This window comes from Vicugna pacos, chromosome 11 (assembly GCF_048564905.1).
Source record: "Vicugna pacos chromosome 11, VicPac4, whole genome shotgun sequence".
In the NCBI taxonomy this organism is placed as follows: Eukaryota; Metazoa; Chordata; class Mammalia; order Artiodactyla; family Camelidae; genus Vicugna; species Vicugna pacos.
Window position 1 is genome coordinate 37,539,864 of NC_132997.1, and position 143,834 is coordinate 37,683,697.

Consider the following 143,834-nt stretch of genomic DNA (forward strand, 5'->3'; position numbering starts at 1 on the left):
GAGGATCCCCCCCCCCCTTTTTTTTAATAATCTGCTTGTGGCTCTCTCTCTTTCTATGGGGCCATGAGCACACAATACGAAAGGGCTGGGTGAGGCGAGGCAGGGATAGTCAGGGAAGAATGCTATCCTCCTCACTGCCTAGCAGCACCTCGACTTCCTACACCCCAGGGGCTCCCGCCTACATGACCTGGTGATGCTCAAACCCATGGCTGTTGCCATGAACTCACACCAACTGGTGCTCTTTCAGTCCTGCAGATATTACCCCCTGCTCCTGCTCTCTGACCAGGAACTCCAATTACTTAGGCTAACCTACTTCCTTCTTGTCTCATGTGCTTTTCATTCACTTAGACCTGCACCCCTCCCTTTTCTTCTGTACCAGCTGCTCCCTTAGTTTGAAGTCCTTCCCATGGCAACTGCACTGGGGTTTGGATCCCAAGATTAGCTTGAAGAGGAGCAATTTATCTAAGGGGACCAAGAAAGAACACTAGACAGTAACTCAAAGTCATATGAAGAAATAAAGAACTCTAGCAAAGGTAATACATAGGTAAATATGAAAGCGGGTATTACTGTAATTTTGGTAACACCTTTCTTGTTTAGTATGTGACTTAAAAGAAATTAAAACAGGCACATAATGAAAAAAAAAACAGGCACACAATGTATAAAGATGTAATTTGTGACAGTAACAATATAAAAGAGGTGGATGGAGCTGTATAGGAGCAAAGTTTTTGTATGCTATTGAGGCTAACTTTTCATCAGCTCTAATTATATTGTTATAAGCTTAGGATATTAATATTAATCCTAGTTACAGCCACTAAGAAAATACTTATGAGAATATACAGTAAAGGAAATGAGAAGAGATTCAAGGAGGTACACTGTAAACAAAAAAATCGATTAAACAAAAGAAGGCAGTAATTGAGGAAATGAGGAACAAAAAAGGTATGAGACATACAAGAAAAAATGGCAAGAGTAAGTTCTTTCTTATCAGTAATTGCTCTAAATATGAATTGTTTAAACTCTCCAATCAAAAGGCAGAGATTGGCAGAATGGATTTTAAAGACATGATCACTATAAACTATCCCTAAGAAACCAATTTTAGATTCAAGACATGAATAGGTTGAAAGCGGAAGGATGGAAAAAGAGATCCTGCACAAATAGTAACCAAGGGAGCGAGGGTGGCTACATTAATATCAGAAAAAAATAGTCCTTAAGCCAAAAATTATTACAAGAGATAGAAAAGGTCAGCACATATTGACAAAATGGTCAATTTATCAAGAAGATATAATAATTATAAACATGGCATACCCATTAACAGAGCCCCAAAATAAACAGAGCAAGCGCAGACAGAATTGAAGGGAGAAATAGATAATTCTACAATAATAGTTAGAGATTTGAACACCTTCTTTTAACAATGGATGGAACATCAATAAGGAAATAGAACTTAAAATCTTACTAGACCTAACAGACATATATAGAACTGTCTACCTGACATCAGCAGAATACATACTCTACTCACAAGCAAATGGAACGTTTTCCAGAACAGACCATATAATAGTCCACAATGAAACTCTCAAATTTTTTTTAAAGTTTGAAACACCAAACTATATTCTCTAACCACAATGGAATAAATAAATAAATAAAATAAATAAAAGCAGTAGCAGAAGGAAAACTGGAAAATTCACAGATATGTAGAAACTAAACAACATACTAATAAACAACCAATAGGTTAAAAAAAATCACAGGGAAGTTGGAAAATACTTTGAGATGAACAAGAAAAATAACATATCGAATCTTACGATATGTGGCAAAAACAGTGTTCAGAGGGACATTTATAGCTGTAAACACCTACATTAAAAAAAAAAAAAGAAAAATCTCAAACCAACAGCCTAACTGTACAGCTTAAGGAACTAGAAAATAAGAACAAATACAATTCAGCCATAAAAAAGAATAAAATAATGTCATTCGCAGCAACATGGATAGACCTGGAGATCACCATACTAAGTGAAGTAAGTCAAAAAGAAAAAGAAGAATACCATATGATACTACTCAAGTGAGGAATCTAAAAAAAGGGCACAAATGAACTTATTTACAAAACAGAGACAGACTCATAGACATAGAAAACAGTCCGATGGTTATTGCGGGGGGAAGGGGGTGGGGAAGGATAAATTGGGAGTTTGGGATCTGTAGATATTAACTCCTATGTATAAAATAGATAAACAACAAGGTCCTACTGTACAGCACAGGGAGCTGTATTCAAAGCCTTGTAATGGCCTAGAATGAAAAAGAATATGAAAAGGAATATATATATATTTCTAAGTATAATGTGGATTTGTCTATTTTTCATTACAGTCCTATCAGTTTTACTTCATGTATTTTTAACTTCTTATTAAGGGTCATAAAAGGCTATGACTGCTATATCTTCTTGATAGATTGACCCCCTTTATCTTTATGAAATGACTTTTTTCAACCCTGATATTGTTTTTGCTCTGAAATCTTCCTTGTCTGATGTTGACACGCACTGTAGCATTTTTTCACTAGTGTTGGCTATGTATGGCATGTTTTCTTTTTTTCCACCCTGATATTTAATGTATTTCTGTCTTTATATTTAAAGTGCATTTCTTTTGGGCAGAATGTAGTTTTAGTTTTTTTTTTTAAATCCAGTCTGACAATCTCTGTCTTTTAATTGATGTTTAAACCATGTATATTTAATATGATTTTTGATATGGTTAAGTTCAAGTCTATCATTCTATTTGTTTTCTAAATACCCTGTCTGTTCTTTGTTCCCTTTTAATTCATTTCATGCCCTCTTTGGATTGAATGCTTTCTAATATTCAGTTTTATCTTCTCTGTTGGCCTATTAGCTCTTTGTTTTATTCTTTTAGTAGTTGCTCTAGGGTTTATAATATATATAACTTATCACAGTCTATCTTCAAGTGGTATTAAATTTTTTCACATCAAGTGGTAGTTTTCAACTGGGGGCAATTTTGTCCTCCAGAGGACAGTCAGGAAGATCTAGAGACTAGAGACCAATAATGGATAAAGGACAGGGATGTTGCTAAAAATCCTACAATGCACAGAACCACTCACAATGAAAAATTATCTAGTCCAAAATGTTAACAATGGTTGAGAAATCCTGACATAAATTATAAGAACCTTATAATAGTATACTTTCCTCCTAGCTTTTATGCTATTTTCATACACTTTACTTTTATATATATATTAAATATATTGTTTAAACAGTTGTCTTTTAAATCAACTTAAATGATAATTTAAAAAAGTTTATATTCTCTCATACAGTTACCATTTTTGTTATTCTTTGTTCTTTGTATAGATCCAGATTTACATCTGGTATTATTTTACTTCTGTATGAAGGATTTCCTTTAACATTTCTTTTTTTTTTTTTACCGTAACATTTCTTATATTGTAGGTCTGCTCATGATAAATTCTTTCAGCTTTCATGTGTCAGAAAAAGTCTTTCACTTTTGTTTTTGAAAGTTTTTTGGGGGAGATGTAGAAATCTAGATTGGTTTTTCTCTATCAGTGCTCTAAAGATGTTGCTCCACCGTGCTCCTGGTTGCATTGTTCTCAAAAAGAAATCTGTAGTCATCTTTATTTCTCTGTGTATAACATGCCCTTCTCCTCTGGCTCCTTTTAAGATTTTCTCTTTATTGCTGATTTTGAGCAATTTGATTATGATAAGACTTGGTGTAGCTTTCTTCATGTTTCTTGTGCTTTGGGTTTGTTAAATTTCATGGACCTCTGGGCTCATAGTTAACGTTTGGAAAATTTTCAGCCATTATTTCTCAAATATTTTTCTGCTCATTCTTTTCAGGGAATCTAATCACACATATATTAGGCTGCTCAAAGTTGTCCTACAACTCATTGGTGCTCTTTTCATTTTAAAATTAATTTTCTCTGTTTCATTTTGGATAATTTTATTACAATGTTTACAAATTCATTAATCTTCTGTGCAATGTCTATTTCTCCATTGATCCCATCCATTTTCCATTTCATACATTGTAGTTTTCATCTCAGGAATTTAACTTGGGTCTTTTTTTTTTGTTAAATATAACATTCTTTTCCTCATTATGGATCATGTTTTCCTGCCTCTTTGAATGCCTGATAATCTTTGATTGGATGTCAGACATTCTAAGTTTACCTTGTTAAGTGCTGAATGTTTTCTATTATTATAAATCTTCCTGAGCTTTGTTCTGGGATGCAGTTAATTTACTTGGAGACAATTTGATTCTCTACTTGGAGACAGTTTGATTCTCTTAAGTTTTGATTTATGGTTTGTTTGGTGGGTCTGGAGCAGTGCCTAGTCTCAGGTTAATTATTTTGCACTATTGAGGCAAGTTTTTCCTGAGCACTTCTATTGTGAATTACGAGGTTTTCCAGTCGCCTGGTAGGAACAGGCACTTTTCCAACTACCGTGTGAGCATTGGGCATTGTTCCCCTAATAGTCTTGGATGGCTCCTTTCCCAGACCTGGGTAATTTCCTTACACAAATGTGCTGGTCAGTAATCTGCTAAATACTCAAGAGGGACTCCCTGTAAGTCTCTGTAATTCTCTCTCCTCTCTGGTAGAACTCTAGCTGTCTTGGTTGGCCCAGACTCTCAGCTCCCATGTTCTCAAATCAGAGAATCTTCTGGTTCTGTTGGGTTCTCTGTGTACTGTGGGCTAGAAACTCTCTCCAGGAGGTAAGCCAAAGCAATTGTTGGGCTCATCTCAAATTTTTTTCTATTTCTCGGGATCCCTGTATTTCATTATCTGGTGTCCAATGTGTTGAAGTCCATTGTTTCATATGCTATGATTGGATTTCTGGTTGTTCCATGTGGGAGGGTAAACATGGTCCTCATTATGTCCTCTCAAAATCTGGTTTTGTTTTATTCTAATTTCTCATTATTTCTGACTTCTTAGCATCAAGCACAGAACCTGGAATAGAGCAAGTGATCAATAAAGTTTATTGGATAGGCAGGTGGGTGGATGGATGGTATATAGGTTAGTGAATAACTGGAGGACTAAAGGCAGAATATAGTCCAACTGAGTTGCCAGGATCAGCACAGGGTAACGAAGCTGAGACCCAAGGACTGGAGAGAGATGAAAGGACACTGGATAGTCACTAGAATGTTTTCTATTATTATAAATCTTCCTGAGCTTTGTTCTGGGATGCAGTTAATTTACTTGGAGACAATTTGATTCTCTACTTGGAGACTAGAGTGCAGTGCAATGATGGAGAAAAAGCTGACCCAGAGCAAGTCAGAGAGCTGGCACTGGCATGAGAAACAGCCAAAGTAGCTCGGTGATATTCAACAAAGAAGCAAGTCATGGCAGCCAGGCCATGAGAGTGTAGGGGATGTGACATTCTGAAGTGGTAGGGCTGTTTCTGAAATTTCAAGATTTGTTCCACAGGCATCTCTATGCTTCCTCCCAGGGTGACAATTAGGTTAGCATCAGCAAGAGGGATCAACACCCAGCTACTAATTCTTCTCTCTGGGCCTTGGTCCTAATAAACAGATCAGATACAGGGCCAGCTTAGTGTCCATGAGAATCCAAACTAATACACACAGTCTATTGTTTGGTTTGTTTTGTTTCATGTACTATAGGGAATAAAACACGGGACCTTGTTTAACCTGGTGGAGTTGTATCTGTAGTGTCAAATTTTAAAAGCCAATTGTCCTTTGAAAAAGAAGGATAAGAAGAGAGAGAAATTGTAAAAGAGGAGAGAGACTTAGGGAGAAACATCTGATACAGTATTTCACATAGAAATTTGATTTTCAAAAGGTTAATTTATTCTCAGATTTGATGATCTCTGACTTTTATTTGTTCTCTCTCTCTCTCTCTCTCTCTCTCTCACACACACACACACACACACACACACAGTCAAGACCTAAAGCTCATGAGTTCATTCCACTGAAAATGTCCTTTTGCCCAATCATCACTATGATTGCTACTGGACTTCATGAAGGAAATAGTGTTGTCCCTGCTCTAGCTCCACTATTTCCACCCTAAACTCTCTTGGACAAGAATAGTCACCCACTTCTCTTCCACCCACCCCACCACCACCATCTACTCCTAACATGCAGGCAGACAGGAAAGTTCTGAAAACTGAAATCTGGTATCCTTCTCTTACTAAAAACCATTCAGTAGTTTTCCTGTTACAACTAGAATAAAATTCAAACAGAGATGAGCCTGTAGCTCACAAGACCCCACACGACCCAGCCCTGCCCATGTCTTGGAGTCACATGAGCCCTGCTCCCCTTCATGTTCTCCACTCGCTGCCCCTTCTTGAATATATGGAAATCAGCGACCTTTCCTCTCTCCTTGCACCTCACTCTAGATCTTCCCACATCTGGTTTCCACTGGGTCATCAGGCCTCATCTCACAGATCATCTCCTCAGAGCGGCCCTCCCTGTCTGCACTATCCAAGTCCCCTCCTGTCTGTCCAGCCACTGTCTCTCTGTCACGTGGACTTCTGGTATGGCATGTACCACTGCCTGATGTTACTGCATTTATTTATTTGGTTACTCATTTGTTATTTGTCTTTCTTTTTCTACCTAAGTATCAGCTCCAGGAGAGCTAAGATTGTTTGTTATTTGCTGTTGTATCCTCACTGCCAAGAACAGTGCAGGCATATAGCAGGCACAGTAAATATTCACTGAATGAGTGATGGCTAAGGAAACCAAGGCTCCAGGATACTCATTTGCCAGGATGCACACTGAGTGACTGAACCAGGACACCGGGCCAGGCATGTTGCTGTAACGCTCCAAAGCTCGTGGCCTCTTGTGCCCTCAATGGCTGTCATGAGCAAGAGTCCCAGAAACTGCTCCTCTGGTTTCATGCATGGATAGGGGGCATGCCCATGGCTTAAGAAAGAGGGCTAGATCTGATGCTTCTGCTGAGGACTTCCGGGATCAGTCACTTAGGGGAGGAGGGGGACTGTGCCCCAGGACATTGGATGCTGCAGCTGAGTTTGTGGAAGCCAGGCAGTCAGCTGCAAGTAGCAGAGCTGGCAGTGTGTGCAGTGGGTTGGGTACCATCACTGATGCGATGTGCTGTTGTCTCTGCAGGGAGGATGCTGCTCCCATAGAACCGGGCTGTGCACAGTGGAGGGACCTGGGTGTTCTTTCAGGAGGCTCTAACCACAGAGGAACTCCTGGGGCTCTTGGAGCATGCTGTCCACCATCTAAATGGAATCAGTCAAGAAGAAAGCTTTGGGGATGTCTAAAGAAATCTCTCGAAACTGATAAGTACATGGGGAGTAAGTATGGTCCAGAGGCTGTGGTCTGGTTTGCCACATAACTGGGATTCCCTGAGGAAGAGGTCTGGTGTTTTGAAAGCTAAGGGTAACAGGGGTAGGGACAACTGGGACACTGAGTAAAATGTGCCACGTTCTAAAAGGGACTATGATTTATGAGGACAGCACCATGGTCCTCAGCCTGTCCTTCACTGAGTCTGGGGATGATAATCAGGGCTGGGAAGAGAGAAGGACAAGAAGAGATTTTCAGGCTCAAAGGAAATAAAGGCTGGGTGCAAATGCACAGCAGGAAGGAGGGGCTCATTCTAGGCGAAGCCTGGCCCGTGAGGTCTAGTGACCAATGTAGGTGGAGGCTCGGTAGCACAGGTGGACACAAGGCCACTCCATTCTTCTACCAGGCCTGGAAAGGCCTGCTTGCAGCCAGCTGCCTGGCTTCCACAAACTTGGCTGCAGCATCCAATGTCCTGGGCATACAGCCCCCCTCCTCCCCTAAGTGACTGATCCCGGAAGTCCTCAGCAGAGGACCTTCCGGATCTTCCTTCTGGAGGTCCTGCTCCATGGAGGTCCTGTCCTGGCTGTTCTCTGTGCCCCTTCTTTCCCCCATCTCTCAGAAGATTTTGCTGCACCCCAGGAAATCCTGATGGGTGGTTTGTTTGAATGGAAACACAGCTTCCCTGAGAGCTTCATTTAACTAGAAGGGTTAATGGGTTCCTGGGGGGCAGAAGATGCATGAGCCCCCAAACCTTCATTTATCTCCATCCTAGCACCCCACCCCATGTCTCCACAGAAGCATTCCCACGCAGACCCAGAAACCCCAATGCAGCCATTTTTCTCTCCCTCCTGCTCTGCGAGGCTGATGTGCTGAAGAACTGCTCACACCGTGCACTTGGGCTGCCCCGTTTCACTTCTGAGAATGCATGGATCGGACAGTCCACACCTTGTAGTTTTCAGGTTTTATGATGTCAAAGATGACTCATTAGGTTGACGCTAGCTTTACTGATTAATCTTACTTATGCACGTGTCTTGTTTTTCCCTGAAGGCTTGCTGCGAGCATTTATTTCTGCTACACTAGGAACAAAATCGCAGGCGGGTCTCAGGAGCATGGCATAATGCAGACACCACCTCTTTGGCCCTCCACATTAATTTCCTTCAAATGACGCCAAGGGGCCAATATGTTGCACACACACCTTCGCTCTGATGAAATTTTTGCTTTCATGTCTAATCCTTCCTGTAAAAAGCTCTAGGTTGGGTTTGCTTAGACCTTTTGGGCAGGGAATTGATCTCTTCCAACTCATTCCAAATTGCTTCCACTTTGGAATCTTGCTGAGCCCGGCATTTTCTCTCCGGGACCAAAGGCCTCGATTGTCATCAGTCAGAAAACAGCACACACCATGCATGCTACAACTCCCAACCCTCATGCCCAATAAGGATTAAAAAAGTGTTTTTTTAATTAAAGCTGTGATTCCCAAACCACTCGTTGTTTTGAGAGCATTTTGCATTCTTTTCTTGAACATTGTTTTGTTAAGCTGGGATTTTTCCTGGGACCTTTGCTGATTTCTGTACCTTTGTTCCTCCATCCCTACCTCTATTGCTTCTGTATCGACTCAGGCTAGAACAGCCAGCTACAAATACAATACTACATTCCTCCAGTGGGAAACATGAAACAGTGTAACTTTATGGAAGATGTTACCACTGGACCCCACAATAGTTATTCTGATGGGCAAAACAGGCCAAGCTGACAGAGGGAGGTAACAAGAAGTGGAGATAAATGAAGGAAAGGAAATGTTGGCTAAGCCTGGGCGGAGGAGGAGGGAGAGGTACATGAGGACGAGGATGAAGGAGGAAAGGAGGCTTCCTAAGGGGTGAGGAATCAGAAGTGCCTCCCCTGGTCTGAAGGTCCCAGAGGCCACCCCTCACCACGTGTCAGGTCTCATGGAGCTAGGGAGACAGTCCTGTCCCTCCTGGGGATTCCAGTTCTGGGGATCTGAAGGGGGCCTGGGAATCTGTGTTTAATAAGCACATCCACGAGGCGGATGCAGGTGGACCTCAGACTCTGCTCTGAGAAGCACTGTTCCAAGCTAAGAAGAGGGTGCCAGACCCAGGGAGGTAGAAGGAAACTCTCCAACAGACCCTTCCAGGACCTCATGTGCCAGCCTCCCATGCATTTCATAAACCCCAAACCGAATCGCATCTGAGGCATTGTGTTAGGCAGGGAGGATATGGAAGTACATGTCTGTCCTCAGGCTGTGTAAGAATGGGACACGTACACAAGCCTTAAAACACAGTGTGAGGCATCTTCATGCTGATAGAGCATCATACTATAGCTTAAAAATATTTGTGGAGCACGGGAGAAACCACTAATCAACTGAAAAAACAAGTGTCATGTTAATATTTACTTGATGTTTCTTAAAATCTGGTCTTTAAAATAACTAAAGTGTCGGTGGCAGATGGGGATGTTGTATGGAGCCTCACTGTAGGTGAACTGCAATGCAGTACATCTGCTTGTTCACCTTTCTTGGAAAAAAGCCATGGCTATAGCTCATGGTTTGGCTGGATGATCAGGGACTTGGAAGAAGCATGTTTGGGAAACAGGAATTTGGGGAAAAAGGATGCAGATACTCCTCTCCAAATGGGCAAAAAATGAAGATATTTGCATCCCATGTGAACGCTCACCAAAGGGTGACCTCAGCAGAGGAGGATTGTAATAATCAAGCAGACAGGATGGCTTGTTCTGTGTGTACCAGTCATCCTCTTTCCCAGACACTCCTGTGATCACCCAATGGGCCCATAAACAAAATAGCCATGGTGGCAGAGACGCGTGGGGTCAGTAACACAAACTTCCACTCACCAAGGCTGACCTGGCTATAACCAGCACTGAGGGCCCGAGGGCCCAGTTGGCTAGCAGCAGAGACCAACACTGAGTCCCCAGCGTGGCACCATTTCCCAGGGTGATCAGCCAGCTACCTAGCGGCAGGTTAGTTACACTGGACTACCGCCATCGTGGAATAGGCAGCATTGACTTTACTGGAAAACACTTTATCTGGATATGAATCTGCTTTCCCAGCATGCAATGCTTCTGCCAAAACTGTCTGTGAACTCACGGAATGCCTTATTTACTGTCGCATATTCCACACAGCAGTGCTTCTAATTAAGGAACTCACTGCATGGCATCAGAAGCGTGGCAAAGAACCCAAGCTCATCGAATTCACTGACCCCACCATTCTGAAGCAGCTGGCTTGGCGGAATGGTGGAATGGCCTTTTGAAGACTCGGTTACAGTGCCAGGTAGGTGGCAATACTTTGCAGGGCTGGGGCAAGGTTCTCCGGAAGCCTGTATATGCTGGACAATCAGTGTCCAGTATATGATGCTGTTTCTTCCACAGCCAGGATTCACAGGTTCAGAAATTAAGAGGCAGAAATGGAAGTGGCACCACTATTACCCCTGGTGACCCACTAGCAAATTTTTGGCTTCCTGTTCCCTTGACTTTGTGCACTGTTGGCCTAGAGGTGTTAGTTCTACAGAGAGAAGTGTTTCCACCTGGAGACCCCATGATTCTACTGAACTGGAGGTTAAGACTGCCATCTGGCCGCTTTGGGCTCCTCATGCTGCTGCGTCAACAACCAAAGAAGAGAGTTATTGTATTGGCTGGGATGATTAATCTTAACTACCAAGGGGAAATTGGACTACTCCACAGTGGAGGTGAGGGGCTATGTCTGGAGTACAGGTGATCTCTTAGGATATCTTAGTATGAGAACTGTAACTGTCATGAGTATTTCCTCCTTATTTTCCTATGGATATGTTTGTGTTTGTAATATTATACATATTATAATTCATATATAATATGTATGTATATAAATATATATATGTTTAATGTGGTAGCACGTGCAGCTGGAGGTGATTCCAACAGCTTACTTGGTTGGTTGACTGAAACCTGGACTCAATGCTGGCCTACATTCAGTAAGATTCAGATGCTAGAGGTGTCCTGGCATGATACAAAGAATGGAATTCAAAGGCTAGGGAGGTAAGAATATTGGACTAGATTTATCATGTGCAACCTGCACATCTACCCTCTTACCCCGGCTCACTGACTTTCCAGGAGAAGGCCAGAAGACACTCTCTTAACTAAGGCATTGAGAATACATTAGTGAGCAGAGCTCCTGCACCCCTGCAACAGCTCTGTGGTTGTCTGTAGGTCAGATATGATGGTAGGGGATGCTTTCATTGAGATGGACTCTCTAGTTTCACGCAGGGATGAAGTCCTAAAGTAGCAGAGGCTACGACTTTGTCAAAGACACGTCTCCTGTGGTGGGATGCAGGGATGGGCAGGCAATCGGAATGCCTTGACCAACATTTGACAAAACATCGCAGTGGCTCAACTGACAATATTATGCTGGCCAGATCCGATAAGCAGGAATTATCAAGTTCTCTAAATACCTTCGTAAGGTAAGAGAGGGTGAGAGAGAAAACCATTCCTGGTACCAATTCTGTATCAGCTAGGGATCAAACAGGAGTGAGAAATCATATATTAATTTGAATATAGACAGTTTAATATAAAATTATTAACTAATGTAGGGGAATGGAATAATAAGGGATTGGGTAGTAAAAATTAAAGAACTCTAAAGAACACAGGAATAGCAGACTTAAGGAATAGCCATTCTTCTAGGGCAGAGATAATGCACACAAGGAAATGGTCCCCTAGGGATGGGAAATCATGTGATGTAGCAGGGGACTTCCTTCTGGTGACCTGGCTCTCCTTCAGTCAATGGGTTGAAGAGCCATAAATTGGCTCAGGTCCAGAAACTGGGCAGAAGATTATGTTATATGTTTGTGTCCCACCCAGCTCACATGCTGAAGCCCTAACCCTCAATGTGGTGGTACTTGGAGAAGGGGCCTTTGGGAGCTAATTATAGTTAGGTGAGGTCATGAGGGTGGGGCCCTCATGATGGGATTAGTGCCCTTATAAGAAGAGACACAGACAGCTTGTTCCCTCTTTCCCCACATGCACCCTAAGAAGAGATCATGGGAGCACACAGTGAGATGGCAGCCAAGAGGAGAGGTTTCAGAGTGAAACTTACCATGCTTGACCTTGATCTTTGACTTCCCAACCTCCAGGATGGTGAGAAATAAATTTCTATTCCATTAAGCCACCTAGTCAATGGTTTTGTTATTGCAGCCTGAACCGACAAGAGACAAATTTTGAGTTTTAGTTGGCTTAGCACTCATCTGGCCAGGTTATACTGTGACTTGACCCCGGTCATTAGTCTGGTGATTAGTAGAGGAGGTAACAGGGAGATCCTGAGGAGGTGTGTGTTGTCTTGTAAAGCACAGACCTACCCTGTCTTTAAGCAAGGTGGGGGAAGGTCCTGGACTCTAATAAGGAGGCGAATACTTCTGAAGACTCAGAGCGTGCAGAGGGACATGGTCTCAGACTTCTCAAATGCATCAACCCAGATGTCTCCATCCCTAAGGGTCCCACTCCTTCTCATCCCTAGCTCTGACCATGGCATAGGAGACTTGCTGGGGAGGAGAATTCAACCTTGCTTGGAGTTCTACTACTTTTATAGTTAACTCCTGGGCTTGATTTCAGCTCTTGCTGCAAGAGATGAGAATCTACGTCGCTAAGAAGGCTAACTTTCACACTATGCCTTTAATCGATTATTTATCACCTTCAGCCTTTCTTTGCCTTTCTTTCACTGGGCATCAATAGTAAAGGCCAGTCAATTTCATTGTTTTTATGGTCAATACCTCTCTTGAACTTCTCAGAAGCCTGAGACATTGCACCTGTAATACTGTTTTACTGCTGTCCCTTTTTGGTGCATGACTGGTGTAAGTTTTGAGAATTGCCCTGCTTCAGCATGCTAAGGGCTGTCTACCCGACCCTTACCCCAGTTATGGGGTCCTCATTTGTCGGCCAGTGGGTGATACAGCCCTAAAACCCCACCGCAGCGTCTGCTTCCTTGAACCACTCCTGACTCCAGCTGTTCCAGGTCATGATCCCTGAGGAAGAGACTCTTGGGTCGAAGAAGTTTATCAAGAAGAGCACAGTATGGAAGCAGGAGAAGCAAGACTGGGCAGAGAAAGAAAGTTGAACTGGAAGGCAAGAAACTAACCTTTTCCACGTGCTGGAGCTAGGTTGTTTTCAACTGTGCATGGTGGCTGCTCTTTGGATCGCTACACCCATCAGTCATTAGAGGGCAGGTAACTTTGAACAAGGTGGCTCCTGTTAGCTAAGGACAGTTTTCGTGGAAGGATGCACAGACCCACCCTGTGGTTATTTTCCCCATCCCCAAAGGCGCAGTTGGAAGGTACATACTTGATAGTTGATCGAATTCCCACAGCAGTCCTTTGGCCTGTGGGGGTAAGAGCTGTCTCAGTAGGGGAGGCCACGTAGGAGTTTCTAGAACTGCTCTTCCTCATCCCCAGACAAGACACTAAATCAGAACCAATATTGCATCCTAGGGGAAATGAAAAAATGCAGCATCCTCCTGTTTCAATCTGGAGGGCTATCCCGGTTCCAAACTTCCCCACGGGCTGGGTCAAGGCCTGTGTCAAAAATTACACTGTGGTCCAATTTTCCCCTCTGCCCAGTCTTGCTTCCCTCAGTCCCCTTAAATCTCTGCACACAAGTCTCTGCTTTAGTGCCTGTTTGCTCTGGGACGCAACCTAAGACACGGCCCATGACATGACTGAGAAAAGCAGTTTGTAAAACCGCATTCATTGTCAAATTCGTCTACACAAAGCGGCAAAGAGGTAACAGTTAAGAACACAAGCTTCCGGAGTCCAACTGCCTCAGCTCCCATCCAGGCTCCGGTACTTAACAGCAGCGTGACCCCAGGAAAGTCGTACTGTTTCTCTGGGCCTCAGTAAATTGACAGTAAAATGGTGATAAGAATTGTACTTATAAGAATATAAGTACTTCCAGGTATATATGAAACCTTAAGTACTCCGAAGTGTTGCAAGGATTAAATAAGTTGCAACTTGTAACACATTCTGCACCGCACTCAGCCACTACAAGCCCTCCATTAAAATTAGTTATTATGTCGAGGGATTCACCACCATCTTGCATAGATCCATGAAGGATGTAAACCAAAGTTGACAATGATTGTCAGTGTTAGGATTTCTGGGGTTTTATTACTATCTTATAGTAGTGAATTTTCTATAACAAGGCTGTGCTGTCTTTACACACACACACACACACACGAAAAAACATTTTAAAGAGAACTTACCACTGATATTTGTACCTTGTCAATATGGTGGCACCAGGCTGACTCTCCCCCTCTTCTTGGACCATCCATCTTCCCCGGCCTCTGGGTTCTGTCTGGGCCCCTGGGCTGCACTTTCCCCTCTGTTAGGACTTGGCTTCAGCTCCTCCCAGGTGCTGCTCCTCAGATCACCCTCCAAATACCCAACCCTGTTGTCCTCAGGAAAAGAGTGCCTGTCCGTATTAATGTCACATTGCTGCACAACAGATTACACACAAACCTAGCAGTTTAAAGCAGCACTGTTTAACAGCTCCCAGCTCTGTAGGTCAAAAGCCCAGCATAGCCAGACTGGAAGACAGCATGACTGTTGGGAGTATCACAGGCTGAAATCAAGGGTCAGCAGGACTGAGTTCTCAACGATTTTCATGCTCAACATGTTGGCATGAACAGGAGTCCTCAAATGCATCTGATCCAATGCACTCATTTCTGTAACGAATACTTCTTAACACTCCCTACACAATGGCACGCAGTTTTTTAAAATCAGTATAATGCCATGGCTGAATAAAATAAAAGGGAAGTAGTTCATAACAAAATAATATTCATTTCAACATGTAAACGCTTGGGCAGGCCTCCACTCTGGGACAAAATGAACTGTAAGATCCTTGCATCTGTGTGTGGACTCACCTTGAAAGTGATAAGCTATGGCTGAGGCTGATGCAAGTCTCACATCATACAGGTGGATGCTGGGAGGAGGGTTGGCATGGGGCATGGGACTTTTGAAAGGTCCCAACAAAGTCCCAGCTTATCTCGCTCACACGGTAGTTGCATGTCTGGAAGATTCCTTAGTCAAACCGTGCCAAAAGGACTCAGCGTTTACATGGAGCTCAGGTCTAGGCTCAAACAGTCATAAACAGTTACCTACGTGAATATCTGGGAGAGCATCTGAAAGTCAAGTAGGATGTACGATGCTTCTTCCTTTTGTATCCGACACATTGAGAAAGTCAGAATTCCAGACCCCTGCCCGCTAACACCCGACAGTGCAGCCTCCTCATTGCGTCCCCTGCTCCCTTCCCTGAGGACCAGGACATCAAAGTACACCAAGGATACACAGGAATGGACACCCTGTGTACTACTCTCCCCCTGTTCCCTTTTCTTGGGAAGGGTCAGAAAACTGGAACAGTTCCTGTGCAATTAGTTAATAAGATATACTAAAATGGGGATTCCACCCACTTGCAAATTGCACCCGGGGTGGAGGAGCTCCCTGTGGCCTCGTTTCTGCTGGCTCTTCTCTTTTGCTGAAACATATCATGCGCCGTGTGACATTTTCATTATTTACTGCTCTGAGGCTCAGAGAGTAAAATGGCCAGGCTGGTCTCCACTCACTCATTCATTAGTTTTAATTAAACCCTCTAATTTTATTTATGCTGCCACAAACTGATTAACAGTTTGCCAGCTAAGAGCAGGAAGTCTTAAAAAACATCTTGAGGAATCTGTGAGTCCCTAAACACAGCCCTCACAGAAATGAGGGCGGTTGTGGGTAGGGGCTCATGCCAGGCTGCAGGGGGCATATTTTTAAAGCTCCATCACTTGGAACCACCTTAGAACAGCCGATGGCTCTGAAATCTGTGGTCCCCAATGGGTCGATGAATTGAGAGGCAGCACCTGGACCTCTTTATCTGAAGTGCTTGACAGTCCTCGTGGCTCTGGAGAGGGGAGTACGAAGTGGAGCTGAGGAACAGTCTTTACTGTTGGGTCACATCTCTACATGGCCTCCTTCTCAAAACAGTGGGGAACCACCATATATCCGGGAGAAACTGTTTCCATTTTCAAGCATGAAAACTAGTATCCTAACAATGCATTACTATTTTCAATATTTTACACAAGAGATCACTAGAATTCTTCATTCCTTTTAAAGAACAAGTTACATTTTTATGTGGGATGGCTCCAGGCTGAAGTAGACGGGCACTGCTAATAGGAGAGATACAGTGGTATTACTGAGCATTACCAAGTACATGTACACTACCCAACCCCCCTTTCCTATTGTCCAACTTCAGGCTTCACAATGAGGAAGACATGTCCTTACCCAGGCCCCAGAGATCCTTCCCACAGTTACTGCCACTCCCAGAGGGCTTTCTTGCTCTGGCCCCCGGAAAATCCACCCTCTCCCAGAGCAGCAATCCCTGAGCTCAGAGGCTGCTGTTTGGTACACCCATCCTGGGCTGCTCCTTGTTCAGGGGAAGCTCAGTTTCCTTCCTCTGTTCTGAACCTGTGTGTGTGTGTGTGGACACTTTCGGTTCTTCAAATGCTCCAAGCTCAAAATCTCAGCTCCTTACCACTTTGGTCTGAAGACAAATATTAAATGACTGACTCACTAACACAATCAAGACATTCACGTACGCCCACTATGCACACACAGCACCGCGCACAAGTGTGTGTGTGTGTGTGTGTGTGAAGCGGAGAAGGGAACCGGGGTAAATGGCCCTCTCTCTATCTCTGACAGGCTAACAGTCGTGCCAGATGACCAAGAGAGGCCACAACATCCACCGTGAGCGGCTGCTGAAATGTGAGGCGCTCAAGCCAGCTCCCTTCCCCAAGGTTACTTTCTCTTTAGAGTTCCCTGTTAATTGCAAGCACTTGATTTCGTACAGCACACTTGTACACGTACCTCTCTCTTTTTCTGGAAACATGCTTTGTAATTCTTATAACCGCCTTTCTAGAGGTATGAGTGAAGCGCTGGCCACAAGCCACAGGTCAGGAGCCGAGACAACATTCGCACCCGTAACCCAAGCAGAAAAAGAGGCGCTTCATCCTCTGCGTCAAACCACGTGTCCAAGCCCGCGGTTCAAAATAAACCGCAGCCGGCGCATGCGTCGTAGGCCCCAGCCGCGCAAGCCCGCCGGGTCATTTTTGGGGGCGGTGCTTACGGCGGGCAGACGGCGCACGCGCCGTGGCCGGTCCCAGACCGGGTTCCACGGCTGCTGACGGCGGCGTCTGCGTCTACGTTTCCGTACGGGTGGCCGCGCGGCCCTGGGTGAGTGTTCTGGCGGCCGGGTTGAACGTCGGGCGGGAGGTGTCTGGGGCCCGCCCGGGCTCCGCAGGCGGCCGCGGCCCCGCCTCGACTCCTGGCAGCCGGGACGGAGCCGTCCGCCCGGGCGGCCGGGAGCCGGCCCGCTGGCCCGGCGCGCGCCTTGCGTGCCAGCGCACCTGCGGCCGGAAGTGACGATGCGGCGCGCTCACCTGGGGGGCCCGGGGAGCCCATCCTCTGGCTTCGCCGTGGGCCGGCGATCCAGTGACTGAGCGTCAACTTTTCGGCTTTCTGTCCGGCCCCGCGCGCAGGGTCAGCTCGGCCCTGCTTCATCTCTATTAAACCACTGGAGTTGTCATTTGAAAGACAGAATCGGGGTAAATACAACTCAGGCACTTCAGACATTGATATAATCAGGTGGGAGCATGTGGAGGAGGTTGGAGCAGTTCGCATAAAAATGCTGCAACAGAAGGATTTCCCACGTAGCATCCGTCTTCACCGCTGTCATCCTGTTCCAAGCTGCTGTCACTTTTCACCAGTGTGTCCTCCCAGCATGTCCATGTTGCACCGTTTTCTCCAATCCGTTGTCCATACAGTAGCCCAAATGGTCTTTTACAAATATAAGTTGGATCATGCCATTGTCATCCTGTTAAAAACTCTTCAGTCACTCCGTTACACTTGGAGAAAAATCCAAGTTCATGCTTTCCCAGGCCCTGTGTGATCTGGCCTGTGCCTACCCCTCTGTCTTCACTTACACCCATCTCCTACCCAACAATACATGTATACAACCAGACCTCCAAACCAGAATCCCGCTCATCCCACAGAAGCCCCTGTGCTTCAAGGACAATGAAGATATTGTTTTCTCAGATGATGAAGCCTTGCAGAGTGTTAGAAGATATTCTGTAGAATTTACACAATAAGTGGAGTCATTATCAGCTCCTTTAACTCTTATTATTCATGTGAAATAAAGTAAAAATTCCTCATTTATGCCCCAGCCTTCTTCCATTTTCCCAAACTCATCAGCTTTTACCAGCCTTAGAAATTAAACATGCTGTTTCTTTGTAAAATGTTCACTTTTGGCCTGTTAACTCCAGTTCATCCTTCAGATACTGGCTCAGATACCACTTTATCAGAGAGGCCTCCCTGACCTCACATCTCCTACCTCCACAATGTCAATTAAGTTCCTCTGTTACTTTGTCATAAAGAGTCCTGCACTTCCTCTTACAGCAGTGACCACAGTTACATTTGTGTGTGTATAGTTTGTATATAAATATACATATTAACATATCCTAAAATATGTGCCTAAGCTCTATGGGGACAGAGACTAGTTAATGTAGTACATTGTTTGGTGTAACTGATTCTTAGTAAATATTTATTGAATGGATAATTTATTTCACTTCTGAACCTCCTGATTTTCAACTCCTTTCCCCAGGAGACTTGCCCGTTGGTCCACAGTCATTTCCCAAGTGACTTTTTGGCTTCCTCCCTCCCTCCCTTCTTTCCTTCCTTTCCTTAATCCCTCCTTCCCTCCCCCTTCCAGTCCCTTCTGTCTTTTTTTTTTTTTTTAAGCTACCCAGCTTGGACCCCAATGTCAGTTACTTGAACTCTTCTCCTCCTCAGCATCTTCACCCCACACCTCCATGCCCCACACCGTTTTGTCCTTCTGCTGCTTCTGCTCTGAAGACCCCCATCGGTGTCATTTCCCCAGGACTGCGCGTTACTGAAGGAGGAGATTGTACAGCCTTGGGGATTGTTGGCAATCCATGGTTTTGGGGGGCCAGCCTCAAGTAGGCCCTCCACACCTCTCACCAGTGCTCCCCATCACCTTTTCTCTCCTACAGGTTATTTTTTCCAGATTATTATTCTTCTCCAGCCCTCATCCCATCTTTTTCCCCTGACTCAAGAAATACCTGAACTTCCTACCTTACGGGATAGTTTCTCTATGGTCCACCCCAGCTTCTCTTCTCTGAACTTACAAATTTAGGTACATCAGAAGCCATCCTTCTGCTGGAGTCAGAGAAAGATGTTCTGTGCCTTCTGTTTACGTCTGTACCTGATCTTTCCCTGCTGCTCTCTCTTGTACAACTTTCTGAGTAGGTTACCTGCCCGTTCCCCGTCAGCTATTGTATCCTGTAGTTTTCTTGACCTAATTTGCCTCCCCAAGCCTATGGTGACATTATTATCCCAGCTATTTCCCTTTCATAGCCAAGCTCCTTCAGGGGATAGGCTACCCATTTGTGGCCTCTGTGTCCTCACCTACTCTCTTCTTAATTCACTACAGTCCAGCTTTTATCCCCATTGCTCAACTAAAACTTCTTACTAATTTTTCTTGGGGGAGGTGATTAAGTTTATTTATTTATTTATGTTTAGAGGCAGTACTGGGGTTTGAACCCAGGACCTTGTGCATGCTAAGCATGAGCCTTACCACTTGAGCTATGTCTTCCCCCACCAACTAAAACTTCTTTTACTGAAATGATGAGTGACCTCATTTCCATCTACTTTCTAGTTTCTGTGTGAAGTTGCCATATTATTTTTTCACTTCTAACCATTCCCTGTAACTCGTTTTCTATCGTTAGAGGTTTTCTCTGAACATGATTATTTTAACCTTGTCATTATACTACAATATTATTACTTAATTTTTGATTGATTTAATATCTTTTTTTTTTTTGGGTAACCAAGAAAGACATTCTTGTATACAGACAAATAAGAACAATGAAACAGAATTGTTAAATTCCAGCTAGTATGAAGGCTCTGAGCCAGAATCCTGCTCTCTCTGTTGCAGATGAAGACTAGCTAATGCTACAGCACCAGGTTGATACTTTCTCCTGAAAATAATCAGAAGGGCCCCAAATGGAGGAACTTTCTTACTCTGCTGCGCACTTTTAACCTGCTCAATGTGAGCCTCTTCTTATCCTCTGAAAGGATCTCTGGTATCCATGATAGCCCTGGGATCCCTGAGGCTGTTTACTCTGCCGAGGCACCCACATCTTGTCCAGATTGTCTCTAGAGCCCAGATTTGCATTTCTGACTGCACGCAGGACACGTTCCTGGCAGCTCTCCACCAGCCCCTCTCCCGCTTTCCCATCTGCTTCCTTCTGATACATATTTTTGTGACTGAAATCACCGGTGACTCAGTTGTCCAGACCAGACTTGTTATGTTAGACTCCTCTCTGAACCTTAATTCCTTTCCGCATGTGTTGAACACCTGTGTTTCAGGTCCTGGGTCACATGTTCAAAGCTTTAGTTCATCTATGTTCTTTGAACCCCTTTCCCAACATGCTGTCCCTTTTCTCTGTGTTCACCTGGCTTCCTGTCTGTGTCTCTCCTGCCAACCTACCCTGCTGGGTTATTACTGACCTACTTCTTCATCGGGACAGGATGACACTGTGTTCTGACATCTTTGTATCCCAGCACTTGGCCCCTGGGATCATTTTATTTAATGAGGAATGAGTGGGGCTTGTTAGAGGAACTTGGGGTCACTTCATAGAGATAAAGTTTTAGTGCTGAGAGAAACTAGTTTATTCATAGTTAAGTAGAAAGAAAGGCTGTCACTGGTTTTTTCTTTTCTTGTAATATATTTAAATGTATTAGATGGAGTTATACAGGCAAGATAGCAAACACATTTTCGTTCAAGGAGTTTCTGATTACTGGGAGGAAGATGTGAAAGTTCCTTTCCATTCTTCCCTGTTCCTTCTGCTTCCCTCTCCCAGTTGTTGCAGATTTCATATGTGTCTCTAGATCATTCTGAATGCATTCCAGATACACAGCTTTGGGTACACATTTTTTTTCAATATATATGCCTTCATACTTTTACATTTTTCTTGGCTTTTATATCAGTACCACTGAAAATACTTAATGCCTTTTTAAAACTGTTTAAAAAACATGCTACAATAAATATCCTTGTGTCTAGGTGAATATTTCTCTGGAATAAATATGCAGTGATGTGCATTTTAAATCTTGATAGATACTGCTAAGTTGCCTTCTGAAAGAATTTTACTAATTTATACTCCTACCAGCATTGTATGAAGGTGGATCTTTCTTGCCTACACTGGATATTGTCAGTCTTTATGTTTTTTTCCAGCTTGATGGCGAGAGATTATATCATGCGTTGAAATGGAGTTATTTTTGAGAATGCTTTAATGAATCTTCCTCAGAATCTGATTTGAGTGGTGCTATTTATTATCTCCAATTCAGAGTTTCTATTTGTTGGAGTAAATATTCCCCCTGAAAGTTTCTAGTCTTAGATTGTACAGAATCTCTTTCCTTCTATCACTAAATCTATATGTTACCATTGATCGTGCCGCTAAATGTAGGTCATTTGTGCTGTAATGCAGTGAAGAGGCTAGGTTAGAAAGCAGCGTGAAATGACTTCAGTTGATTTGGATGGAGACGATTCTGCGGGCATCACTTTTGGCTTCTGGCTGCCAGCTTTCTTAGCTGGCTCCCGCAGTGTCCTTTGTTGATGATACTGCATCATCAACATTTCTTCTTCTGATTTTTTTTTTCTGTTGTTGTTCTTAATTTTTCTTATTTATTGTCAAGAACTCAAGAAGATACAGCTTTTGCCATTTTAAGAAAAATAATACTTGGAAGCTTGAGTGTATGTAATTGGAGAATAATTTCTTGATCTTTTGAGAAATCGGTCTGCTTTGAAGTATTTAAAAAACTATATAAATATCCATTCTGTATACCCAAAGGGCATCTTGAAAAGTTTTTTTTCCTTTTAGGTGGTGTGTAGAGGATGTCGAATGAGAGAATCCCCCACTCAAGTCAAACTCAGGATCAAGCCGGTGTGCAGAGTCAGTATGTCTGTGAGAGTGAAGGCGTGACAGTCAAGCGGGAAAATGATGGCGATGCGGAGCTGGGGGACAGCCTCCCTTCTTGTTCCTCTGCCAGTGGGCCATCCACTTCTGCCGAGGGGCGTCTGTCTGAAGTTCCGAGGCGAGGGCCCGGCCTGCTGCACATCGACAGACATCAGATCCAGGCGGTGGAGCCCAGTGCCCAGGCCCTGGAACTGCAGGGGTTGGGGGTGGACGTCTACGACCAGGACGTGCTGGAGCAAGGTGTGCTTCAGCAGGTGGGCAGCGCCATCCATGAGGCCGGCCGCGCGGCCCAGCTTGCGGACGCTGAGAGGGAGTATTGGTCAGTCCTGGACGACCTCACGTGAGTGTGCACCACCTTCTCTCTGACTGCAGAGTTTGTATTTACGTATGACGGGGAAATTCAGACCGTAGTTGTAACAGTGCAGACATTTAGGAGATTTATAGAACCTCTTAGTCAGAGGATGGAGTCAATAAAGGGGATCCTTGACCTTGTGTTTGAACCCCAGCCCTGGCCCTCAGGAGCGTTGTACACAGTAGTTAGCATCTCAGTTCAGTTCCTGGCAGCCTGTGTATGTCCTGGAGAGGAGTGCTCTTCACAGGGCCCCAGATCTCACAAGCTTGAGCCCAAAATGGCTCTCAGGAGAAGTGTTCCTAAAGTTCTGATGTGTCCTACTCAAGGTACCAGGAACACACCTGCCCCCTCACATTTCCCACTGTCCTATAGTGTCTTTCCAGTTTCCTGTCCCTAAACTGAATGCCAGTCTTCTGGTACCCCTTCAGGTTTGCGTTTCTAGAAATGATGAGAAACAACTCCCTGCGTTTCCTTTCTTCTGTCCTACTTTTGACTCCATAAGAAAGGGTGAAGTCCCATGGAGACTGCATTTGCGTTTTAAGGGAGAAACAAATTGGGGCCATGTTGAGCATAACACATTGGTGGGGAACGGGGATTCTGGACCTGGGCTAGAAGAAGGGGCAGAGGATTGAGCTCGCTCTCCATTGCCAGGCTGCTCTCCCTTGGCCAGTGTTCTGGCAGTGTCAGGCAAGCAGAAAAGAGAAGGGGAGGACTGGATTGAGGGATGATGTGGTCTCAGGTGGGAGTGGCTGGGGGAGGGGAGAGGAGGGAGGAGCATGGAGCTGTTGGCTACCAGTGGGGGACGCTGTGGTGCAGGTGGCTGTTAGCACTTAAAGGACGTGTTTTCTGCTAACAGTTTTCTTGCGTGTTCTTTGGGCCTCTTGAGTAGCAAGTGTTCTCAGATAGTTGTAGTCTGACCTTCAGGTGTGAGGACCTCGGTTCCTTGTAATGGACACTCCTTTTACATTTGACCTTGGAAACGTGTCCACTGCTTGCCAAGCAGATAGAGCAGAGTGCTGCAGAGTCACAGGGCAGGCGAACACTAGGCAGGTGGTGACCCGTGGTGCTAAGACCACCAGAAACTTGCTTTGATCACATCTTTTTTTTCCTGAAATCCACAAAGGATACAAACAGAAAATTACGCAAGGGTCAAGATTGAATTTGTGTTTTCCAAATTGAGAGTTACAGTTCTGTGGTATCAGTTTTAGGAGCAACGTATTATAAGTTGACTTTTTTTCTTCATACTACGAAGTGTAATACTACAGCAAGTAAGTCTTCTAGTCATGCAAAAGGAAAAGGTGGTCACAGATGCCTGACTTATGTAAGAAAATGTTTAAGTGTTTTCAATACTTTTCCAAACTTTGGAAGACTTCCATAATGGGCTTTAAAAACCCATGTATGGGTTGTTGACAATGGGGCAGGCTGTGCATATTTGGGGTAAGGAATCTAAGGGAAATCTCTGTGCCTTCCTCTGAATTTTGCTGTGAACCTAAAACTGCTCTCAAAAATAAAATCCTAAAAAAAAGTGTATGCATTTTTTCATCTCAAAGGACAAGTTATTGCATGTTGTTTTTGCAGTCTCTTGAATAAAGTACACACTTAAAATGCTTGTAGAATGAATGAATCAGCCTGCAAGTGGAAATGGGCTGATTAAAATTAGCCAGATAAAGTAAAATACTTAACAGTCAACTTAGACTTCTAACAACTCTTCAAGTTCTATTGGTGGCCAAAAACAATATGTATTCTTTGGTCTTTTACTTTCTTTGGTCTTTTAGTTGATAAGAGGTAAAAGGGACATGTTTTTAGCATTTCTTTCTTCATTTTATACTGTAAAAAATATTACGGGTGGGTGGGAATAGCTCAGTGGTAGAGCATGTGCTTAGCAGACACAAGGTCCTGGGTTCAATCCCCAGGACCTCCATTTAAAAAAAAAGTTACAAGTGGAAAGTAGACATTTTGTCTTATTTTTCAGGTCATGTACAACATCCCTAAGGCAAATCGATAAAATTATTGAACAACTTAGCCCTCAAGCTGCCACCAACAAAGACATCAGCAGGAAACTGGATTCCGTGAAACGACAGAAGCATAACAAGGTGCCTCCAAGTAACACATGAACTCTTGCATTTTTGAAAAAGTCATTATTCAGGCTCATTGAATGTTTAGGAAATGCGTATTCTGAAAAGTCCTTGAAAGACGCGAAGCAAATTTATAATAGAAAATTTTGAGTTCCTTTTGTAGGTTTAATTTTTCAGCTGTTTCCCTTTAACATCCTCTGTTTTAAGAGGGTTTTTAAAAGTACACATGCACCTGTACACATACATGTGTAATTGAGAAGGACTTCCCTTTTTTGGCTTTGCTTGCCTCCTCGCCTGTGTGCTTTCATAGTCTTGCGTCACCACTTTCTTGCACCCAGGGTGGGTCCCTGCTGGGCGTGCCGGCCTCTCACTCAGTCTCCTCGTGGTGCAGGAACTTTCTCTTTTTTCTGCTTGGCACCTGCTCGCACTGACTGTCTGCGCCGTGCTTCCTGCCGACACAGCCCTTGCCCCTCACGCACCCCTGCTCACTGTCCCCCGAGGCCGGCCTGCCCCAGCCCCACGGACCTGGTCGGCACTTCGGGTTGTAGGACTTAAGGGTAGGCACTGCCTGTTCCTTAGGACACCGTGTTTATGAGGTTTGAAACGTCTTTTAGAATTTATGTACACTTCCCGCGAATGCATCGCAGTGGAGAGAAATGACTAGTTTGGGCCATTTTACTGCCGCCATCCCAAAGGACTGACAGCTCGCCCTGTGCTGGCAGCTGCTTCACTGCAGTGAGGACGGGCCTCACAGCCCTTCCTCGGGCTCTGCTGGCGGGGGGCGGGGGTGGTCAGCCCCAGTCCCTCCTTTTCTTTCCACTCACCCTTTCATCGTCGTCACCACGCCATCTCTCTCATGTAACCCCACAGCAAGAGAGCTCCCAGCGGCTGGAGGCAGCTGGGGTGTCCCCAAAGCAGAGGCGGGGCCATCTGGCCTCTGTGGGAGCGAGTGAAGAGTGGGCTTCTGGTGGGCCGGGGTGTTGGGGAGCGGAGAGTCGCTCTGGGTACTAGTGTACGGCATTTACGTGTTCCTTGCTTCCTTCAGCAGCCCTTTGATGTTTAGAGATAGACTATTTAAAGAGGGAGGCTGTTTCAGTGAGATTTTGCTGAGAGAAAAACTGCAGGAGAAAACAAATTGCAAGTCATACAATATGGCGTTTATATTCAGGACGTCCCTTCGCCCCACACTCAGATCTGGTGTTTGTTTAAACGGCCTTGACCTTGGGAAGAAGAACCAGCTACCACGGGCCTGATTAACTGGGCAGGCCCTAGGGATGGCCGAGCTCTGGTGATGCAGAGGGAGACAGGACAGAGGGGCCTGGGGAGGACAGGGTAGAAGGGTGTATCAGAATATATTTTCCTGTTAAAATTCTGTGTTGTGTAGAATACTGTAAAGGACAGTCATGAATATGGTAAGTTATCAGAGGGGACCGACTTTTTCAACTTTTCGAGCATTTGTGTTTATGTTTCTTATCCCTGCAGCCTGTTGACCTCATAGCCCATTGGCTGCTAAGGTCAAACAGAGCAATGTAGTGATTCACGCAGTGTGTCACGGGGAAGCCAAGGGGAGCGGTTCCACCTCCCAGGTCAGCGGGGAGTCACTGCACCTGAACTGAAGTGCTCAGGCGTGTGGAGAGCTGAGCCGCCCAGTCAGGACAGGGGTGGGGGCGGGGGGTGCCCACCCACAGGACAGGCCTTGAGGCTTGCTTCCTGTTAGAATAAAAGTGGACATCACTCAAATTACGTTCTTTGTAGCAATGGTAACATGTGGAAGTTCCATTTTATTTTCATTTTGCTCTTGATGAAAGTTTAAAACATTTTGTAATGCTGTCTTTTGTATTCCACAATAAATCACCTCGTTGCTGTTTGCTGTATTCAGTATTTACCATTTCAGGAACAACAACTAAAGAAGATCATAGCAAAACAGAAACGTCTCCAGGCCATCCTTGGAGGAGCAGAGGTCAGAGTTGAAATAGAGCATGCCAGTCTGGAGGAGGAGGAGGCAGGTGAGGGGACTGGGAACAGTGTCTCTGTTCCTGCACTGAGGCTCGATGCCTCTAACCACTGGAGGGTCTCTCTTCAGTCCCGGCCTGGATGTGGGAAAAATACGTTTTTTTACTTAGTGTCAAAACAGAAATGGGAAAATTTTATTCTCTACAGTTGTAGAACCAAACCTCTTTTAAGTCTTAAGGGGTTTTAGGGAATGAAAGTGAATTTTTAACTCAGTCCAATAGAGGCTGCTGGTGCACATTTAGTATGATGTTTAAAAAACTAGGAATCTTAATATTCTTGTATAATTAATTTCATAAAGATAACTAGCATTTTGATTAAATTATATTTTGTAGACCCAGCATCATTTGTCACCATCCATTCATAGAGTTGCTTTCACATACCTTTTTGGGACATATTTCGTAGGCTTTCCAAGCGTCAGTTCTGTTAAGAAAAGGTGTCTTAATCCAGGTTATATTCCAGGGCCATGATTTTGTTTATATCACTGTCTCCTGGATGGCTGTCTTTTGGAAAACCTTTTGGGAAAATCATGAAAGTGAAATCTTTGTAGTCAGTGTGTATGTGTGTTTAGAAATTGTGTGTAGCTGCTCAGTTATTTACTACCTGAAATATAGATTAAGACTTCTTAGCATTTAAGCCCTTCAAGCAAATACTTTCTGCTAGCTCCAGAAGTCTATTCAGTAAGACAAAAGAATTGTGAAGAATTAATTGAGGTGATGGAAAATGTGCTATAAATTAAAGTTCAGTCTTAGAATTCACTGGGCATATGACCAATATTTTCTGCTGCTGAAATACCACATTTCTCATTGGTAAAAAACTTTGTTCCTGTCTGGCTACCTAAAACTAGCTGCTGTCTTTCAGTTCCTGTTGCTTATTTGGTAAAACTTGGCCCAGGATTAATTGTTACTTCCCCAAATCCAGAAGTTCCATGTGGCGTGTCTGTAGGAGCTGGTCCTTCCTTGCCTTCCAGGATCCATGTCTCTCTCCTGGTTTCCCCTTCAGCCCTCTGACCATTTCTGTTTAGTTAATTTTGACCAGCTTTTCTGGGCTTATCGTAAATGTTGATTATTCTCAGGATTTCTTGCTGAGCCCTCTTCTGCTTCTACTGCCCTTCCCCAGATAATCTCATCCATTCCCTGTGACTTTTGTGGCCACTTGGGTTCTAGTATCTTACAAATCCGGAGACCTTTGCCTCGCCCTTTTCCTGATTCCTGGTTCCCATTATGTCTCTCCATTGGGGCGCCAGCCAACACCTCAGACTCCTGTACAAAAATAAATTCCAAATGGATTGTAGATCTCAACATAAAACAAAGCTGTTAGAATATAACATAGGAAAACACTTTCATGATCTGGGGGCAAAGATTTAGCAAAGCACAGAAATGCCCACTGTAAAGGAAGAATTTCGATGAACAAACTATGTTACAACTAAAATTTCTGTTCATCAAAAGATAGCGCTAAGAGAGTGAAAAGGCAGCTGCAGAGTGGGAGAAGATGTTCGCAGAATCTGTATCAAAGGACTTGAATCCAGAATGTATGAAGAACTCCTTGAAGTTTTTTTTTTTAAAGGCAGACTGCATATGAGAAAAACGGGCAAAAGACTTGAACATTTTCCTCTAAAGAGGCTGTCCAAAAGATTAATAAATCTATGAAAAGTCTCCCTAATTCATTAGTCATTAGGGAAATGCAGATTACAGCTACAAAGTGGTGCTACGACATACCTACTAAATATGCTAAAATGGAACAGAAAGAATGTGGACCAGTTGAAACTCTCAAACGCTGTTGATGGAAGTTAAAACTGATAGGACCACTTTTGGAAATCTGTTGGGTAGCGTCTACTAAAGCTTAATGTATCTGAAGAATTATATACATAATGTTGCCAAAGGATGTGTACCAGGATACTCATAGCCGTGTTATTCCTATTAGTCAAAACCTGGAAACTACCCAAATGTCCATTAACAATGGGATGGAAAAATTGTAGTAGAGTTATGTAACAGAATGCTGACAGCAATGAGGATTAACAGACTGCAGCCGTGTTCAACAGGTGTGAATCTCACAAGCCTAGTGTTGAACAAAAGCCAGGCACAAGTACAAACATTTCCGTTTCCATTAAGTTCAAAGCCAGGTGCAACTTGTCCATAGTGTTAATAGATCAGTCGCTATTTTGTGGAGTAGAAGCCGGGAGGTGCCATGAAGGGCATATCTGGGGGTCCTAGTAATTTATGCTGCTTGATCTGGATGCTGGTGTACAGGTGTGTTTTTCTTTTTCTTCTGAAAATTCATTGAGTTGGACACTTAGGATTTGTACACTTTCTGATATATGTCTTTCGTTACTGCACATTTAATGAAAAACTGCACTGTGGTATTACTGGTCTGTAAGAAATGTAGATTTAAAAATAAGGCTTCCTTCCTGTGAATCCTTACTTCTTTGGGTATTTTTGGCTTTGGGTAAAGTGATTTTGCCAGAGATTAATTTCAACTAATGAAAGAGGAATGATTTCTGGGTGGCTTTACATTGTTAGGGCATCACTTCCAATTTCAGTTCATCCCTTCGGTTATTAACCTCACGCATCTAGCACGGTGCGGTCCAGTAGACCTTCTAGGAGTAATGGAAATGCTGTCTGTCTGTGTTGTCCATTGTAGTAGCATTTAGCCACATATGGCTACTGAGCACTTGGAATATGGCCAGTGCAACTGAGAAAATGAGTTTTCAACTTGTATTTAAATAGCCACACGGTGACTATCCTGTTGGACAGTGCAAAGCAAACATTTATATTTTACCCCTTTATGGGCATGCTGATTCTTTTTGATGTCTGTTTTCAGACACTCCCGTCTCTTGAATTTAAGTCCATCTGAATGCTGGTGTATAAGCAGTAATGTGGAAACTTGGGAGAATGCTTCCTCAAGGGCTGCTCTTTAATTGATAAGGAAACAACAAAATTTCTCTCTGTATGTTGCATATGGCTAAGTCTATCTTTGGATGCACAGAGAGTATATTTATAGTGCATTGCTTTGGGAAAAGTTCCTGAGAAGTTAGTTACCTTTTTGAATAGGAGTATATTAAATGTGCCATGAATGCTACAGTAAATTTCATGCTGTTCTTTACATATAATATGCTTTAGTACATCAGTGATTTTTTTTTAAATCTGTGTATAGAATAAATGCATACATCTGTTGTTCTCCTGGAAAATTTTGTGTTTGTGCCCAACGCACTGTCATCCCTCTTTCAGACACGGGGCCGTCCTGCCTCGGCAGCATGCTCATGCCCGCTCAGGAGACCGCCTGGGAGGAGCTCGTCCGCACTGGCCAGATGACACCTTTTGGTACCCAGATCCCTCAGAAGCAGGAGAAGAAGCCCAGGAAACTAATGCTCAATGAAGCATCAGGCTTTGAGAAGTATCTGGCAGATCAAGCAAAGCTGTCCTTTGAAAGAAAGAAGCAAGCTCGTAATAAAAGAGCAGCTAGAAAAGCTGCGGCCCCGGTCACTTCTGAACTGAGCTCAACACTCAGTGAAAAACCCAACGAGAGCAGCAAAGTTCTCTCGAAAACAGATAAGCGCTTGAAAAAGCACATCAGGAAACTCCAGAAGAGGGCTCGTCAGCTGCAGGGGCAAGTGGGGCTGCCAAAGGGAAGGAGACCCTTGGGGTCTGACGCGAGGCTGAGGGCAGAGGGCGACTCTGAGGGTGAGGAGTCCGAGTACTTGCCCACCGAGGAGGAGCGCGAGGAGGCCGACCTGTCGGGGGAGGGCACCGACTGTGATCCGGGGCCGGTGCTCAGTCGCGGGAAACGGCAAAAGAAAGTCACAGAGCAGGAGATCGATGATGACTTTTTCCCGAGTTCCGGGGAGGAAGCTGACGCTGCAGGCGGAGGAGGAGGAGGTCGGAAAGTAGTGAGACGCCGAGATGACGGAGATGAAGATTATTATAAGCAGCGGTTAAGGTGAGTCTGCAAGGACAGGACTGCTTGCTTTACCGTCGGTGGTAGGTTTACGAATAGAGAGCTCTGGTCCCCGTTCATCCCCAGGTTGGGGACCCTGCAGCCCTAGCCTGCTGGAACCATCAGAGCCCCTGAGCCCTCGATGGGGCTCACCCCCAATGCTTCTCTTTCTGGGACTTCATTCACATTTGGGGGCAAGTCTAAGAAGAAAAGATGAGGGGCAGGGCTGGAGCAAGAGGCAGGCAGAGGACCAGGGCGTGAGCTGTGTGCCTTTACACAGCGGCTGGGGCCTCGCTGCAGGGTCAGGGGAGGGAGGAGGTTGGCAAATGCAGTGTGTGCTGGGTGAGAGGAATTTTAGGAGACTTTCCTTCAGAAAAGAGCTGAAATAGAAGCTCTCGTGTATGAAAGAATAAGCTTGCTTTCCTAAATCCCTCCTTCCTTGTCTTGAAAAAGGAGTTCTCTACAGAATTATAAACCATATTGTGCTGGAAACAGGCCTGGTAGGCACCACACACCCTTCCTGCTCCCTGTCTTTTTTAATGCTAGAGACTAACTTTGACCTCCTTCCGTGACTTTATCAGTATAGGGTGTGAGATAAAAGGGAGGCGAACATGTTTGTTCATGAAGTCGGCATCGCGTGTGGCCACACGTTTTCTATGAGCCAAGAAAACCAGTCTGTGTAGGTTTCTCCACCGGGACACTTCGGCTTACTAAGAGCGCTGAGAAACTCGGAGGGATGGGAGAATCTGCTTAATGGATAACTTTTAAAATATTTGCTCCAGGATGGCTTTTCCCCAATCCTCGCCAGTTTTTTGTTGTTTCTCAGTGTCAGGAGACCTGGTTTATTATAATTCTTGTAGCTTTCCCCTGGCCTTCGTGAGTAGAGATTGACCTGGCATCTTCTGCTATTTAGAAGTGCTGATGCATTACATCCAGGCTGCTCTGTACATTCCCTGACCTTTTAGAAGCAGATGCAGTGTAGTTCTTTTCACAAATCATTTGAGGGCCTGCATCCTAAATCCAGTTCCCTAGAGCTGTTACACTCAGATTGTAGTGGTACCTTGTCCAGTGAGACCGAGTTGAGGAGTGGCTTAATGTTTGTCATCTCTCATTGCAACTGTGATGTTATTTTGCACATTTAACATCTATAAAGTTGTCCAAGGGATATTGCTCAGTACTCTTGGACAGTAAATGGTGTCAGTCTTTTTCTTAACTACTGTAGAGAATTAATAAAAGTGTTAATCTCCACATATTGATTATAAACGGAACGAATATTCTTCCCATTAAGTTGAGTCAATATTAAACATATTTTACGTATATCAGTATTGCGATCAAGAGCAGTTTATTTTGATTGAATTTTAAATACAGGCTTAGTTTAAATTCCTGAAATAAGTTTTTCTTAATAATGTTAAAATTGTAAAACTGTTATTGCCAAAGCCATGTCATATGCTAGTTTTTTGCTTAAGTTGGAGTAGAGTCTCAAATGAATTTCCAAAATATCAATAAGTCTAATTGCCACCAAAATACAATAGCTCCTAAAATTTTATAGCTGCAGTTATAAGACAGTTGTTAAACTGCAGATATCCACACTGAAGTGTTTATGCTGCGTCTCCTTGGGTACTGCATGGATTGGGGGATGTTAAAAAAAAATAAAATGCTTAGGATTGAGAAGCATATGAAGAATATTTTAAAACTGCCAATCATTCTATATTCTATTTCTTGTTGATCTTTGTAGACAGAGTGAAATTATAATGATATTCCCTTGAGTAAAGAAAAAACACTTCAGGATTTCTTAGCAGTGGTTTGGTGATGGATGAGCAGAAAAAAGCCCCATATATAGTTTACAATATAGAAAATGAGTTTTTCCTTATGGTTAGAATTTAGGAATGTGTACCCAGGCTAGTTACCTTTTGAACTTAAATATATATATTGGGTATAGCTCTGCTAATTGTAATGCTGTTTTGAACTCTTGAAAGTGGAAATGGGCGACTCTTGGACATCTTGTCTGTTTTATTCTCTCAGCTGGAGAGTATGAGGTCTCTCGTTAGCTCTAGGGTAGACCTAACTAGGCATCGTGGTTTTAGCTGATCCTCAGGGGGAATTTCCTATCAAGCCTTTTCTGCAGCCTGACCTTTTCTGGATCTGAGTAATAGCACGTATGATCCTGCGTTCTCTGATTTAGCCCCACACCTCGGAGCAGTCTTGGAAGTTTGAACCATCTTCTACGCTGCCTGTGTATTTTGCCTTTCCCACATTTTTATCCTGCTTCCTTTTCTGTCCTGTTGCGTTTGGAGGCTGTCTCCCCAGTGGTGTTCGCTGATTCTCACACCTCTGATAATGCACCATCATGGATGGACCACTTCTTAGAAGCAAACCATTCTGCTGGTAGGCTGTTCAGGGGAGCTGAGGCCTGTTTGGGTTCCCTGGGATGCAGCACCACAGCGCACTGGTGATGTCTGCTGTGGCACAGGGACCGCAGTGCAGCGCAGTGGCACTTACGCCAGCTATTTGCCAAACTTGAGACCTAACGCAAACAGAAAAAGGTCGCCAGCTCTTGCCTCTTTCCCCAGCAGGGGTCAGCACTGCTTGGGTCAGACTTGGGGCGTTAGATCAGGTGACATCCCGAAGGAGAGGATGCATTTCCAAATAAGTTGTCTCCTGGTGGCGCGGCGAGGGTCAGTGTTTGTACGTTGACTTAAACCCATACCTTGAAGCTCTTCTTTCTGCTTCCATTTGCCAGCCGTTGCTGTTTAAGTTGCTAACCTAACAGCCTGTATTTCCCTGATGACAAGCGTAGACTAAAGCAAAGGTTCCCAGCCCATGGGCTCATTGTGCAGAATCACCTGGGAGCCCCACCCTCAGAGGTGCTGATTCAAGAAGTCTGCGTGGGGCTCCCAGGCAGTGATGTACGAAGGCTTTCCCAGATGAGTCTGATGCACTGTCAAGTTTGGGAACTACTTGACGTATGTAGGTTGGTTTTATATATTCTTTTCCTTTCTGAGGGTGTAGCCTTTGGCAGATTCAGTTTGTATATCATTTTCTTTAAAATCCTCTTTTATGTATTCTGCACAATGATGTTTACATAGGAGGGGGCCTGGGGAGGAAGCTTGGGGTCAGTTTATTCGGCTCTGTGCTGTGTGTAATGGGTCGTCTTGTTCTTGGCAGGGTGTGTGCTTCAGAATCACCAGGGAGCATCTTCAGGGCTCAGCCTGGGGTGGGAGGAGGTGGGCACTGCACATGTTCTTTGATCGAGCTCCCACTGATTCTGAATTATCATAGGCCCTCACTGTGTTCCCATTTAGGAAACCTTTGAAGAGGTTGGAAAGAATGGTTGGTAAAGGATGTTGGGATTTGGGGATGGAATGCTCATCTGTAGCCCAGAGTTAGCTTGGAACTGGAATCAATCACCACCACCCCATCCCCAGTCAGTGAAACACAGTAGAGTTCAGGAACTGAGTCTGCTCAGATTACCTGGTACTCTGAGTCCCAGCCTGAAACGGATTTGAGGTGGTACCTCCTAGTAGGCAGGGTTTCCACACCCTGCCCCCCATCTTTCACTTCTGATGATTCCTTTGTTTTTCAATAGTGAAATTATGATAATACTAAGATGAAAAAACTACTTACACCTCTTTTTTTGGTTACTTTTCTACAGTTCATTCCAGTCTTTGATCCTGTGTGTATATATCTTTCAGTTGTTACATTTATAGTAGGCTGTACAAACACACTGTCTTGGCCCTTTCAGGTTGATCAGCCTGCCCATGATCTCACTGTTTAAAGGAGTAGAGCTGGGATTTGAAGCCAGGACATGGTTATGTAAATATCACTTTCCTTTCATTTGCGAAATTGGGTGTAATGGGCAATATCTAGATATGGCCACAAGGTGGTGCCAAGAATCAGGACATAGCTGCCTCTACTTTCCTGGATTGGAAACCAAACCCCAACCCGAACCAGCTGGGTGAAGATTTGGGGTGATTGCTAGGGAGTCTGGAAAACCTGACAAGTCCGGTGTGGATGGGGATAGCATTTGCCTCATGGTGTGGCGTAACCTGATCTGTAGTCGTGATGCCTGTTGGTTGTTAATACATTTTGACATTAAAGGTTTTTCTTTTGCCCCATTCTTTTTTTTTTTTTTAATATGCTGGTTGTTCTTTTTTTCTTTTTTAATTGAAGTGTATTGATTTACAGTGGGCCATTTTTTACTTTATTTAACGTGAATAACTTTGACTTAAGAAGGGCTGATGGGCTCCATTCATTGTGTAAATCTTACAGAATATCTTCTAAGCTTCATCATCTGGGAGAAGATTATCCTCATCATCCTCTCCCTTGAGCCCTGTGGCTTCTGTGGCCGAGGGCGGGCTGGACCCCTGTTTGGAGGGTTTGGCTGTATACATGCATAGTTCTAGGAGGGCAAGGCTATCAGTATTTTCAGGTGCCGAGTGGGGTCAAGCCAAGGAGGATACATGTTGAAAAAAGTCTCTTGAGTTTGGAAATGTGGAGCCTGAGCAAGGGTGGCGTCCGTTGGGGGTGGGAGGATTTTGTGTTAGAACAGAGACCTGATGGTACTGAGTGCCCGCCACTGGGCCATGCTTCCCTTTATACAGGCCTGTTGGTTTAGTCCTCACAACCCCCTCGGAGATGGGAACCCAAGGAAGCTGAAGTAATCTGCCTGAGATGACAGTCAGTGGAGAAGCCTGGAAAAGGGGAGGGGCCTGACGGCGGTTCGGGGCAGGAGGGAGTGTGCTCTGTCAGCTTGGTCTGGTGCAGTGGACGCGCGGAGAGCATCGCCTCGGTGACTGGTCTCTCCCATCACCTGATGGGGACCGACCCCATGCTTCTGTGGGTCCCATTCCTTGCTAGAAACGCTGCTAAAGGCCATGCCCCCTGGAACCACTTTCCACTTTACTGTCTTCATGGAACCTCTTTCTCTTCCTTTTGCCAAGAGCGGCTCCCTTTGCATTGAGATTATCCCATGTTAATCCTCCAGTTGGATCTGTGTTTACACTGGATGCAGACTGAGGTCACACTTAGGCAAATGACATTAGAGCTTGCTTGCTTGTACCTTTTTTTTTGTAACCCAAATCATCTGAACTCTAAAAATCTGAATTTAGTAAAAGTTCAATCTGGATTTGATCTGGAAACCTAAATATAATTAATTATTTGAAGATTGTTCATATCATCAGTTTCTGGGAATTAATTTCTTTCTCAAGAAATAAACCTATATTCTTTTTCTTTTTTTCTTTTTTTTCCCCTAGAAATCTATATTTTAAAGAGAGAAGAAAAAGTTAGCTCCCTTAAGGAGTTTTCTTAGAGAGCATCTTGACTTCTTTTAAATGACGAAGCTAAGACACAAATGAAGACTAATTCTGCCCCTCGCTGTGCACACGCCCCTCGTCCTCAGCTCCAGTGCATAATTGTCTGCATCAGTCTTAATTTACTCTGTGAGATCTGGACTCCTAACTGAGGGTATTTCATCTGCTCAGATGTGCCAATTAAGTCCACCCAGATAGACCGTAAACAGGCAGATAAGAAAAGTAAAACCCCGAGTATCTCAATTTAGCAAATTAGACTAATCTGTAAGGGAGTCTTAGCTGTCTGAAATAGAAAACCTATTGCACCACAGAAATGCAAACTATATTAAATACCCAGCTTGGTGCCTTGAATATATTTTTAAAAATCAAATTGTACTCACTGTGCTTCTACTGTAGAATTTCTTTCATGGATATTGCAATAAGTGGAGGATGGTCCTGAGATTAAAATTTCACCTTATATTAAGAACAATGTAACTGTATGATGTGTGACTTTTCCCTCACAATCAGTGCAGATCTGAACTGCTCCGGGCTTGGTGGCCCTTGCAACGTAAAAATGAATACAGAGCAGTAGGGTCAGTTGTGAATTTCAAGCAGCAAAATAATGTGACTTCCTTGAGGTTTTGGAGACGGCATGTTCATTTTATTAATATATGATCTCAGGCTACTAATTTTTGACAACTCCCCCTAATAGTTATATTTTCCTTTCTTGTGGGTTGGTGTAGGCATTTGAGTAGCGGCAGACGTCCTCTGACTGCGTTTTGCTTTATCTCGCTTCCCAGATACGGAGTTTTTTGCAAATTGAAGGTTTGTCGCAACCCTGCCACAAGCAAGTCTCTCAGTGCCACTTTGCCAACAGCATTTGCTCACCTCATGTCTCTGTGTCACATGCAGGTAGTTCTCACAACATTTCAGACGTTTTCGTTATTAGTATGTTTGTTATGGTGATCTGTGATCAGTGATCTTTGATGTTACTTTGGCAAAGAGAGAGGACTCCCTGAAGGCTCAGATGATGATTAGCGTTGTTTTAGCAATAAAGTATTTTTCAATTAAGGTATGTACATTGTTTTTCTAGACATAATGCTGTTGCATACTTAATAGACTACAGTGCTGTGTAAACATAATTTTTACGTGCACTGGGCAACCACGCAGTTCACGTGACCAGCTTTATCACAATATCCGCTTTGTTGCGGTGGTCTGGAACCAAACCCACAGTATCTCTGACGGATGCTTGTGTATTGGTTTGTCTGATGAGTGTATCTTAGGTATTTGTTCAGCCCAGATTATCTGTAGCCGAAAGAACTGCTAAGCTGGCTTTATTGTTACTTGGAAAAGTTGGCAGGTGTCCAGGGAAGGGTGAGTTTTGACTCACCCTGCGCAGCATCAAGGTGGGGAAGGAATTCCGTTATGTACAGAGATGGAGGCCATCTTTTCCCTCCTTAGACTTCAGTACTGACATTGTTTAAGACAAATTTAGACTGAAGTCTCAGAATTTGATTTGCTCTTGGACAGCTGTTTTCATTGGATAGCATTTAAAGAGGTGATTATGAACCTTTTGGCTGGTGCTATGAGAAAGGGGGTGATTTTAGGAAGTTTGAAAATACTTTATTCAGAGGCAAGATTATACAGCAGTTAGGAACGCAGACTGGGTTTGAAGCTTCACACTGGTGACCTTGGGCAGGCTGGTGACCTTGGGCAGGCTGCTTCACCTGTCCCTGCCTACCTTCCTTTCCCTGTGAAGGAAACTAAGAGTGGTATCTGTCTCAGGAAGGATGAAATTATTAAATGCGTACAAACACTTAAAGCAGTGCCCAGCACACAGTGAGCATCAGTAACTGTTAGTTGTTATTATTACTTAGAGTTTGTTTTCTGACTCTAACTTAAAAAATATACATACATAATATGGCTGTATATCTAATTTCTAAACACAGTGTGTCCAGAGCTCACCAGCGTTACTTAAGGAGGTGATGTGTGGCGTAGGATTAGAAATCACAGGCCATGGAATCAGACTGCCAGGGTCTCACCCAGCAGCTCTGAGATCCTGTGCATCTCCCGTCTGTGAAACGAGGATCCCAGCAGTTCTTCTGTCAAGGGTGCTGTGAGGATTACAGAAGGTAATACCTCTTAAGAGATTTGGCAAATGTGAGACACGCAACAAATATTACCTAGTCTTGTTATTCACATCCCACCAGGCACAACATCTACTGCAGGGATTCCGTCAAGCCAGTAAGAGGGTCTGTGAGGAGAAGAGCTTACATAACCAGTGATATCTATGGAAAGGTGACCTCTTCCCAAGGCAGAAAGCACTTTAACGACTGATATTAACAGACACAGCCAACTCATTAGCTGTCATAAACTTAGTTCCGTTGATGTTAGGCTTTTCTTCCCTTTCATATGTTTTTTATTAATATGATTAAATTAGTGATATGATTAAAGTCCATTTAGTGATACAATAGCTATGTGACTGTAAGGACAGTATCAATAATTGGAGAGAATAAAAATGTATTTCTCCTCTGAATGCACTAGGGAGCACTAGACATCTGCCCAGGGGACTTTCTTCCGACCTCACAGCCAGCACACACAGACAGGTGCCGAGCGTGGGTGGATGAAGATTACGCTCTGGTTCCTTCCATTTCTCTCTATTCTAAGGTCAGTGTTCCAGATTCTTCTGTTGTACTTTATAAGGCTTGACTTCCACACTTCTTGCCGTGCTAGGTGTGTAGGGTGTGGTGTCCAGAGTGTTCTAGGGTGATCTTGACTGCTAGTGCAGGTGCAGTAGCATGACGGCCTCCTGGACCTGGGGGCTGCACTTAACTGCTGTCTGCCCAAGGTTGCATTAGGGGTTTTGACGTTTGTTACTTTGTATTCACATTTAACCTGTAATTAACTACAGTTTCTCAATTTTACTTTTTTGTGTAACCCCCTGCCAGTAATTACAAGATAGTATCCAACACGTACGTATTAAAAAGAAAAGTTTACAAAGGGCATAGTACATATATTATCTCATTGGGTCCTGTAGGAACCTATTTTTTGGCTCATTTTGTGGTTGAGGAGACAGATGCAATGATGTTAAGTGAAGTTTCTAAAGTTCGGACCTCCCCTTGCTAGTTATAGACCTGTGATGTAGTTTTCTGCCTGCATCTGGTTTTCTCTTCCCGGTGGATATCTTAACTTTCTTGCTGAGTTCCTCTCTAGCAGCTGCCACTAGAGTGTGAGGGACTGTAGGAGTAAGAAAACCTCCCAGTGAGTAACGCACTCACTTCGTTTTATTTGGTTGCAGCTGTGACTATTAACATGTATGGATTAAAGAAAAGGATGAAAGAGGGAACACCAGAAACATTATTTCCTTTCTAGTCATGTCAGTACGGTTTTGGGCCAGTTAAACGTCTTCTTTCCCCTGCTAGAAGATGAATTCTTTCATAAAAGCTTGAATCTTTTGCCCAGCCTTTCCCACCTGGTCCTCGGGAAGCTTGGACCCAAACTCAGGACTCTCGATTTCTTCCCATCAGCTTGTGTGCAAAGACAGTCTCCCTGAAGAGTCAATCCGCTGGGAAACCCCCGAAACAGAAGTCAGGCTTTGAAAATAACTTAACAAAATTTTTGTCATTCATTGTAATGCGCTTACCCTCCTCTCCTCTTTTTCTCTCCTTAGAAATTTCTAAATTAAAAATTGCTCTGACTTTGCAGTCGCCTTTTGCCATGCCTCATTCCTTGCAGCAGACCCCAGCCATGCTTATGCAGTGGCTGTAGCTCTGAGAAGTGCTCTGAAGTCACCGTGTGGAAGGGGTGGGAAGCGCAGAAGGAGGTAGGCTGTAAAGAAGATGAAACAGAGTGTTTCTTGAACCCATTTCTGAGTGACCCACTTTGACCATTTTTAAGCCATGCTTCTCTGTCGCTGGTGTCTTCCATATCCCTGGCCCAATTCTGAGCCTCCTTCATTTCTTTCTTCAGCATTTATCAAGCATCTGGTGAAGCCGACATGTAAGTATCTAAAGATGTGAAAAGGGCTAAGACTGTCTCTGACCTGAAGTGGCTCCTGGTCTAACGGGGGAGACAGATACGGATTTTAGAAGATGCTAACACTTGAGTAGGTGCCAGCGTTCTGGTAGAGACGTCAGGTGTGCTCCTGGGGAGGCACCTGGAGGACAGGACGCCTAACCCGCTGGCCAGCGAGGGATGCTGCTTCCGGAGATGCTACTCAAGTGGAGGTCTGAAGGGTCCACAGGCGTGTGGATGTGTGTGTTGGGGGAGGGAGGTCGGGGCCAGCACAGGGCACACAGATGCGCAGAGATGAGGAGGCTGTGAGGCATCTCATAACGGCAGCTAGGTGTGCTGTGTTTTCCTGCACAGGCATTTTGGGCATCCTTGGAATGCTGGAAATTCTCCTTTGAAAATAAATCAACCTCTCAGGCGTATTCTTAGGGTTCTATTGACAAGGCATGGCAACTGAAGGACATGTTCCTGGGGCAGCTCCACTGGTTGTGCTGTACAGTGTTGCTAGCAGTCTGGCCCTGGGTCTGAGTTGCTTCTGACGGATCATTATTGCAGAATCAGCCCCAGGCCCCGCAGCCTGGGCCAGGTTCTCATTCCTGCGTGAATGTGGCGAGGCCAGGGAGCATTTTCTCTGCCTGCATCTGATTGGAATTGTCAGTTTATGTTTATTACTGGATTCTCTTCTAAGTGGCTGCCAGTGGAGCCACCAGCGGGCTGACTATGGCAGTTGTGTGAGGAGCTGGAAACCCTGCCAGTGAACGCCATGCCCGCCTGGTTTTATGTGGCTGCAGCTGTGACTATTACATGCATGGCTCTTTTAAAACAAGAGGATAAAACACATGAAAAAGGTACTTCTTTTCCAAAAAATGTAAATATTGGACTCTTTACTGCTCCCTTCCACTTTTAAAATCGGTTATGTAGCTTGTTTGTTGAAATAACAGACTCTAGACATTTTGCGGCTGTTTCTAATTTTTAAGATTTCAGGTCACTTGGGTCCAGGTCTTAATTTTGACCTGCCCTCAACTAATTTTAGGTCATTCTGTATCTATCTTTTTGTTACTGTAGAATAAAAGGCGAGCATACTTCATGACAATTTACTGTTTACAAATCTGTTACAGAAGTTTAAAATCGAGATATTCTAGCTGATACTTTCCGATGTCTAGGTGTCTTTATTCATGGTGATCATAATATTCATAATAATTTTACTGACTTCCGCTTGGCAGACTATCATAGTTCTGTTCGAATGGACATGTTCAGGGGTTCCGTCAGGCATATGTGGTGTGTTGCGTTACCACGTGCAGATTGGACGGTATGTTGCCTCCATTTCTTCCTGTGTAAGTGAGCATAGTAATGGTTCTCTCAGGGTTGTGTGAAGATTTCAGTGCATAGATATGACTATATGTAGTAGTATATTAATTCATTAAGCACTTACTGTATTCTAGCCTCGTGCTAAGTGCTTTACACGTGGCCCCTCATTTAACCCTCCCCACGTCCAGTGAAGTCAGAGCCACTGTCCCCGTCTCAGAGTCGTGGAAACTTAGATGCTGAAGAGGTTAAGTTACTTGCTGAGGGCTGGAGTGCTGACACGTGGCAGTAAGGATTTGATTCTAGACCAGAGTCTGAGTTTGGGCCTCTGCTCATTGCATATGTCAAACTTGCTTTATTTATAGCCCAGAATCCCCCTTTACACCTGCTGGCCAGACTGATCACTCAGCCCACCAGGCTGTAAGACCAGCGAGTTAAGCACGGTAAATGGCAACTTTAAGGCCCTGGTGGCATCTCGGATGGGAAAGGCATCTGTTTCAGAATGCAGGTGAATCTGGCACTCCTCCCGACCCCAGACCCGCCCTCACCCCCCACTATGCCCCCTCGTACTTCTTGTCGACCAGCACTTGGTGCGGCCTGCTTCAGTGGGCGCCGGTTGGACGGTGGGGTCTCTTTTGGCTATAAGCCACGTGAGGAGTTACTGCTTTATATAACAGGAGAATCTCTTAGCCTGAGCCACACGCGCATGTGGTTTTATAGCTCTGATCGTCTCTGTCTTTAATATGTGTATATGATTCTACTGGGGCGATTTGTCTTTACAATGATACCAATACTTGTAGGCAATAATGATTTTTCCCCACCACCTTTAGTCATCCGTTAGCCAGACGGAATAAACGTTGTCTCTTTTCATCTTTCTTTACGAAGCGGAAGGCACTGGGATGCAATCATCTCTGTAGTGGCTTATGTGGTTTCCTAGGTGCTGTGTGTTCTGTGGTGACATGATGCCTGTATATTTTAGGAGAGAGGAGGGGAAAAGGGGAAGCTGAAACCCTGGTGAAGCAGAGTGATGCATGGGAAATTTAACAGCCACAAAGACTAACTGGCTAAGTCTAAGGAAATAGCCATCATTTATCAATGAAGTTTAATGTGTGATAGATACTCTTTTATGTATAATATTTAATGATCTTGTTGTGCCAAACTTCTAAAGCCAGCATCTTCTGGTGTTTTTTCTTTTTCTTCCTGTAATACTATTTTTGAGTAGTTGCAAAATGAAGTATTTTCAAGTGGCTAGGTTTTTTGTGTGATTTTTGTGATTTTTCCACAAATTTACTAAAAACGAATATCCTTTATTACGAAGATATTTGGTTCCGAGCTCTGGTAAGAATTTGATTACTGAGGATGATCTCCTTATCTGAAATTGCTTGCTTGCTAAATTTCAGATAGTGAGCAGCAGAATTCAGATATAGACATCATTTTGGCTCCTAAGTTCCAATGTTAGGGGATACCTGTGTACCAGGGTTTCTCAGCCTTGACACTGTTGACATTTGAGACCAGGCAACATTTTGTTGTAGAGGACTGCCTTGTACTTCGTAGAATGTTTAGCAGCATCCCGGCCTTCACCTGCTAGATGCTAGGAGTTTGTCTTCTCTCCCCGCAGCAGTTGTAACACCCAGATGTATCTCCAGACATTGTCAAATTACCCTGGGTGGGCATCGCCTGCGGAGGATGGCCAGATTGCCTTTTTTTTGAGGTTGAGAACCGTTACGGTACACCATTGCATTTACCTAAATTTGTAGATAATGTGAAACCCAGAAGAGTGGTATACATTGTTACAGCCACTTAAAGGTACTTCATTTCATCAATTGCATGGAGATGATTTTTAATGAAGAAAAATACAAATAAGAGAGAGGAAGAGATTGCCTTTAGAAGTTAAGAAAAAAAAAGGCTGTTAAATTTTTTTACATAAAAAGACTGTCACATATTAAAACTTAACAGTTCTATGATAGCTGTTTCCTCAGATTTGGTCATATACTGCCTTTTCCATCAGCTGTTCTCTGCAGATCACCAACAGTGCTTGTCTGTAGGTTCTCTTAGTACCCTGCGAAGCAATTCCAGATCACCAACTAGTTCTTCCCTGTTGATCACCATTAAACCTCAGCTCGCCCTTCCTTTCGTTACTTTGATGAGTTGAAATTTTCAACAAGGCAACAATTCCTCAGAGGACATGCTTTAAGGTCCTCCAGCAGCTCCCTGCATGGGGTTGCCTGTTGCTCTTGTGTTTGGCCTCTGTGCTGGTTTGGTAACTGGTACTGGAAAACATGCCGTTCTTCCAGCCGGGCGGTGTGTGCAGTCCTACTGTTCCAATGTCTCCTTTACCTTCCCTTACCCCTTCTCTCTAATTTGGGCATAGTCAGTGGCAGATGAATGCCTTCTTATCTATGTTTCTGTTCTCACTCCATTCCTATGAGCTTTTTACTTTGAAGGCATTTTTCTGTGTTATTGGTTTATTTCATTTCCACAATTCTGTGAAATTCACAGTGTCAGTTGCATGCATACTGGAAAAAGCCATCCTTCTAGTTTGGAAATGACTAGAATGTGAGGCTGTTGGCTTTTTTTTTTCACTCGTGACACCAGTGTCCATTATAGGTATATGGGTGCAAAATTAGTGCACCTGCCCAGCAGCCTTGGTGTATCGCCAAGACTTTCAGATCTTTAGACATTTTTTCTGTTACACATAAATAGTGTCTTCTGAAATACAAATATTCAGCTTACTTGGTATCTGAAAAGCATCGTATTACTAAATTTACAACTTAGATTTTTAGTGAACACATTTTTTTCTCAATGGTGTAATTATCAGTCCTTTCATGTTACTGCTGCCTCCCCCAATTAAGTAATCAATATGTGAACCTGATATATAGTAATTTGGGGCCAAAATTTGCTTTATGTTCAAGATCCTGTGCTGTTTTATGCTATGACTGTCACATCTTTAGCACAGGAATAGTAATTATAAATAAAATCTATTTTTTCTTACATTGTCATTTTGGAGATGCAACATTTAGCATCTATAAATTTAGTTATATTGAAATTTTCACTGAATCTTTTCTGGAATTAAGTTCATATATCTTAGGAACTAGCAGAGAGATTTTCCCTTAGGGTATGCCAGGAGAGGAGCAAGTAGTTTTGATAATGAAATGAGACCTTATAGAAATATTTCTAGAGCAGCTATAATCATTCAAATGAGAATTGAATTGAAAAGGAGGGAAAAGAGAATCAATTGGGTTTTTTTTTTCTTCTTTGAATATCAGTGTTTTAGGTAATCTGATGGCAGCAGAAGGCTAAAAGACCATGCTAATTTGTCTGTTTTTTCCTGCGCGTTACTGAGAACTCTCTATTTTAATCTGGTTTGGAAACAAAGTAACAGAAATGTGATTTTTGTTTCTGTGGCAGGAGATGGAATAAACTGAGGCTGCAAGACAAAGAGAAGCGTCTGAGGCTCGAAGAGGATTCTGAGGAGAGTGAGGCCGAATTTGACGAAGGTTTTAAAATGCCAGGTTTTCTGTTCAAAAAGCTTTTTAAGTACGTGCCATGTGTTCTTTCCTTTACATCCGTCATCAAGCCATTGTGTACAAATTAGTATTTTAGGAATTACATAGTCATTACCTGTGGGCCTTTACGGTACTTGCAGCAGTTTATTGCTAATATAGATACTGTCAGATGAAATTTTAGCCACATGCTGTTCATTAAAATGAGATGATAATAAATTGACCAGAGTGCACATTGGGTATGTTTGTAAACTGATGAATCTGTGTGGACCTGTCTCAGCAGACTAAAAGCAACACATTTAAAAGCCATCTACATCGAGTTATTTTTTATTCTTAGAAATTTTAAGGGGCCAGACCTCTAATTTCTTAAATCAGATTAATTAAGAAGAGTTGCCTGTTAAAATCAATATCGGTGAGGGTTTTTACTTCTAGGTTGAAAGAAGAAACTGTGTAGAGATTATTTTCTGAGCGTCTTCTATTGTACTTCAGGGTATAATACTTTTGAGCCAACCATACGTGCTTCTAAATACTTCATGTAGTTGCTATTCTGGTATCAAAAGAGAAGATATAGGCAAACACCTATAGGATTAAGTTGCTATTTGAAAGTGACTGTGTTTCGCATGTGAAGTGGCCCAGGGTAGCAGATAACTGGATGCTGCGTGGTACATGCATGCCTCTAGCCTGCAAGGCCCGGGAGAGTCTCCCTTGATGAATGTAAATACTGAGCCCCGTATTCAACCTCATCACTCCTGGGGTTTACTTAACAAGGTACTTTAGGAAGGTTTCTTTGATGCATATAGGAAGTCAAACCATTAACTAGCTTCTTTCTGTTTCTTGTGTCATCACTTGGTAGTTGGGTGCAGGATGCAAACTTCTTTCTTCAAGACCGTTATGTTTGCTCTCCTTCATAGATTCAGCTGTCAGCCCTGCCCTGAACTTGTGCAGGCATGCTTTCTAAATTTCCTCTCAAAGAGCTTTTATTATCATTTTAATTTTTCTCTTGGGGGTGGAGGGGACAAAGGGAATACTTATTTTATCTCATTAAACATATAGGAAAGCTGAATCCTAAAGATGTAAAGTGTCTCAGCTGGGGTGCCACAACTAGACAGAAAAACTATAGAGAAATTCGAATCTGAATCTTTCTAGGAATTTTTGTAGATATTTTAGAGCCAGAGAGGTGGCCACTCTGTTGATTGCTTCTCCCAAATGAAAATGAACTATGGAAAGGTAAATAAAGATAATATGGTATTGGCAACTGTTTTCATCTTCTCTAAAGTGATTGCTTATTAAGGAACAGGACACATGGCATTAGTGCTGTAATAGCAAAAGGAATGCCCCAATTATAGAGTAAACTGATTTAACAAGGACAGGATACTTCTGCATGTGTATTAAGTGATTTGACAAATATCCTCAAGAATCAAGTTTAATGTTCATTTTTGTATAAATGTGAGATTTTTCTAGCAAGGAAATTTCAGTTACTAGAACCAAACTTTGCTTTACTAAGAGTATATAGGATTCAGTGTGTGGACTATTAACCCTATTGTAGTTAATGTAAACACATGAGTTTTTTTGTAAATTTGTCTTAATTGCGTATTCCTGGAAAGTATTTTGTTTCATCTCTCAAAATCAGGACTTTAACTATTTCATAAATGTTATGAAACTTCTATTTCTTCTGCTATATGAAAAAAAAAAGTAATGGGATTGGTAGAGTCTCCATTTTTCTTTCATGATTAAGTTTTAGCCAGGCCAATTTAATTTTAAGCTGTAGATATATTTTTACTGTATTTACCGCACTCTGTGGAATTAAATTAACAAGGTATATTTGTACACAAGGGAGTCAGCAGGCACAGTTATCTATTTAAGTGCTATTTTCTGCAAGATCATGGTTAACTTTTAAAATTCTGTTTTGAACGTCTGCCCAGCAAGTGTATTTGATGGTGTGATTTGGCAGTCAGATGACAAAATTCAGTCTTTTGACCTTGCTTTTAGCCATGCTAGTAAATGCAATCTTGGGTTAATGTGACAGTGCTGAAATACACCAATTTTCTGTGGCTATTTTGTGATGCTTCAGTCTCGTGAGGGAAGCAGTTTCTTTACTTTCGTTTTACAATAGTTTGTAAAAATCTTTAACATTCCCTAAAGAGTAATTTTTATATGTTTTCAAAGGTTCTGAAAACTAAATTCTGTAGCCTGCTTTCATTTAAAGTATGTAATGTTTTAGAATGTCTCTTATTAGGAAATTAAAGCAACAAAACCTGAGTCAGTTACTGGTCCTGCTGAAACCAGAACCCAGGCTCACTCCCTAACTCTTCTAACAGCGGCTGCGCCTGCAAGCCGGTGTGCTGGAGCAGCCCGAGGGCCTTTGTGGAAAGAAAGAGCCACTCTTTGCATCTTTGTACCACGTCCCCAGTCGTGGTTGGGGATTTCCATGTAGTGATGTGACTTACAGGGCTGCCCAGGAGCTAAGTCATTTCTTTAGTGCTAATCATCTTCTTGCAACACACAATCACACACTGTTTGAACACCCTTGGAATTTACATTTGTCAGTGAGGAAACACCTGGCACACTGTCTCTGCCTCTCATTCCTGACTCCCTCTGGGATACTATGTGGGTCACCGTTTTTTATTCCTTTTCTGGTTTCTCGATTGCTACTCTCTAGATTCTTCCCGCTTCAAGTTGGCTGGCCCCAGACAGAAAGAGGTCTTGGTCTGTGTTGGGTGGAGGCAGTGTGGTGTAGTGGTAAAACACTGGAATGATCACCGGGAGAGTTTGGCCCCTACTGCCCAGAGGAGCTGGTCCCAAAGTTGTTCTGCACCTCAATGAAAGGAGATTGATTGATTAGAATTCAGTGATCCTGAACTCACATCAGTTTTTTGGAGAGCTTTTTGGACTATATCTTTTTCCATGGCTGAGATCAGTCCAGTGTAACTAGTTCACAACCAGCTTTTATTCTTAGATCAGAATTTTTCGTCCTCAACACAACTGACATTTAGGGCTGAATAATTCTTCGTTGTAGGGACCATTATGTGCATTGTAGGATGTTGAACAGCATCTCTGGCCTCTACCCACTAGAAAACAGTTGTACTTTCCCAGTTGTAACAACCAAAAATGTCTCTAGGTTGTGCCAAATGCCCCCCTCCCCTCAACTCCTCAATTCCTGATTGAGAACTACCGGTCAAGATTATCTCCTAAGTGGAAGCACTTTGGAATCAGAGGTTCTGGATTTCAGTTCTAGCTTGCTCATATTTTGTGCTAGCAGTGTGACCTTTTACACATAACTTAACCTCTCTGTGCCTTCATTTCCTAACTATGAAATGGGCTGATCCTCATTATGTGGGCAGGTTGTATCCGAACCACCTGGTGCCTCCCCAATTGGAGGCCCCTGAAGTGATTGGTAGCCTTTATTCTCTGATTCATAGCGTGTGTTCATAGAACTTGTCCTTCATCCCAAATTAAGTGATCTTTTATCCATACTAGACTTCACTGATTTGATTTTACATCTCCTCCAGGATGCATAGTCACTGTGTCTATTATAATTAGCAAACTTAAGCAGCAGAATTCTCATTCAGAGTTTTCCTTATGTGATAGGTAACGGCAGCAGCTAGAATCAGACTTTTGGAATTGATTTGCAAAATACTGAGGGAAAGTTAATTATGACGTATTTACTAAGAGGAGTGTGAATAAAACTGATTTAACAAGGACTGAAATCCACAAGATTTTAGTTATACCACGGTCCAGAGAGTAAACATCTGGGCAGTAAAACAACAAAACCACCACCACTGTCTTTTAAGGTGGGCAGCTCATTAGCCTTGGTGTTTTTTTTGGAGGAGGGGGTAGAACCCTTCAGCTTTCTTTCACTGTCTTGTAAGTATTTTTTGCTTTAGTTTTTTTTTTTATATAACTTGGTACATATCTTCATATCATTTCATGATGTTAAATCTTTCTTTCACTCTCAAAAATACATTTTGCTTTATTCCCTTTTAACTTCATTTTTAGATTATTGAATTAAATATACCATCGATGGAGAAAGGCAACTGCCAACTCCTTTTTTTTTAAGAGGGGAATATATTATTTCTCTTTGACCTGTACTCCCTATTTAAAATTTTAATAGCTCTGACCTTTTTGTTTCTATGATAAAGTCCTTGAATCAAGTTCTGCTTTAAAATTTTAAAAGACCTTTTGTATTGTTGAGTCTTTAAACTGTTTTTTTTTTCTTGGATCTGCTAGTAATATGACAGAATCGTCTGTTACGTACTAATTTTGTGAGCAGTCCTATTATTCAGACTTGTTTATGGTCCTAAAATTTAATTTAATTTTTCCCATAAAAAGATAATATGATTACCAAGTGACTCCTCAACAGTATATGCTGTAAATTGGTGTTCTCTGTCCTGCCTTTTGATGCTGTTCACATTGCAAAAGCAAATGTTAATGCCTCTTTTCATAGAAAAATTATTGAAACTTTACATAACTGTAAGTATTTGAGGTTTTTTTTCCATAGAAGTATTGAATAAAAGATAATAAGTTTATGCTTGTTTACCAGGCTATTTCTAATGTTGGAAAAGAAAAGAAATAGTCTCTAATTACCCCATCTATCAGTTTAATTAGAAATGTGTTAACGTTTCTGTAAAGAAAAATTTGTGATTTTATGCCTAGGTAATCAAAAATGTATGACCTTATAAATATAATACTCATGTAAAACACACATCCGGCATGCTTCTCTGACTGGTGCTAGAACCTCGCCAAATGATTAATTCATGAGTACTTGCTGTTACGATCTGTATTATCCACCATTTGCCATTTTCTTTTTCTTGTTGGTGTTTGTTGTTGTAGGTACCAGCAGACAGGTGTTAGGTGGCTGTGGGAATTGCACTGCCAGCAGGCAGGAGGAATTCTGGGAGACGAAATGGGATTGGGCAAGACCATCCAGATAATTGCCTTCTTGGCAGGTCTGAGCTACAGCAAGATCAGGACTCGTGGTTCAAATTACAGGCAAGTGCTCCTCTGCAGACTGTCAGTCTGTGGAGCTCAATTAATATTTCATCAGATGTATTGCTGTGGAGGAGGGTCTTGTGAATTATTGATGACATTTCAATTACAATATTCCTTTAATTCTTTTAGTGGGGGACATCAAAGGAAAATTTTTACGAGACAATGGAGCTGTAGGGCAGGAGAAATTAAACATGTAACACTTTTAATGAATTCCAGGCATTGATGCTTCATTTTGCAGATGAGCCCCACTAGATATTTTGGGTCAATACAGTGTCTAAGGTTAGCGTCTGCAAATGGATTGTTTACAAACTCAATTATGTTAATATCAATAGTTTACACAATATGGAATTTTAAATTAGACATAATACCTTTAGTTCCATTTATTAAATTTTACATTAAAATATTTGTTCTGGCAGGGGACCAGGTGAGCATTACAGTAAGTACAAAGTCTCTTCATGGGGAAAGTTGAAGCTTTGGAGAAGCCATTCTCCCGAATTTCTTTTGTAATCATTTTGCATGTTAGCATTTGCAGATAGGGCTTTCTTTTTTAAATGAAGTTATGTACTTGTGTGCTCACTATGTTGTCTACTTCCTCTCCCAGTCCTTAAGAATTTTATGTAAATTCTAAAGCCAGTGTCTAAGCAACCGGCTAAAATGATAGAAAACGAATTTTAGGTTGTAATCTTTATTCTCTTTAGGAATTTAAATAAACTATGAAAGCTTTACTATTCTGAAAGAATAAGCATTTAAAACTGTGTTAGTTCTGAATGATAGGACTGAAATACTTTATCTTGAAATATAGTGGGCCTTTCCATATTTAAGCTGTAAATTGGCTTTATGGAAATAAGTGTTGGTAAAAAATAATGCTGGATTAAGTTATGTAGGATATTTAATCTTGAACCTAGATAATCAAGGACTCTTTGGATTCTAGTAGGCTTATCTAATGAGTAATAGCAAGATATTTACAAGATGGGTATGTCACAGAAACCTCAGGCACTCACTAGATGTGACTGGGCGACCCTTTGACAGGGCACAAAGTTACTGTCCTGCACTCTGGTTCATCAGCAGAGAAATATTTAGTCAAGAGCCAAATACAAACTGTAAACCATTGAGTAAAGAATTTTTTTCTTTGAATCTTCTGAGTTTTGTTTTTGTTAATTTTGTGTGAAAATATCCCATCCCAATGGAAAAATCAAAGATGAAAATGGGCATTAGTGTTTTCTTAACTATAAATGTCATTAGTTTACTGTTTTAAAAAATGCTTTTTTCTGTTCCTAATAAGCTCTTTGGTTGGCTTGGCTCTCCACCTCTACTTTGTTTTTTTTGTTTGTGTTTTGATAACTAGAATTAGCCCCAAGCTGCCCCAAATAGTTTCTAGCACTGTCTTTCTCTACTTAAATGGTTTCTGGGATTTTCTTATTTCCCATCTCTTTTCTTCCCCTCCCTTCCTATCACCATGAAACTTGTGTGGCGTCTAATACGCTGGGCCTAGGAAACCTAAAGTCATCCCTGCAGTCTAGTTTTGATCGAAAAATTAAAACATGCTCTCTCAAGTGGTGACAGTCCTACCAGGAGTGAAGTCAGGGCTAATAATGAGCAGCAGCTGTAATCAATTAACTATCAATGCAGCGCTCCTCTTTCCCATAATGAAATAGTGTGGCACGTTGGCCTATAGCCCAGATCTCTTTATTAAAATGGCGTTGGTGGAAGTGGCTTCCCAGAATGCAGTTATACATCAACCAAACAACTGGGCTCTTCAGGAATAGAGGTGCACGGAGGAGCGTGGTCCCCTCCGCGTCCATGTGCTGAAGTGAATTGTGTAACATTTTCTCACAATTTTATAATATGTCCTCCTCTGAAGCTAGATGAACTTGGAGTTCTCTATGTTTATGTGCTAAAGAAAAACATTCAGATGAATAGTCAAACAAAGTTCTGTGTGAGCCAGCCTTGCATCATTGGCTTCATTGTACATTTCCTCTGAACTCTCATGAGCTGTGGATTTGGGGGCCCTAATTTGAGATGGTCTTAGTGTTGTAATTTTAAGGTCAGCAATCACTGAAACCATGTAAGTTTCTCAGGCACCAATAAGGAACTTCATGGTAAGGGAAGTTTTAATTTTTGTTTATTTAATGTGTCTTATATGTGTGTGTGTGTGTTTTTTTTTAAAGAGGGAAAAGCATATTTACACGTGGTTAGCAAAAAATCTAAAATGGTTGTTTTCTCAGTTCATAATGTGTACACTAGCTTCTTTTCACTTTGCCATTCATACAATAGTGCTAGGCTCTCAGAATTTTATGATGGAGAGGAAATATATTAGTCACCTTTCCGACTTCAGTTAATACTTTGAAATCTTGGATATCATTTAGTAAATTCCTAATTACACATAACTAGCCTGAAAAAGTTAATAAACTTTCAAAGGTAAATATTTTTACTTTGTAAGTCCTGGGACGGGCTTACAGGTTTCCATCCTGCAAGTTGAAATCGGAGCTATCGGCGTGGCGTAAACTCATTAGGTAATCAGTGGTAATCGAAGATGAAAGGAATTGCAGCCAGTTTGGTAATTGATGCTAATCACTGCAGTACATTTAGCCGTTTCTCCCGCACATCTCACCGGTACTGAGGGCTGCAGAAGGGTGGTGCAGTGATGTGAACGTTAATGGGTCTGATAGCCCCTTCTGTGGTTCAGGAACCATCTAGGTCCGCTCCCAGATTTCCACTCAGTGGGAAAATCTCCTTAGTCTTCTAATAGACAGAATGGCAGAAATTAAAGGGCATCATAAAGCCAGATAGATGTTCCGCCAGAATAAAATACTGGCCTTAAATGACAAAGTGTGAGACATCAATGTAGCAGTTTATGGAGAGCGTGTTATGAAAGAACAGAAATGATCTATGACTTACGAAAGCTTACGTATGTATTTGTGTTTGAAAGCGAGTTTGTTTTTAAATATTTTAGATGGGCTTTGATTGGTTGTTTCTTAATCCTTGCTGAGTGCGTATTGATGATAACTCTCTTTGATTCCCCTCGGAGGATATAAAGAAGCTGGTGCGTTTAATCCTTTTAGAAAGGAGTATTGTCACGGAGGGTGCCAGGGTGGAGTCACGCTCTCCCCCGGGAGTTGAGGGGGCGCCTGCCTTGGACCTGCCCTTGGGGAGGAGCAGAGCAGGGCTTGGGAATTTTGCGGGAAGTGTCAGCAATCTGAGGGGCAGGGGCAGTGACTTGTCGCTGGAGGTTGAGAGGTTTGAGAAGTGTGTGGAGGCATGTTGTTACACTGGGGTCTAAGGGTAAGCCTCCTTTAAGTTATGGCTTGTTTTTCTTCTAGAACTACAAGGTATTTTTCAGTTGTGCAGAAGAAGATTATTTTTAATTTTTGAAGCACTATGTGATTTACTCTAATTTACAAAAATTTTTTTTTAAGTTCAGGGATCATTTATTGAACGGTAGCAAGAAAATTTAAGTCACCCATGATCCCCCCAAGTCAGAAATAATCTCTTTTTAATGTTTCAATATAATTTCTTCCAACATTTAAAAAAAATTCCATTTAATAAAGCCACTGTCCATTAGTTATCGCCTGTGGTCTCCTGTGCAGGGAGATGGTTTGAGGGAGAGGCTGCCTCTGTACTCTCAAGGAGCCCGGTGAGGGCGATACTTGTTATGACGGGGTTCATATGGGGTCCTAACTAGTGTGCACTCACCGAGGAAGGGTCCTTAACCTATGAGGAGAGACAGGGACAGGGGGCACGCTGTAGAAGAAGCCGAGGGCTGAAGGGCAGGTACAGGGTGACTGGGAGGAGAGGCTATGAAGGGAAAAGGCGAAGGTTGAGAGGTCGGAGGAGTACGCACTTTGTAGTGACTGAAGACGTGCTTGTAGGGGCATGCTGGACCACAGGGACCCTGAGCGGTGATGCTGAGGAGGTGGGCCGCCATCAGGTCCTTGTGGCCTTATGTGCCAGGTTAAGGTACCTAGACTGTTCTGAGGGTAGGGGGCAAAGGGATGAGTCATTCAGATTTTGCTTTCTTGAATGATTGTGCTAGAAAGTACAGTAACCCAGTAAGAGATGAGAGTGGCCAGAAGTGGAGTTATCAGCAGTGTATTTGCAGAGACACGGTGACTCTGGGAGGCGTTTAGGAGGTGGACGTGTGACACAAACCCAGTCCAGGTTGGAAAGTGCAGTGGAGAACAAGAAGGACAGGGCAGGGATGAGGCCTGGATTTCCAATTTGGGTGCCTGGAGAATGGGTGACAGTTCTTCCCACTGGATTAGGAAACATGGGAGGAAGGCAAAGTAGGGGAGGTTGCAGTGTGGTGCCATGGGGACAGCTAAGTGGAGAGATCAGCCAGCAGTTGGACCTTCAGGCCTCTGGTACTTTGGAGTTTGGGACAGGGATTGGGCTGGAGACCTAGACTGGCATCGTCAGTGTCTAGGGAGTAACTTACACTTGAGAGTTACGAGAGGGCATGGGGAGAGTGTGTGCAGTGGGTTGGTGCATCTAGCTTCAGATGTTCAGCAGCCTTGTTGGGCGGAAAAAGGTAGGGAGCAGAGAGTGACAGTTTAAAAAGTGCCGGTGACTCTGCTCCAGAATGAGTGAGAGGTGGGCTGTGTGGGTTTCCAGGGTCCTCTGGCAAATCTTGGCTCCCAGTTGTCTCTGGTAGTGTGAGCTGGGTGTGAGTCTCATGCTGAAGAGATCCACATAGTCTGACTTTTGCTTAATATTCATTTTATGCACCAGCTAGCACCCATCTCCCAGCAAGACTGAAGTTGAAGCAACTCCAGTAATAGGAGCATCGATGTCGAGGCGGGTTTGGGCTCGGGCAGGAAAAGGGATGCCTGTTCCATTGTAATAGCAGGGAAGGGGGGCAGGATGGTACAGATTCAGTCAGGTGCCCGTGGTACGTAATGGATCAGGGTATTTTGATTGCAGGTTAAAAAAAAAATCCTGGCCCTACATTGGGTTGAATGTTCACAAAATGTGTGATATACCTAGAAACCTACAAAGAGGGTAGGCTGTAAACACAGCATGATCAACATCCCAGTGATGTCATCAGGGGCCCGGACACTTTAATTTTCTCCTGAGGGCAGTTCTTCTTGTGGCCATGAGATCTCCTTGCACTGGATCCCAGCTGCCAGTGGCCACTGGGCTCAGTTTCCTTGTCCACATGCAGCCGGGGAGACCAAGAGAGGTGATTCCACAGCCTAGAGTGTTAAGTCCTTCCTTACCCTGTGCGAGGCATCTTCCCACCCCCTCAGTGGACTGGAGAGTGTCACCGGGGGAGTACTGTGTGCTGAAGGGCCGTAGACGTGGCTTCACTCCTCTTCGCCATAGCCAGACAGTGGCCAGAGTCCCACCGAGGACGTGTTTGGGAAGGAGAAGGGGGTGCCTGCACGAAACTGTGATTCTGTTCGGAAGCAGAGAGAGGAGAGATGGTTGTTGAGATAGTGGCCATAACCAGTTTACTGACTCCCTGTGTGTAAGTAAATTGGGGCGATTCCATAAAAAAGGTCATTTTTTTTAAAGACTTATGAGCATTTTTCAGGTTTTAAGTATTCTTCATTTTCATGGTTATATGGTGTTCCATCTTATTTAACAAACTCTAGTATAGTATCTACTATATACTGTTCCAAGTACGTTATAGATATTCATTTAATCTTCGTGTAACCCTGTATCATCAATATTATTATTATTCCTATTTTAAGATGAGACACCGAGGTTCAGTTAGTGTGTGCAGAGCCAGGATTCAGCTCCAGACAGTGCTCCTAACCACTAGCCTGTGCTGTAGTCAGATCGGATGGTTTCTGCAGCCCTTCTCTTATTTACAGATGTTCAGGTGGCACCCACTTTCCCCGCAGTACAAATAATGCTACCACGTGTATCCCGACCCATCAGTGTTTGTCTGGTCAACACGCCCCTTGCTAAGGCTCTGGCCATGTGACGCTCAGCTGCTTCCCCTGAAAACCGCGCAACTTGCTGTCTGTTGGCGTGGGCCTTCTAGGAGAAGTGGTCACCGTGATGCTCTCCCACTGGTATTTTTTATCACATGGAGGAGCCAGCAGCATGATGTAGTGAAAGAATAGGCTGCAGCAATCAGACGACCGACTTGAGGCGTTGCTCCATCTCCTGGGACCCATGTCGCCGTTGGCACACCAGTCTTCAGCATCCCCTAACAGTGCAGGGTTTTGGTTCTGCTCACTTCCCAGGGCTGTGAGATTGATTGACAGCCTCTGGGTGGAAACTCTGGGTAGACTATAAAGCTTCCAACCAATCGAAGCTACTCTTATGTTCACATAGTGTAAGATGTATCGTCTAGTACCTTCACTGGTCTGGAATAGAAGAGGAGAGAAAAGTATTTTTGTCACGTAATTTTTGTTTGATTTTCTTTTACTTTGCAATAGACATTACCTTTTAACGTGTTGGCAGCCGGCGTTTCCCCTTAATATCTGCACCCACTAATTGATGAATAGGGTTGTAGGGATTTCACTTAGTGGGTTTTATCCTTAAGATCTTGTTCTTTAAAGAAAATATCAGTAAATTTCCATAACTAGGATTTTCTTATTTGAACTGCTAAGTTTTTGTTTGTTTCTTTTTTTTCTTTGTTTTTTTGGCAGTTGATGACCCATGTGCTGTCATTCATGGTTGTCTTTTCTTCTTGGACACTGCGTGCAGGTTCGAGGGGTTGGGTCCCACTATAATTGTCTGTCCAACGACAGTGATGCATCAGTGGGTGAAGGAATTTCACACGTGGTGGCCTCCGTTCAGAGTGGCAATTCTGCACGAAACCGGGTCCTTTACCCACAAAAAGGTAACGTTATGATACTTGAGTACCTCTTCTGCTTGTTTTGTTTTAAAGCCTTGCATTTTACATAATTTCTTTTGCTTTGATCCATGTGTTATTCAAATGTATGTTTCTGTGTTTCTTTCATGCAGTTAAACGTACTGTTATTGATTTAATTTGGAGCTCTGTATTTTCAAAACAATTATGAACGTAGTCTTGCTCGTGCTAACTGTCCATAGGAGGCGTTGAGACATATTGATTGTCCCGTGAAACACAACTGGGTACACACAGGGCGCCACTGGCCTGATAGCGTGAGTGGGACTGGAAACAGGGACTTACGCAGCGGTTTACTGGCTGGATTTGGGGCATTAGGAAAATGGGTACAAAAATATAATAACTCTTGATTGGTAAATGCATTTGTTAACATGCTTTTAACATGTTTTAATGAACAAAAGAACAGCCTGCCATTTTGAGAATTTCATAATTTGTATTGGTACCTTTTAGTTAAGTTGCTTTTTGTTCTCTGAATTCTTGATCACCATGTAAGTATAATCAGTTTTTTTTTGAAAGTCACATTTCCTCACTTACTCGTAGTTTTAGCCACATTATCAAAAGAGAGTCTTACCATCTCTTACCCTAGCAGAGATAGGTCGTATTATGCTTTTTTTATTCTCCTCTGACTTACCAGCTAGACTGTATGCTCTGCAGAGTAGGGATGTCTTCCTCATTTTTTGTATCCCAAGTGCCCCATAGCTGAATAAATAATAATTACACATTGTCACCGTGGGTTTGCAGGTCACTCTGTAGACAAGAAGTGGCAGCTTGTTATGCCTTCTTTCTTTGCCGAGTCTTCAGAGCCCTTGAGTGAGCTCTCTGTGCCCCCGTGAAAGGATGCCAGCTGAAAGAGCTGTTGAACGTTGGCCTCACTGAGTTAAATCCACATGAGCCACTAACCTCCAGTGTCTTTGCAATTCTGCCAGTACCCCCTTTCCTCCAAATTCCCATTTTGTTTGTGATCACGAGTAAGTGGAACTTTTGGTAGAAGTGAATCAGAGTATCTGTAATTTCGTAGCTCAAGTTTGATGCCACAGAATCTTGCTGTACTACCTGTTATTAAAATCAGCTAACTTTGCCCTGAATTTTAAATAATAAAATGGGAAACAAATGAGTTGAAATAATTAATGAAGTAGGGTAAATGCTGCAGTCAGAAAAAAAAAAAGGTCGTGATTTTTTTTTTCAGCAGCATGAAAATAACAGTTATAGATTATTTTTGTAGTCCAACTAAGTTGTTGTAACTATCTGTCATCAAATCACCCTCATAAAACATTTTTGATTCCTTTTTTCACTTCTGTTGTCTGTTGACATTTCCTAGTGTTTTGTATTGCAAAATCCTACACTCAGATTCATTCATTGATGAATGTCTTTAAAAGGCAAATTTTTCATATGTTCCTCTTTATCCTTTCATTTCTTCTGCGCTGGTGAAGTGTGTATTTCACACCTTCACCGTATCATGGCTTCCCTGCGTTTCCTCTGTTAACTATAACCTGAAAAAGAACCTTCATGAAATACATTGACTCGCTAGTGGAGATAGAATTGACGTTGGTCAGTGTCTCTGTTGGTGAGACTTGCTTCCTTAATTTGTTTGGCAGACAAAACCTTGAAGAATGCATCATTTCACTTTTGTTTACAAAGATCGCACCTTCTGAGGTGGTTTTGCCCGTACAGACACATGCATACAAATGATCGTCCGTGCCTTTTTTTAGTGCTGAACAGTTTACCAAGGACTTTAACTTGCAGTTTGTGACTTGACTTTTGAGCAAAAGCAGTGGACTTGTTTATTTACTCTGACCCTTAACTCTTTTGACAGTTCCTTTTCCATCATAAATTATCTCAGATCTCTAAAGATACGTAAACTGTTATGCAAAAGATGGAGAAGTCCTTTTGCATCTTTCAAACAATACTCTCCACTTAGAAACACAGTTTACTATTTGTTTATTGTTAATGTTAATATCAGTTTGTTATCTGTGAGGGTGACACATTGAGAATGTATTCACTCCTTTGCACAAGGCCTGGTTAGTAACACTTCCAAGATCAGAGCTCTGGCTTCTGGATTAAAACACCGAGGTGGCATTTGCTCCCTTTGCTCCTTCCTTTTATGTTTGTATGTACAGGTCTTGTCACCACCCTGTACACACCTGTTGGCTTACAGGTGTGTGTTGCATTGCAATAGAGTTGACATTTCTTAATCACATTTCAGATGTTCTGCCAATGCTGGTCTGTCCTCTAACCCAGCATCTAATGTCTGACTTCCTTTCCATCCTTACAGGCTGAGATTCCTCTTTCCATGGGGCAGCTTTCTGTGCCCACCAGTTGTCCTGTCTAAGTGTAATAGCGGTGTTCCAGCACAGGGGCCTTCAGTGCTGCAGAAAATAGGGAAGAGAAGAGAATTTCTCTTTCAGGGAACTTAAAGGCATCATAATGCCAGAAGTATTCTGCTTTTCGTTCAAAGAGATCATTTTTATTTTTCTAATCATTCAGAATTAAAAATCATTACTTTTCTAATCAATATGGTAAGAAGTAAAATTTTGTAAATTTTTCATTTAGGGAACAGAGATCAAATGATCAAACAGTTTGTAAGTGGAGCATATCTGTCATTCTTCCTCCCTGCATTGCCTTTTAGCTTCCCACCTCTCTCACCACGTGATCCTGTATCATCTTTGTTAATATTCTCTTTGGTTGACAGCATAATTTAGAATTATCAAATGCACACCCAGCAACTGTGCAAAAAAAAAATGTGGCTAATATTTTCAACCAAATGATCAAATCAGATAAAGACATTTTCAGGCTTCTGAATCTCCTTTAATGGTCAGTTGAAATCTCATTTAATAGGAATCAAGGATTTTCCTTTTCTCATTATGTTTTATGATCTCTTTTTTCTAACAGAGAGAAACTTGATCTGTGAGTGGATTAATATTTATTTGTTGAATAACTATAAACACAGTATTGCAGGTATTTGATGTTATTAGGGCTCCAAAAATGGATATGATGTTTTTAACTGACCTTGAAAAGCTCACCATTTTCTTGGGGAAAGAAAATAATACGAAAAGATAATAAAAGAAGGCAGTTTTGAGATACTTACCCCATAACTCACAGTGGGTGGTGACATCTTTAGCACTGTGTTGTAAAGTTTATTTAATTATTAAGGACCCTTTTTTCAATTTATTGGAAGATGTGTGTGAGAAATTTCTTGCTTATATTCTGAGATGGTTGTCACTTTATAGCTTTCCCACCTTTCCCTGCTATGTAGGGTATTGTAACTCTGTGGAATATTTTTGATAACTCAGAGAGATTTATCATTTTGATCAATTCATGGCATTTAGAGCCATCAGATTGAAAAATGCAACCGTGGCATAAAGGCTTAAAAGCATAGATTTTATAATTTCCAGAGCCAGGGTTTGAATCTTGGATCTGCCATTTTATAGCTTTGTGACCTGGGGCAAGTCACTTAGCTTCTCTGAGCCTAGACTGATCTCCTGAAAATGGGTAATTTTGTGAGGATTTGTTGGGTTAATATGTGTGCACAGTAAGCTTAGTGTGGTCCCCAGCACAGAACGTTTACTTGGGTAATTCCTACTATTAGAAACAAAGAATGTAGTAGTCCTTGTCATCTCAGTACCTGAGAAAAGAAAAGATGCTCTGACGTTTCTGATGGATTCAGTATAAATACATTTGATAGAGGGTTTGCTCCTGCTGTATCAAAAATATTCATAGTCTTTCACGTCTAGACCCTTTTCCCTCATGTCCAGATGCGTTGGCCCCAAATGGAAACAGTGAAATAGAATGTTAAAATTTTTTGAGAAATGCAAGGGGTGATTATAGAACAGACCACACAGAAAGAACACGACCATCTGATGCACCTGCCATCACATGTTCTTCAAAAAGGTTCATTTTCTAAAACACTAGTGTAAAAAGACTTGGCTTTTTAACAGGCTGGAAGGGAGTCAACTGAAAACCTAACAAATGATAGTAGGAGAGGGCCACACGGTTCCTCAAGCATCCTCAATATTTCAGACCCATTGCAAGGACACAAATGATAACACAAAGTGATGGAGTTCCTATTAACTTTAGCGACGGCGTATACACCGAGTACAACAAGAAATGATAGATGCTGCGCTCGTTCCGTGAGGGCTATTCTGAAGTTGTGTTGCCGGAGCCCTTTTTTCCTCCATTGTCAGCACAAATCCTTGTTTATTAAAGATTTAGCTTGAAGGAAATTTTAATTAATTACAGGTGCAGTAAATCCTGCCTGGGAAGCCGCTGTGCTGCTTCCCGTGAATGGCCTTCATGTGCCTGTGCTCCACGCCGCTCCCCCCGCTGCCTGACAGCGTGATTTATGGCTGTTGTTTTCTACCAGTCCACTGTTTGCCCTCTAGGAGGGACTGGTCTCCTGAGCCTCCGTAATAACGGCGGCACTTTTACAGACATCTTTTAATGACAACAGCGCTGCATTCAGTAAGTCAGGCTAATTGCAGATGTACCCTATTAATTGCAAAAACTAGGAGAGGTTACATATTTTACAAGCTTTTAATTTGAAACCGCCCGAGATGATTTGTCTTAAGTGTTTGGATAGAGACGTCCATAATATTCAACAATTCACCATCATTGAAACTCCAGGCTAGGCGGTTATAGAATCCTGAGATGGAATCAGGTGAAAACAAATAGTCTTGGATGTGTTTTTGCCCAGTGGCTGTTAAGTGGAGGTTATATTTTCAACGGGGACATTGGACGATTTTTACTTTTTTTTTTATAAAAGCATCATCTTGATTCTTCATCCTCATACATCTTTCTGAATATGGTAGAAATTCTGTATTTCTGGAGCTAACATTACAGAATTAACCTCAGTTCTTCAACATGCAACAGAAGGAAACATTGCTTCCACGGTTGAGCCACTTGAGAGTCTCGGCATCTCGTTTGTTTACTGGTGGCAAAGGGATGTCCAGAGTCGGGCTCGGGGTGGCGTTCCTTGGAGGGTAGTGGAAAGATCGTGGCGCATCTGTGCGTCCAGCAGTTAGGAGTTCCAGGGCCGTGAGCCAGTGGACCCACATGGGCAGGATTTGGCCACGAGCCAGTGGACATTTTATGTGACTGGTAATTTCACTTCTGCTGTACTTCGGGCCCCAAACAGTTGTCATTGTTTCCATGTCCCATTCCTCTCTGTGCACACGTGGTGCCGTGCCTGGAGTAGAGCAGGCATGGAGCATTCTCCTGTCCCGGTTGGCTGTCGTCCCACGTCCTACCTGCTTCTTGACTTCTTAGCAGCCTCTGCTCTCCTAGGAGGAGGTGGAAATGAAGATGGAATGGGGATTGCTGCCTGTCCGGAATCTCAGTGGGAGATAGACATGTGGAGGAGCTATTGAAGCTCCTGGCTTCTAAAAGGCCCAGGACCAGTGGGATGCGTTCAGGGTGGAGCAGTGCATCTTGGACAGCCTGCTTTTCTTCACTGGACACTCGCTGCCAGGGTGGGGCTGGTGGCAATGGAGTAGCAGTGTTGCCCCAGAGAAGTGGGTGGAGGCGAGGCCTGGGAGAGCCCGTACGTGCATTTGAAAGCCTGTGAGTCCTGAGGTGTTTACTGCTGCATTTGTCATAAGGTTAGAAAGTCAGGAAATGGTTAAATCAGATGTGGCCTTCAAGGTAGGATTGTGCAGGCACTGAAAACTGAATAGGAAGATGGCAAAATAATAGTCATAATAATAACACAGCTCTCACCTGTCAAACCTTTAATCGTATCCGGTATTAGAGCTCTTAGCTCTGAAGTTTGAGTGTATTATGACGTGAGAAGACTTTCTCTTTTCCTCTTTCAAAATTTTCTTAGCCCTTGTTACACCCTTTCATGTTCTATTGAACTAAAAATATTCGAATCCTTGTTTATTAAGTTAATACCACTTCTGAGGATGTTGAATTTTAAATTTAAGAAATTTAAAAATTGTATGATTATGATTACATGAATTGTGGTATTAGTTTTCCTAGCATTAGCTATTCTTCTATTCCTGCGATGCCTTATTAGCTTAATGTAGTGCTAGATTTTATTTATAAAGTAATGGACCTCTAGTCAGGGTGGGGGTGCGGGTACGTACACAAGTGTGTTGCGTCCATCAGATTTGAAAAGAGGGTTTTGCTAGCCTTAAAATAATGACTTGGAATGCATTCTGTCTTTTTCTGTGTTTCAGAACAGTTTAAATAACAGGGTTGATTCCTACATCACTCTAAAACCCCTTGGGTCTTGCAGACTTCTGGTGGGAAACTATACCATTTTTTTCAAGTTCTTCATTATTGGTCTGGTTGGTTTGTCTCATTTTTTCTTGGGTCCATTTTGTAATTCATTTTTTTGAAACACCCGTCCTCTGTCGATGTTCAGGTTCTTTGGCGTTAGATTTGCACACGGCATGGGCTAAGATTTCAGTTCTCTGCATCCGCGGTCGACTCCTTTATCGTTTCTCACGCTGCCCATCCGAGTCTGTTCCTCGGGCTGACTTTTCAGAGGTTTGTCTGGTTTTTGGTCTTTTCAAAGAGTCACTTAGGTTTTTGCTTTACCAGCTCTACCAGGTTTGTTCCTTAAGCTTCACTAGTTTTTGTTTTTACCTTACTGTCTCAATGTGCTGTTTTCAGCTGACGGCATTGGCCGCGTGGTTTGATCTCAGCCCCAGCGGAGAGGGAGGATTCTGTGTGGGCTAAGGCTCTGCTGAGAGCTGTTACAAGGAGCCCACTGCTGGCGACACTCAGATCTTTGGCTCCTTATTTTTAAATTTGCGATTATCCTTAGTCTGTCTTTCTGTCTTCTGACCGGCGAACTCAGAGGCTGTGGCCGCATCCACTGCCGGTCGTGGGCGAGCCGCTTTGCCAGCGCAGCTCCGAGGGCTGTGCTTCGGGCAGGCAGTGGCTCTTCTCTCTGGTGTGCTGTCTCCTTAAAATGCAAACTAGCCCTGCCTTTTCTGTTCAGTTCTTTTTGTCTGATATTTGTATTTCTAATCCTGCCCTGTTTTTTGTTTGCGTTTCCTTGGTACATCTTTGATAGTTCTCTTACTCTTAATATCCCAGCGCCAGTCTGGTTTGGGTCTCTTAAACACGAGGCTGGGTTTTGGCCATGCTCTCCCTGCTGACAACCCGCCGACGTGAATGTTTCGTCTGAAACCAGCTATCTTATTTTCTGGTCGTGATATTGTCTGCTTTTTATATTTCCCTAATTCTTTTTCTATTTCTTATTAGTATTTTTTCCCTGATAGTGGTTTTGATAGCTCTATAATTTATTTCTTTTCTAGTATTTGTGCTGAAGTAGCAACTATTAATCAATAAATGGGGTTAAATTTTTTTTACAAATGTATTTCAACCAATTTTTCTCTCCTGATAAGGAATTTAATGGTATTCATCACCTGTGCCCCGTTCTGCCCTTGGATAAGAGGAGAGTTTTAGTACACTCTTATTTTCCCCTCTTTTCACTCTAGGCTTTGTTAAATTAAACTGGAATTATAGTAATGCAAAAATATATTCCTTTTTATATTTTAGATCCCTTCTTAACAGCTTCATTAATATTTAAAACAGTGTTTTAATATTTACTTAATTACTGTTTTAACAGTCTGTTTTAAGAACTGGTAGATATGCTACATGTGATCGTCCCTTACAAGGGTTTTCTTTTGTAGTAGAGTAAGAGGCAGTGTTGCCTAATAGTTAATAGTAACCAGCTCTGGAGTTGGCCGCTTTTCTGCGCTCAGATCCTGGCTCCATCACTTACCAGCTGTTTGACCTGATGGTATTATTTACCATGTCTAAGCCACGGTTTTCTCATCTGTAAATCGGGGTTAATAAGGACATCTGTCCTGTCGCAGCGAGTGGCAACAAGCGCTCCATCTGTGCTGAGCACCGCGGTCGGGAGCTCTGTGTCTGCTCTTGCACAGAGAGCAGTGGCCTGGGCACCCTCCTTCCCCCGCCCAGGGAAGGGGCTGCCTTCATTTGGTGACTGCACACTTGCCCTGGCTGGACATCGCGAGCTGCACCTAGCCCATCTCTTGCTGGTTTGTCTTCTGTCCTTGCCTGTCTGAAGGTGGAATTCATTTACTTCTTTCTGTCAAGCGTGACTGCTAGTTTGGATCAATGCAGGATTCCAGGGTCACTGCTTTCTCCCTAGAATTATGCGAAGATTTTTCCCTTTGCTCTCTGACATTTTTAGTGTTGGCAGAAAAGATAATCCAATTCAGGTAGAATCCTTTTCCTCTTAAGGGAATCATTTCTCTTCCCGTTTTGTTCTGACCAGAAGCTACAGCATTTTTTCTTATTTTTCTTTATTTTTGGAATTCAGACATCTAGCAGGTGTATACCCAGGTATATGGCTTTTTCTGTATTTCTGCTTGACACTCTAGGCTGTTTTACTCTGTAGACTCCCAGTCTCTTCTCAGGATTTTTTTCTATCATTTTTTAAAAATCACTTTTTTAATACCGTTTCTACTCTCGCCTCCTGGAATTCACATTATATGTTGTTAAAGCTACTGGATTTGTTGTGTCTCCTTTCTTGCTTTTGTTTTGAAATAATAAATCACTTTCCATCTACGTTGTTGTTTGACGTACAGGATGTTTTGGAAAAAATAAAAATTGGGCAAGTGTTCACATGTTATGCCTTTCACTGGTCCTCTTTTGAGCCCTCCTCCCCCGCAGTAGTGGATTTGTTAGTCAGTGTTCACTACTTACAGATTAATGAAACATAAAATAAACTTCCAGTGCTGATCAGGTAGAATTATGTTGTATGTGTTATGTTTGTGTACATTTATGAAAGTGCTTTCGATTGCATCACGATCGCAAGGTTGATTTTAAGAGTCATGCTCATTTAACTTTTCATTTCCAACTGGCTTTACTATTTTGTCATCGTTTTAGGAGAAACTAATTCGAGACATCGCTCACTGTCATGGAATTTTGATCACTTCTTACTCCTACATTCGACTGATGCAAGATGATATTAGCAGGCACGACTGGCACTATGTGATCTTGGACGAAGGACACAAAATTCGCAACCCAAATGCTGCCATCACCCTTGCTTGCAAACAGGTGTGACCTCTTACAACAAGCGGGGTTTCCACATGGGTAATATTTAATTGAGAATAAACTCTCTGCTTTGAGTAACACACTTATTGAATCTTTCCTTGTGCTTTTTGCAGAAGGAGTTTGAAATACACATTTTGCCTTAATGCAGAAAACGTTTTATTCTTGCCTTTAATCGTTTTTTCTAAAATTCAAATTGTTCACATTACTCACTGTCTCTTGTAGGGGTCTATTGTTAGAATGTAACCAAATCCAACTCTAGTCCAGGGTCTTCAGCTTGAACAATAAGAAAAATCCTTCCCTGTATATATATTTTTATCTCTGTGTAATTGGAGAATTAAAGTTGCATAAAATGTCTGTGTTTGAAGGAGACCAACAAGATATGGAGTTGTGTTCAATAATAAGATTGACTGGGAGAGCTTTGGGGTAGGGTCGGTGATCATCTGTTAAAAGGTGAATTTAATTAAGAGAAAAGTTCTTTCTTTCCCTGCACAGTTCCGCACCCCTCACCGCATCATCTTGTCGGGTTCACCGATGCAGAATAACCTCCGTGAGCTGTGGTCGCTCTTTGACTTCATCTTCCCAGGGAAGCTGGGCACGTTGCCCGTGTTCATGGAGCAGTTCTCCGTCCCCATCACTATGGGCGGGTATTCCAACGCCTCCCCCGTGCAGGTAACATATTCGGTAACACTTTTGGCATTTTGATATTTAAACCGTTGCTGCTAAATACTGTACTTTGTGGCCAAGTCATTCAGAATGTAAGGGAAATGGTATCTGATAAAAATCACAAAATTATTTTTGCTTGAAAGCTGATCATTTTCCATGTGGGTTTTAAAAAGATAATGTACAATATTCAAAAAGCAGTCAGGAATTATGAAACAAAAGTGGATCGGTTCTGGACAGCATGTAATAGTGCAAACTGGGGTAGTGCATCATATAAAGTAGCGTAAATGCTTTGAAAAGGGGAAGGCAGGGAAGACTTAACGAGACACGTGTCTTTTAATCTGATTCTGGGAAAACAGGTCGGGAAGAGCAGAGCATTCTAGGTTAGAGCAACAGTAAGAACGCGGCCACGTTATGTGGCTGTGGGCATTGAAGAGACACGCTTGATTGGACCGGAGATGCTTGTGGGGGAGTCGCAGGAGAGCTGTGGATGCCGGCAGTGGGGGGCCTTGACAGGGAGGCTGAAGGTCTTAGGCAGGGAAGAGCCACTGAAAGTGCCTAAGCAGGAGGCTGGGAGCGGGCGGTTCTCCGAGGGCTACTCAGGCTGCTGGTAGTTATGGGAGGGAGGTTGGCATCGAGGGGCCTGTGGGAGTTGTTGGGGGTGAAGGTGATGAGGGTCTGGACCTGGATGCAAGCAGTGGTCCCGAGAAAGAAGGTGGAGAGCAAAAGCCCAAAGTGGCATTTTTTCATGCGGAGCAAACAAGATGTGGAAATTGAGAAGATAAAGGAAGTGGGATGTGGGGAGGTGGGTGAGCTTCCTGCAGCTGACCCCTGAGGTTTCAGGCCTGGGTTACTGGTGGAATGGGGTTGTCACAGATGGGAGTGTCAGGAGGAGAAGCTGGTTAGAGGGCAGTTTGAGGCATTTGGGGGCAGGTTCCAGCCTCCAGGAGAGGCAGGGTCTCTGCACAGCCCTCAGGTGGGGGGGCCTGCACCTGCCAGGTTAAGACTGAGCCAGAAATAAAGCCTGCCACCAAAAGAGACATTCACATATTTTGAAGTATTTAACTGGAAAAATAATTTTAGGCCTTTAAAATGAGAGGACTGTCAAAAAACATTTTATACCTTTTCAATTTTGAGATTGAATGATTTTTGATTTTTAATTAAATTTTATAAGAGCTCTCTTTCTTGACTGAATCCCTATTGCCTTTCATTTATCCTGTGGGGTTTTTTTTAACTTTTTATTTTGGAGTAATTTTATTTTGGAGATTTAATGGAAAGTTGCAAGAATTGTAAGAAGAACTCCTGTGTACTCTTCGCTCACATTGACTAATTGTTAGCATTTTGCTAACATTTTACCACATTTGCTTTATCTTTCCTTCCTTCCCTCTCCCCTACCTGTCTCTTATTTACACAAATTTATACTTTTTTATTTTTCGGAATCATCTAAGAGCAAGTTGCAGACCCATTGCCCCTTTCCTCCAAGTCCTTCAGTGTGTATTTTCTCAGAATAGGGACATTGTCTTACATAACCATAGAATAAACATCAGAATCGGGGGAAATGTAACCTTGATGTGATTCTGTTATCCGCTGTGTGTGTCGTTCACGTTGGGCAAGTTGTTCCAGTCATTTCCGTGTCTCTTTAGTCTCCTTTCATCTGAAGCCATCCCTCTAATCTTCCTTTTGCCTTCATGACCTTGACACTTGTGAAGACTGCAGGCCTGTTATTTTGTAGAATGTGCCTCGCCTTGGGTTTGTCTTCTATTCTTCATGGTTCGATTCCGACTACGTGTCTTTGACGTCTGTCCCAGAAGTGACGTCTTTCTCGTGCCTTGTCTCTGGAGGCACCACTCTGTCGGTCTAGCCCTTCATTGTGGTGATCTGACTCTTTGGGTAAGGTGGTGTTTGCCAGATTTCTAAACTCTTTGAAGTTGCTTCTCCTTTATAATGAGTAAGTCATCGATGGGGAGATACTTCGAGACCATGTAAATATGGTCTGTTTCTTCCCCAAAGTTGCTGTTTTAGAAGCTTGTGCACTTCATCTTTTTTCCTTTTTAGATTGTAAAGTCCTTGGGTCAGAGGTGTGGTTTTTATTTGCTCCTTTTTGTTGACATCTATAGTCACCAAAAATGACTGAGTCTCTAGAAGGTAGCCTGTCAGCAGATATTTATTGTGTCAGGCTGGGGCTGAAATGATGGGAGATGGCTGACAGTCAGAACCTGCCCTTGAACAGTATTCCCAGCCCAGGGAAGAGCGTGCGAAGGGGAGGTGGTAAGGAAACATGATCACAGTGCAGGGTAGTAAGGACTGTGATGAGGGATGATGCCAGTGTCAGAGCTTGTGGGAGGCCAGACAGGCTTCCTGGGCAAGGGAGGATTAGGACCTAAAAGGGGGAGGAACATTAACTGCCAAAAACATGGACTGCTTCTTGGATTTGTGTGTTAAGCTCGTGCAGGGGAGTTTAGACCTGAAAAGAACCCGAGCAGACATCTGGTTGAACCTTCTCGTTTCATGCTCAAGGGCATTGAGACTCAGCATTTTGGCGACTTGCCTAAGGTCGCTCAGCTCTGGAAGAGGCAGGACTGGGGAGTAGTTACCACTCTGCTTTGTCAGGAGCAGGAAGGAAGCGGGGGCGTGCTCAGCATGATGTCCACTTTCCGTGGCACTGGGGAGGTGGGAGTGATGGAGAAACACAGCTGGAGCCCCACCACCTGCTTTTACTCACAGAGACACTGACACAAGAGGCAGTCGAGAATTGACCACAGAATCATCTCTATTGCCTAAAGCACAGGAGTCCCAGGAAAGCTGGGCTGGAGAATGTGGCCTGATGTCAAGGCTGAAATAGGGTCTCTTGGTCTTCCCTGTTCTCACGTCCCCACCCCAGTCTAGAGCTTTAGATCTTCCTCTGGGGAGAGCTGGGTGTGAAAAACAGACCCATCCCCAGCCTGAGCTCTGACCCTGGTGAGTTCACTGCAAATGGGCCAGGAGCAGGGGAGGAGGAAGAACTCTCCAGAAGGGTGGGCAGGCAGGAGAGAGCGGGAGTGGGCTGCCAGGCCACTGAGCAGCCCAGCCCTGGTTTTCCAGCGCCACCACAGCTCCCTCATTCTTCTGGAGGAGAGAACTGGGGGTAGACTTCAGCATGCGAGCAGTGTTTCCTTAACACACGGTATGTATTTTTAGGAAGATTTTAAACAATGTACTTGCTCCCTTGGTAGGACTGCAGTGTCTTGTTTAATTCTGAAATTTAATCACCTCTGCATTGCAAACCATAAAATATACCTGATCATCGTAAAGGTAATTTTTATCAAGGTCTGAATGATACGTTTACAGGGTTCTTGTTAACTACAAGTTGTTGATTAGTGGAGCTTCTTTGCTGTTTTCCTGCTGGTCCAAGTAAAACTGTTTTAATATTTATGCATACAAGGTTTACACACATGCATGCACATACATGTATATTGACTTGACTGAGGTGTTCTTAGGATCTTTTAAAATGTTTTATTTTTTTTACCACGTTAATCTCATTGGCATGAATTTCTGTATGGTTGATCTCTTTTTCTTATTCACTTTGCAGCTAACTTGCTCAAATTTAAGCATTGCTTGGAAATTTTCTTATTCCATTAAGTAGTAATTTACTAGGTTGTTAAGCCTGTTTAGATTTTTTTTTTAAAGTATCAATAATTTAGTGAATTCTTTGTTTGCCTTTAAGTGACTTGCAGAGGGAGTGGTTTCCTGCGCTGTGGGTCTTTGTTTTCCTGCATACAGTTAATACCCATCTCGTACGGCTGTGTACCATTACGGACCCATATGCTCCATCTTAGGCTGGAGTGACCTTTCGTTTCTGGGATCATAGGGCTTTCTTGAGCTCGCTCTCCGAGTCTCCAGTGGGCAGTAATCTCTGCTTATTATCTGGTGTTCCCATTGCGACGGCGTTTCCCCCGGGTTAGCGTTTGATCTCCAGTCTTGTGGAGTAGCAGTTCCTTTTAGCTTTGCAGAGTACAAGATTATAAGCTGAGATTTGTTTGAAAGCAGTTTTTTCCCTAAAGGGTGGTCAAGAACCGAACAACTCTCTGCTTTCGAGTTTAACTAAATAATAGTAATTAAATAGAGGTGGAACAGGGCACAGAATTACCGGTTGTTCTTTTGTACACTTTGGTTTATAGGAAGTTTTTATTTTTACTGATGATATTATTATAAAAGCTACCATCTCCTGGGAGTACCTAGAACTTAATGCTAATTTTTCCCAACCATTTTCCAACCATGTCCAACAATTCTGTACAACCACTGGTCATTCTTTTAAAAAAAAATTTAAAGCATCGGAATCAGTCGAGAGGTAGGAATAAATGTACTCCTCAGATGTGTAGTAATTGTTTCCCTATTTCTCTTATTAAAAGGTCAAAACTGCTTATAAGTGTGCGTGTGTCCTACGAGATACCATAAATCCGTACCTGCTGAGGAGGATGAAGTCGGATGTCAAAATGAGCCTTTCATTGCCAGATAAAAATGAACAGGTCTGTAAATCCAAGGGCGCCCAGAGCAAGCCTGAGGCGCAGGTGTGCCTGTCCATTCACTCTCCTGTTCACACGCAGGGTTGGTGAGGCCAAGGGTGTGGTTGCTGGTGCTGTGGGGCGGGCTGGTCTACATCTGTGTGTGCCTGCAAGTCCCCAGTTCATGCTACAGCTTGTATTAGGCACCAACCCCATACCTGGGAGATAGCAGTGAGCACGCACCCATTTGTGGCCAGGGAGCTCACGTTCATTCTTGAGGGGACAGAGTCATACAGAAATATCAGGTGGCAAGTGGTGATAAATGTGGATTAAAAACAAGCAGGGGGTTTAGGGCGGTGCCAAGGGCCAGGATTTGGGGAGGCAGGCTTTTCCGAAGGGGTGGTCAGAGAAGACTGATAACCTGACCTTTGAGCAGAGGCCTGAAGAAGGTGAAGGAGCGAGTCACGGAAGTTTGGCAGAAGAGCATTCCATGTGGTCGGAATGTGGCAGGGCACTGGTACACTCAGGGCCCAGCAGGGAGGCCAGTGTGGCTGGAGGGCAGGAGCCCCGAGGAGGGTGGTTAGGGGGAGAAGCCAGGTTGCCGGCCAGAGGCCAGATCACAGGGGCCTGCTGGTCATGGTGGGGACTCTGGGTTTTACTCTTGATGGGGGAGGCAGTCCATGGGGAGCTACTAAACAAAGTAGTGATGTCACCTGACTCAGGTTTTAAAAGGATCATCCTTTTAAATTCCGTCCTAGTGTCCTGTCATCTTGGTAGACGACTACACCTTCTGTTCAGCATCTAAAAGAAAGTGCATCGTAGACTTTGTTGAAATGATAAAAGATCTTGGAGCTCTGTCATCAAGGCTGCTTTCATCCCTGCCTCTTCCCTCTCCCAGAACTCATCTCCACATTCAGCCCTTGACCTTAGCATCCCCTTACCGAGCTCCGTTTCCTGCCAGGTACTCAGGCCACAGTGCCCTGAGCTGTCTCACTTCCACATCAGCCAGTTGCTGTGGACTGGATTAGTTTTTCCAAGGCTCCTCATCCACCTACCAACATACCTTCCGTGTCCCTGTCCCCTCCAGGAATACTGATTTAGCTGATTTGTACCAATTTATTTTTATTGTGGAATCCCAGAATGTCTCCTTGTGTTCCACGAAGTAGCCAAGACAAATCTCTTTCTGTTTTCTAAACACTTGCCACTTGCCTTTGTATTTGCATGTAATGTCCCCCCCACAGCTGGGATTTCTCTCCCCCAGCAAACACATAGAGAGATGCTAAGATCCCACAGGGCTCTGCACGGGAGTCCCTGCTACACGGGGACTCCCTGAGGTTGGGGCTCTGTCTTACCCATCTGAAAATGCCGTGTAACCTGGAGAAAGTGATATGCAGACAACAGACGAACAGTTTGGTGAATTGATTCGTTTATTCAGTTAACTTTGTGATTGAAAGGAAGGATTTTTCTCTTGCCGTTGTATATAAAGGATTGAAATGTGAATATAAGAAATTAAGACTATAAACACTCAGGTTCATAGATTAGAAAGATTATCCAGGCAGTGTATGAAAGCATCGGAGGGGAGAAAAACTGGAGGCCAAGGGCTGAGTCGGCCAGTCCGACGGAGTCCTCGGGAGGGGAGAGGAGCTGGCGGGGCTGGCGGAAGGGGGCTGACGGGCCCGGGACGCCCAGGTTTCCGGCTTAGTTGCCGGATGGCTCTGCTGCACAGAGGCTTCGTGAGGACGAGGATGCAGAGGAGACAGCTGGTGAGCTCAGGCTGGATGTACTGGACGTGCCCGTGGAGCGCCTGCTCACCCGAAAGGCAGTTACCCGTGGGCCCAGAGCCCTGGGGAGAGTTCTAGGCTGCCGCATAGCCGTGACCTTGGAGCCAGGAAGATGTTAAAGTCAGGCGTAGGGATGGGCTGGCTGAAGGAGTCTGTGTAGAATGAGAAGAGACACGCAGCCCAGGGGAACTGCACACTGAGGGAGAGGGGAGAAGAGGCGGAGCTGGCTGGGAAGACAGGAAGCTGAGGCAGGGCGGCAGGAGGTGGGTTAGGGGAGGTGGAATGGTGAGGCCGTGGGAGCGCGTGTGTCTGGCGGCTAGGAGGGCGTTGGTGAAGCCGTCCACGGCGGGGTCACTGGTGTCCGAGGAAGCGCCCTCCGGGCTTGTGCCGGATCAGGAGTGGCTGGGAGGGGAGAAAGTGGAGGTGGCGCTCATACACATCCTTTCAGGGAGTTTTCCCCTCAGCCTCCGGGAGTGTAAGGCGTGGAGCACTGCCCTGAGGGATGTGGGTGGGTTTCAGATCTGGTACAAAGATGGGAGGGCTGTCCTGGATCCCACGCAGGGGCCTCTTCGCCTGAGATGAAGGCAAAACCACAAGGTGAAGCAGATGAGGAAGTAGCTACCTTTTCGGGAGTGACGACTGGGGACCTGACTGAATGGCTTCAGGTTCCGTTTCTGTTGGTTTGCTTCTGTGTGATGATGTTAAGTGGAAGCTGAGGCACATGTGGGTGGTGGGTGGGTGGCTTGGGGAGAGAGGAGCTCGTCAGAGCCATCGGGATGTGAGGACGGGCTGAGCAGGGTCTTGCCTAGGACTCCCCCGGCGACCAGGGGCTGGCAGTGGAGCACGCTGCCCAGGTGGGATGGGCTCCGGCAGTGCCCAGCACTTACAGAAAGGAGGAGGGAAGGCAGGCAGTCGAGTTGTTCTTCGTTTGGAAGTTACCGGGCAGATCAGTGGGTGGCGGAGGGGTAGCTGAAGGAAAATCCCATGGATTTATGACTAGCCAGGGCGCAGTCAGGCCGTGAGGTGGTGGCAGTGGTCTTGGAATGAAGAGGTGGGCTGAGAGGCTGAAGTCAGGGAGGGTGATGGCATGGGGTGGTGGGCACAGTTGGGCTGGCAGGATCGGGGTTGTTGTCAGAGACAAGTCTGGTAAACTTGTGTTTGGCTTAGAACTCCAGGAAAGAGGGCGAGCCAGGCAAGGTTAAGGTTAAGGTCCCTGGTCAGGTGTGCTGAAGTCAAGTTGAGGTGAGGGGCTTGGGAGCTGAGGTGGTCTGGGCACTTGAAGGCTAGGATGGAGGAAACACTATGCACCTGGTCTCAAAGTTCCCTGTGAGCAGAAAGCCAGTCTTTGGGGACGGGTGGAATAGAGGGGTGGGGACCAAGTAGCATGGGGACCAAACGGTGGATGGATGACAGAAATGGAGGGGGCCGTGGAGAGGGGCGAACTGTTCTTTGTGCAACTCTGAGATGTGGTACTGGTTTTTTTGTTTGTCTTTTTTTCTGTTTTTAATAAGAGTTACATTGTTAAAATTGTGTACACTGTGCTTTTTTGATTAGAAATTTTGTTGATATTTTAATTATTTTGTTCTGTTAAACTTTTCTTTTCAATTCTGTTTTTATTCTCCCCCTAGGTCTTATTTTGCCGACTCACAGATGAGCAACATAAAGTCTACCAAAGTTTCATCGATTCCAAAGAAGTTTACAGAATTCTCAATGGAGAGTTGCAGGTCAGCTGAAGAATGGAAGCTGGAGAAATGACTTGTGGTCCAAGGGAAGTGAGGGGTGGGTAGGGGAGGAAACGAGCCCTAGTCATGGATTCGCTGTTATTGCCCTCTTGAAAACACCTGGGTGTGAACCTTCCCTCTATTTGAAGCCCTTCCAGGAGTGCGAGGACCGACAGTTTCATTTGAGCACGCTCCCTTTTTAGCTGTACCGCAGCAGTGTCAGGCTTGAGCCCAGCACCGTGTGGTTTAGCACCGGACAGCGGGATCGGCGTGGGGAGTCCGACAGGGACTGCTGATCCTGTCCAGAGTGTAGGGGGCAGCCCCCGACTGCTGGGGTTAGCAGGTGCACAGAGGAAGAATTATTTATTACGTGTTTCTGTTTAATAAGTAGTAACATTTTAGTTACGGGCTATACTCAGCCATAGCTGTGGGTAAATGTCTGTTCATTAAGCACGTGCAGTAAGTTCATGTAAACACTTGAGCTTCTTTGTGCTTCAGTACCTTAAAGTGTGAACTGTACTTTATGTGACATGCGAGGCTCCCTTAGTCCTTGGTCCGTCCTTGTCGGGAGTGTAGCTGAGTAGCAGGGATGCTCTGAAATACACTCTGCTGCTTTTTTACGTGGAGGCAGAGGGAGATGAATGTGGGTGGCGAGGCTGCCTGTGTTCTGCAGCATCACCTGCTTTTTCTTCCAGATTACGTCATTTCTGTTCTTTTAACCATCTCTCACAATTTATTTCATCTAGCATGGCATCTGTAGGAGGCTTTTAAGTCATTCACGTTTATTCCTCTCTCCTGTATCTCCCCTTAACTTATCTTCATGTGCCTCCAAGTTGTGAAGCCTCAGGTGGCCTATCACAGGCCACACGTGTAATTGTGAATGTTCTAGTCATCACAGTAGAAAAGATAAAAAGAAAAGAAAAGAAAAAAGAAAAACAGGTGAACTCAATTTTGGTAATAATTTTATTTAACCTGATATGTCTAAAATATCATTTTAATATATAATTAAAATTTTAAAATTACAGAGATGTTTTATTCTTTTTTATACTGTCTTCAAAATTGGGCATTTTACATTGGGAGCACCTCTCATTTGGAACTAGCCACGCTTCCTGTCTCGGCAGCCACGTGTGACCGGCGCCTGCTGTCCTGGGCAGCACAGGTCTGGAGAGGGCAGGCGAGCGCTGGCACTGTGCCTGCTTTGTTCAGATCTTTCATTGCTCATTTAACTGTTCACTAGTTTAAAACTACCGTACTCTGATTTTTGGCTTGCTTTATGATTTACCTTTTTCCCGTTTGAGCTTGTATACTGGTGAGTGTGATCTGAGTCACATGCAGAAAGCTGTGAAAGATGCCCTCTTGCTGGGACGGGTGGGCGGGCTGTCAGTCTGGGTCTCCTCTCCTGCTGCGTGAACCATCCTGTGTATCCTTCCCATCCGTGTATTTCCTGTGCATTTTCCCATCCGTGTATGTTTCCTGATACACTAATGTAAAGGTAAATGGAGCTTCAACCTCTGACTCATATATTAAGCTATGGAACTTTCACTGAGGTCCTTAGGAGTGCAGTATTTAAATGCATTCGCTAAGTTAATGACAGATTTCTCCAAGTATTAGACGGGCATGGCATTTCTTATTTATATTCAAGAGATGAGTCAGTTTTTTATATACTGTGAACTGCGTACCTTTTTTCTTAGAGGGAAAATAAGTCGTTAGCCATTGAATATGACCGTGGTAGACATGTTTGGTCCGACGGGGTTTTTTTTTGTCTTAGAAAACTTACCCTATCAGGAAAAAAGAGGATGTGTAAGGTTGGTTTCTTCCGGCTCCTAACATGCTGTGATTTGGGAGGAAACTAAGAAGCTGATGAAGAATTACTTTTTAATCTGTGTTGCATTTCAAACAGCCTTCTTCCTTTCCTTCCCGAGTGAATATTATTTTACATGGAGTAATCTGAGTGCACGTAATTCTTTTATACCGTAGATTTTCTCTGGACTTGTGGCCCTAAGGAAAATCTGCAACCACCCTGACCTCTTTTCAGGGGGCCCCAAGAATGTGAAAGGTGTTTCAGATGAGGACCTGGAGGAAGATCAGTTTGGCTACTGGAAACGTTCTGGGAAAATGATAGTCGTTGAGTCCTTGTTGAAAATATGGCACAAGCAGGGCCAGCGAGTATTGCTCTTTTCTCAGTCAAGACAGGTGCGTGTACAAACCTCATATGGAAACACGCCGATTCTTTGTACTTACACCCATTAATTCAAAAAATGCGATTTAACCTAAAATAACGATTCCAAAGGCAAATCCACCCACTGGTACTGAGGTGGCAGCCTGCACATCTCTTCAGGAGATTGGATCTTTCTCTAGAATTTGTGCCCAGAAGTTGGCTTTTTTAGAAAGGCTTATTTACCATGTGATTCTGGGGCGCTGATGAGTTTGGGTCCGAACTCAGTTAAATGCCCTGCTGTTTACAAAACTTGCAGGAATGAACAGTATGGAAATACCAAAAATTCTTTTGTAGTGGTTATATTTATCTGCCTTGAACCAAGAAACCCCTTTTAATTCCAGCCTGTTGGGGAGGGTGTGAGCGTTCACACACAGGTGGAGAACTCACTGCAGGTGTGCATTTGATTTTGAAGCTCTTATCCCCCACCCCATCTGCCAAACAGATGCTGGACATACTTGAAGTATTCCTTAGAGCCCGAAAGTATTCCTACCTCAAGATGGATGGTACCACTGCGATAGCTTCAAGGCAGCCACTGATTGCACGATACAACGAGGTAACAAGTGAATGTAGCGGTAAAGTCCCATAGCGCCCCCAGGTGCGGACGGCGAGGGAGGAGAGGGCTGCGCCCACAGCGCCTACATCTGGGATTGGGCAGTGGGTGCTTTTAACTCGGTGCATTTCTGGATTATTGGGGGTGGGGGTGTGCTTAAACAAAGAACGTGAATTCCTTTTTGAAAACCCAGCTTTTAAATATTGCTAATATGATGGATATTAAAAGTGGGAGCTGTGAGGTGGGATCTTGACTGACCAGAGGTCTCTAGGGCATAGCCCTTTGCTCATACTGGGACCCGGTGTCCATGTGTAGAGTGTGGCAGGGCAGCGGGGAGGAGCTGTGACTGGTGTCAGATGTACATACTGAGTGTCGTGCATCTTATTTACCTCTAGGACACGTCCATATTTGTGTTTCTCCTGACCACTCGGGTGGGTGGCCTCGGAGTCAACCTGACGGGGGCAAACAGAGTCATCATCTATGATCCTGACTGGAACCCAAGCACAGACACGCAGGTCTGCTTATTTATTTATGTATTTAAAGGAGTGTGTCAGTGGCATACCGTGTCACTCGGCAGTGTCCTTTGGTGCCATGCTGGCCTCAGCGCTAACTCACATCTTGGCTGTGCCTTGTCTTCAGCATAGAGGGGGACACCCTAAAGTGGCATAGACAGGAAGGGTCTTCCCAGTTTGTCCACAGCGCCCACGCTAGACCTGGATAAAGAGAGAATGTGGGTGGGGACAGGCGCACCTTGTGTTTCAGGTAGAGCCAGCCCGGTCTGTCTCTGCCACCTGCCTGTTTATCTCCTCAGTAAGCCTTAGGTCTTTCTAGCCTCATTAGCCACACTACTAACTTCGGGAGTGGAGGGAAGCCACCAGCTGTTAGTCAGCACTTGCCGCCGAGAAGGGCCCTCGTTGAGACGTGTCTCTCTGCCGCAGGCCCGGGAGCGCGCATGGAGGATTGGCCAGACGAAGCAGGTGACGGTGTACAGGCTGCTGACCGCGGGCACCATCGAGGAAAAGATTTACCACCGGTCAGTGCACACGGCCGCTCCCCACCCCGGGGCCGCTCCCCTGGCCGCGTGTGTGCGGGACGCCCCCAGCGTCTGCTGCAGGGGCGTTTTAAACTAGTCCTCTAAGATGTCTTTCCATCTTAGAGCAGTAGTTGCTATAATTTACACGATATGTGTGTGTGTGTGTGTGTTTATTTTGTTTTGTTTTTTGTATTTTTTTTCTTTTTCATTAAAATAAGCTTAGATGGCTTATTGTGTGTTTTTAAAAAACGTGTTTGAACCTGATTGTTTTTCTGTCTTACTAAACCAGTGTGTAAACTTTGTTAATTGTTATTTGAGAGAAATGTTCCTGCCTACTGCCGTGTGCCATCTTCTTTCACAGAAATGTTAAGAGGTGACCGAGGTGAAGTTCGCACGCACTGCGGCTTACACCCCCCCACGCGGTGTGATCAGGGTGGGGCTGGGGGCTTTGGCTCCGACACCACTTAGAGGTTGACCAGGACACCTGCTTCTGGCTCCATCTCACTGCCCAGGGACCGGGGGGTTCGGCAGGGAGACTTCCCTGGTAGCGTAGGGATAGTGCCACCTTCTCCCCAGCCCCTGCAGGGAGGCCCCCCGCTTCCCACTGTGTGCAGGGCCACTCCCGGTTCATGTTCTTCAGGCGCCTTGTCATGAGAGGCCTGGAGCCGAGTTGAGTCCTGTGAGGAAGAGCTTCCTCTCAGATGCACACTTCAGCCTGAAGAGTAATCACCTGGGAGAAGGCAGGACTCCTTTGTGAGTGTATCTGGGCCAGAGTGATGGTGGTGTGGAGCTTCGGCGTGGAGTGTGGACCAGCAGGTGGAAGCTGGGTGAGAAGGGCCCAGGTGAAAACTTGGCAAAGCCCAACAGACAGTTTCCTGATTCCCGTCACAGAAGGATCCTGAGTAGGACAGGGCCGGGGGAGCCTGGGGCCAGGAGGCAGGGAGGCCGACCCCCTCCAGCTCAGAGAGGCGGAGTCAAAGGATGAATGCGTGTGAAAAGGTGTTTCTTGAAATGTGATGAATCTTGGAAGTTGAAAAATCTCACTGGGTGTGAATAATAATAAGGCATTATTTCTAATGTAAATTCGGTAAAACATGGGAGACCACCTGATGTTTTATGTTCTTCCTGAATTGTAATTTTCTGAGGCTAAAAGTTTGGGGGATTATTTAGATATTTGTACAGCTACAGTTAATTATGTCTCTTATATTGTTTTATAATTAGAATTTTGAGGTACAGCTAAACATTGTTTCATACTGGTTTAATTTTTATCTTTTTAGACAAATCTTCAAGCAGTTTTTGACAAATCGAGTCCTAAAAGACCCAAAGCAAAGACGGTTTTTCAAGTCCAATGACCTTTATGAGCTGTTTACTCTGACTAGTCCCGATACATCCCAGAGCACTGAAACGAGTGCTATATTTGCAGGTATTACAGAAAATAATTTAACTTCGAGTAATGAATGACGTGAGAGTTACGCAGCGTAACATCTGCATGGTTTCCCCCTTCACAGGAACTGGTTCAGATGTTCAGACACCCAAACGCCATTTGAAAAGAAAATTTCCACCGGCCTTTGGAACGGACCCTAACGTCCCGATGGGCAAAACGTTTCCTGATTCTAACACATCTGCAAATGATGCCGCGTCCTCTGGAGAGAAATCTGCAGCTCCAGGCGCTGAAGTGAGTGCAGTCATTTCTAATCCAGATGGTCCTCCGAGCGATGGCCCCGAGACACCTCGCAGTCCCGCCGGCGGGGAGAGACTTGGAGAAGAGCCGGATGTGGCGTCCAGACCACAGGAGTCAGCAGGGACGAGTGGAAACGGGGAAGGTTCAGATTCTCCAAGAGTCAGCAAAACATGCAGGGCGCCTGGTGAGGACAGCATCGATGAGAGGGAGGGTCTTTCTGATAAAAGAGAAAGCTGCCAGGGTCCGACAGAACCTCTTTCGGAGAATGAGCAAACAGAAAATAATTTTCACAAGCACAAGTCAAAAACGAAGCATCGTGTGGCAGAGGAAGAGACCCTGGAGAAACATCCGAGGCCGAAGCAAAAGCCTAAGAACTCTAGACATGGCAGAGATGCCAAGTTCGAGGGAACCCGAATCCCACACCTCGTGAAGAAGAGGCAGTACCAGAGGCAAGACGCTGAAACTGAGAGTGAGACCCAGGAACGCAGCAGTGACGATTATGTTCTGCAAAAGCTTTTCAAAAAATCAGGTACTCCTCTTGCTGAGTTTGCCACAGGTGTGCTAGGAAGAAGATCACGTGTGGGTGCGGAAAGGGGCTCTCAACTCAAAAGGATTTCTTCTTCTAAAACCCAGATTTGAAACATATTGACATTTTTGAAAATTATATTCACCTGTCTTTCCTGAAGACCTAGGGGTCTTTGAACCTTGGGAGAACAAAAGTGCTTGACTTACTAAGCACATCCAGGAGGGATGCAGGGCTTAAAACAGATTTGTACCATCGGAACATTCGTAGGAGATGTCTCTGCATGCTGTGTTTATCTGATTTTCCAACCACAGGAGATTAGAGTGACAGATCGTGGGGGAGAGAGGCAGGGGCATGGCCAGAGGCAGGCACGCTGGGAGTAGGAAAGCTGATGGCTAATATCTAGAGAGAGAAATTAGAGACACAGACTCCACAGTTGCTCAGGGCCCTGGAGGACAGGTGGTCCTGGGGAGCTTAGTCATCCCTGAGACTGTCATCTCGTTCAGGCCTCACCACTCACCGTCTTCCCAGTGTGATGGCCTCAAGTCACCAGAGGTCGCTGAGTGGGCCTCTGTTCAGGAAGGCAGGTTTACGTACGTGTGGCATCTCCACTGGTAACTATTTTTTCTGCAGTTCCTGGTCTGTTTCCTAAGAAGTGAGCTATTTTGTCTCATTTTCAAATTCCTTTACATGGAGGCACAGAAAGCACTCTTGTAACAATTTTTTAAAAAATTGGCTTCTGTTTCATGATAATTTCCCCCTTGCCATTTCTAATTTTGTATATTTTTCTCCCTTTTTCCTTGATCAGGTTAAGCTACTAGTTTATTTTGTGACCCCCCACCCACCCAGTAAACCAGGATTTTGATTTATTAGTTAGATCCGTGGTTGTTCTCTGTGTCATTAATTTTTGCTTTTATCTTCATTACTGTCTTCCTGGTTGCTTTCATTTTTGTTGTTGTGTTTTGCTGAGCTTTTTAGTCTTAATTTTTATAAAACTACTTCATTTGGAACTTAGTTCATTTATTTTTATTCTTTCCTTTTTATTGCTGTTACGTATTTAAGGTTCTGAATTTTCCACTGATAAATGCATCAGGTTCTTCTGATACGTAGTGTTTTCGTGATCATTACTTTGTAGAAATTCTCTAATTTGGGTTCATATTCTTATATTTTCCCCCTTCAATAAAGACTGTATTAGTAGAAGGTTTTATTATTGTCCAGATAGCAGGGAGGAGGCGGTGTTGCAGTGCGGTAATGAAAGCGTTATGCTTCAGTTACTACATAGCGGGGATAGTCGATGGACCCTCCCGCGTCCGGCAGGGATGCAGGTGAGGAGCAGCAGCATCTGAAAGTTCCGAGGTCCCAGAGGTCCCGGGGAAATAGCAGCCAAAAACATCCACTAGTTTGTCTCCACCCGCGGTGCCCCAGACTGTACAGAAGAAGCACTTGACAGTGTACGAGCCGAAATAACACGTTCGCTGTCTCTCTTGCTCTCGCAGTCGGCGTGCACAGTGTCATGAAGCATGATGCCATCATGGATGGAGCCAATCCGGACTACGTGCTGGTGGAGGCGGAGGCCAACCGCGTGGCCCAGGATGCCCTCAAAGCGCTGAGGCTCTCCCGGCAGCGGTGTCTGGGAGCGGCGTCCGGTGTTCCCACCTGGACCGGCCAAAGGGGTGTTGCCGGTGCACCAGCAGGAAGAAAGTAAGAGGTTGCTGCCCCGCCATGCTTGCCCAGGCTGGGAATGAGGTCAGGGCAGGTGGACACCTCCTCCTGTTCATCTGCAGGGGTAGAACATCTCTCAGGGAGGGACTGGGTCAGCCCGATTTGCGTGGCGTGGGGAAGTGCACTTACACTCTTACCATCTTGGCTTTCAGTTCCTCCTTTCTGAAGCTAGTTTTTCAGAGAAGGGAGAAATGATCTGTTTGGCTGAAGAGATACCATTAAAAATAGTAAGAGATACTGAATGAGGATTAAAATTTAATATGATGAGTCACGTTTCAGTAACCAGTAATTCCTGTGCTGTTCAGTGTGCTCTTTCAGAGTAGTTTTCCTGCCTAGAATTTGTGGGTGGTATCCATCATGTGTTGACCAAGGATCTTAGTGGTCCTTACTTGAAAAGCAGTAGTGGTTTCCCGGCGGAAACAGGCGTCTAGGGGACAGAGCAGAAGCGTCACAGCTGTGAAAGAACAACTGTGCAAAGGGGAATTTGTCCAGGAAGCGTTTCGTGGTGGACAGGGCATTCTCATCTCTAAGTCACGAAGTAAACATTTTATCTACTGTGATTCTTTTCCTCATTTAGGAGCCGATTTGGTCAGAAAAGGAATTCCAGCTTCTCTGTGCAGCAGCCTCCTTCAGCATCTCCGAAGGAGAAATGCCAGGTAACATGATAGCCTGTCTGCTTTCCACTTGTGAGACTTAATTGAACCGCCATGAGAATTTCCCCCAATCCCGCAGGTGAAGCAAAGCGCTGGCATAATGACATCTGGTGTTTGTCTTGTGTGCTCTGATTTATGGAGCACTTTCATTTGAACTTGAAAGGGCCAGCCAGCCTCCTAGAAAAGACAAAGTCTTTAACCCAAGGTCTACAGTAGGGTCTCTCTTTTGCCCTCCAAAAGTTGATACAAGGATAGGTGATGTGTGAGTTGCTGCCCATACAGCCAGTCCCACCCGGAGGTGAAGTCCTAGCTCCAAAGGATCAAGGTTGAAAAAACTGCCTTGAGTGGTTTTTCGTTTTTTCTTTTAGTTAAAAATTTTATATTGATAATACATAATCACAAAGTATATGTGTCATAAGTGTGCAGTTTGCTGAATTTTCACAAACTAAGAACTTCCAGTCTATTATAATTTCACTATTTACATTTTTTTTGATTGGCAGATACTAACTACTATGAATATAATAGATAAGCAAGTTTCTACTGTATCACACAGGGAACTTTATTTAATACCTTGTAGTAACCGATAATGAAAAGGAACACATGTATGTACGTATACGACTGAAACATGATGCTGTGCACCAGAAACTGCCGTGGGTGTCGTTTGTAATTTACTGGCTGCCGGGGCTGTGTGCTGGTCTCCCCTGTCCTGTAACCCCCGAGTGTTCGCCTTGAGTGCTTCCCTGAGAGAAATACTAGACCTTGCTCTTCTTGTTTAATAGTCTGTTCTTTTTTTTTTTTTCCAGTTAAGGGTCATGTCAATTATAAAATTTGAGAACTCTCAAGTTCAGATTCCCGTCTGAGATGAACGCGAGCACACTCAGGAACAGAGAGCCTGCTGTGACTTCCCACGTTCCATTCTTTAGCAGTCGGAATGTGAAGGGAAGTCAGAGCTGTGTGGCTGTTCTAAGGAAACTCACATGAGGTGTCAAGTAGTAAAAAAAAGATTTAAAAGTGAAGGGATGGGGGAGGGTATAGCTTAAGTGGCAGAGCACATGCTTAGCATGCAGGAGGTCCTAGGTTCAATCCCTGGTACCTCCAGTAAAAATAATAATAACTAAATAAACAAACCTAATTACCTCCCCTTTCCAAAAAAAAAAGAAAAATAGAGCAGGGGTTCAGCAAATTAAAAAAAATTAAAAAAGTGAAGGGAAAGAAGTGCAGCTACGACAGTGTTCCTTATCCAGGGCCCAGGTCTGGGGAAATGTGGGCGGAAGAACTGAAAAAGCCCACAGAACCTGTGCCCCCGGGGGGCATTTTCCTAGACTAGAAGCCTTCTCGGGAAGCCCGGCGCCCACCCACCCAGCCCTCCCTCTGGTCTCACCACTCATGGTGGTGATGAAACAAATAGTGTAGTTTTGGGGTTTTCTGTTTTCCTTAGGAAGTATTCTCTAGGAGCGGGTGGATTTAGACCTTTGCGTTAGACGGGGTCTCGTTCTTTCCCCATCAGCCGCAGCGCCCTGGGCACGGGTGTCACTTTATGACCCTTGGAGCCTTTGGGGAAATAAATGGGAGCAGAGGCTGGACATTAAATATCTTGATGCATTGGTCTTCTTCCTCCAGGATGGCACGATGAAAAAAGATGGAAAAAACCATGTTTCTGAGCATTTTAGTGGAAAAATGGAAGATGCAGAGTCTTCATCCGGGGCCCTGACTTCATCCTCACTGTTGGCTAAAATGAGAGCTCGAAACCACATGATTTTGCCAGAGCGCTTAGAAAGTGAAGGTGTGCCCCTTCCAGAGGCTGCCGCCCTGCCGCCCTCCAGCGCAGAACACGATGACCTGCTGGTAGAAATGAGAAACTTCATTGCCTTTCAGGCCCAAGTCGATGGCCAGGCCAGCACTCGGGAGATACTGCAGGAGTTCGAATCCAAATTATCAGCGTCACAGTCTTGTGTCTTTCGAGAACTGTTGAGAAATCTGTGCACTTTTCATAGAACTCCAGGTGGCGAAGGAATTTGGAAACTCAAGCCAGAATACTGTTGATCAACATTACTTTCTGAACTTTTGATTGACTTTTTCTAGTGAAAATTTCTGATTATTAATCTCATGATTAATAATCATATGTTTTGTCGATGGAAGTTAGCTGCATTTGATGCTTACTTTGAATGATAGCTACCTCACAATTAAAACTTTAAGGAAGAAGAAATTCTTCTCTAAAACTTTAAAGTTTTAAAAATACCTGGGTTGATTTTTTTTTTCCCAAAATGAATTATAAAATCAGGGACCTAACTGTTAATCCTTGGAACACATTTGTTCTGTAACCGAGAAGATGCTGTCAGGGAACACACTACTACTCATTTAGAAGCTTATACACCAGAACCCTCAACAATTCTTTTTATTGGTGCTAAACATGTCTTATAGTTGGTTAGACATGTTCAATAAATCGGTTCATCAATATTTGATAACACATTGGTTTTGGTACCTAGCTTTTAAATGTTAAAATTTATCATTTGCCACCCAAAAAGAGATTAGGTTTGTTACCTTTTGAATCATATTAGTTGCCTTTAAATGACCTTCCTTTTAACGTACTGTTAAATTAGAAGGTATTTTTACTAGTAAAGCATGAAATAGCTTGGTAATAAACGATGAGACGTGCATTTGCAGAAAGTTGTAGTTTCCTCAGTTTACAATAGCTTTTTTTTAAGCAAAGGGCAGGAAACTTTTTCTCCCCCACAGTGACTGTTGGTTTTAGGAAAATGAAATGTGTTACCTTAAAAAAAAAGAATTCAAGCAGAACCAAAAGTAAGTAGAAATAAGCCCACCAACACACACACATGCCCACAACTGTCGCTCGAGACCACACCCAGATATACCGTCATTACCACCATTACCATGGAGCACAATTCCAGCCCCGCTCTCTGCCTGCATGCTGTGCAGGGAACTTTGAACATTTTCATTTCATTTTAGTCCTTGTTTGCCTTTCGAAGGATTCTGATCACTTTCCATCGGGCATCACTGTCCTCCTGCTCAGCCGTCTTCCTGTCTCTCTTCCGTTTGCACTCACCGTGGCTTTCCTGTCTCAGAGGTTTGGTTTCAGCTGCGTCTGTCCTGTGTCTGAGAGTCCGGGGATGCTGTTGTTTTCATCCTTAGTCTGTTCACTTGGGCTCGTGTTTCCTTCCTGCTCATTGGCGCTTTATCATCTCAGCGCTGAAGTCTTATTTTCTTAAAGTCATTGGATTCCTGAAGTGTCTCCCGGAGCTGTCAGCAGTGCAGTTGGTTTGTTTCTTGGATTTGTTTCCTCTGGCCTGTTCTCTTTCCTCTTTCTGATTTTTCTGTGTTAGGCCTGCCTTGCTCCCATGCCATTTGTTTACATCTTGCTCATGCTGAAAGTGGGCAGCTGGGTCCAGATCTCTTGTATGCTTTTTCCTGCCACCCAGAGAGAAAGGGTGTGGGCTTGGGGGTCAGGGAGAGCCTCTGCTGTCAGCGTGCAGCCTTTGGACGGAGGACTTGGGTTTTACTTTTCTGTTCTGAGACTGTGTTGAATAGCTTGGCCATGAGTCCCTCCCCTTAGACAGGAGATGTTACAGACTCATAATTCCCACCAGGATTTTTTGCTGCTTTTTTTGGATTCCAGCTTGTTCATTTTATTCTGTTTTTAGAGTGATTCGTTATTTGAGGAGGAAGATTCTATTACTTTCCTCATTCTGCCATCATTATCTAGAAATAATAGAAAAGACCTTTGAACAGGTCAATACCTCCTAAACTTGACCACTTGGCCCAGAAGGGAGTCAAAACTCATATCTTTTTTGGGAGGGGGGAGCTCTTTTTTTATTTTTACTTTTGTAATCATTAGCCTGTAAGAAAATTGCATCCCTCTTGTTCTCAGACTGAGGTCCTGATGCAGTTTCCAAGTGTGAAGTCCTTGGGCATGAAAGCTCTATTGTCTGAAATCTAGGCTTTACTGAGCTAGGGAAGTTGTAATCTTCACATCAAGTAGAAAATACGGTCAAAAGTTACAATGCATTCAAGGCAAGGTGGTTCTCGCTCTGCCGCCAGCATGCTGTGACCTTGGGTAGGCACTGCCTCGCCTGTGTCTCAGTGTGTGTGTCTGTAAACATTGTCTGGCCTCTGGGTGCAGAGACTTAGAGGAACATGCTCTCAGTGTTATGGTTTTAACAACACAGAGTGACTTACTCATTTAGATAGAAACTGACTTTGAGAACTTTAAAAGCTTTGTACAATGTGGGTAGATTTAATGTATTTAACATGTTATGTTGGTATCAAGCTACAATAAAGGATTTAACAATTTTATGAAATTTTTAAAATCCCTGAGTTAATACATGAATACACTATCACTGTTGTAAATAAAATTCCAAGCAATACTCTGCCTCCCCACCTCTCTTGTTCCTGTTCCAGAGATAAGTACTGTATTTGGTGTGTATTTTTCTGGGCTATTTTCAATGCATTTGCAAATACCCGTGGCAGAGACTGCTGCTGGAATGTCTGTTTCCCCTTCTTCCTTTACTGATAAGAGTCCTGAATTTCACCTGGACACGTGGCTGCTCAGCTAAAGACTCTACTTCCCAGCCTCCCTTATAGTTAACTGTGGCCACATGGCCAGGCAATGGGATGCGAAAAGAATGTCTAAATTGGCCCTTAAATAAGGAGTTGGGTGTAGCTGCCTCTCCCTACTCCCCCTTTTGCTGGCAGAGAGACCTATGGGAGCTTCAGCGGTGACATGAGGTGGACAGAAGTCATGTGGTGAGGACGGAGAGGTTGGCCCCCTCCTGTCTTAAACTGCTTTCCTTTCACCTGTTACTTAAGAGCTAAATAAATTCCTGACTTGTTTAAACCACTGTCTTTCGGAGTCTCTTTTGTTACAGCAGCTGGTTTTGTTTTACATATGTGATTTACATAAATGGGATGATATCATCCTTTTTATTTTGCAACTAACTTATCATGTAATGTTATATGCAAGACATCTTTTCATTCCTGTAAAGTATAACTCCATCTTCAGTGGAACTGCTGGACTTGAAATTATGTAGATTTTTTATTTTAACAGACATAGTGAAACTGCTTCCTTCAGTTCACACTCCCTAAGCGGACTCCGTCTCCACACTCTTGCCAGCAGTAGGGAATATCAGGCTCTGGTGATTTTTTTCCCCCTCTCCTAACCAATACTGTGATTGAAAACACCCTTGTTTTAATTTGAATTTCCCTGATTATTTATAAAACCAAACATTTCTGTGTTTTTTGGCCATTTGTAGATCCTCTGTTACAAGCTACCTGTTCATGTCATGTTTGCCTACTTTTAAATTGGTTATTTTCTCTCTTACGGTTACACCCTGCCTTCCAAACGAAAAAGAAAAGGCAGTTGTTCCTAGTATCACTGAATTGTCCAGTCTTTTCTCCACCCGTTTGGATTGCCAAGTTATCATATGCTAACTTTTCTGTTTCTGGACGACAGACCAAGATTCTATTCTGCCAACCGCACACGTCACTGTCGTTGACTTTGTACGATGTTTTGCTATCTATAGGCAAGTTCCCTTGCCTTTCCCCCCACCTTCTTCATTGCCTTATTCTCGTGCGTTTTCTGTTTCCAGAAATTAATTAAATTAAATTAAATTAAGTTCCGCTAAAATTGTGTTGCCCCTTTGATTGGGATTGCGTTAGTTTATACATTAATTTGAGGGTAATAGACTTCTTTTAATTAATGTGGTTTTCCCCATTATCTTGTTAGGCCACATCTTATTAGAGTATTTTATATTCTTGGATTGGAATTTTAATACCTTTCTTCATGAGCATCGTGCACATTTCCTGTTAGGTTTATTCCCAGCGATTTTATACATTTTTGGTTTTGTTGTGGATCTTCTTACTTTTACATGAAAATGTGGAGAATTAGAACATAGAAATTTGTTTATGATGTTGTTCTTCATACAGTAGATTTTAATTTAAATGTAGTCAGATTCAGTCTTTTCATGTTTTGTTTTATTTCCTTATTGAAGAACCCTCTTCTAACCAAGTCATGATGAAATTCTCCTAAATTCTCTTGTAAACTCCATAAAGATAGTTAACTTTTTCTAGCCTCTTTAAAAAAAAAATATTGCATCCTTTCCCTCTTGATTGGTAAGCCTTCCTGTATCATTATATCCAATTTCCATGTAATTATAGGGATGTTTCTGGGCTCTGTACTCTGTTAAATTGGTCCACTTAACTTTGCCAATAACCCACTGTTGTAATCATTGTAGCTTTAAATTGGCAATCATGTATATTAGAATGATTCCTCTCATCTTCCCAAAATGCCTTAGTTATTGGATTTTTATTCCATGTAAGTTATGGGATCAGCTTGTCACATTTGGATTTTGTTGTTTTTGAAACGGTAAAGACTGATTGTACGGGTTAGTTGGGGAGGATTGTTTATGATACTCAGTTTCTCATCTATGAACAGGGCAATCACCCCATTTATAATATGCGTTTATTATAAAGACATAATTCCATGTGTCTTCTATTTTATAAGATCATGCACATCTTACATTTATTCCCAGTTATCCTACAGTTTTGGTTGCTATAGTAAGTGACAGTTCTTTTAAAATCACATTTCCTAGTTTATAGGAGTACCGTTGGAATTTACACATTGGTCTTGTATTTAGCAACCTTGCTGGACTTTTGTATCAATTCCAATAAGTATAAAATTGCCCTTATGTAACAATCATGTCGGCTGCAAATAATGACAATTGTATTTTCTCCATTCCAATACTTCCACTTTATACAGTTCCAATATGATAATGAATGTAAATGACAGTTGGCATCTTTGCCTTATTCCTGACACTGAAGATAAACGTCTAAAGTTTTACTATTATATACGCAGTTGCTATTGTCTCCTGGCAGATGACCTTTATCAGGTTAAGGAAGTGCTCTTCCCAGTCCTGAATCCAGTGCTGAGTTTTATTCAATGCTTTTTCTGCATCTATTAATTTAATTGTGTAGTTTTTCTTCTTTAAATCTCTCTCTTAGTGTTATAAAGTACACAGTTAAGTTTTCCAACATTAAAACATCTTTTAGACTTCCACTTCTAGAATGGCTGGATGTAGGACCCTGCAGATGTGCAGTCAGGAAAACAGCTGAAAACTGGACAAAATTCTAGAAGACAAACCACCCTCCCCATGCCTGAAAATTTAATATTTCTGGAAATAGTCCTAAGGACCTACTGTAAATGAAGAGATAGTCAAAAATGTCTACTAAGTCTGGGTAAGAACAGCAAAAATTTGGGACTCCTGAGCCACAACATATTCCTCCCCTTCTTCCTCCCCATCTCAGTGGGATGACAGACTCCCATTATCCACGTGGGATTGGCCAAGAAAACGGAGCTTCTTCCCTCAATTCCCAATCAAAGGATACAGTATCTCACTGGGAGGGGTGTGCTTCCAGCATATCTCATCCTCTCCAGCTCCAAGTTGCAGGGACTAAGTTCATGGAGCTAGAAAGTATAGGAAGTAACAAAGTGAAAATTCACTAGACGGGTTCAGCAGTAGGCTTGAACTGGCAGAAGACAGATTCAGCCAATCTGCAGATAGATGGATAGAGATCATGCTATCCAAAGAACAGAGGTAAAAAGAATGAAGAAAAGTGCGCAGAGCCAAAGAGAAACATGATACACCATTAAGTGCACCTGTGTATGTGTAATGGGAGTACTGGAGGGAGAGGAGAGAGTGAAGAGAAGAAAAAATATTTAAAGGACATTATGGGGAATGATTGTTTAATGAATATAGGGTGACTAAACTCAGACTAAGATGGAAAATATTTCTCATTAAAAATGGGAATAAAATTATGGAGGTGACTAAAGAATGACGCATTGAGGGTGAAGGGTAAATAAGATCAGCCCGTCTAACAGGAGAAGCTCTTCATCCTTCTCTGACCTCTGCTGCCTGGCATGTTCAATCTAGCAATCTTGTCCCAAGCCTTTCGTTCTGCACATTTCCCCTTCCCTGTGTTGTGGATTTCAGATCGGAAAACAAAGGCTGGAATCCAGCTCCAATTTCGATTATTGCTTTGGATAGTCCCTGAATTTAAGACAGAAAAAAATTGGACCATTGCGTCTCGCTAGCCTTGGCACTGTCCATGGCAGTGTTAAGTTGCTGGTTATAATTTTCTGCTTCTTTGGAGAGAGAGAAAGAGCGGCACCTTAGCTTGGACCTTGGAATGAGGAATGGTGTTTCTGAATATGGGCCACCACCATTTATTATTTCCTTCTCCGCCACGAACTGGGTGCCCTCAGCCTTGGAAGTATTCCACAAGGAATTCTACAAACTTTCTGTTTTTCCAAGACAATTAGGGTAGACAAGACCCTCCAGCCCACAGGGACTTCTGCACTTGGCAGCGGGAGGCGAGAACCCTGGAGAGACTGTGGACCATGTTCTCAGGTAACCCTGACCTTACCTGTCCCAAACTGAAAATTGGAGGATAGCGATGCCCATTAGAAAAACTAGGCATTTGTTGAATTCTCCTGCCTGGTGTGTGTGGGGGGTCGGGGGAGCTGGACATTTTCTACTGTGGCGATTCAGTTGTTTTCCCCGGAGGCTAAAACCTCTCGGGGCAGGAGTCTTGTTTGGATGCAAACACCCTGCGTAGTGTGTGCTAAAGCCCAGAAAAGATCATCCTGAAAGAGGAAGAGACGCCTCAGGTTTCCCTTGTTCTCAGGAGACTTCCTGGTTTATCTCACAAAATAAAGTTTTACTTTAAATTTGAAGCACCTTTTCTCTCTCTGTCCTTTGTTCCTTCCTGGTTCTTTCACATTCACGCCTTGCCTCCTTTTGATTTGCAGTGGATCGTAACTAGTCATCAGAATAAACAAAGCGCCGTTTAAAAACCTGTGAAATCGGGAAAACACCTTTATAAAGCGGTGCTAAAGTCCAGGACGCGCTGCTGGTACTGTGGACCCGAACGCAGCCCCGGATGGCACCCAGGGGTGGAAACCCATGCCCCACCTCCGTCCGCACTGGGGGACACCAGGAGGGCATGGAATGGCCCCCACAAAGGGAGAAAACCGTGGGACAGCATGTTTTATTGTTTAAGAAATCAGAAGGCAAAACTAATCCGTGTAAAATGAGTTTGTATCATAATACAGAGTTTGTAATAAGATATCAAAAGAAAAGAGGAAGCTGTAAAGAGCTTATTCTGATTTTACTAAGAGGGCCAAGTGGGTTAAAATCTTTTCATTAGTTGTACTTTTATAACAGTCACATTTTAGAAACGACTTATTTGCATTAAAAACGAGGCTCCCTCCTCCTGATAACCAGTTGGGAATGGGAAGCATGACTGACGGCTGAGGTGTCAAGGTGGGAAGGCCATGTCTTCCATAGGGTTTCCAGCCGCTTCTCCCCCTCACCCCCATCCCTGTAACTCCCAGCTTTACTGCTCATCAGTTTCTCCTCTGAGATTTCAGCCCCCCTGTTCCCTCAAGTTTCTTACTCCTGAGGATAAATCTTTATTCGTGTGATGCTTTCTCCCTCTGCATTTTCCCCTGTTTCTGAGCAAATTCTTACTAGTTTTCAATGAACTACCTTTAAGGTTATTCTCTTTTGTGAAGGCAGAAATAAATGATATCTCATCCGTGTCTCTCTTGCCCAGACATAGCAAGTATCCAGATTATGTAAAATTTGTTTCAGATCTTTTTCCTTAAAGAAATTAATGTGACAAAAAAGAATTAACCATCTCATTTCTTTTTCACTTCCTCTCTCCCCAGAGGTAACTGGATACCCAAAGCTGATAGATATTAATCTAAAGTTGACAGATATTAATCTCAGGCATATTTTTATTTTGGCTGTATATGTATATATTCATACCCTAAATAGAATATTGTTTAGAAAATTTTTAAAATAAACGGAATAGTGTCATACTACACATATTTGCTGCAACTTACTTTTCATACACTATGCTTTTGAGATTTGTTCCATATTGGTAATGCATAATTCTTATTTGTTCATTTTCACTGCTGGGAATCAGATTACAATGGAATATTACACAGCAGTTAAAATGAAGCCAAGGGTTTACTTTTTTTTTTTTTTGCTGTTACCAAGAATGATGCTGTCAACAGCATTATTCCTATTACCTTGTGCACACAGGTGAGGGCTTTTCTACAGTAGATGTCTAGATGTGAGGTTACACTTTTAGCCTCTCTAGGAACTGACAAATTGCTCTCCATAAACGTACTGATTTACTCTCCCAGTAAGTTTATGAGAGCTGTACCCTTGCCAACGCTTGTTATTAGATTGAAAAGACATTTGCACATTAAAAAAAATTTAAAAACACATTTTAAAAGAGTGGATAGCTAGTGAAATTGTAGCTCATTGCTTATTTTTGTTTATCTGATCACTAATAAGTTTGAGCTCATTTATGTTCCTTTCCTGTGAATTGCCTTTTTAGATCATTTGTTCATTTCTCTTAGCCTTTTCTTACTGATTTTAGGATCTTACATATGTATTTTCGATACTAATCTTCTATCTGAATGTTACAAATTTCGTCTCAGTGGTTGGTGTTTTTACTTTGTGTTATGTGTATTTTATCACAGACGTATTCAGTTAGCAGTCTTTCCATTTATGATATAAACATATTGTGTTATGTTCATCAACTCATTCCCTCTCCCCAGTGTCATAAAGATCATCCATATTTTCATCTATAAGTGTTTTTTTTTTATATTTAGGTCTTCGATCTGTGTGGAATTTGTTTTTGTGGGTGATGTGTGTTAAGAATCTAATTTTATCTTTTTCTATATGGATAGCTGCTCGACCCAGCACAATTTATTTATTTCTTCCCCATTGATTTATACTTTTACCTCTGTCAGATAGGAAGTTTTACACATGCGCATGTATGTGTGTGTACATACATACACACTTACATGCTTATGTATATGTGTATGATTCTTCATATATATGAATTGAAACAGTATATAATCTCTGTACCGTTAGGATAATTCTTGCTGTGTGAAGTAGAAACTCCACCATCTCCATCTTCACCAGGGATTGGCTTTTCTTGGCTCTTTTTTCCCACTGGAATTTTAAGATCGGCTCTTCAGTTTCTATGAAAAATCTTGTTGGGATTTAAATTAGAATTGCATGGAGGTGACCAATTATTTTAGTGTGAATTGCTGTATTTATGATCTTGAAGAGCCTATTCAAACATGATAAACTCTTCATTTATGTGGGTCTTTTGTATCTTTCTATGAAGTTTTACACTTTTAGCGATGAGTTCATACACATCTTTTTTATTTGTAGTTGTATCCAGTTTAATTCACTTATCTCCCTTACACACCACACTTCACACCCCAAAGCAGCCAGTTTCCTGCACATACCTAATAAATTAAACTCAAAAGGCAGTATTTAAAAGGTATGGAATTGAGGGCGAGGGGAGGGTATAGCTCAGTGGTAGAGTGCGTGCTCAGCATGCACGAGGTCCTGGGCTCAATCCCCAGTGCCTCCATTAAAAGAAATAAATAATTAATTAAATAAATAAATCCCTAATTACCTCCCCCCATCAAAGAAAAAAAATCTTTAAAAAAGTTATGGGATCAAGCAAAGGGTTAGACAAATTGGCATTCAAATAGCAGAAAGCTAAAGCCTCTAGGCGAAAAGTTCTTGGGGGACCATTATACGGGATGAGTCAGGGAGACACCACATGAGCCCACAGAATCTTAGCATCACTGAAAGAGGGACAGGCAGACCTCACACGGCTCTGATGTGATGCAACAGATGTGCAAAGCGTCACCTGTGAAAACTTCTCAGCAAAACATTTAAACTTGAATCTATTCAAGCACCATTAATTTATGAAAAATAGAAGAGATGGAGAAACATGTTAAACAACATCACAAGGATACAATCTGCAAACTAGAACGTGGGAAATTCTACTGGACAAAGGATCCATTTCTTCAACAGACAAATGGCATAACAAAAGGAAGGTTAAGATTTATAGATTAAAGATACTTAAAAGAAGTATCAACCAAAGGCAAAGTGTGGACTTTTGGATCCTGATTTGAACAAGTCAAGTGTAAAAGATATTTCTTACATAACTGGGGTTAACTATACATGAACTGCTTATTGGATAATATTATGGAATTACTATTTATTTTGTTCACTAGTATTAATTTTGTTGGGTGTAATAACAGCATTGTAGTCATGTTTGAAGGAAAAAAAATCCTTATTTGTTAGAGATTTTAAAAGCCTGTATGGATGAAGGAAATATGGTAAAACATTAACAATTACTAAGTCCTTATAAGAGGTGAACATTAATTATACTAATCTCTATTTTCAGTGTATTTGAAAATGAAAAGTCAAATAACATAGTAATAACATCCTGCAGGCACATCTTTTCTAAAACTCGTTCAAAAATACCCATAGATTTTACTGCTGTTGTGATTAATGCCTGTAAAAATGACATTTCCTAATTGTTTGTTAATATATTTTATCAGTTGGTGATTTAATATTCCTCTTAGTTTTATTAGTTTAATCTGTAGATTCTTTTTCCTTTGTAGAAAATTCTTATTCCTTGTTTTAAAGGTGATGTTTTCCTGGGGAGGGGGGAAGGGTATGGCTCAGCGGTAGTGTTGCTGGTGATTACATTCTTGTCTTATCCCAGAAAGGATCCAGAGTTGAGACATGGAGATTAAGAAAGTATAATGGGTATTTACTTAGAGATGGATAATACACTTTCAAGGGGAGAGCAGGCAGACTCAGGTGAGCAGATGCCCTGAGTTTCTTTAGCAAGTTGGTTACATAGGATGTAAAAATGAATGGGTGGAATATTCACTGGGGAGGGAAGGGTTTGGGGTCATATTTGTTGATTTTCATCCCAGCTCCACCTTCTCAAGGGGAGAAGGGATATTTGTCCTTATTTAGTCAGGATGAGAAGTGTCATGGCATCTGTGCCTGATGGGTACTTCTAATCCGCCAGGCTAATTTTATTGAAATAAGGGCATAATGAGCAAAAGGTTACATTTGGACAGTGGAGACTCTTGCCTTTTCCTACCTTTCTTTTTCAGCCTCAAGGCCACTTTGTCATCCCCAAATGTGTGATGACTTATCAGCCCAGAGGTTCCTGATTTTCTTTCTCGGCTCATATCTAGCTATCTGTCTGCCCCAACAGTAGAGTGCACATCATGCATGAGGTCCTTGGTTTGATCCCCAGTACCTCTATTAAAAAATAAATTAAGAAAAAATAAGCCCCCCTCCCAATAAATAAATAAATATGTACAGGTAATGCTTTCAAAGCTTCACTATTGTGTTTGATGTCTGCTTTAGGCTCTGACTGGCTGGCTCTTATCAGACCAGAAAATTGCCTTTTCTGAATTTGCTAAAAATTGTTATCACAGGTGGGTGTTGAATGTTATCAAATGCTTTTTCTGTGGCTATTGAGGTGACTGTGGCTTTATTCATTCCTTGAATCTCTTAATATGATGAAGCGTAAGGTTCATCTATGCTTCTAAGGTGAGATCATCTTTGCATTTCTGTGATAAACCCTATTTTGTCATTTTGGGGGAATACGCCGTTAGCTTTCCTGTCTCTGTTTTATATATACCTGCTTCTGTGTTCATAGGTGAATCTGGAGTACAATTTTCCTTTTGTGTATTGTTCTTATTTAGGACGTATGTTAAGTTGGGAGAATTTTCCTGCTTTTTCAACTCTTTGGAACAATTTGCCTAAGATTCTCTGTTCCTAGAAATTTTGGAAAACCCACCTGTTTTACTGTCTGTTGTGGGAAGAGTTTTAATTACTGATTCAACTTAAATAGATATGAATCTATTCTCCATTTCGATTTCTTCTTGTGTTCCTTTTATTAAGTTATATTTCTGTAGAAAATGTTTCATTTTATCCAAATTTTCAAATTTACTTGCATCAACATGCTCATCTTATTCTCAAATGAGTATTTAAATTTTGACTGTATCTGTAATTATGTTCCTTTGTGTTTCTAAGATTGTTTTTGTGTTTTCCCTCCCTTCATCTCAATATCGTGCTAGAAATTTGTCTCTTTTATTAGTCTCTTCAAGGAACCAGCTTTTAGGTTTTGTCATTCTGTTATTTCTTTGACGACTGTGTTATTAACATTCTAATGGACCTCGGGTGCTCAGAATTGGATAAGTGAGAATTCTTGGCCCAGAGTGCTCAACACCATCCTATCCTGTCCTGTTTTATTGTGTTTTTGTAATAATTAGGACATGGGAAACATGGGAACCCACTGTTCAACCCAAGAGAAAAGGCACTTTCAGTAGCTCGCATCTATTTATTCTGCCCCTCTTCCGCCAACTGAGTAACCACTGTTCTGCCACAGTTTATCGATTCTCTTATTGAAAGATATTTGGCTATTTTCAGGTTTTTACTTTATAAATAGTGCAGCTAGCAACATTCTGATACATTCTTCCTGGTACACATGAGCAAGATCGGACATGTTTTACTGAACATATAACAGGAGTACAATTTGTACCAGTAAATTACCCCTCAAGCAGAGTGTAAGACTGGGATTTCAAAATTGTAGAATAGATAAACAAGATTACACTGTATAGCACAGGGAAATATACACAAAATGTTATGATAACTCACAGAGAAAAAAATGTGACAATGAGTGTGTATATATCCATGAATGACTGAAAAATTGTGCCGAACACTGGAATTTGACACAACATTGTAAAATGATTATAAATCAATAAAAAATGTTAAAAAAAAAAAAGAAATTCTGCTGATTCATATCCTTTCCAACACTTGATGCTATCAGTGGATAATTTTTGTGGATCAAATAAATACAAAATTTCATCCTACTAAAACTAAAAATAAAAAACTCTGAAATAAAAAAAAATAAAGTAAAATCTCATCCTGATCTTATCTTGATTCTCCCTGTTCACTCATGACTTTGAACATTTCTTCATGTGTGTTTCCTTTCCTGTTAATTTCTTTTTCCTGTTCATTTTTATTGGGTTATTTGTCCTTCTCCTTGATTTGTAGAGGTTCTTCACATTCTTGATACTAATCTGGTTTGATTATACATGTTGCTAACATTCACTTCCATTTTGTAACTTGTTTTTGCTCTTTCTTTGAGGTGTTTACTGAAGAACATAAGTTCTTAGTTTTGATGTGGTCAAAATTATCAGTCCTTTATTTTAATGCTAGTTGCTTGCTGTGTTCTGTTTTTAAAAAAAAAAAATCTTTCCTACAGTAAATTCAGAAAGATACTTACTTATATTTTCTACTAAAATTTTTACTTTTGTTAGTTAAGTACTTAATCCAGCTGGAATTGATTTTTATGTGTGGTGTGAGGTAGAGACTTAATTTCATTTATTTTCCCAAATGCTTTTTATCATTTTCTTCCTTCTCTGTTTTTGGAGTTATTTAGCCTGATAGTCTTTTAATAATGTCTTGAGTTGGGCTCTTGTTTCTTTTTTCTCCCCCAAGATAAATAATGTTTTAATGTAATATTTGAGAAAAATCAAAATTAAGTCCAAGCAAGCACCCATGATGGACAAAATGTCAACATTTTAGATAAAGACAAGATTAGCACTATTGATTTTTCACATTTTGCTTCAGGCTATAGTATTGCTCGGTATATCATGGACTCTTGTTTCATGATTTTTCAGTCTTCCTTGTTTTTTAATACATGCATGTAAAGCTAAACGTTTCCCTCTAGGGACTGTTTTAGGTGCGTTCTATATTTTATAATGTCATATAGTCATCATCACTCGGTTCTAATTTCTAATTTCCAGTATGATTTCTTCTTCACCTCATAAGCTGTGTAAAGATTTTGAATTTTCACAAACAAAATTGTTTTCTTTTCTTTAATATATATATTTATTGAGTTATAGTTGTATCAATTTCCAGTGTAGAGCACAATTTTTCAGTTATACATGAACATACATATATTCATGGTCACATTCTTTTTCGCTGTGAGCTACCACAAGATCTTGTATATATTTCCCTGTGCTTTACAGTACAATCTTGTTTATCTATTCTACATCTGCCTGTCAATATCTACAAATTTCGAACTCCTGGTCTGTCCTTTCCCACCACTCTTCCCCCAGCAACCACAAGTTTATATTCTATGTCTATGAGTCTGTTTCTGTTTTGTATTTTTCTTTCTTTCTTTCTTTCTTTCTTTCTTTCTTTCTTTCTTTCTTTCTTTCTTTCTTTCTTTCTTTCTTTCTTTCTTTCTTTCTTTCTCTCTCTCTCTCTCTCTTCCTTCCTTCCTTCCTTTCTTTCTTTCTTTCTTTCTTTCTTTCTTTCTTTCTTTCTTTCTTTCTTTCTTCTTTCTTTTTTTTAGATTCCACATATAAGTGATCTCATATGGTATTTTTCTTTCTTTTTCTGGCTTACTTTACTTAGAATGACATTCTCTAGGGACATCCATGTTGCTGCAAATGGCATTATGTTGTTGTTTTTATGCCCGAATAGTATTCCATTGTATAAATATACCACTTCTTCTTTATCCAGTCATCTGTTCATGGACATTTAGGCTGTTTCCATGTCTTGGCTATTGTAAATAGTGCTGCTATGAACATTGGGGTGCAGGTGTCTTTTTGAAGTAGAGTTCCTTCTGGATATATGCCCAGGAGTGGGATTACTGGGTCATATGGTAAGTCTATTCCTAGTCTTTTGAGGAATCTCCATACTGTTTTCCACAGTGGCTGCACCAAACTACATTCCCACCAGCAGTGTAGGAGGGCTCCCTTTTCTCCACAGCCTCTCCAGCATTTGTCATTTGTGGACTTTTGAATGATGGCCATTCTGACTGGTGTGAGGTGATACCTCACTGTCGTTTTGATTTGTATTTCTCTGATAATTAGTGATATTGAGCATTTTTTCATGTGCCTATTGATCATTTGTATGTCTTTCTTGAAGAATTGCTTGTTTAAAGGTCTTCTGCCCATTTTTGGATTGGGTTGTTTGTTTTTTTCTTATTAAGTCATAAGAGCTGCTTATATATTCTGGAGATCAAGCCTTTACAAAGATCGTTTTCTGTTATTGATTTCTAGTGTTATTTTACTGTGGTCAGAGGACACAGTTTGCATGTTGTTGTTGTTGTTTAAAATGGATATTTGTTGAGGCCAGCTTTGCTGTCCAGAAACTGAGCAGATTATGTGATTGTTAGGAGTGCTATAAATGTTTATTAGGTCAAAGTGACACAGCAGCTTAGCAAATGAACCAGAGACCTCCAGTGAGGAAGAATGATTGAGGTCATAGTCATCTCCCCTCCTTCCTGAAATCATGGTGTAGACCCACAGGGCATAAGAACAGGGGAGGAAACAGTGGACGAGAAATACTAAAAATATTTTTTAAAGACAGAACATAGATGAAGGAGAGTAAGGAATTTAGCAGGATAAGGTTGAAGGGGAAGGAAGACAATACACTGGATGGCCAGAAAGGCTCAGAATTAGAAGCACAGGGACTCCTGGGGGCTAAACTCAGGGGAATCACTGCTGAGTCTGAAAATCCAAATTCCCACTGCCCACTAGCACAGCCGAGGCATGCTGACCCTCTGCAGAAATGAACTGGAGGAGCTGTGGGATCTGGGCATCAGGCACAGCAGAAGCTGGGGCTACGAAGACATCAGCCAAATGGAAATCAAGTGGACACTTATAGAAATGGTGGGAGCTGAGCCACCTTCTCCAACTTGTGTCCAGACTCCAATGGCCAAATTCACCCCCTAGCAGGCAATTGGCAGATTCTTCTCTGGGAAAACTGAATGTTATATAGAGAAAAGGCCTCACTGTTCAAGTCTTCCAGGGAGATGGTGGGGGCCCCTCCTGGAAAACCCACTGGCCAGCCTGCCCTGTCCTTGAACATGGGGCTTCAACTTCTCACTCTGCAGTAAGGATGGACAGGTAAGGATCTGACACTTGAGGACAAGTGCATACACCCGTGGACTCCCACCCCAATCAAGTCATAGGATGTTATTGTTTAATGATCAGCTTTTAAGCACTATTTGACTTTTAAGATATATACATATATTGCTTTGTTTAAAAATTAAATTAAAGAAGGACCAAAGAGTCCCATTGCTCTGAGGGACTCTTTCATCTCTCTAAACATGCACTGATTCTCTGGGGTGAGTGGCCCCAACACAGCCTCTGTCTCCATGTCACACGCCCACAGGACCTGGCAAATGAGCTGATGTGCTTGGAGGATGAAGAGAGGAAATGGTGTCTGCAGCCCCACTTCCTATGGCACCAGGGCTGGATCTTGGTGGTGAAAGTTGTGAGGGACACTTGGGGCTGAGGAGCAGTGGGGTGAGCAGCCAGGAACTTGTTGATTTGGTTATAATCCCAAATGATGGCTGAGCGTGCATGGAGAAGCTAAAGGAATTCCCAGAAAACTGAAAGGAAAGTGTTCCTGTGGCCACTTGGTTTTCTCATCAGCAGGCTTTTTTGCCTGGGTAACTGTGAGCAGGGCCTGCGTTGGGCTCCCAGGGTCAGTGGTCTCCTTTTTTAGGAGCTTGGGGTGGGCAATCCTAGGCCTGGAGATTCCTATACTCCAGGAGGGCATTTGACAACCACATTCTGGCACCAGCTCTGGAGTCCTGTGCGGAGAAGGCCAGGTGGAGCTCAGCTCAAGGGGCCTGGATTCTGCAGTCAGATTGGGATGGTGATGGGGAGGGCAGAGCCAAGTGCCTACTTCTGGTTTGGATGATTTCAGTTGACTTGTAAAGATTCTTGTTAAGGGGTCTGGGGTGTGGTACCCAGATCTTGGTATATACATAATATTCCCCCTAAAAGGAAAAAAGATCCCTGGAAAAATGGTTCATTCCAGAGCTGGGGCAAGTTAAATACAAGAAAAGCTTGTAACATCTTGTGCCAAAAATTAAGGACATGCCCACAAAACAGCAGGGATGTGTTAAAAGGACGGAAGAGCTGGAAGTCCTAGACACAACAATCACAGAAGAAAAAGAAAAGGAACCCAAATTGGAAAGGAAGAAGTAAAACTGTCACTGTTTGCAGATGACATGATACTATACATAGAAAATCCTAAAGGCGTCACCAAAAAACTTTTAGAGCTCATCAACAGATTTGCTAAAGTCGCAAGATACAAAATTAACATACAGAAATCTGTTGAATTTCTATACACTAACAATGCACTATCAGAAATAGAAATTAAGAATTAACAATCCCATTTATAATCACATCAAAAAGAATAAAATACCATACCTAGGAAAAAATCTAACTGATGAGTTAAAAGACATATACAAGGAAAATTATAAGATACTGATGAAAGTAATGGAAGACAACACGAACAGATGGAAAGATATACCTTGTTCATGAATTAGAAGAATTAATATTATTAAAATGATTATACTACCAAATCTATAGATTCAATGTAATACATATCAAAATGTGAATAACATTTTTCACAGAAGTAATTCTAAAATTTGTATGACCCTGAAGAAAGACCCATAAAATAGCCAAGACAATCTTGAGAAAGAAGAACAAAGCTGGAGGTATCACATTCCCTGATTTCAAACTATACTACAAAATTACAGTAATCAAAACAGTACGGTACTGGCACAAAAACAGACACAGAGCTCAATGGAATAGAAGAGAGTCCAGAAGAGGACCCACACTTATGTGTGCAATTAACCTATGACAAAGGAGGCAAGAATATACAATGGGAAAAAGACAACTTCTTTAATAAATGGTTTTGGGAAAACAGGACAGCTACATGCAAAAGAATCAAACTGGACTGCTCTCTCACACCATGCACAAAAGTAGATTCAAAATGGATTAAAGACTTAAATGCAAGACCTGAAACCATAAAACTTGTAGAAGAAAATGAAAGCAGTAAGTTCTTTGACACTGGTCTTAGTAATACATTTTTTTTTTTGGATATGTCTCCACATGTAAGGGAAACAAAAGCAAAAAGAAGTAAGTGGGGTTACATCAAACTAAAAAAACTATCAACAAAATGAAAAGATAACCTACTGAGTGGGAGAAGGTATATGAAGCATCTTCTTTATCCAGTCATCTATTGATGTGCACTTAGGATGCTTCCGTATCTTGGCAATTGTAAATACTGTTGCTGTTAGAAAATGAAAACAACATAAACAACAACAAAACCAGGCTGCTCAGAAACCAAGTCCTGGTTACTGTCTGGACATTAATGGCTTCATTCCTGAAATACTTGCTAAGCATGAGCCCTGCATCACCTGTGAACTGAGTGCTGGGAACACAGGTGCCAGCTCAAAGAGGCACAGGGAGAGCCCCTGGGTGGGGCAATTTCACACTGAACAGAGGGCCAGGGAGGAAGGGGGCAGGATGGGGTGGGCAAGGTCAGGAGGGAGAGTAGGAGGCGGTGGGTGAGGACAGTGGGAGCAGTTTCCTGTTACAGAGGGGACCGGGGGAACCATGGCCATCCTATGGGCCACTGCAAAGACTTTTGCTTTTATCCTAAGAGTAAAGGGGAAGTAAAAAGGGTCAGCTTTGCATTTGGAAAGATCCCAGAGACCATAGAGACATGAGTGGGCTGCCCTGCCTGTGAGGAGACCATTTCGGAGGAGTGCAGGTGGGAGGTGATGGCCCAGCACCGGGTTGGGGGAGATGGAGAGATGCCAGGATGGTGATGATGAAGATGGTGATGATGCTGATGATGACGCTGATGGGGGTCGGGTGAGAGCCTGCTGTGAGCACAGCACTTAGACGAGTCTTAGCACGTCGGAGGGCTCCTCCCAGCACTTCCAAATGCTACCTCCCTTACTAGTCAAAATAACAACCCCCTGAGGTAGGTATGGCTGCTGTCCCCATTTGACAGGCAAAGAAACCGAGGCACCAAGAGATTAACACCTTGCTTAGTTAGAAGAGGCGCTGTAATGAGAACTGAGGTAGTTGGGGGATGGACTGGATGGCATGTGGGGAAGAGGAAGTGTTCCAGGCTGACTTCCAGGGTCCCCTATGTGTAGCCCACCAGGGCTAGGTGAGGGGAGTAGTGAGAGTTTCCTGACAAAACAGTGCTGGAAGCAGCAGAGTGAGGAGCAAGCCCTGAGTGCTGGAAGGAGGGGCCCTCTGGCTGGGCCTGGGTCCTGCCAAGGAGGTGAGGAAGGGGTCTGCCTGGCTCAGAGGCCCTGGTGAGGGGTCAGGAGCCCCTTGCTGGGTGACCTGGGCCAGTCTCTCTTCCTCTCTGGGTCCTATGCTGCCCGCAGATTATAAAACAAAGATTCAATGTCATGCGTTTCAGCAATATTTCCCTCATCCCTGGAAAAATTCTCCAGCTTCCATTCGTACTTGGGAGAAGTGGCTTGTGTAATCGAGCAGAACCCTGGGGACCTTCAGAGGACAGACCCCTTCCCCATATCCTCTGTGGCAGCTCCGCTCTGATGTACCCAGATAGTAGTATCTCATGGATATTTCCTGAGTTTTTCAGATGCTAAAAACCACCACCAAAGGGAAGAAATTAACTACTTGATGATCAAGAGCAGGTGGCTGCCAGACCTTCCGGTGCCTAAGGATTGATAGCATTGACCGCCCTCTTCCCTCAGCATCACCCAGAGAACTGAGCACGAGCTGATCACGTTCCCTGCGTGTGCGGTGCGTGCACTGTTTCCATTTTTCCCGTTTGCTTGCACACACATACACTTTTTTGTTCCTGACCATTTGAGAGTGAGTTGTAGACATACCACTCGGCCCCTAAATAATTCAGTGTGTTTTTTCTAAGAACAAGGACTATCTCTCAGATACCCACGGTACAGTTATCAACGGCAAGAAATTTAACATTGATACAACACTGTGATCTGACACGAAGTCCATGTTCAGATTTTCTCAACTGCCCCCTCTGTCCCCTGCAGCTCCTGCCACCCCCTCATGCAAGACCACACACCGTCTTTGGTCATCCATCCTTTTTGTCTCCTTTAAGGGCGACAGTCCCATCTTTCTTTGGCCTTCCTGACCTTCACAACTTGGTCATTGTGGAATGTCTCTCAGTTTGAGGCTGCAGGGTGTTTGCTCATGATTAGGGTTTAGCGAAGCATCTTTAGCAGAGGTGGTGTGGTGTCCCCTCACAGCATGGTCTTGGCAGGCTTGACGAGCCTCTGTGGCCACGCTGGTCATGTCGACCTTGACCACTTAGAGACGATGGGTTTCCCCCAAGTTCCTTCCCTCTAGGTTATGCTTTACCCCCACCTCCCCTGGTTATTTATTTTAAAAAAATTTTTTAATTGAAATTTCACTGGTTTACAATGTGTCAATTTCTGGTGTACAGCATAATGTTTCAGTCATACATGTACGTACATATATTCATTTTCATATTCTTTCTCATCATAGCTTACTACAAGGTATTGAAAATAGTTCCCTGTGCTCTACAGAAGAAACTTGTTGTATATCTGTACCCCCACTTCCCTTTGAGCTCCCCCTTTGTGGGGGAAATGCTTTCAAGATGATGTGGCTACCCCATTCCTTGTCAAAATTTTGCCCACTGCTTTTGACCTTCATTGTTGAGGTTTGCCTGAATCTATGATGGCTGCCAGAGGATTTTCTAACTCCATCATTCCTTCTATACTTATTATTGGCATTTACTGGAAGGAAGAGCTGTTTCTGCTTCTTTATTTATTTACAGCAGAATGGACTCAGAGAGTCTTATTTTGTTCAGTAGACGATAATCCATTAGTATCATCATTTATTTTGATGCTCAGATAGTCCCAGTCTTGGCCAGGAATTGCGTTAAGTGTAGCCTTTTGACATGTTCCCATAGTTTTTGGCTACTTCCTTACCTCCTGGTGCATCAGGATGGTTCAGGCTCAGAGTGAACTTTCTCTGCCCGAGCTGGAGTCGGCTATTTCTGTGAGGGGTCGTGTTCCCCTCATCCCTCTCTCTATTTCTCTCTCTCTCTTTTTACTTTTTATTCTGAAATAATTCCACACGTACATAGCAGTTGCAAACCTGGCTCCTGTTTTAGTGGAGAATGGTATTAAGAGACCGAGCACTGTGTATGCTCCTTGAGATCATATCATTTGTACTGCGTATTTATTTTCAGTCCGTCCTCAGAACACGAAGATACTGGGTTAATGCTGCCACTTTCAAATGTTCATTTAAAATAAATTTGGGGTTACCAATGTGAAGTGATTTATAGAAAACTATGTCGTCAATAGTGGGGACCGGATTGGTTGTATCACACTGCAAAGGTGGGAAATGAATGAATGAAATCATTTTACTGGAGTTGGTTTTGAACCCCAAGGGGGCACTGAATGCTGGGAATGCCCAACTCATGGGAAAGTTGGCGTGGGCTAAGAAAGACCACTCATCCATACCAAGTCAGACGAATTTAATGCTCTCGGCAAGACTATGAGGTTTGTATCATTTTTACTGCTATTGTATAGATGGGGAAATCGAGGCATAAAATGCCATTCAATGGGGCAGGGTTCTTTGGGGCTGCCATTACGCAAATCTGAGAAGGTGACCAGGGATGCCAATCTCTGCTTCCTTAATTTGGGGTGTGGCTTGTGGGACTGCGTGACATTTAAGATCTTTTCCGTTGTTAATACACAAAGATAAAATGTTTACTGGGATTGTCTTTCCATTAAAACCATGCACTGGCTTGCGTCTGTTTAGGCAGAAAACCAATGACTTGCTCATTTGGCTTGTTTCAGGGAAACTGGTTCATACTGAAGACATTTCCTTGTCTCTACACATTTTATTACTGTTTTAATGGAGGTACTTGGGACTGAACCCGGGACCTCGTGCGTGCTAAGCCTGCGCTCTGCCACTGAGCTCTACCCTCCCTCTACCCGTCTTAAGTTTCAGATTCTTTATATGTAAAATGGGGATGAATATAGTGCCTACTTCGTGAGGTTATTGTGAAGATTGTTTCAGATAATGTGCTTTAAGTACCAGGTGCCTGGCACATGGAAATTTCCCAGTAGATGCTACCCATTGAGGGGGAAAATGCTCAGCTAATAAGAACCAGAGTTTGGACCCAGGTGGTGAGGCTGCAGGGCCATCCTGTTTGATTCCTACCTGTTTGGACCCTGGCACTCGGATGTCATCCCCAGGTATCTGTCTGGATCCAGAGGAAGGTCTCAGCCAGGAGCTTTCTGGCCCTGACCACAAAGCACGTGGGCACGCCACAGGAGGACAGCTATGCAGGACCAACCGGAAGTGGACAGGAAAGGGACCAGGAATTCCTTGTGTGACGTCTACACCAACAGCAGGGGCAAGGGGCCCCCTGGGGGACTACCCAGCCCTGCCCAACAGCGAGGACAGCCTCACACTCAGCCTGAGTGGGCAAGAGCTCTATTGACAGTGTGCTGGGTGTCATGGGCCCCTCTGACAGGCAGGAGAGGCATCAGACAAGAGGGTGCCCAGTGGGCCAGGAAAGGGGTCTGACCAGAGGGAGACCCAGGGCCCTGGTCTCAGCAGGCAGCCCGGCGACACTGTCAGGCTCCCATCCGTGGGTGACACTGTGCATTTGCAAAGCTCCCCCATGTCCCCCCTCTGATCACACCAGCACAAAGATTTTACCAAGAGGTGACGGCGGCGTCTTACAAGGCGCGGAGAGGCCAGTTGGAGGCTGGGTCATGTAGCGGTTATGAACAGTGACTTTGAAGCCACATTGCCGGGGTTCAGACCCTAGTTCTGCCCTTTACCTCCCGCTGACTTGGTCCATCTACTGAGGCTGTCTAAACCTTCCTGCCGTTTGCAAAAACTTGGGTCAGTTTGGGACCTCTTGCAGGGCTGAATGAGTTATTTAAGCTCCTTTAGATCAAGTTATATGACTTTAGTGTTCTCAGCAGGCCTCTGAGGTGTATTATTATTGCTATTTACAGAGTGGGAAACTGAGGCACTTTAAAAAGGCCACTCAGCTAGTAAGAGCCAGAGCCAGAGTTTGACCCCAGGTGGCATGGCTGCAGGGCCCTCCTATTTAACTCCAGCCGTCTGGACCTGGCACGTGTTGTGTATCTATACCCCCACTTCCTGGGGTCTGGCCCTTGAGTGTCGCTGCTCACAGCACACAGCGGGGAGTGGGTGGGCCAGTAACTGCAAGGTCACGGGAAACCCTATCTGTACTCACTGCCCCCTGGAGGACAGAGGTGGTAGGTGACGGCTGCGGCAGGCCCACGGAGTGGGGCTCAGGCCAGGCTATGCAGATCGCTGTGCTGCCCTCTGCAGCTCTGCAGCTGCCCTCTGAGCTACAGCGGCTGCCCCAGCAAGACTCGCCATCATGCATCACCAACGGCCCCCTCCCAGGTGGCTTCGATGTGTGAAACTCAGCTCCAAGGGATCCGTGGCCTGCCAGAGGTACCAGGGCTATGTTGACCTCTAGGACATCAGCGGGGGAAAGGGAAATCGAAATTTGTACAGAAAGCAAAAAGGAGAGAGAGACACTCACCTCTGGTGAGGGAGACAGAATAAACACTAGGTCACATAAAAGGTGGCAAAGAAGATGGTGCGGGGCAGGGCTGGGAGAGCCGAGGAGGAGTGTGTGTTGCTGCACCTTCTGCAGTACCAGGCCTGGCACAGAGCTGGGGTTTGGGACATGTCTGCTCCTTAAGGAAGACACCGGGGAGATAATGGGGCCAAGGGGAGGGAGAGGAGGGACCCACGGAGCCTGGGGTAGGGGAGGCATGACAGTAGAGGGGACATTAGAGCTGGCACATTGTTGCCACTCAATAAATATGTGCCAAATGAATGAATGGACGAATGAACAAGCTGGGTGTAGAGCAGGGTTTGTCAGTTTCAGTACTATTGGCGTTTGAAGGCGGGTGGAGGAGTCTTTGCTGGGGTGGGGGTTTCCCATGCATTGCAGGTGTTTAACAGCATCCTCTTCCTCTCCCACCGGAGGCCAGAAACAACCTCTTACCCCTGCCCCAGTTATGACCAGAAACAGCTCCAGAGTTTGGCAAATGTCCCCTGGGGACAAAATTACCCCCATTGAGAAGCACTGGTCTAGAGGGATGCATAGGAGCTCTCGCAGGTGAGAGGGGCGTGGGGTGCTGTGGAAGGCAGGCAGGGATGCTGTCTGAATGGGCAGGGGTGTGCTGGCCACGGGCCTAGATGGAGCGGAAGCTGCAAGCAGAGTCCTTCCCCAGATTTCCCTGGGCTCCACCCCTCCCCTTTCTCCTAATCACTATTCTCCGTAGGGTCCTGCCCTCCTGGCCAGCATAAAACTCCTCAAGCTCCACTCACGGCACAACTCCTGAGCCCTCAGACCTGGGTTCCCGTCCTGGCTGTTTTTCCATCAGTCCATCGTGATGGAGTTGGGGGTGGACTGGCAGTGCCTCATCCTGCCCCAGCTCAGCCCCACCACAGCTCTGTGGTTTTACCCTCTTCTCTCACCTTCTGTGGGGCTGAGGCCTGCAGAACCAGTTCACTTTCAAAGACCCCGGCCCATGGGTCACCCAGCTCCCAACCATCAGTGTCCCTGATCCCCCATCTCAGGCAGAAGTTTATCATTTTGCAGTAAAAACCCAAGTGCATCAGCATGAGTCTGTGGGAACACTGGTTGTCTGCAGAGCAAAATGGAAAAGGATTCTTTGGACCTGCAGAGTCTGCTGCTGCTTTACTGCAGAGATGCCTGGACAGCAGGATGCCTCCGGGCATGTCTTGGCCCCTTCAGCCTGGCAACAGTTTTTTTCCCCCATTTAAAAAAAAATTGAAGTATAGTTGATTTATAATGTATTGGTTTCTTGTGTGCAGCATAGTGATTCAGTTATACGTGTATATATAGATATATAGATATAGATATATACATATTCTTTCTCATATTCTTTTTCATTACAGGTTATAACAAGCCATTGAATATAGTTCCCTGTGAACAGTTTGTTGATTGACTAGATGAAGGCACACACAATACCTATGTTCTTCAGATAATCCCCTGGCTATAGTTAGGGGCCAGACAAACCACCCACCTCTTGCCTCTGTCCCCTGCCCCCAAGAATTTTTGTGCTCAGGACCAGAGTCAGGCTGAGCCAGGAAATCCTGTGTGAGGGGTTGCCTGCCCCTTGCTCCCAGTGCTCCAGTTCTCACAGGTCAGGGGCAATTTGCGAGTGACCGGATGTGGCTCTGCAGAGTTGAAAGTCATCTCAGCTGTTTCCAAGATTCCCCCATTTTCTCTGCAGCTGACACAGCCCCCCAAACTCCACCATCAAACACTCCTTTGAGGGACAGCAGTGAGAAGGCAGCCCTCACTCTTCCCTGCTCATAGACTGACCACAAGTTTTCAAATCTTTCTGTGAACACAAGTAGGACAAGCCGTGGTGGAGGGGGTGCTCAGGCTCATCTGTGTGGTTTTTCTGGAGAGTTCTTTTTCTCCTGAATTCTCTCACTGGTGCCCCAAGGCTGTTTTTTATCCTTCCCCAGCCCCTTCCTAAGCAGAAAACGAGAGTCAAAGGATCCGAGAGCCTAAAGGTAAGACTAGAGTAGAGTGAGTGGCTGGAAAAACAAAGATGTCTGAACGCAGGACAGAACTGGTGTGTGTGTGTGTGTGAGCAGTGATAGGGGTGATGCAGGTGAGCTTGGGTCCTCCTAGGGGCTAGGGAGGAGGGGGGTCTCTCTTCCTGGGTAACCAGAGAACCAGCACCCTAGTGAGGAATGAGGGCTCCGCCTCTCCCTCACTCATCGTGAGATGAGAGCTGTCAGGGGACAACCCCCGCCTTCGCCGAGGCAAAAGCCCAGAGCAGTTGGGATTGTCCCGAGGGGACACACAGCCACTGCCACACAATAAACCTAGAAAAACGTCTGTAACACAGATGAAAAACAAAGGAGTAAAGTCTTACTGCACCTAGAGCTCTTACAAATCATTAATCTTCCAGTAAGAATCATGACCCCTCCAACAGGAAAATAGTCATGGAATAAGACGATTTCCCGTCCCCACCCCCAAAAGAAAAACCTCCAAAATATACAATACAGTAGAGACAATATCTGTACAGTTAACTGCTTAACCCCATAAATTTTTTTTTTTTAAAGGAGAAGATAAAACGTTGCAGCAAAGTGTGCTACAGCTCAGTGCTACAGCTCAGTTGTGACAGCAACCTGGGTCCGGGCGAGAGACCAAGCAGCACTCAGAGAGTTGGAGAACTCAGGTTTATTATACCAGCGGGAACAGAGGAATTAACACTGCAAGCTCTGGACCCCGTGTGTAGGTTTACACAAGCTTTTATAGGCTGCCAGTCTATACTTTGCAACATCAAATGCAAATAAGGTGTAACAAAGTTGACTAATTAGGAACAAGCTTTGTAGAAATGAACCAATCAGAAGTAATAGAAATGGACCAACCAGGAGTGAGCCCCATGCAAATGAGGTACTACAAATGGACCAATCAGGAGTTAGCTCAGGAAAACAACAGAACCTAGAAAGTTCTACTTTCCTAGAAATAAGCTGTTTCAGAGGCAAAAAGTGAGATAATGCCCCTGGGCCAGGGAACTGGATGCTGCTGGCAGGAGAGTAGCGGCCTTGCCTCGGGACCCTGCAGTCTTTTTTCATGGGGCTTCCCACCTCAAAACAAGATGCCTTTTTTAGGTATGGCTTATCAGACTGTCAGAAATTGCATAAAAGTTGCCCACTTGCCTCCATGAGTCTGGGGAACAATTCAGGCACCCGGCCCGTGGGTGCTTCTATTGTCCCCGTGGTCCCTGCTTTCCTGACTGCTCTCCATGAGGGCGCACATCCTGCCGGGGTGGCAGGCTCAGAACCAAAGGCAGAGAGGGATGCTGGGTGGGTTGCTGGGCGCAGACAGGCAGCCAGATTATTGTAAATGAAACTCGAACAGCAGGTGAGGCTCTCACTCACCAGCAGCTCTGCACCGGCGCCTCCTCTAAACGATCTTCCTTCGTGCACTCTCACCATAGTTTCATTATGGCTCATTAAACAGTGATAATTAAAACAAAATATATTGGATTTGTTTATCCTGGACTTTGTAAGGGAAGGAGGTTTGCAATGGGGTGGTGCAGAGCTAGGACTGTAGGGCTTACCATTAGCAGGGTAATTAAGGAGACATTTCTTTTGTAGATAAAGGTCCACTTCTGGGTAGGGGGTGGGGGTGGTGGGGATGAACACTCCCTGGTGGTGGGAGTCCTGGCCGGGGTGGCTGGGGGAACAAGGGACTGCATGAAGCGGGTCCAGCCGGGGAAGGAGCTAGGATTGGTTCAGTCAGCAGAGTGCTGGGTGCCAGGTTTGTTCTAGACCCCGGGTTGCACCACTGAGATTGCATGCTAACAGGGAGATGGACTGAACACGTGAGAAAGTGTTGACAGCTAAAAGGGAAATTAAGGCAGAAGAGCAGAAAGTTGGAGAGAGCTGGGGGAGTGGGGCTGTGGTGGTCCTGAGAGTCTTCTCTTGAAGAGATGACTTTGAGCAGCAAACGGATGAAGTGAGGGCCAGAGCCTGGAAGGCTTCCCAGACAGAGAGAAGAGCCAGGGCAGGGGCGGGAGGTGACTAGGCTGTGGTGGGGACTGGGTACAGGAGGGGCTTCTCTGATCGCTCCAGGTAAGATGCAGCATTAGGACACCCCAGCGACCTCTTGCTGTTCACCCCCTTGGTGTGGGGGTAGACCTCCAATGTGTATAATAAAGACCCTCTCCCCACATTGTGGACCCGGGTGGAGCCAGGGGCAGAGGCACCTGGGAAGGCCTGTTCTGGAGTTGGAGCTACTTGTGAGGCCAAGGGTACACCCCCCAGCCTCATCTGTAGTGCCCACTTACAGGAGAAGAAGTGCCCAGCTCCGGCAGGGGGAGCCAACTCCATCCTTCCATCCAACTGTCCATCCTACAACCAGAAGACATCTACACATCCTGAGCTCTCGCTCAGTCGGGGAGCAGGCAACACCCAAATAAATCAGCTGGGGCTCCAGCCTCGGACTCGAGGCTGTCTGTACAGCATTTCCTGCCGAAGGGGAAGGAGCTACTGTCTCTGAAGTTTGGTGCCACCTGGTGGCTGTTGTTGGCTCTGGCTTAAATCCATGGGGGTGACTCTGGGGTGCCGGGCTCTGTGGGAAACTGGCAGCACTTTGTCAGCCCAGTGTGAGGAAACAGGGCTGGGAGAAAGAACTGGGGACACAGAGACCCCAATCCACTTTTCCGCTGCCCAAGATGGGGTTGCTGAGGGTTTTCCCTTCCTGCCTCTCTCACACTTCCGCTTTTAATATGAACTTAGGTTTTGATGGAGTTTACAGTAATGACTTGTGACCCAGGAATTATGGTCCCCCGGTGGGGGTGTAAGCAGAACACCCCATCTGCTGGTGGCAGAAGGAGCTGAGTGGGTTCGGGCAGATCCTGAGGACCACTGCTGGATGTCCGACCTTAGGGAGAAATCAGCTGGTGGTCTGGTGTCTTAACTCCCTTGGTGTCTGACCTTGTAAATATCGTCCTCCTCAGCCTGGGAAAGAAAACCCTGACCTCGTGCCTGCTCCAGGACCTGCCTTCCAGCCCCTACCCCAGTGTCCTTTTGCCTTCGGTTTCCTGATTGTGACCTCTGTCCCCAACCAGCCTCCCAAAGGTCTGTTTGGGGGTATCAAGGGCTGCCATCCAGACCTTTGTCCCCTGGCCTGCGGGTCCTCACCAGCAGTTATCTGATTTTCTGGGCTGTCCTCGAGGCCCTGCCTGGCTCCAGCGTTGCCACCCGAAGCTAGAAGGGGCTGAATCAGGCTTGTGGGATTAGTGTGATGGGTGTGGTTTTCAGTTCAGGGCTGTGCTCACTGAGGTCTACCACCCATGCAGACTGGTCCCCTGATTAAAGGATGGAAAGTTGAAGGGTGCTCAAGCTGGAAGGGGACTATTTAAGTGGGTATGGCTTTCACAGCATCCGGAGGAAGTAGGAATGTCTTGGGAATCTTGGGAAACCATATGCTTATTGTTCAATCAAGCAGCTTATCTACTGAAAATTTGTCTCAAGAGAATAACAATGGGTGTGTGAATGTCCCACCACAGCCCGCCAAATGAAACAGTGTTGTGGCAATCACTGCCAGCTGTCCTCCAGTATCCATTCTCCTTTCTCCCATGATAACAGATGTATTTATCTGGGCATATGGATGCGCCCCTAACAGCTGGGTGTAGCCACAGTCCTGGCCAAGAGGAGGAGAGTGGAGGTAATGCATGCACCTTCCAGGTGCCGGAAGGGCTGTGCCTTCCAATGAAGTTGTGCCACCCACCCGCCTTCTCCATCCTCCCTGGTGGCTGCAGGGCAGATATGGGGAGGGGTCCTCTGGGGCCATGAAGACAAGGCAACACCTGAGGGATGGGAAGAATGCAGAATAAAGGGAGCTCCGCCACCTCCTGGAGCAGAGCCACTATACCAGACTGGATATCTGGGTTAGACGGAAGTGGACTGTCTTGTTTAAGCCACTATTGTGGGTCTTTATTTCAGTCACTAAACCTATAACCTAACTGTGTAGAACCACTAAGAATATTGTGGAAGAAGGGAAGGACACTCATCATACACCATTAAGTGAGTAAGAAACTCCAAAACCAGGCAGTGGCATGATCTCATTTTTTTTTCTTTTAAAAAGCAAGCATAAAACAAGTTCATATAAAATTACATAATAAAATGTGAGCAATGGTTCTTTTAGGTTGTGAGATGCTGGGTGTTTTTAATTTCACTATCTTCCCCAATGCAGATTTTTTTTCTTAAAAAAATCTTAACATTTAATTCACTGATTGATTGATTTTTTTCCTTTAGACAACTTCTTTTCTTTTTTCCTGAGGAGCAGAATGAAAGGAAAGTCAGGCCCAAACTCAGCACTTAAAAAAAAAGAAAAGTCCATGGATGGCAAGTTCAGTTGCCTTCAGAAGTCAGAAATTATCATTGTGTGAAGGGACAGGGTAGGGACCTTGGTCAGTTGTGTTTTGTACAATTGTTTTCACATTTTGAACACTATGAAAGCAGAGGCAATGTGTGTACTTTTTAAAACAGAGCCAATATTGATTCTGGAAAAACAAACAAACAAACAAAGCATCCACTGTAACAGCCAGGTGGCTACCCCTTTATAAAGTAAAAAATGAGGGGTCCCCTCACCTTTTCTAATTATCCGCTCCTACCTGCCCCGATCCAAACACTACTTCTTGGTTAAAGGGGTGAAAATGGTGAGTAGCCAGAGCCAACACAGACATTCTTGGGGGAGGATGTGAAGGTGGAAGGGAGATTACCCATTCCCCATCCCTGCCCCTCTTCAGTTTTATGAAAGGGCGCTCACACACGCTCACTACCACCACCACACGTACAGGGCATATGATGTTCAAAAAGCTAAGATAACTCGGGAGCTGGAAAGTAGCAACGGGGATTTCAGACACCCAACACCATGTGCATTCTACTCCTCCAGGCTGCAGAATGGGGAGAGAGAAGGTTTCTAGAATTGCTTGTGAGTGGAGTTGGGCCAAGCAGCCCAGGAGAAGTGCTTTTATCCGGTTGTAGCCTTTTCTGTAAGACTGGACAGTGTGTCCACTTTGCTCATGGACCATCTTGGAGGTGACTGCTTATGACTATTTGAAAACCCTCAGCAACATTTAGTAAGAGTTAACAGGAGAGAAGAGACAATTGATTGCCCTTGATTCATATACTTATTTATGCCCTGACTTGTCCCAGAGAGCATCGAAGGACACAAGACCGGCACTGCAGGGAGAGGCATGGATCGCCCAATGCTCTGTTCATGTCTGTGTTCTCTTGGACTCGAGCCCATAGGTCTTGTCTTATTCTGATGCATCCTGCATGTCTAGTGAATGCCAGGCACTGGGCTAAGGGGTGAGAATGTCATGACGAACCCACACTGACCTGTTCTCTACCTTCATGGCATTTAGCCTACTTAGGGAGATAATATTAGTTTTAAAAAAATCGCAGTATACTATCTGAAAGGTTTTAAGCACAGTGAAAAAAAAAGACATCTCTTTTCTCTTGCCTGCAGCATAAGGCTGGCACAAACACGGTTCTCAGTGAGCATCTGTTGGAGGAGTGAGAGGGTGAAGGAGAAGAGGAATGTTTGAACTACAGGATGGACCTGGAGGGGAAGCTGTGCTTGGGACCCTCCACCTCCCCAGCAAAAGTCTGCCGCCCTCCTGCAGCCGCGGGGCTCAGCCTCTCTGGCTGGGACGCTGGGCCATGCGGCTGGGAGGGTAGGGGGCAGCCTTGGGCAGCCGGGTTCCGCTTCAAGGGTGCAGCCTCCCCTGGAGCCTGGGCTTTGGTAAGCGCCGCTACAATGATTATGAGAGACTTTCCTGACACACCAGCCTCCTCAATCCCTGGGGTCTCATTTACAAGTGCGTCCCTTGAATGCACCTGGCACAAACCTGGTGCCCCACAGCTGTCTGTGGAATGAAGGAAGACACAGATAGGTAGACAGGTACATGGTGAATGCCCTGGGTGTGTATCAGTCCAGTCTGTCAAGCGGAGCCTCGCCCCTCACCAAGCTGGCTTGTGGGGCGCTGCAGGGTGATTGGTGACGAGGCTGAGAGGTGGGAATTGCCTGCACCAGCCTTGCTCAGACATCAGTCAATTTCATTCAATAAATATTTATGTTGGGATGTAAATGTGCTCTGAGAGCCTGCCGTTGAGTGAGGCCGAGGCCAGCAGGAAGAAAAAGAAGCAGTGAGAACCCTATCCTTGAATGTGCTGAGAAGTCCTGCTATATACACACATGGCCTGTCTGTGCTCGGCAAGGCCAGGGCGAACCAAGTCACAAAGGGAGAACCAGACAGTGTGAGCTGAGCAGCGGACTGGGAGTGGGGGTGGCGGACGGCATCCTGGAGGGGTGGGCTGTAACCATGGATGGGACTGGGCAGGTCAGAAGGGAAGAGGGAGGTTCCTAAAAATCTAGATTCACAAAGAAGTCACAGAGAAGTCACAGTTATGAAGTACTACTGTATGTGTGTGTGTGTGTGAGAGAGAGAGAGAGAGAGAAAATAAGGTACTGATGTTCTGATGTACTGATGGTTGACCAGATCCTGAAAAGCAGGCATTGTCAGTCCTGTTTGGTAGACAAGGAAAAGGGGTTTTAAGAAAAAGCCAAAGTTGACCCCCTCCTCTGCCTGATTGAAAACCTACTCCCCTCCCACCATAGATGTTTACATAATTCAAGGCTATTAGAAATTAGAAGGCTTTCATTGTGCTTACTAATCATTCATGAAGCAAACTTATTTCAGTTCTTTAATAGTCATTTCAATTAAATTCTGCACATTTCTTGAGCACTTAGCATGGGCAATTAACTGTGCGTTTTGTTTTAGGAGAAACATGTCTGATTAAAGAGGGCGCAGCAAAGAGCGCTGGGCTTGGGGATGGGAGATGGATTCTGGTCCTGCTTCTGTTGTTAACTAGCTCCTGAAGATGTCATCTCCCCACTCCTCCTCTTAAACTTCTGCAACTCTGTTCTTTCACTCTTATGGAGAACTGTTTTGCACCAAAGAGCTGACCTTGAAAGTTATTTATCCTAGAGGTTCATTGGTGAGATAATTTAGATTTGGAGACAGATCTTTCTTCTATTTTTGGCTGGATCCTATTTGAGATTTCCTTGGATTGATTTCATTTTCTTATTAGCAATTCATTATTACATCTTTAATAATAGCCGGCTAGACTTATACCAACTAAATGTTTCTAAAATGATTTTGCTCCAAGTCAGTGACTCCAGTAAATCCATCAGTGTAGTCCTAGATGGTGGCATCTTAGAAATTGAATCCTGTATGTGCATCGATAGGATATATCCTAGACTGTGGTCCAGCCCTCTGAGAGTCGCCTTGCAGCTGGAACTGGGAAGCAGGAGGGTGAGCTCTGTCCAGATGCTTGGACTCTGGTGTGATGACTTGAATACTGGGGACATAGGGAAGACTGGATCCATGGACTCTGGGGAGAGGGGGTGCTTCTCCATCTGAAGCTGCATAAAGATGTATGAGCATGGGAGCCCCTCTCCCAGCTAGGAGTGGGCTGTATTCTGAGAGTTGCTCTTCCAGAAAGGTCTCCAGGGTAGAGGAGGCAAGACCCAATGAATCCCGTGCCTCTTGGTGTGGTACCAGATGGTACCATCTCTTTTCCTAGCCAGAATCTCTAGGGACTGGCTCCTGAAGCCTAGAGATCAGGTCTGCATCCCCTGCACCTGGCAGAGAGAGTCAGTGCTAGATGAGTGTTTTCTGATTTGGACAGAGTTAAACTCTGAAACTCAAGGCTGTGGACTTAGTCTGCCGCAATACACATCCTAACATTCGATAAGAAGGTGTTATCAATCTGGAAATGATGATAGACTCACACAGAATTTATGTCAGGGGTAGGAAAGTCAGATGCCTGCAGGATCCAGGTGGATCATACAAATGTGAGAGGTGACTTGGAGGAAATAGTGGGATCTACGGAGAGTTGACATGCTCAGTCTAAAGGCACTCAATTTGAATTTCTAAAAACTTTCTGTCGGCCAAATAAAATGCCTCTGATCCAGTCAGAAGGCCCTTGGTTTGGGTTTTCTAGTCAAATATGTATGTGCTGAGTAAAATTCAACAAACCAAGCCATGAAGCACGAAGAAGGGAAAAATGTAAGGAAATAGCATGGTAGACCAAGCAGTCGGAAGGAGGAGCCACAGAGGAGCTCTTCCCACGGTGGCGCTGATTTGGGCCACAGTGGACTCATCTTGGAGACAGCCAGAAGAGGCAGGTGCCATCTGTAAGTATCCAAAGCAGCTCAGGGCAGCATCTCTCCAAGAATATGGCCCCCTAGTGGGCCACTGTCGTGGCAAGACAATAATAACAATGACAGTAGAACAGTTAGAGCTGGTGTCTAGTGAGTGGTTGTTGTGTGTTGGGCATTGTTTTCATCACATCTCCCCCCTTAATTAAAAAAAATAGACTTTATTTTTAGAGCAGTTTTTGAGGTACAGCCTCCTCATTATCAACTTCCCCCATCAGATGTTAGTCAATGAATCCACATGGGCACATGGGTCACAATCACCGAGAGCCTGTAGTTTGCATTTGGGTTCATTCTTGGTGTTGTACATTTTATGGGTTTTAGCAGAAGTGTCATGGCATGTATCCACCACTGTAGTATCACACAGAGTATTTTCACTGCCCTAAATCCTCTAGCACTGTTTTTTAATCCTCCAAACAGCACTTGATGTAGGAGTTTTTATCCCTGTTTCACGGAGAAAGTCATGGAGGTTCAGAAACAGTACATGACCTGCTCAAGCTTACCTTGCTCATGAGGACTGGAGCCTGCTTGAATGAAGACAGGTGGGTGCAGACTCTGGGCAGTGGGCCTGCCTCACTACTTCCTTGCTTTGGGAGGATTAGGCAGACTGGAGCTGAGTGGAAAGATTCCCTGAGAACCACACAGGAATACACTTTGCCCTGTGGTCACTGCAGGTGAAGTTATTGGAAGTTGGCTTGTATTTAAGCAGCTGCTATTCCTTTTACATGACAGTAAAACTAATGAACAAGAGGAAATTTCCAAGATAATAAAGTACATATCTATCCCTTGTTGTATATATATATTTTCCATTTATAGTCCCTTGTTCATCTGGAATTTCAATTAGGTACTATTTTTTCCCCCACATATTCCATCGTGTTTCGCTAACCCAAACTTTCTTGGCAATTTCCAAAACCACAAAATGACAATGATTTGCCGCTAAGTAGAGAATGTGCGGGGTCCTTACTGAGCATGCGTATGCGTCACCTTCTGTCTTGGGAGAGCTGTGTAGCCACTGGGGATCACATCAGAGAGGCTTTTAAAAAGAATTTAACAACAAAACAATATTGTAAATCACCCAGACACTTCTAAAACACATAATTAGGAATTTAGTGTGTATTTTTTTCTCCCTGAAAATTGAAGTATTTTATCTGCTCTACTTGTTTCTAAACCAAGTCTACTAAAATTGTTTCTGCTAAAGAAAATACAAAAAGGGAAGTTGGGAAATCTCTTCTGAGCACAACTGAGGTGCTAAATCCAGCATATGTTCCTGCGCTTGGGCTCAGAAGATGTTGACAGTCGTGTCTCCAAATGTTCATCTGTTTTCCTAGAACAGAGCAAATAGTAAGAAATAAATGCCATGTGTGGCGTCTGAAACACTGACCCGGAGCCTCCACTGCCTACATTTTCTAAGGATTTGGGATTCTTTTCAGGAATCAATTAAAAAATAATTCATAATTCAACTAAAAGACAATTTAGGGCTTCCAGGTATAGCTACTCCAGTTTTCAGCATTTTATTGCTGTTCTCAGTGTTTTTGAGATGACAGTTCTCCTTTCATAGAACAAGCTTAAAATTAGAAAAAATCAAACACCCATTAGAGGAAGCAGATTTACTCTCCTATTAATTGATACAGAGATGGAACGCTCCCATCACCCAGACGGGAGCCTAGCGCATCCCCTGCAGACATTTTCAGGGGCCAGAGCCTGGGTCAGCAGCAGCCCACTCGGCCCAAGCTGGAGCTGCCTGTCTTTAAGAGCGGAGGCTTGAATTTTCAGCGGTAGGGATGCGCTGCGCTGGGGGAGCCACTCTGCAACATCTGTACCGAAATCTCAGTGTGTGTGTTACTCTCTTCCCTCTTGCATTTATTTTTTTTTTTAAAGTGAACAACCTTGAAAGTTGAACTTCCCACTTCATCCCGGCTTCTCTCTGCTCTGTTGGACAGGAGGTAAAGTAGCACGCCTGTTTAGTAACCAGAAAATGATTCTTAGAGGGAATGGAGACTGTGGCTGCCGTGTATTAAGTACGGAGAGAAGGCACGTTGGGGACCAACCACAGAATTGTCTCCTTCCAGAGGCTGGGAGCGACCCGGGTGGGGGTGGGGAGGGCCGGCAGTGTGAGAATCTGTTGAAATATGACCCGTGGTTTTAACTTTAAATAAGCATTTCCATCCTAATAGAAGCCCCCTCTAATATCTCCTGCAGCTTTGATTTTGGAACACGTCACATTCCTCATTAAAGCAATCACTGTTAAAACATAAAGCAACACAGGATTTATTTCTTCATTAAACTGATGATCCGTATATGAAGCCAATTAACATTATGAGTCTGGTGAACATCAAGTGTAAAGAGGTTAGAGAAAATTAAAAGCAGTCACCTTGGTCTTTAGATAAAGAAAGTACACTTTTAGGTTGTAAATTATTCGAGGGTCCAAGCGGGACAGATCGGTGAATTTGGTTAATTGGAAAATACGTTTTACAGCACAAGAATTAAGGAAAAATAACCCTTTCGTTACTAACGCCCGTTTTTAGCGGGGAGGGGGACGGTAGCGAATACATATTAGTCACCTCTCCCGCCCCGAGTGCCACCGGAGACAATCGGAGACAAGAAGGGGCCCGCGTCATCGAAGTTTGCTGTAGCCTTTCCTTTCTACCGTTGCTTGCTTGGTGGTTTATTCTTTGTTTTGCCAACAGGAACGAGCCCGGCCTCGGGGTTTCGGGAGAGGGATTTTGGGCCAGACGAGGCCCAGGATCCCGAGCGGGCTCCAAGCGTCGCGCGAGGTGGGTGTTTTGCGGGAGATCGGCTATGTGTCCCACAAGGGAGACAGCCAGGCTTGCGTCGGGGACGCTGGTAAGGCCAGGACCAGGCGGCGACCCGCCGCGGGACGTTTCCTGGCTGGAGCCGCGGGGCAGGAGATGCGCGTGGGGCTGTGGAGTCCAGAGATCGGGCCCTACTGCGAGCAATGAGTGCGCGTCCCAAGTAACTTTCTCAGGTTTGGGTCGGGAGAGGATTGGAGTAGGTTCCCTAACAACCGGATCCGGCGGGGCGCATCCAACCGCCGCGTGTCCGGCTGCCGCGCAGCGCGGGGCCTCAGAGGGGCCCCTGGGACTGGCCTCTTCTCCCTCCGAAGCGCGGGAGGAACCGGTGCCGCTGTCCAGGGTTCTGACCGGCCGGGAGGCTGGGGAAGCGCGGGGCCCGCAGACCCCGGACAAGCCTGTTCAGCACCCAGGACATCTCTGGGCCTCGATAGAAAGCTGAATCTGCTTCGGAGGAGGTCAGGGATGGGGAGCTGAGACTGGGGCTTGGAACTTTGGTTTCTGGGGCCAACGCAGCGCTGGGCGCCTGGTGCCGAGGGTTCCCGTACCGGATATCTTGCTCCCCTCCCTCCACAGGCACTCGGCTCCGGACGCGCAGGGCCCTCAGGCGGGAAGCTGCCGCCTAGGGCAGGTGGGAGTCTGAGGGGGCTTTTGGCAGACCGAGGCGTGGAAAGGGAGACTCGGGCTCTGGAAAAGAGAGTAGGGGTGCTCTGAGGGAGACAGGGAGAGAGACAGAGACCGTGCCGAGCTTCCCGGCTTGAGCTGAATTAGGCTCGGTTCTCATGGCTGCAGCCCTTTCTGGATGAAGTGGAAACGGCGTTCTCAGTTGCCCTACCTGCTACCGCACCCGCCTCCCAGACCTGCAGACGTGCTACCCGCTGGCGGGCCGCCTGGACTCGCAGAGTCAGAGGCCCTGGCGGAGCTGGCTCCGCGGGCTCTCTCAGCTCTGAACTGAGCCGGCGTTTCTAGCGGTTCCTCCGCGTTGCAGGGTCGACTTTCCGCGCGGGGGCCGGCTGAGCCCAGGAGGGGCCGCTAAAGTGCACCGGGCCTCAACCTGCCTCTTTCAGAGCGTTGCTGCATCCTCTTCCTGGCGGTTTTCGGAGGGATGTCCACAGGCGGGCCAGGGCCCCGGCACTCTGCCCGCCAGCTCGACGCGTCTCGTCCGGGGCAGCTGTCCACGTGTGGGCCCGCCAGATCTTTTGTTTCCAACTCACTAAGTCTTTAAGATCGAGGCTGGATCCCAGGCGATGCAGGGACCCGACCCACCGCCTCGCCAGAATTAGTTCGGGCTCCCGAACGCAGCATTAGAATGTTTATAAAATATTCAATTTGTGCAGTCTGTCCAAGAAGCCATCGTCCCAAAATAAAATCAGCAGTCTAGACGGAACACAGACACCAGAACTTATCAACAGTTGTCTGACTTGCATCTTCTGATGCATCTTGAGTGGGTCATAATACCAACTTTATTTTCAGTGGTGCATAAATTAATTACACGCATTTAATAACCAAAATATCATTATATTCCCCCTTTAATATCATAAAGGCTTTCCGCCAGGGAAGCACTTAATAGTGCAGGGGGCCGTAACGGGCTATTATCCTGGTGTAATGCTATTACAGAACCAATTATGCGCCATTAGACTTGCTTTTTTTTGCAGTTTATGTGATTTGATCCAATCCTGCGCCCCTGACTTGAAAATTTCAGCCCGGTACTTTAGAGTTTAATTTTCACCCAGGCAGAGGGAAGGGCGGTCTCTCTCCGCTGAGTGTCTGCCTCGAATGCATTTTAAAAGTAATTGCGAAGGGTCCCACCGCATATCATTTGCACGGAGAAGCGAACATAAATTCAGGGACCCCTTGCTGAGAACAAAATCAAACTTTCCTTTTGTACGGTCGCTTGGAAAGGGAAGCCGTGTGCAAAGAGTCCCCCCAAAACCCATCCGGCGGTGACAATTAGCAGCGCTTTGTCAATTTGCAGCCCGGTAGTCGCCAGGCCTCTGACAAGGGGAGCCCAAAGCCAAGCTCTCACCGAAAAAGGTTTGAGTCAGAGGGGACTCAGGGTGGGGGTGGGGTGGAGTGTTCAGAAATTAATGCTTTATGGCGGGTGGTGGTAGTGGTGGTTGATTCAATTTTCTTTTTAAAAGAAAAGAGGAAAAACATTCTTGATGTTTGCTGAGAAATGACGGATTTTTTTTTTTTACACCACGTGGGCCATTTGTAAGGCCCAATAGACCTATCCAAGTTACTCGCTGTAGACAGCGCTGGAAATAATCAGATTAAGGCCAATTATGCGTGAGATTATAAAGGCGAGTGCTGAGCGGCGGCGCGCGCTGTAGACAGACAGCAAGACATCTGGCTACTTCCCGAGTCACTTTTCTGGTCCTGCGGGCGCCAGCCGCGCGGAGCCCCGCCCGCTTCCAGTCGAGCGGGGCGAGCGGACCAGAGGCGGTCACGCTCCGGCCTTCCTCGCCCGCCGCCCGCCGAGGTACAAGCGGCTCCGGACCCACACACCGAGCCCTGCGCGCCCGGCCTTGGGGCTGGGCTGCCTTCCCGGCCCGGGCTGTCTTTCGCGGAGATCGCCTGGCGCGCTCGCCGGACTACTCGGCTGCGGTGGCCTGGGTGCAGGGCTTGCGGCGGGGACTCCTGAGAGCTGGGAACCAGACTGCGTGGGTTTGGTGTTGGGGCGGAGGTTGGGGGACGACTGTCAGGGTGGTAGACCCGAACCGAAGTGTTGTCCCACTGGGGCCCTGGTTTGCGATGGCGCTGCCACCTCCCACCCGGTCCCCAAAGTGAGCTGAAGGCTTTGGGAGGGGATCTTCCAGGAAGGGAGCGCCCGGGGCGCTCCAGGGCCGGTCCGGGGCCAAGGCTGAGGGAGACTTAGGCTCTGCCGCTGTTTGCTTTGCAGCCAGGCCAGATCTACGCACGCCTTGTGGGTCCCGCGGTTACCCTCCCGAGTCCTGGCTGCCCAGCCCATCCGGCCGTCGGAGATGTTTTATTTCCACTGTCCGCCACAGCTAGAGGGTGAGTAAGCGCCGTGCCCGGAGGTGACCCAAAAGGCCGGCGGCGGCGGCCAGAAAGGGCCAGATCAGCAGCGGAGTCTGACGGGTGGTTGGGTCCCTGCCCTGAGAGGGACGCAGCCGCCTGGCCGTGGGTAGGGGCGCCCTTGGCCCCCTCCCCACATCCCGCTCTGGCCTTCCTCCCTGTCGTCGCCACCTGCTTCCCACCTCCCTCCCCGCCTGGGCTGGGTGCCCCGGGCTATGAGCGCTGCAGGGACGGGGGTCCTCCCAGCACAGATGCTGGTGTCACGCCTCTAATCGGGGCTCCCCTGCCCAGGGGGCCGCATCAATCTTTCACGGCGTTTTGCAAACATCCCGATAAGCCAGTGTGGACTAGGGAGTTGGCCGGCATGGTCTTTGACTGGACATGAGCTTGGAAGGACCCATTGCCAGGCTGCTCTTACTCCTGGCCCAAGGCCGTCTTGCTCCAGGTCCTCAAGTTCTGTTCCAGGCCAATGTGGCCCTTAGGAGCCGGTGGCCCTGCCCACCACTGCCAGAAGTGCCCAGGTATGGCCCCTCCTCTGTGGCTCATTGGGTTTCTGACGCCAAATGCTAACCACTTCCCACTCCCAGGGGCAGCCTGTGGCCAGGGTTTGGGTCTTTGAGGGGCTCCACTTCTTAGACGAAATTTTGTTTCAGGATCCTTGGTATGGTCTCTGCACTGGATTGTTAGGTGGGGGTAGGTTGTTGAGAAGGGTACAGCTTGGATCTCTGGTCTTGGGGGATCCTGCAGGGTGGGCCCTCCACACAAGGAGGGCTGTACTATCCATCAGGCAAATGCCCTTTAACACACTCTGGCCCTTTAACAGCGCTTTCCTCAGACCAGTAGTCTCCGCCATGGGCTGTTAGGACTTACATAACTGGGAGCAATATCAGCACTTGGCTTTGGAAACCTACTCCTTTGATTTTTTTTGGTGGGGAGTGGTGGGAGAATTTTGGAGGCAAAGAAGTTGAGGGAGGCATGGGGCAGGGCAAAAGGTGGTGAGACACTGGGGAACCTGAGAAATCAGAGGATGCTCCTTCACCTTGCCCCTGTTACCTTGAGCAGCGCCTGGCCTCAGCTGGCCAATGCACACCAGGATTTCAGAAAGTTTGTTTTGTTTTCCCATGGAAGCTTTTAAGAGTTCAGTAAGATTTTCTAAAGGAGGCCAATGAGGACCAGTGTTTAAGCCCTGCCAGCTCGGTCAGCATTCCTAAGAAGGGAAGGCCAGACACTTGGCTCCATTTCACCTGCTTTTACCTCCAAGGACTCATGCAGATGGGCATCATGTAAAGGTCTGAGCAGTGCATCCCCTGACACTGTACCATAGGACTGGAGGGGGAGCATCTGCTCCTCTCTGAACCTCAGGCTGAGATCTGGGCATTTAGCAGTGTTGGGCTGCCTGGGTGACTGAAGGGGAAAGCTCTGTCTGCAGGGTGGGAGGCCGAAGTCGCTTGGGGAGAGCCCTGGCCAGCTTGTCATGGCCACAGCACACTGAGGTGCTTGCTGCTCTCGTCTCAGTTCACCTTTCCTTCCCACACCTGGAGCACATCCCACATCCCAATGCCGATTCTGATTGCTGTGACCAGAAGAAAAGGAGACGGGTCTTTAAGACCCTTTTTGTTCCTTCACAGACGTGTTTCGAAGCCAGTTTTTGCAAAAAGGGATGTTGTATTTTAGTTTAATGTCACTGGGGAGGAGGTGACCAGCTGCAGATGGAAAGGCTAAGGACAGACCCTTGGAATATGACATCTCATTATTGCCTATCAGCATTTTAATTTTTATTTTTTATTTAGAGAGGCACGCAAGAGAAAGCGAAGCATGGCTCATAATCTTGCTTCTCAGATAATTCTGCTAGTACTAAATTTAAAAAGTACTACATACACCTGCATTGGAAATTCAAATAGAACAGAACCCCTTGAAAAGTGAAATCTTCCTTCTCTACCTCTTTTTCTAAAGATACTCCATATTGCTGGTTTCCTGTGATTTCTACAGGAAAAACTTGCTTTTACCTGTGAATATTGTCATTTACGTATTTTTTTCTTGGTAAGTTATACCTTATTTGTGCTGAGATTATACAGCACATCGTTCAGAACTTTGCCTTTTTCACTTCATTATACACATTTTGGTGATGCTTCCATGTCAGTATAGGCAGAGCTACGGCTTCTTTTCAACAGCTGTGTTGTGTAGTATTCCATTATATGTTGTACAGAAAGTGTCTACGCTTGGGCACTTTGGTTGTTTCCAGTTTTTTTTTTTTCTCTTACCATGTTACCAGGAACAATAGTCTCTCTCCATTTAGGCACACTTTCTAAGTATATTCATAGATTACAAAGCTGTGTGTGCACTTAAATTTTTGATGGATATTGTCCAATTACCCTCTAATAAGGCTGCACCAATTCACTCTCCTACAAATGGTGAGTAGTGTGCACAGTTCATTACACTCTAATCTGTACTGGATATAATTATGCATTTTTTTTGCAAAAATATTTTCTTTAACTGTTGCAAGGTTCAACATTGTTGTTGCAAGGTTCAACATTGTTGTTGCATTATCAACCATTTTATTTATTTATTTATTTATTTATTTATTTTAGTTTTTTCTTTTTGGAGGGGTGGGAGGTAATTAGGTTTATTTATTTATTTTTTTAATGGAGGTACTGGGAATTGAACCCAGGACCTTGTGCATGCTAAGCATGTGCTCTACCACTGAGCTATACCCTCCCCCCATTCTATTTATTTTTAAGTAAAAAGCCTGTTCTCATAGTTTCCTTTTTTCTGTTAGGTTGTCCATCTTTGTTCTTCTTAATGTGATGAACTGTCAGCCTTTTTCAGGATTCAGCTTGACATGCAGTGTTTCGTTTAAAGATATTATATGCACACTTTGTGAAATAATTGGGACAGGCAGGTATACGTCTGTGAGGCTGGTTGTGATTGGAGAGCCTCAGAGATTGCATCTCATCCTCACCCGTCAAGAACTTTGTTTCAAAAGGAGACAATTTGTCCATAAAAATGGAAATAAGACTGCTTTGAAAAAAAAATACTGAGACTGTTTCTTTGAAGTTTCCAGTGGGCTGGAGAGAAATATTTGTAACTAGGGTTTTGAGGAAGAAAGCAGTTTGAACAGGACGACAGAAGGAGAAGGCTTCCCCAGAGAGTGGAGGTCTTGTGGCAAAGGATGTGGCACTGGAAATAGATAGGAGGAACTCCCTGTAGTAGACAGAATTTTAAAAAGCCCAAAAGACCTTGCTTCTTTGGACCGAGGTCCTTCTGAGAAACGATGGCTGGGCAGTGTGACTTGGTGGCTCCTAATGCCTAACACGCAGTGATTCTGCTACCAGAGCCCATGGCAGGTACAGCCTTCACTGGCTAATGGGAGCTTGCTCATTTGTTTTCCTAAGAAGCCATTGTGGACTGTCAAGTAAATGGCGCATATTTGGAAAATGATCTGAATGTACGTTTGGGGCCAGAATCTGTTCTGGCTTAATAGAAGCTTTGGAGGTGGCAAGGGAGGACTGTGGAAAAGAAATCTTTCTTTTCAAGGAGCAGAGGGTCTTTTATAAGCCTGGCCAGAGGGTGGGATGCCCTTTGAGAGCGGTCCTTTTTAAGTCTGCTTGGAATTCAGGAAAGTTGCTATTGGTGCAGATTTTTTGTTAATTGACATCTCTATAACAGATCCACTATGGTGCTGATGAGCTGTGACCGATGGTAATTAATATTCATTTCTAAACCTCTTACCTCCTCGTGTCCTGAAGTTCTAGGAGAAAAGCGTTGTGGAAAACTCTTGGTGATTTCTTTCCTCCCTCCTCCCTAGCCTTGAATCCTTGTTGTTTATAGAAACAAGGGAAAATAAAATAACAGGTGAGAAAAAAGGAAACCTAGAGGCTTCTGCTGAAGGATCAGAGGTAGGAGGGATGAGAGGAAGATGCTTGGGACAAAGGTGTAGCTGGGAGCTGGAGGGCCAGTGAAGACTCCATCTCAAGTCAGTGACCCTTTCTGGCTCAGAGTCCAGAATTCCACGTGAAGTGGACGTGGCTGTGTTGGGGAGTAAGGTCACCACTCACCCTATGAAATAGGCATAGTAGGGCTTAAAGTCAAAGGTTACTGGGAGAGAGAGATCACAAAAGAGTGGAAAAGAGGGAGACTTAATTGCAGGAGCAGAGAAGGATGCTTTGGGACAGACAGGGCTCTGTCTAGAGGGGACAGGTCGCTGCCTCCAAGTAGGAGTGCACGGCAGGGGGGTCAGTGTGAGGACTGGGGGGCCCTCTACTCAGGCTGATCCAGTTTGCTCCCAGCAGGCACCGCTCCCTTTGGTAACCACTCTACGGGAGATTTCGACGATGGGTTTCTACGGAGAAAACAGCGCCGGAACCGGACCACGTTCACTCTCCAGCAGGTAATGATGCCCCCCTTCTGAGAGTCAGCTATCTCCTGCCTTCAAAAAAAAAAAAAATCAGAGTTTGAGCAGCTCTTCTTTGTCTTTCAGAATAAGGCTAACTGATTGTGTTAACTGGATCTTTCTGTTTTCTTGAATTTATGTGTCAAGGAATCTGGGCAGGGGGCAGAGGACTTTGACCTCAATCCCAGATAGTAAGTGAAGAGACAATGATGACGGCTCTGGTCTGCCTTAGGTTGAGTCTGGGGACAGTCAGACATTCTTATCCAATAGATAGATGAAAAAACTGGGGCCCAAGAGGTTGACTGCTTTGTAGAAGGTATCACTGCCCATAAACGGAAGGGCTACCACTGGAGCCTTGATATTGTATTTCCAGGATCCGAGCTCCTTCCCTTAAATCTTTCTCCCAGAGCGCCCTGGAGCAGAGACCTTAGGCGGTTTCTGTGGGCACAACACAATGAGGGCTTCTGCAAGTGATTGCTCTTCTCCTATACTCGATGGTGGAAGCTGCGTGGATTGCGCCAATTCATAAGGCCAGTCTTAGATTTTGAGTCCTCTGGATCCATTTAAATGGAACTTGCATACAAATATTTGTGCCTCTCTTATTTCTACCTCTTGGGGTAGCACTGAGGTTGCTAGGAAAGCTTAGCTCCTAAGTCATCCGCGGTTGCAATTTTAATTCTGTGGGATTTTTTTTTCAAAAAGCCCTTTTCTACCTCTTCTTCCCCTGTTTGATCTGGGGAACTACTTCCTCGCCACTTATAGCAAATTGGAAATATGCATCTGCTTCCTCTCACCTAGCCACAACCTCTCACCAGTAAGGATTTTTTCCTTTTACCAGCTGGAAGCTCTCGAGGCAGTTTTTGCCCAAACACACTACCCCGATGTCTTCACCAGAGAAGAGCTAGCCATGAAAATAAACCTCACAGAAGCCAGAGTGCAGGTAAACCTTCTTTTTAATTATTTAACTCTCGAATATTAAAACTGGCAAACTTTTTTTTTTCCCTGACATCATGACTGCAGAGTGCACATTTGGCCAAAGAAAGCAAATGAAGACGATCTGTCATTTTCATGATGCACTTTAATAACATCAACATAATGTGGAATATTAGATTAGGTTGATTAATCGGTCATTCATAATTAACTAGTGATAATGTTCTACACTAATTTGTCCGCGTCTCTAAGGTACTAAATTACATCAATGCACATCCATTTCCTTGCTTTGGAAAAAAAAAAAAAAAGAGCTGAGATGCTATTCTCAAAGCCGCTCTGACCGCTCTGGGGTAAGGCTGGTCAATTGCAGAGAACTGTGTTTTCATATGGGAACAGGGTAGGATCTGCTTTCCAGAAATTGCATCATGTCCAACTTTTCCCCAGCACGCGGACTCTTTCAGTGAAGTGGATCCGAAGACCATGGGCAATTGAAAAATCTTTAAGCGGCAGCAGCGAAAGGGCTGCCTTGGAGACGAGCGTGGCCCACGGTGACTGTCTCTAAGCAGGATTTCTTTTTTAGAAGCTACATGGTGATTATGTTTAAGTGCACAAACCCGCCGAGCCCAGCAGATGTGCCCGGACGTGGCAGGAACAGATTCGCAGCGCCGCCTCTCCGGGGCGAGCCATTCTTTGAGCACAATTATATATTCATTTTATTTATGGGGTTTCCTCCATGCTGTTTCTGTTCTTTTTTTTTATGTAGGGGCTTGGGGTTAAGTCTATGCAAAGATCTAATTGTAGGAAATATAATAGTTTGCTTTTGGTTCCCCTGGGTCATGTTAGTATCTCTTAAAAACCAATGGCTGAAGAGAGATAATGGAATTCTGAGCAGTAAATTGGGGGTTGTAAACAAATTATTTCCCCTATAATCAGATTATGTGATCCTGATTATTAAATCTGAACATGAATCATTGGTCATATGCGGGCAAATTAAACTGATTATTATTTGGAAATGAAAATCTCCTTTGGCCAGCATGTCGTTTATCCTTTCTTTTTTTAATGCCAGCTTGCCAATAGCTGCCTAAAGACTGAACTGCAAATTGAGATAAATGACACAATTATTGAGCATTCAGAAGTGGAAGATCATAACTTCTCCCTGAAAGGTGCAAGGGTGAGATAGGGGTGGTGACAATTAAAGTTGGGGCTATTGTTGGCTATTCTACAAACAGACAATGGCTCTGAAGCATTTGTTTAGTGAGCCTGTGTGTGGGGACATGGCTCCGGTGGCGGGAAGGGAGATGTGTTTACATTTAGACCCCTTGCTCATTCAAATATGATTAATGTTCTCTAAAGCAGGGTCTTAATCGAAGCTGATGTTGTCAAACAATAACTAAATAGGGAAATAAACGACTCCATCATGCTCTTTCCTCAGAAGCAGGTGAACTGTCAGTGCAAAGTCATTAAAATATGATAATGAAAAATAGCTCAATTAAATGTTGTTATAGCTGTGACCTTCATTCAATTAAGACGCGAGAAAGTGTCTGCATTTTGCTTTGCATTTAACTGCCCTAAATTTAGAATATAGATAAAATCATTATTCAATGGTTGCTGATATGTGCAATTAAAAGCCAACTAGATTTTTTTTTTTTAAAAGGAAAGAAACCCAGTTAAAAGAGAATGAAGATTCTGAGGTGGGGTGGGCTGGCAGAAGGCTCAACCTAGGGACCCAGGCTCTCTCTGGGGCCAGTCTGCCTGCAGCAGGAGGAGAGGATGCCCAGGGGAATAGGATGAAGGTCTTGCCAGCCTTTTTTTTTTTTTAAGCCAGGAATTATCTCCCAGGAGAAAGGGGGAAGAGATTTAGCTGGATGGAGTAAAGAGCTGCAGGATTTCACTGACCTCCAGGAACACCTTGGACCCAGGCTGCCCGGTTGCCATGAGGCTATCCGGTAAATGCAGTCTTGGTTTCCAAGGCTTAAAGAATTCCACCTCAGCCTGTAAGAAGGCAATTAGAGCAAGTGAATCACAAACTGCTTCCTAACCTGAGGATGATGCAAATAATACTGCTAATATTCACTGGGTGATTGCTATGTTGCCAGGCTCCGTGCTCAGTCACATTTCTCCATGCTAATTTTCCTAACAATGCTTGGGGGCAGTCACTATTATCACCCCCAGACAGTTTGGATCACCGTCCCCAGCCAAGCCACTGGGCTTCAAATTGTGGATCTGCCATTTACCACCAGAATGACCTCGGGCAAGTTAATTACACTCTCTGTACTCAGTTTTCTCATCTGTAAAATGGGGCTAGCAGAACTACCCGACTTCAAGGATTGCAGGGGTCTCTAAGCCAGACTCACCGGGGTCTAGAGTTCTAAACCAGGGATGACTCCAGAGTCAGTGTTTCTAGTGCTGCTGGTCATGAACTTGTCATGATGTGTCAGAGATGATTTCAGGGTGAAATCACATGTATGAGGCTGGACACACTCAGGCCAGACCTGCTGGAAGAGAGGATAAGTATTTTTGAGGAAAAAACCCCACGGCGGTGTTTTATAAACTGCTCTGATGATGAGTCCCCCCTTTCCCCATAGGAAATACATTTCACATCAAGTAAATGTACTTGCATACACAGAATTTGCACGAGATGTACTTTTACCCTCACTGTGGCCAGTGCATTTGGATTCTTCCTTAACACTCATTTAAAAATGCCTGTCATACCTTCTACTCTGATTTTCTGAGCCGCTCGTGGGTCTGAAGCTGTAATTCAGAGAGCTCTGCTTTGGTAGACCTTTGGAGAGAGGAGGCTGCGCTCCTGCGCATCTGCTGCAAGGTGAACTGTGAGCCATGGCACAGGGACCGGGCATTTGGGTTTGAGTTCTAGTTCCCTCCTTCTGTCTGATTTTTTGCCTCCATTGGGTGTGGGTTTCCATCGGGGGTTCAGGTTTGGTTCCAGAACCGAAGGGCCAAATGGAGGAAAACAGAGAGAGGGGCCTCTGACCAGGAGCCAGGAGCCAAGGAGCCCATGGCAGAGGTGACGCCCCCGCCCGCAAGAAACATCAACTCCCCACCCCCTGGGGACCAGGCCCGGAGCAAGAAGGAGGCCCTGGAGGCCCAGCAGAGGTGAGGCTGGCTGGACCCCTGGGCCGGGAGGGCTGGCGGGTACACAGAGTTGGGAACTCAGTGTGTGATTCTCTTTCTCTGCCAGCCTCGGGCGAACTGTGGGTCCCACAGGGCCTTTCTTCCCCTCTTGCTTGCCGGGGACCCTCCTGAACACAGCCACGTATGCCCAGGCCCTGTCACATGTCGCCTCCCTGAAAGGTGAGTTTGGGCTCTGCTGCCTGCTGGGCTGGGTGGGGACCCTGCTTGGCCCTGCTGGCCTGCACCACTTCCAAGGGGACTGTGATGATCATCTGCCTGTCCTGCTTTCTCAGTCCGGCCCATCCTTGCACCTGGGGCCGGTGCAGCTCCTTTCCTTCTTCTGTCAGTCACAGCCAGAGTCAGTTTCCAAACATGCTCTCTTGTTCCACTTCTACATGACCTGAGAACCTAGGTGAAGCTCGTATCCCTGCACCTGACTGGGGGCTGACTGAGAGATGGTTGTTTCAGGGTTCACAGACTGCTCCCTCTCATTGGTCCCAGTTTTGGGTGCTAGCTTGAAGCTTTTGGGTGAGGCCTGTGATGGACAATTGTCCCAGCTTATGAAGACCCTCTTCATTCATGTGGTTTGCCCACCTGCCTTTCCCGGGGTCTTCTGATATCAAGGGGTCTGAATTGTTAGGGTTTGTGGTTTTCTAAGATTTGCTCTCTTCTCAAAGGCTGTTATTGTATGAAGGTTGGAAACTATTAGGGGCATTTTTTTTTGCAAGTACATTTTTTTTAATTCTTATTGAAGTGTAATCAATTTACTATGTTAGTTTCAGATGTATAGAAAAGTGATTCAGTTATACATATATACATATACATTTTTTCAGTTTCCTTTCCATTACAGCTCATTACAAGAAATTGAATATAGTTCCCTGTGCTATACGTAGGTCCTTGTACAGTTTATCTTGTTAGGGACATTTTTGTCAGGTCCAGAGAGGGGGACTCTGATGGGGCTGTTCCTTGGGGATCCCTGGGGCACCCCCACTGGATGAATGGGCCCATCCAGTATCTGTCAATTCCTGGTCCCAAACCCACTCTTCTTGCCATGAGACGAGCCAGCTGTGCTGGCCAGGAGCAGGGCGGGGCCCCACAGTGGGTCCAGGGCAGTGAGTGTTCATGTTGGCGGTTGTCTGTCTCTGCAGGTCTGGGAGGTGGGGGTGCATGTGCTGGCTGTAGGCTTTTTCCTGATGATAGGCAGTGGGGGAGCCCCCCTAGGGTGTTTCCTGCTTGCTCTGCATTATAGTCTGGGGTCTTCTGCCCTTGAGGGGTCATTTTCCAGCAGGTTGGTATCACACACACACACACACACACACACACACACACAGTGATGATCTGCATTGCAAATGTGGTTTCTGGAAGCTGAATGAAGGCAAGATGGAGCCCCCCCTGGGGATTCTCCAAAAAGGAGAGAACATTCTAGGCCCAGAGAGCAGGACGTGCAAAGTGCCAGGAGCAGGGAGGAGAACCAGGTTTGTCTGGAGAATGGCCGGTACATTGGGTGCCCACAGGAGAGTACCCAGAGATAAAGTGGAGGGGCCAGAGCTTGCAGGCCCTGGACGCCGCACCCCTGCATCTGGATTTTCCTCTGTAGGAGGTGGGGCCCTGAGGCCTGGAGCCAGTTCTGAGTGGTCCAGGCAGCTGGGCGAATCCCCGGGCTCAGATGGCTAGAGTGGGAGGATGAGGCTCAGCTCTGTCCAGCTCTGGGCGCTGTGTGCCCCGGCGCTTCCTTCAGCTCCAGGATCTGTGTGCTTCAGGGGCCAAGTAGAGTCCCCCTTACCCCCAACAGAGGGTCCCTGGGACATATTCACAGACACAATAGGCTGGTAGGGCACTGTGGAGGTGGAGTCCCAATTGGAAGGGGCTTCTGGAAGCAGATTACCAATGGGACGTGGGTATCATTCAAGGAACTGGTCTGGGCAGAGGAGCAATCCTATATCTGTCTGTCTGTTGAATCCTCTCTGCTTTGGTGAGGGTCAGCTCAGCTCCTGAGAGTAACCATCTCATTCCTAAATGTTCTCTACTTGCTCCACTCCAGCCTCATGATGAGCTGGAGGTGAATCCCACGTCTCTTTGGTGGGGTAGCCCTTGCAGGGGTGGGGGTGGGGGTCTTTAACAAGCCCAGACCCTGGTGGAGGTCAGAAGGGGCTGAAGAAAGGGAGAGAGGGCTAGGCTGCTGGCAGGGAGGGCGGGACGGTGTCTGCCAGCCAATGAGGCAGTGATGAGAGGCACAAAGCAGAAGGAAGCAGGGCTGAAGGGAGGGGCCCTTAACCTGTCACCCTTCCTCTTTGTTCCTCACTCTTATGTACTCCCCTCAACCCCAGAACCTCCCTTGGGGTCTGCTCTGTTCCTATCTCACTGGAAACACACTTTCCTTTGATGGCAGGGGGTGGGGGGCTAGGGTAGGGATGTGCAGAATTCTGCAGAGGTGACAGAAATCACTGCGTGCTCACCGAACTAGGGCACATCTTTGTGCCTTGTGGTGGCACTTGCTCAGTCAGCCTGCACATCCCCACCGGAAGGCCTTCCTGGCCACAGTCAGGGAGACAAGGTGTGCTGGGGCCAGTGGCACGCTCAGATGTTTCCAGAACCAGGCAGGCGATGAGTGAAGTGAGTGTGTGTAAGCATTGTCTTCACCACCCTCCCCGCCGCCCGCCTGCCCCACCAGATACAAATAAGCTCTTGCTCATAAGAGGCACGCAGACTTCTGTGTTCTCCTCCCGGCATGCACAGCTCCTCCCCAGGCCTGAGCCCCAGCAAAGCTCCCCTCCTGCGGCTCATTGTGACCCCGTTACTCACCTTGGCTCTTGTTACCTGGCCTCACCAAGCAGCTGGCTTTTTAGTCTCTAAGTCATGTTGGAGAGGGAAGGAAATGAATGATTATTGAAAACCTTTGCTCTGCTCTGCCCGTGGTCTCCTGTGGGGTCCCGTTGAATTCTCACGGTAGGGTGGCGTAGCAGACATCGTCTCCAGGATGCTCTCTAGCTGCACATGTCGTCAGTGGAGCTGAGATTGCTCTGAGATAACACTGGCACTGGGCAGGATATCTCTGCACTTGAAAAGTGCCTGACCCTGTGTGGTGGCACCATGCAGCGTGAGATATAGTGAGCTGGAAGTCTCTGAGTCAGCTGGTCATCACAGCCTCGCTCCGCTGGAGATGTGCTTGGGGGACATGCCTCTGCCTCAGGACCGGGGGTGACAAAATGTACTTACAAGTCAGGTGCTGGGTGGTCTGGGGTTCAACCCTCAGTTGTTTGGTGGAACATTTGTTAAGTGGTCCGAGGCCAACATCTTTGAGACTCTTACAGCCTACATTTTCTTTTCCCAGGATTCCTTAAGCTATAGAAGTTAGGTGCATGACCTAGTCTGGACCCAAGAGAGGAACAGACCCAATTTTCTAGTCCAGGCTCAGTGTCAGGACCTGTGGGCCGTGACCCAGCCTCCCTTACATGAGCTCACCCCGAGAGGTGACTGGGCAGCTGGATGCTGGCAGGCCTGGTGGTCTGAGCCCTGCCTCCCAGGGGACTCTGGCCAGCGAGGGGGCTCCCTCAGCTAACTGGGAGGAGCTTCAAGCCTGCGGGTGCTGGAAGGTTTCTGTGCCCATCTCTCTTTATACAAACAAGAAACCGAGGCTCCGGGAGGGGAAACCACTTGCTCACATGTCACTTATCAGCGAGGTCTCCCCTTCAAGATGGAGGCTGCTCTCCACACTATCCTGATGTGCCCTTTCCTCCAGTCACGATTTATTCATTCATTCCTCTGGGTGGGCACTTGTTGGTAGAGGCTTGGGATCCCCACCCCCTTCTCCCGGCAAGTGAGGACAGCTGTGAGTCCATTGGCTGTGAGCCCTGGAGGAGGAGTCTGGACTTACCCAAGAGACAAGGACCATTGTGAGCTGAGCAACGCAGCCCCTTCCAGCCCAGAGATCCCAACCCACTTCTCCAGGCCTGAGGGCACTTACAAATGACAAGAAAGAAATCAAAGTGAATTTCAGCCTCCAGCCCCAAATCAGCAGTCGTGGCTCCTTCCCCAGGCTTTGTGGTCCTAGTGGAGTCCCAGAGCCCTGGACTCATGACGCCAAGTGTCTGGGGAGGCCACCAAGGTTCCAGCTGCTCCCAAGACTCTAGACTGGAGACTCCAGACCAGGGCTTGAGAATCCAAGCCAGGGCTGACCTGTGCTGCACCAGCACCTGGCCCGGGAGGAATGCGGGCTCCCAGGGCCCGGGCAGGATCAGTTCTCCCAGGGGGCATGTGGAGCACTCCAAGAGCCAACTAACTGCCTGAGGAGCTTTGTGTACAGTCGAAGGACTCTGATTCGAGGGTCCTGGTCTTTTGGTTCTAGGCGTTGTTATGAATGATGCGATGTCGCTGCTTGGGAACCACTGAGAGAGCCTCCAGGAGTGTTTGTGGGGGTAGCATGGGGGTTGTTGAGGTACAGTTGGCTGAGTTCTTCTAAGCAGTGGTCCTTGAAGTCCTTAGTTACTGTAAGTAGTTGTGCTTGCCTAGAAACACGTCGGTTTTGAATGTGCTCTGATAACAGGAGCATTCATGGAATACTGGTGATCTGCTCCGGGTGCAGGTGGCACTGGGTGGGGTGGGGGGGGGAGGGCAAGAGGGGACAGATGGAGAGGGGGCTGCTGGATGTAGAGGGAATGTGTCAGGTTGGGGCGCCCACGATTCCCAGAACACAGAGCTGTGCTGTGTCTCCAAGCCTCGCCTCCAATGTGAGCGGGTGGACGAGCTGGACCCGAGTAGCTCCATGACTGTGACCCAGAACATGCTGGGGGATCTAGACTCTGCTTTTTTAGCTTTAGGTTATGGGGAGGGGGGGACATGACCCTGAAATGACAGGTCTTTCAGCTGCTTTGCTGAGCTTTGACACACAGACTAAGTCAGTAGCAGAAAACTTCAGATTATAGCTTTCTTAGGCAATTAGAGGCCCTAATTTTCATTCCCTGGGGATACCTGTTGAGGGCAGGGGCCTGGGGTTTTGGAAGCAGCTGGAGGGCTAGGGAAACCAAGATGGGGCTGGAAATGACGTCTGTCTTTGGAAAATCTGCACAGCTCGGAACTGCCACAGCACATGCCGAGGGGCTTGGTGATTCTGCGTCTGGTAGGCGGATGAGGGGGGAGACCTTCTGGAGCCTTGCCATCTGCTACGGTACTGCCATTCTGTGCTGGGAGACTGTGATCTGCTGCCAGCTCCCCCTCTCCTGCTCCCCGGCTTGGGCAGGAGGCTGCGTTGCAGCCCTGGGGCTGAAGCACTGGGGACATCCATTCACACAACACAGCAAGGCTCAGTGTTGGGGTGTGCGGTGGCGTGTGCATGGAAGGATGTGTCTGGACAGGTCAGCAAGGCTGCTCAGGCAGTCAGCAGCCAGGGAACTGGGGAGGTGGGGGTGGCGCCCTGGAAAGACAGGAGGTTGTGTTCCCTCGGGAATGACTGGTTAAAAGGGGTGTCTACACGTGGAGGTGTGGCAGACTAGCCCCCAGGCTCTGCTGGGCAGGCCTCTGATGGGCATTGGGCTGTGGCCCATCAGAGAGGGCCAGGAAACTGCCCACCGGGACAGAGCCAGGTAATCAAAATCCAGGCACTTGTGGAATTTTCCTCCTTTGATTATCCTTTAATTTTCAAGTAGTCAACTAGCACAGTGACTTCAAGCAAGGGCTCTGGGTGGCCTGCCTCATGTGAATCCTCATCCTTCCATTCTCTAACCTTGTAAGTCGTGAGTAAAGTACTGGAACCCTCTACCTATTTTTTTTTAAACTGATTTAAGTACCTATTGATTTATTCAACAATTATATGGTCTTAGAATTGGACTGGACCAAGATCGGCATCTTATTCAACCTCTGTCCACACATCCCTTCCCGTGGTCATCCAGGCTCTGCCGGGTATTTCCAGAGAGGAAAGCTCACTATTTCACATCGTGTGGGACTCTCTCCCTGTCTGTGAATTGGGCATCTTGACCATCATAGGACCGATTCACAGGACGGAATGAGAAGAGAGTGAGTTAGAACATCTGAGATTCTTAGACCAGTGGAGTTGCTCAGTAAACACTCTCATTATTAACCAGATTCCTCCATTCTCATTTCCCAGTCACTGGGTCCCTCACATCTTTAAAAGACCCCAGGAAATGCCTTTTCTCCCAAATGTCTCCCATGTTGTTGCTAACATTCACCTTTTGCTTGTAATCCTCACATTCTGATTTTTGGCAACGATGGAGGCCCCTTCCCACCCCTGGGAGGATTTCCTGATCAGGGCGCCGGTCCCCTCCCCGGGGCTTCATGAAACCAGTGATGTGCTTTGCACTCTGGGGTGGCCAGAGAGGGCCCCTCCCAGCCAGGGAGGGAGTCAGTATGTTTCTATATGGGGTGTTTCACAAAAATTCAAAAATCAAAGGGCAGCAAGACCCGCCCCACCTTGCAAGCCAGGGTTTGCATAACAATAATGAGCATCCAGTGAAAAAGCCTTTGCAACACAAAGAGTTTTCCTGCCCGGTCTTAATGGCCAGCATTGCGTTCACAATTCATTAATGCAGAGGAGGTTATTAATGGCCGAGGGAAGCATTTGGGTTTGTTCCGGGGAAGTGCTGGCCGCAGGATGGGCCGCAGTCAGCCGAGGCCCGCTCCCTGGCGCACTTAGCCCGGCTGCCTCTAACCTGTGATTCGGAGAGCTGGGTGTGAGGGGGAAGCTCATTACAGCTGCCAGGGGAGAGCTTGCAGAACCCAGCCCGCGCTCATGCCTGGAGTCACAGCCACTCTCCCACGCTGGGCGGGGCGGTGCGCGGGGCGGAGGAGGCATCACGGCTGGCCTTCCACAACCGGAGGGGGCAGGAGGGAGGGTGGGCAGCCGGCGGGGCACGCCGGGCCTGTGGGGGCACTCAGTCCCCGGTGTGGTACCCTGGAGTCAGGTCTCAGGTGAGAGAACAGCAGCAGAGCAGAGGAATGAGGTCTGACCCTCTCTTAAGTGCCTCTCCCCATCCGCTCCTTGGGAGGAGAGATGGCCCCTGTGGTCCTGCATGGCCCCTCGGTCGCCCAGGCGAGGAGGAGCCCAGAGACAGAGAGACTTGGCCCCACCTTTGCAGCTGAGCTCTGTCAACCCAGGCCTTGCAGAGGCTGTGGGGGCTGATGGAGATGCTGTGTGCCAGGCACCCTGCCTGGAGCTGACACGCGGTGAGTGCTCAGCAGATGCTAGCAATTGGACTAACAGTCCTGGGCCTGCATCACGTGTATGAGGACGAAGCAGGAGGTGAAGGGCAGGGTGTCCAGAGGTGGGAAATGGTCGGACCATGGCCTTCCTGAGAGCAAGGCCCCTTAGTTAGCCAAGAATGCGCCCCACTGCTTCTCATTGGCCTTGGCCCTTGGGCTTCCAGGCCAAAGTAAATCTCCCAGAGTTTGAGACTTTGAAGAGCTTTATTGGCCAGTAAGCATTTGCCCACCAAGGCTCAACTCAGAGCTGGAGGCAGCCTCTTACCCCTCCAAGTCCCCCACAAAGTATTTTCCCCCTGTTTCTCTTAAATCACCTTTTCCTTTGTGTTGTGATTTCTTTTTTAAATCACAGTTTTTGAAAACAATGAAAATTGTTTTATTTTGAAACATGATAACCAGAAAAATTTAGACAACATACATCGAGAGCTTAATGAATGATTTTAAGCACTTATGCAGCCTGCATCCCAGAAGCCCCCACATCATTTGGGCCCCTTTCTACTCACATCACTTTTCCTTCCCAGAGAGGAAACCACGGCCCTGATGTTTCTGATAACACAGCTTTGCCAAGCACCTGAGTAGGCACTCAAAAACACTACTGTCTAGTCTTAAATTTTTGGACCTGTGTGTGTATATACATATAACTGGAGTCATACAGTATGTATTAGTGTCTGGCTTCTTTGACTTGGCATTATGTTTGGGAGATTTATCCACATAATTAGGGTTAGTTGTAGATTCTTTTTTTTTTTAAACATTTTTTATTGATTTATAATCATTTTACAATGTTGTGTCAAATTCCAGTGTTCAGCACAATTTTTCAGTCATTCATGGACATACACACACTAATTGTCACATTTTTTTCTCTCTGAGTTATCATAACATTTTGTGTGTATTTCCCTGTGCTATACAGTATAATCTTGTTTACCTATTCTACAATTTTGAAATCCCAGTCTATCCCTTTCCACCTTCCACCCCCCTGGTAACCACAAGTCTGTATTCTCTGTCTGTGAGTCTACTTCTGTCCTGTATTTATGCTTTGTTTTTGTTTTTTAGATTCCACATATGAGCGATCTCATATGGTATTTTTCTTTCTCTTTCTGGCTTACTTCACTTGGAGTGACATTCTCCAGGAGCATCCATGTTGCTACAAATGGCATTATGTTGTCGGTTTTTATGGCTGAGTAGTATTCCATTGTATAAATATACCACCTCTTCTTTATCCAGTCACCTGTTGATGGACATTTAGGCTGTTTCCATGTTTTGGCTATTGTAAATAGTGCTGCTATGAACATTGGGGTACAGGTGTCATCCTGAAGTAGATTTCCTTCTGGATACAAGCCCAGGGGTGGGATTCCTGGGTCATATGGCAAGTCTATTCCTAGTCTTTTGAGGAATCTCCACACTGTTTTCCATAGTGGCTGCACCAAACTGCATTCCCACCAGCAGTGTAGGAGGATTCCCCTTTCTCCACAGCCTCTCCCGCATTTGTCATTTGTGGATTTTTGAATGACGGCCATTCTGACTGGTGTGAGGTGATACCTCATTGTAGTTTTGATTAGCATTTCTCTGATAATTAGTGATATTGAGCATTTTTTCATGTGCCTCTTGGGTATTTGTATGTCTTCCTTGGAGAATTGCTTGTTTAGGTCTTCTGCCCATTTTTGGACTGGGTTGTTTATTTTTTTCTTATTAAGTCATATGAGCTGCTTATATATTCTGGAGATCAAGCCTTTGTCGGTTTCACTTGCAAAAATTTTCTCCCATTCCGTAGGTTTTCTTCTTGTTTTACTTCTGGTTTCCTTTGCTGTGCAGAAGTTTGTAAGTTTCATTAGGTCCCATTTGTTTATTCTTGCTTTTATTTCTTCTAGGAGAAAATTTTTGAAATGTATGTCAGATAATGTTTTGCCTATGTTTTCCTCTAGGAGGTTTATTGTATCTTGTCTTATGTTTAAGTCTTTAGTCCATTTTGAGTTGATTTTTGTATATGGTGTAAGGGAGTGTTCTAGCTTCATTGTTTTACATGCTGTTGTCCAGTTTTCCCAACACCATTTGCTGAAGAGACTGTCTTTATTCTTATTCCATTGTATATTCTTGCCTCCTTTGTCGAAGATGAGTTGACCAAAAGTTTGTGGGTTCATTTCTGGGCTCTCTATTCTGTTCCATTGGTCTATATGTCTGTTTTGGTACCAATACCATGCTGTCTTGATGACTGTAGCTCTACAGTATTGTCTGAAGTCTGGGAGAGTTATTCCTCCAGCCTCTTTCTTTCTCTTCAGTAATGCTTTGGAAATTCTAGGTCTTTTGTGGTTCCATATAAATTTTATTATGATTTGTTCTAGTTCTGTGAAATTTGTCCTGGGTAATTTGATAGGGATTGCTTTAAATCTGTAGATTGCCTCGGGCAGTGCGACCATTTTAACAATATTGATTCTTCCAATCCAAGAGCATGGAATATCTTTCCATTTTTTAAAGTCTTCTTTAATTTCCTTCATCAACGGTTTATAGTTTTCTGTGTATTATTCTTTCACCTCCTTGGTTAGATTTATTCCCAGATATTTTATTACTTTGGGTGCTATTTTAAAGGGGATTGTTTCTTTACTTTCTTTTTCTGTTGATTTATCGTTAGTGTAAAGAAATGCAACTGATTTTTGAACATTAATTTTTTAACCTGCTACCTTGCTGAGTTCTTCAATCAGCTCTAGTAGCTTTTGTGTGGACCATTTAGGGTTTTCTATATATAGTAACATGTCATCAGCATATAATGACACTTTTACCTCTTCTTTTCCAATTTGGATCCCTTTTATTTCTTTCTCTTGCCTGACTGCTGTGGCTAGGACTTCCAGGACTATGTTGAATAGGAGGGGTGATAGTGGGCATCCTTGTCTTGTCCCAGATTTTAGTGGGAAGCTTTTGAGTTTTTCACCGTTGAGTACTATGCTGGCTGTAGGTTTGTCATATATAGCTTTTATTATGTTGAGATATGTTCCCTCTATACCCACTTTGGCGAGAGTTTTTATCATAAATGGATGTTGACTTTTATCAAATGCTTTTTCTGCATCGATTGACATGATCATGTGGTTTTTGTCCTTTCTCTTGTTGATGTGATGTATTACATTGATTGATCTGTGTATGTTGAACCAGCCTTGTGTCCCTGGGATGAACCCCACTTGGTCATGATGTATAATCTTTTTTATGTGTTGTTGGATTCTATTTGCTAAAATTTTGGTGAGGATTTTGGCGTTTATGTTCATCAGTGATATTGGCCTATAATTCTCTTTTTTTGTAGTGTCTTTGCCTGGTTTTGGTATCAGGGTGATGGTGGCTTCATAGAATGAGTTTGGGAGTGTTCCCTCCTTTTCAATCGTCTGGAAGAGTTTGAGAAGGACTGGTATGAGTTCTTCTTTGTATGTTTGGTAGAATTCCCCGGTGAAGCCATCCGGTCCTGGACTTTTATTTGTAGGGAGGTTTTTAATTGCTATTTCTATTTCCTTTCTAGTGATCGGATTGTTCAAGTGTTCAGTTTCTTCTTGATTCAGTTTTGGTGGACAGTATGTTTCCAGAAACTTGTCCATCTCCTCTAGGTTATCCAGTTTGGTTCCATATAGTTTTTCATAATATTCTCATATGATATTCTGTATTTCTATTTTGTTTGTTGTAATTTCTCCATTTTCCTTTCTTATTTTGCTAATTTGTGCTCTCTCTTTTTTCTTCTTTGTGAGTTTGGCCAGAGGTTTGTCGATTTTATTTACTTTTTCAAAAAACCAGCTTTTGGTTTGGTTGATTTTTTCTATGGTCTTGTTAATCTCTATTGTATTTAATTCCTCTCTGATCTTTATTATTTCCTTCCTTCTGCTGCTTTTTGGGGCTTTTTGTTCTTCTTTTTCTAATTGATTCAGGTGGTGGGTTAACTTGTTTATTTGAGATTGTTCTTCTTTTTTGAGGAAGGCCTGTATCGCTATAAACTTCCCTCTTAGCACTGCCTTTGCTGTGTCCCATAGGTTTTGAGTGGTTGTGCTTTCATTATCATTTGTCTCAAGGTATTTTTTAATTTCAGCTTTGATTTCCTCATTGATCCATTGTTTTTTC

At 44.6% G+C, this 143,834-nt stretch overlaps 2 protein-coding genes across 2 annotated transcripts in view; both read left to right on the forward strand.

Moving 5' to 3' along the window:
* The first annotated feature begins 17,371 nt into the window (after window positions 1-17,371).
* Window positions 17,372-84,886, forward strand: ERCC6 (ERCC excision repair 6, chromatin remodeling factor). The gene is made up of 21 exons (XM_072971153.1): window positions 17,372-17,488; window positions 22,210-22,645; window positions 24,630-24,750; window positions 26,627-26,738; window positions 29,970-30,678; window positions 44,688-44,816; window positions 49,613-49,771; window positions 56,432-56,567; window positions 65,460-65,630; window positions 66,120-66,296; window positions 70,676-70,792; window positions 74,178-74,273; window positions 76,248-76,463; window positions 76,931-77,041; window positions 77,434-77,553; window positions 77,977-78,071; window positions 79,349-79,494; window positions 79,580-80,281; window positions 81,772-81,976; window positions 82,575-82,653; window positions 84,271-84,886. Exons 2-21 carry the CDS (start codon window positions 22,224-22,226, stop codon window positions 84,691-84,693), a joined length of 4,446 nt encoding a protein of 1,481 aa, XP_072827254.1. The 5' UTR covers window positions 17,372-17,488; window positions 22,210-22,223; the 3' UTR covers window positions 84,694-84,886.
* Window positions 84,887-124,032: 39,146 nt separating this feature from the next.
* DRGX (dorsal root ganglia homeobox) overlaps window positions 124,033-143,834 on the forward strand; it is a 36,365-nt gene continuing 16,563 nt past the window's right edge. Inside the window, exons 1-5 of the mRNA XM_006216092.3 lie at window positions 124,033-124,066; window positions 128,377-128,474; window positions 129,316-129,417; window positions 132,343-132,521; window positions 132,607-132,719. Coding sequence (XP_006216154.1) covers window positions 124,033-124,066; window positions 128,377-128,474; window positions 129,316-129,417; window positions 132,343-132,521; window positions 132,607-132,719 — 526 coding nt within the window. The remainder of the gene's footprint in view (window positions 124,067-128,376; window positions 128,475-129,315; window positions 129,418-132,342; window positions 132,522-132,606; window positions 132,720-143,834) is intronic.

Excerpts from the sequence above, each read along its gene's own strand:
- ERCC6 (XM_072971153.1), top strand. The coding sequence starts at position 22,224 with ATGTCGAATGAGAGAATCCCCCACTCAAGTCAAACTCAGGATCAAGCC. Across the intron at positions 30,679-44,687 it reads TATTATAAGCAGCGGTTAAG|GAGATGGAATAAACTGAGGC; the intron begins GTGAGTCTGCAA and ends TTTCTGTGGCAG. Across the intron at positions 82,654-84,270 it reads CTCCGAAGGAGAAATGCCAG|GATGGCACGATGAAAAAAGA; the intron begins GTAACATGATAG and ends TTCTTCCTCCAG.